Here is a 144,179-nt window from a genome sequence, read left to right on the forward strand (position 1 = left end):
CCTACCATAACCTCGTCAGGTGATTTCGGTAGCACGCTTCTGTGACTGTTTGCTCCTTACGAGAATAATCTGTAAGCTCCACACCATGGCAACCCCAGAAACACTCAGCACTTGCCTATCTAAGCCGTTTTCGGCTATGTTGAATTAAAGCGTTTCCACTGCTTGCTTTGGTTAAGAAATCGTCTTGGCTGCTTTAACACCGCACCTCGGTTGGACAGGCTTTTTGAATGCGTGTGAGTAGCTGTGAGAAGCAGCAGGCAACGACATTTGTCACTGTCAAAACATAATGCAAAATGTTAAAAACTGATCCATCACTGATTTTCACTTTTTCTACTATCACCTCGATTTTGATAAGATTGTTTTCGAGCACCACGTCCTCCGCTTCTCGTGCGACACCCAGTTCCCCATAGAGAGATGGTCTGCCACTTCGTTCTTCGTTCCGCATACTTCTTTCTAAACCTACATACATACTCCGTAAGCCACCGTACGGTGCGTGGCGGAGGGTACCCTGTACCATTACTAGTCATTTACTTTCCTGTTCCACTGGCAAATAGAGCGAGGGAAAAACGACTATCTACATGCCTCCGTATGAGCCGTAATTTCTCGTATCTTATCTTCGTGGTCCTTACGCGCAATGTATGTTGGTGACAGTAGGATCTCTAGGCAGTCAGCCTCAAATGCCGGTTCTCTAAATTTTCTCAACAGTGTGTCTCGAAAAGACCGTCGCCTTCCCTCCAGGGATTCCCATTTGAGTTCCCGAAACATCTCCGCAACACTTACGTGTTGTTCAAACCTACCGGTAACAAATCTACCAGCCCGCCTCTGATTTGCTTTGATGTCCTCCTTCAATCCGATCTGGTACGGATCCCAAACACTCGAGCAGAATCAAGGACAAGTCGCACTAGCGTCCTACATGCGGTCTCCTTTAAGGTGAACCACTCTTTACTAAAATTCTCCCAGTAAACCGAAGTCGACCATTCGTCTTCCCTATCATAGTTCTCACATCAGTTCCATCTCATATCACTTTGTAGTGTTACGCCCAGATATTTGAACGACTTGACTATGTCAAGCAGGACACTAATAAAACTGTATCCAAACATTACAGGTTTGTTCTTCCTACTGACCCTCACTAACTTACATTTTTCCACATTCAGGGCTAGCTGCTATACATCGCGCCAACTGGAAATTTTGTCTACGTCGTCTTTTATCTTTCTAGAGTCACTCAAGTTCGACGCCTTACCGTACACCGCGGCATCGTCAGCAAACAGCCACAGATTGCTATCTACCCCGCCCACCAAATCATTCATGTATACAGAAAACAAAAGAGGTCGTTTCACCCTTCCAGGGATACTCCTGACGATGTCCTTGTCTCCTATGAACACTCACGGTCGAGGACAACATACTGGTTCAAATGGCTCTGAGCACTATGGGACTCAACATCTTAGGTCATAAGTCCCCTAGAACTTAGAACTACTTAAACCTAACTAACTTAAGGACATCACACACACCCATGCCCGAGGCAGGATTCGAACCTGCGACCGCAGCAGTCCCGCGGTTCCGGACTGCAGCGCCAGAACCGCACGGCTACCGCGGCCGGCACAACATACTGGGTTCTATTATTTAAGAAGTCTTCGAGACACTCACAAATCTGTGAACTTATTCCATACGCTCGCACCTTCGTTAACAGCTTGCAATGGGGCACTGTGTCAAATGCTTTCCGGAAATCTAGAAATATGGAATCTGTTTGTTGCCCTTAGCCCATAGTTCGCAGTATATCATGTGAGAAAAACGCTAGCTGGGTCTCGCACGAGCGATGTCTTCTGAAACCATGCTGATTCGTGGACATAAGCTTCTCTGTCTCAGGAAAGTTTATTGAATTGAGAATATGTCCAAGGATTCTGCAGCAAACAGAAGATACTGATACTTGTCTGTAATTTTGCGAGTCTGTTCGTTTAACCCATCTTGTATACTGGAGTCACCTGCCGCCTTTTTCCAGTTGCTTGGCAGTTTATGCTGGGCGAGAGATTCGCAACAAATGCAAGCTAGGTGAGGAGCCAACTCCGTAGAGTACTCTTTGTAAAATCGAACTGGGATTCGATCTGGACCTGGTGATTTATTTACTTTCAAATCTTTCAGTTGTTTCCCTATACCAGGGATGCTTATTACTATGTCATCCATATGGAAGTTTGTGAGATGGTCAAATGACGGTATGTTTGTACTATTCTACTGTGTGAACGATTTCTTGAACGTGACATTTAAAACCTCAGCTTTCAGTTTGCTATCTTCAACTTCCAACCCAGACTGGTCAACAAGGAATTGAATGGAAGCCCTACGCCCGCTTAGCGATTTTACATAAGACCAAAATTTCCTCGTGTTCTCTGCCAGATCTTGTGTTTAAGTGTGACGGTTGTAGTTGTATACTTCGCGCATAGATCTTTTCAGAGACACACGAATCCCTACTAACCTTCTTTGCCGTCATTTATGCGTTCTCTTTTGAACCGCGAGTGTGACAGCCTCTGCTTCCTCAGTATCCTGTGAATTTCATTATTAAGCCATGTTGCGTCTTTTCCAGCCCTTATCCGCTTACTAGGCACCTAACTCTCCAGACCACGATTAAAATCTGCGTAAACTTTGTCCATAATTCCTCTACAACCATCTTACTGGAACTAAGTGATGCCAGTTTACTGTCTAAGTGAGATGCTAATAACTGCTTATCTGCTCTTCTGACGAACGGTGTGGCCGAGCGGTTCTAGGCGCTTCAGTCTGGAACCGCACGACCGCTACGATCGCAGGTTCGAATTCTGCCTCGGGCATGGATGTGTGTAATGTCCTTAGGTTAGTTAGGTTAAAGTAGTCCTAAGTTCTAGGGGACTGATGACCTCAGACGTTAAGTCCCATAGTGGTCAGAGTCATTTTTTTATCTGCTGTTCTAGCAGAATCTCCTAGCCTTCTTTACGGATTTATTAACTTTCGTAACCATTGCTGCTATAATGACATCATAATCGATCAAGGATTAAGATGTTTCCATTACGCGTGGGTTGCCCAGCTAGCTGCTCAAGACAGTTTCCAGAAAACGTACTCAAAAGCATTTCGCATGAGTGTCTGTCTGTACCCCCCGCAATGAAACCGTATATATCCCAGTATATTCTCGGTAGGTTAAAACCGCCTTCAACTAGTATTGAATGATGCGGGTTTTTAATCGCTATTTACCGCAGACTTTCTTTGAATGACTCTAGAACTGCCACAGCAGAATCGGGTGGCCGGTAAAAACATCCAACAGTTTCCGAGCCCTAGCTTTGACCAAAGTGCAAGCGTCTTCACCGCCTAACCACTGCCATATGATAGTGCATTCCTTCCACCAACTCAGCATAAACTGTAGCAGTGTTTTTCTCCTTCAACTGCGAGAAACAAATTACCGCACAATATTTTACTTTATCATTCGGTTGTGCCGTTTTGTTTTAGGTCCTCTAGCAGCGTGCTACTGTTCATAGCGCAGGGATTCCAGTGTCTACCATGGCTGCAGACATATACCTGCAAAGAAACAAAAATGTCGTTCAGGATGGCAATGCATTCTGGGGAAGGGTAAGGAAGTGTTTGCTCATGGGGCCGATTCCTCGAAGTCGATAAGGTCGTTATCCATATCACCGGTAACGCATTTATCAAGGTTCAGTAAGATTCCATACTTGACAAAGTGGCAGAAGACTTCTCAGAGAAGACGTTCGTGCTCTTCCGGTGAAGATGACACCACTACACGTCGTCAATACAGGCAAAACACGATTGACATTAACAATAAACCTTTGGAAACTCGGTACAGCATTGTCCACTCCATGCAACATATAGCGGAATTCAAACACTCCAAATGGTGTTGAAACAGCTGTTTATTGTATATTTTTAGGGATCAGTAGGATCTGGTTGTCGATCGTGGCGAGAATCAGGACGGAAAAAATACGAAAATACGTAGAAATCTCCAGTGTGTCACTGTTGGCAGCGGTCGGGGATTGTCCAATTTGCCCCCCCCCCCCGCCCCCCACCCACTGAATCCCTCTCCTGTGCCAACCTCATTATCCCAGAGTAGCTCTTGCACCCATCGTCCTCAATTATTTGTTTAACCTATTCCAATCCCTGCCTTCCTCTATAGTTCTTACCCTGAAAGTTATACTCTGGTGTCTTAACGCATGTCCTATCATCCTGTCCCTTCTTCTTGTCAGTGTTTTCCATGCATTCCTCTCTTCACAGTTTCTGCAGAGAACCTCTTTATACCGTATCTTATTAGTCTATCTAATTTTCAACATTCTTCTGTAGCACCACATCTCAATCTCTTCTATTCTGCTCCGTTCCGGTTTAGCCTCTATTCACGATTTACTACCATACACTGTTGTGCTACAAACGTAAATTCTCAGCAATTTCTTCTTCAAACTGAGCTCTATGTTTGATATTAATAGACTTATTTTGAAACGTGTTTAGTCTCTATAATCGCGACACAATCGCCAACCACATTGCAATGTCAATATCTTTTGTGACGGTAGTGCTGTGCCTGCCTGTACCACGGCATTGATTTCCACCTTGGCAATACGAAGCTTATAGGCAACAAGGGATTGCCGGCAATTCCCTTATGGTGCAATGTTCTGTGTCTTTGACAGATACGCTGGACGTGAAATGAGCAATTAAAATGTGTTTCAGCAATGGTACCTAAAAGGAAGGAAGATTAGAGTTTAACGTCATGTCGACGAAGCAGTCGTTACAGATCGCGTACATGCTTTGTTATGGGAAGTGTGAGGAAGGAAGTCGGCACTGTCTTTCTGAAAGGAATCTTTCTGGTATTTACTTGAAACGATTTAAGGAAACAACTGAGAACTTAAATCCGGATAGCATCTTTTCGAATGCAAATCCAGTGTCTTACCAATGTGGCACCTTGCTTAATGGTGGGAGCACTTCGCAAAAAAATTGTAGTCTGGGCAACCACAGCTATAATATACCATGTTGAGAAAAAAAATGGTTTGACTTTGAATCACAAAACTATTTTAAGTAAAATATCATTTATTGGAATTAATGCTGCAAAATACTCCAAATGAAATCGTTCTAGGATGTTTGGTGTCCATAATGGTTCCATCTCAGTCCAGTTGCTTTTCTAGTGTATATTAATGACCTACCATCACTTGCACTGTGAGATGCTAAATTTGTTTTATTTTAAATTACACAAATAACGCAATGAATAGCAAATACGTTTTCGGAAATGATACTGGTATAATTTCCATGGGTATAAGTAAATGCTTTTTAGCCATTGTCATCAAACTTCGGAAGGATTCAATATATATATTTCAATAGATTTCCACCAAGGATATGCATAAATATAAGTACGTGGAAATAGAACAGGTCAACTGCGTCACATTGTTTTTTCTACAGTTTTATAGTCGATTCAGGTGAGAGGAGGCTACAATAGTACACACTGAAACTTCAAAACAATTAATTACATACACTTGCCAGATGTAAGATAAATAAAAATTTAAGAAACTGACAGATCTTTTTATTTCACAAAGTCGCATGTTGTCATGATTCGGAGAAGCTCTTCAAATCAAGGCAATACTTTCCGAGCCCAAAAAGTTCTCCAGAAACCAATTCAAACTATTGATTATCGGCTACAGACTACTCTTACTCTGTATATTTATTTCTCGGTCATAAATGATACATTCTTTTTTCGACTAACAGCTCACTTAAATGGGAACATGAACAGTCTACACAAGTCACATAGTCTAGGCGCTTGCTTTGCCCCAGAAATGTGTCTTTTATTCAGCAACACATATTTTCAATAACTTTTCAACGGCTATAAGAATCATGTTTCTTCTGATATGTTCCATATCCGTCAACATCTGCTGACTATGGATAACATGAATGAACAAAAACATCTAATCTCATAAGCTTTTAATTCTCTTAGAAGGGGTATTGCTTAAACTACTTTCCTTACAGTATCACGGCTCCCGTGTTTCCTGAAGACAGTGCACAATAAAATTGTTAATTTCTATTGGTCTTGCACGTAAACAAGGCTTTTCTGTGTGCTCTTAACGTAATAACTCCCTGGTTCGTACCGCGGTACATGCCATTTCTTGCAGTTAGTTGCTAATTTGATTTGTCACTGAAGCTACATCTCTGATGAGTCTTAGTATCTTTGATTTAAAGTTTTTCCTTGTTAGGTTTGTTGCAGTTGTTGTCAAACGTGTTTATTTTTATTGCTCGTATGGAGCTATGTGATAGAATTGTGATATTATATTTATAGGAACTTTTAATAGAAAACAGACTGAAAGTTTGTTTGACTGCCGAGACGTAAGTTCGAAACATTGTGACACTGTAATTATAATGAAAAGCTTTACTGCCGGTTTTATGAGAACGAAATTATTATACACTCGTGTATTTCGAGAAGATTTATGAGAATATTTCCAAAAGTCAACGCTTTTAACTTGTAGCCCCTGTCTGTGCCAATGACAGCACTGTCTCCTATGAAAATGACGTGCATTTTTACGTCTGAATCATGTGTTGACGTTGCCGGATATTACTTGCACTTATTGATGGTTCACCTTATTTTTTGGTGCAGGTGACCCAAAATGTATGTTTAAACAAAGAAGTCACCCTGGCATTACTTCATGACGTCTTACGGTTTTAATAATCCCTCATAATGAATTATCTGTTCAATGATATTTCTTGGATGAGGAAGTTCTCTATGAGTGCATTTATTATGTTTTCAGTGTTTGGTGTACAAATGGCGTTTGAACGACTGGATGTTTTGCCTTTGGCCGTCTTCATTCTTTTTCCAGCAACTTTTTTAGCGACGTATGTATTTGCTCCTTGCTTCTGATGATACACATCGACTGATATTAGCAAATAAATATCGGCATGTTTTTCTCAATTCTTTACAGTTATATTATAGCCGTTCTTCTTGGACATGTAGAACCAGACTTTCCGTACATTAGTGATACAGGGACATATTCTCCAGAGAGCTGCATATTTGGCCAGCTGCTTAACGTTGGGACACTTCTATGTGAGTATGATAAGTTGTCACAGACTACTTCTCTAGATCATTGATAAATGTCAGTAACTGATTGCCTTGCTTTGTCTAAATTACACAACTCTGATTCTAATACTATCTGACTATCCACGTTAAAATCATCGCTTAAAAGTTTTTGTGCTTTTCAAAGTAACTGTCATAAAATAGTGTTATCAGGATAAAAAAATATCGTCTTATTTTGAAATTGCCAACTTCTGTTCCACTCGTCAGTTTCATCACACTGCCATCTGTTTGTCAGTAAGCCTCGTTTCCATCAGTACCATCTCTGAACATGTCCTGTGGATGGCATAAATCAGCTGCTGTGGCAACAAGTGAGCATGGTTGAAGGAACAGATTAGCCGAAGGATAATTCCATGTCAGTTCAAGGCAGTCAAGTAAGGTTTTCAAAATAACCATCACAGATTTCTTTAAAATTTGGTGTAAAGAGCGAGCCAGACAAGATAGACTACTAATTTGCGTTGGTCTATGACAATTGTGAAGAAAGTTACAGGTCTGAACTGTTTGGTAATTGTGCGAAATTTACACGCATCTGTCTCTACTATCTGGTTCTAATCCAGATACTGCAATGAAGCCATATCACTGAAAAGCTAATGAGCAGAGCTTTAGTTTGATATGCAACATGGAAGGTTTCTGAGATTTTCACATTCAAGGTCAATAATCTTAACCTTTGATGTTGATTATCTCAAACACCCCCCTTCAGTTTTTTTAAGTTTAGTATACTGCTCCAGTATGCGCTATAAATATGGTAAATATCAAGATGACACACCAAAGTTGTCTTGCCTAAAAATTAATTTCTTTGGCATCAGTACACTATCAAAATGGAGAAGGTAGCATATAAATATGAAATACAAATTATTAAAAATACAGTTCATAAATAATGTAGGACACATATGTTGTTTATATCATTGTAATAGTATTATGAACAATTTACCATGTAATTTGTATGAAAAGACAATAAAAAATGGTAACATCTTGCTTCACAAGTCTCCTATAATTAAATTGTTAATGTTCACCAGATCTGATGGGGGGGGGGGGGGGGGGGAGAGTATATCCTTCCAGTTTGTACCACTGGATCCAGCCTTCAAGACGGTCACATGTTTTGATAACACAAGTGTCTGGTATGGTAGAAATTAAAAATGATGGAGGTGGTCCATGTGGATGCAAGAGGCTGATCTGTACTTCACTTGTTTCCTCATAAGATTGTAAGAGGTATGCAACCCCCTGTGACTACCACACAGAACAGCAACAAATCCCTGTATGTCTGTTGACAGCATTTCTTTTCGGACAGTGATCACTCGCCCTTCGCTGGCCACTAACGTATTCAGTATTTATATATGGGTTCTATATGTTTCAAATATCTATACAATTCCTTAATATTGTTTCAGTGGAAAGTCATGTAAGATGATAGTATGTTTCAATTAAAACTTCCAGCCTGAGAGACTGTGGTTGATACTTAAAACAATTCCCTGATGTTTTGTCAGCAACACTGGGAGACAAAATTTCATGGAATACTTTCAGGTATCAGCCACAGACTCGTAGCCCAGAAGTTTTAACTAAAATAAATACTAATTGTGAAAGTCCACATTGTAAGACAGCAATTTTGTTGTTTGGCTTTGGATTAATTTCGTTACACAAATGATATAGTGAAGTAGTAAGTGAATGGTTTACAGTCTGATTACACATGTTAAGAAATCTAGCATTCACAAGAAATGACAAAATGTGACCTGCACAGCACACTGTACAAATGGTTCCTCAGATGAAAACCAGACACCAGTAAACAGAATACAGTGTGTAAATACCATCTAAAATACAAGAATAATAAAGCTGACAACCAGAAATCATAGATAAGACTTGTAAAATAATTTTAAAAAAAATTCTTTTATTTTTTAATTACGAAATGCCCTACAAGTTAGTGTGCAAATGTGTTCTGTTGCCAATGATACCCAGGAAATTTTGTACCTACACATAATAAGAAGCGTGTAATGTAAAAGCTGGTTGCTATTCATCTTTGGTTCCTACACAGTATTAAAGATATTTAATCTTGAACAGGTCACAGAGACTTGGACATCGCACTCAGTTTCCAAAATTGTGCCCATTGCCAATAACACGAACAGTAGAGTACTAGATGTATTCAGATGTGATTAATCTAATGTGGATTCAGAGAACATAGTTTTGGAGGAACAAATCCTCCACATCCAATAACAACATTTATATTCATTCAGAGAAAGTTACTTACCAGCCAATGCATGGTAACTGGGTTCAAATGGTTCAAATGGCTCTGAGCACTATGGGACTCAACTTCTGAGGTCATCAGTCCCCATGGTAACTGGGGGAAAACTGGATAAGATGAGGTGACTGTTATATATGTTCCTGTTATCCAGATTGTTCTTGGTACTGACACTGTGTAAATACAGTAATTTGCATGTTAACATGCATTCATTGTATATCCATAGGGTATTTTTTGTCTGTTGTACACAGTGTAATGATCTCCTTGGAGACAGACCACTGCCCTGCCAAACACTGGTTTTGATCAGAAATGGTCCTGACATCTCGCCCATGAACTTTACTTTGGAGGTTGTGTTGGTGAATGTTTGTTTGATGAGATTTAGAGCTTTGGGCTAGAGTCCCTGTTCTTCAAGGATAATGGAAAGGGATTTCTGATCAACTGAGTCATACACCTTCTGGAAGTCTACAAAGGAGCATAAAATCAGGTTTTTCCTGAGTGCTTTGTATTTTAATGTTGTTTTTAAATTGAAGATGTGCTCTGTATGATTTCGACCAGTGTGGAAGCTAGCTAAATATTCACCAGTTTTGTGGTTGAGTTGCTTGTGAACTCTTTAGAGGAGGCATCCTGACAGTGTTTTGTATGTAACTTGTGGAAACGAGGTTTGTTAATAGTTATTTAAATCTGTTGTGTTGCCTTTTTGCATAGCAGGTGAATTAGGATGCATTTCCAATCTTTGGGAAGTTTTTCTGTCTGTCTAATCTCTGTCATGATTTGTGCAGATCTTTGAGATTTTTCAATAGTTCTTCATTGTTACCATCTTCTCCGAGAGCTCTGTTATTTTTTTGTTTTAGGATATGCCCATGAATCTTTTCTTGTAAGAAAGAGAGGGATTCAGTGTGGGTGTAAGTGGAGATTTCGTCACAGAATCTTACAGGTGGTTTGGGGCAAAAGTCCTACAGAAATCTCATGTGATGTATTTGCAAAAATCATCTTTGATGGCATCCAGTTGTTCCATGATTTATTTTCTCTTAATTTGTTTAATGGTTTTTGTCACATTCATGATTTCATAGATGTGTTCTGTTTTTTTCTGGTGTTTTCTTACTCTTATACTTAAGAGAAGCTTGTTTGTGTTCTTCCACTGCTTTTTTTATGTTCTGAACTTCACCAGGGGTATCTGGAGTCCATCTTAAGTAGGATTAATTCTTTTGCCTTTTATGTGATTTTGGTGTGGTACTTTTGCCAGGTGTTTGCATGGTTTTTTTTTCATAATTTATTAATAAGGTCCGTTTATCCGATTCTGCTTGTATTGAATTTTTGTAGCTATGCTTTTCTGTAGCATATTTTCTTTGAGGCAAATTCCAATTTGATTCTCATTAAATAGTGGCCTGAGTCGATGTTCACTGCCCTGCAGACTTTGATCGTTGTCAATTTTGTTGTGTAGAAAGTAGGAAAAGTTTTCCTGTAGGAGGTAGGAAATGGTTACATGATTGATCTTACATCTTACATTCACCAATTCCTTGTATGGAGGATCTCAAATTCTTTGTTTTTGCAGAACTTTTCTCAAAGTGTTGACATGATATTTAAGCCTTTGTTGGCATAGTTTGACAAATCTTATACCATTTTTGTTCATGAATCTGTGAGCTGGATATTGGCCTACAGTTTCCTGGTATTCTGTTTCATTGCCGATTTGGGTATGTAAGTCACCCAGCAGAATCTTCACATCTTTTGTAGTGATTTTTGCTGTGACTTTCTTAAATTTGGCCCAGAAAATTTTCAATGTCATGTGGGTTTTTTCTGTAGTGTGTTGGTGGATGCAGGGACATTGATTAATATGTAATTTTGTTGGCACATTGTACGCACATGTTCTTGAGGCAATTCTTCGTGGGAGGGACTTCTTTGATTCAGTTGATTATAATTTTGTGTATCACAAAGGCAATGCCCAGAAGCAGAGTGCCATTAGTCATTTTTCTGTTTTATTCTTGAAGATCTAGTAGTTACCATAGTCTGTTGTGTCTTTATCGGTGAATAATGTTTCTTCGAGAGTTTGTATCTGGACTTTTTTGTCGATCTGGCTCTGAGACTAGGGTGTGTAATTTTCCACGTGGAGTTAGTGTGGTGATGTTGAAGGTACCTATGTATGTTTGAATTCTAGGTGACAGTTTGTTAGAGAATTCTGACTTTCTCTGTATCTCAATTACCCGGGTCCCCCTGAATCTGAGTGCACAGTTGCCGTCTGTCGATGTGAGGAAGTGATCTAGATGATATCATTAAAAAGAAAAATGCTTGGTGTGTAGTTGGTAGAAGACAGGATCTGCTGCCGGTCAGCAACCTCACATACATTTCCCAACTTCCTCCAAATCACTTTCAGACTAGCTTGAGGTCTCAAAGTTTGTTACTTGTATATTTATGAGAACACCCAAAATCATAAAGAAATTTTGACACAAAGTATGTTGTATAAAAACATTAAAAATTTTGATTACTGAATCATTAGTAACTCCAAAATGTAAATCTCTTTCAAGTAACTGGATGTTATTATATTCAGAAGTAATGTGTAAAAAAGACTTCTGCTTGTTCTCATTAGAAAGAGAGTGTTTAGAAAATGAGTGAGTTCCAGTGGGGCACGATTGTAGAGGTCAATAAGCTTGCACATTCAATCATAGAATTTTACTCAGGTCTGTTGTGATTGATGTTTCTGTGAAGTTGATATCATTAAAGCATTAGTAAGTTAAATGTTCCCATGGTAGGCCAAAGGCAGGAACTGCCAAGGACTCTGAACTTGGAAGTTTTCTCTACTAACGAAATATCTGGGAACCTCATCATCTGTTGCAAAGGAAAATGCAAAATATCTTTCCCAGTAGTAGTAGACAATGAGTCATAACTCAAAGCCTAAGTTGTGGTGAAAATGAATAAATATGGAAACGATTGCCAAAAGAGTTTTTTTCCCCTTCTATGACATAGTTTAAGAGCATAAAATCCATTTTAGTCTGAGCTACAACTTCAAGAGACAGCAAAGACCCTTGTGATGTAGCCTTGTGAATCCTAGGTTTTGGCAACTACTAGACAGCTGGCAATGTCTGAAAATCTGATAGGCGATCTTCACACAGTTTCCCTCTGTGCTTAAAAACTTGTGTATGCCACAGTGCTATTTCATACATATCCTTCAGAAACAAATTATATGCCAGTTTATTTCCCATGTTCAGATTCCTTTTTCTAATGCTTCATGTGAGCATTCCATGCACGAAAATTTACCTGTGTTACACTTTGGTCAGATTGTGCCTTAGTGACGTCATTTCTTTCAAGGCTGTTGCATGCCCCCTGGTTGCTTCTCTTTTCTCAATAATGTCTGCAGAGAGACTCATTCATCCTAAAATGTTGAGTCCCTAGATTTGGCATTTGACTTTCATCAATTCACAATTACTTTTTTTATGTAACAAATATGTGATGTTATTTGGTGATTTTTAGGAATAATTACACATGCATTGTCAGGTCACGGGCAAACGGTAAAATCCTCATGACATACTTTCAATGTGATGTGATTTCTAAGTTTCTTCATAGCGTGATTGATTGATGGCATGCTTTAGGGTTAGAATATTTTGATAACTGACTGAATTGCCTTCAGGTGCTTCTGCGTGGACTCAAACCAGAATGTAAGGTATTGTTGGTATTGTACCCCTGTTCATAACAGTTTGACTCCCAGTCCCCTGTGTCCTTTGATGCACATTTTTCCTTTAGTGGTGCCTTTATCCATACAGTGCATATCTTCTTGGCGTTTTCCGCCTCTGACAGATGCAGTGACTGGAAAGATCTTAATACACTGGGTGCTTGGTCATAACCCGTACTTAAATTGAAAGCTATATCCTTGTGTATAAGCTTTTCTGACTTTCATTTCAATATATACCATAACTGCATTGCACCAGAAACTTGTAACTTTCACCATGGTACTGGTTTTGGTGTATCTCATGTCATGATAACATTGCCAGCATTGTTCAACAACAACAGATGTGCTTGACTGTTTCAGTAGATTGTGTCCTTATCATACACTATTCTGATGGTCTGTCCTGCATATGAAATGTTACATTTGCACAAAATGCTGATGTACACTGTTTTCAGGGATCTAAATTGTCTTTAACACTGCAGAGCAAACATTTTACCTTTATTTGTGGTAGTGAACTGTGCTTTGCATGCCATGTTTTCAAAGGAATCTACCAATTTTTCCAGTGAAGTGGCCAGTATAATGCAGGAAAGTGCTCCATGGGTTTTCATTACAAATTTTCATGCTCTTCCACAAGTATTGTTGATTTTTTTTCTGCAATAATTTGAGGCACAGTCACTAGACACCTCTAAATACAAGCCACTGTATTTCTGTTGATACTTTGATAATACTATTGTGTATGGCGGGGTTGCAAAGAACCAATTCTGTGCAGCAGGTACTAAGTTTCTTGGACATATAATTAAGGAGTCTGTTGAAATACGGATGTCTGAAACATTATTAATGGGAGTGGGGGTTTCAGTCTAAGCAAGTCTTGGGTTCAGGCCATCAGTTTATTAAAATTTTGCTGCTCATCCCATCCATCAGAGTTGGAAAACACCAAAGAGTACAGTAAAACAGACATGTATTAAAGGATATAACATACCCCAATTGTCAAACGGCTATAACTAGGTACTGAGACCTTCAGTAATTCACAGTTTTGTTGGAGTTCAGGCAATGAGCACATGTAGGATCACTTGAATTAGAGGGCTATATTGCTCATTGGGTAAACACACCACCAAACTTGGGATGTTCAGTGCCATATATGGAAACAGCTGTATAGAGTACTCTAACTTGTATTAGTAGTTGTTATGCACTAGTACAATATGTGACAAAAGAATTCACACATTTGAAAGTGTTAGGAATGAGTGATACTGGTTAGAAAAAATTCACAGGTTTGTATTTTTGTAGATCGGAATACTCTGTTTGTTTGTTTTACAATTTCTAATTTCTGTGTGAACGTGTTGTAGCCAACATTTACTCCATATTTAAAGTACTTTTCACATCTTAAGCTTCAGGGTAATTATTACATGATCCACCTTCCAATGTGTATTTTGGTTCATACTATGTATGTACAGTGTACAGAAACTATGGAAAATTCAGAGAAGGTGGGGGTGTCAGCATTCTATAACCGTTACCAACTGTTTTGTTCATATTACTGCGTTTATATGTCAATGTTATGAAGCCGATACAGCTAAGGAGCTTGTGAAAATACTCAGTTAGATGATAAAAGACTGAAACTATGTACTTTTATTACTGATTGATGGGAAACTGAGTCTCATTTAGTTTTTGTTTGTTGAAAGCATTATTGTTCCACTGACTCATTTCTCCTTCTGTGCGCATGTATGTAGGTGTGCATCTGCATGGCAGGAGTATTACTTACAAAGCTCTCCTTATCTTTTGTTGGCTCTTTAGCTTTTCTTTCCTGCATTGTCATTTCAGTTGTCTGTACTTCGCTCGCAGAAATGACAATGATCCTGGTGCTAACAGATGTCAGAATAACAAAAATGGAATATGCCTTATACATCTACTCCATGTGACTCGTGATCTAGCTGTGCTACACATTAGTTGCAATCAGTTGCTGCTCTCCCATACATTAAATTAACTCCCGTGTGTTTTCGAGGTGTCTTCTTGAAAATTGTGCTTAATAGTACTTGACAGTTTTTGTAGAAAATTCTGCACGTAATCATGATTTTTTTAAAGAACATGTATTGTCACCATTTTCGGTTTTCGTAGAATCATTTTTGATCCTCAGGTTGTAAGTTTACTCCTTGAAAGTTTGTCATTGATGAGCCATGTACTAAAAATATTTCTCCAAGCTAGATCTTTTTTTTTAAGTTTGTGTGTTTTCGGGGACCTTCTAATAATATACTTCTTTCACATCATGTGTAGTATTGTCGAAGATTAAACCACATATGTCTTGTATTATACCTTTCAAGTAGATCAGAATATTTTAAAAAAAAGATGTTGTTGCCGTGTGCAAACTGTATTTTAGAAAGTCTTCAAATGATATTCCAAGTTGAAATAAACACTTTAGTTATTGTGTGATAAAACAAATGTAACTTGTTATTACTCTAGGCAACATTCCCTTACAGTTTAATTACATTCACAAATTTATTTCTGTTATACTATAATTTGATGTGTGTAAAATGCATCTGATACTTACCTGTTTGCTTGTTTCAGATTTACATTTCCAAAAGTCACATTAAAGCTGTGTTTGAAGGTCATGTCAATGTTGTATAGATTGTGCATGAACTACAGTTTGTAAGACAGTGTGTTAAGTTATTTGGTTGAGTGTTGTGCATGAATTTTGTGAGCTGACATGGAGTCCTTGTTTTGTTGTTTATGTACTATACTCTACAATAAAACATACTTCTTCAAGTGCAGTACTTTATGAAGTTTTGTCCGCAACACAGCTTTTAGAGTATTGCCTCTTATTTTATTTTATTATTTTTTCTTGAATTCTGAGTGGTACATAATTTGCATGTCATGTTATTTCAAATGGTCTGCATTGTAGACTGGTTGTGAAGTAAATAACGATTTGTGGAGACTTGTGTTGCAATTAAATATGGAATGGGTGGGATATTGTCCCTACTGTTGTTGGCTGAGAGAGCAGCTTAATTACCAGTGTTAAATGTTACTGCAATTCAGTGTCATCTAATGTATGTGCCCCCAAAGTAGACATCATATAGCCATTTTCATATAAATTATTCTGACAGTTTCTAAGAACTTCTTTTTACCACATGGGAGCCATGATCTGATGTTATTTTTTAGTTTGTCAGTAATGTAGAGGTCAGTCTTCACCAGTCTTGAGTTTTCTCCCTTAATTGCAAGTAACAGCCTTATATGCCTGACTGTCAGTGTGCACCCTCTAGTGATGAATTTACCATACAAATAATGTGAAATGTACCTACAGTTTTATATTTACAACACACATCAAAAAAAGTTTTGCATCACCTCGGTTCTAAGAGTTCTGGAGCCTGTACAGAAAACTGGAATAGAGATCAACATAAACATCATTTCCGCCCTTTTTATTGCTCATGAAAACCACACATTGCATGTTGTACCATCATACAGCTAGACCTTCAGAGGTGGTGGTCCAGATTGCTGTACACACTGGTATCTTTAATACCCAGTAGCATGTCCTCTTTCATTGATGCATGCCTGTATTCATTGTGGGCCTGTATTCATTGTGGCATACTATCCACAAGTCTATCAAGGCAATGGTGGCCCATATTGTCCCACTGCTCAATGGCATTTCGGCGTAGATCGCTCAGTGGTTGGTGGGTCACGTCGTCCATGAACAGCTCTTCTATCCCAGCCATGTTCGATAGGGTTCATGTCTGGAGAACATGCTGGTCACTCTAGTGTAGCGATGTCATTGTCCTGAAGGAAGTCATTTACAAAATGTGCACGATGGGGGTGCAGATTGTCATCCACGAAGACAAATACCTCGCCAATATGCTGCCGATATGGTTGAACTATCAGTTGGAGGATGGCATTCACGTATCGTACAGCCGTTACAGCGCCTTCCATGGCCACCAGCGGCATACATTGGCCGCGCATAATGCCACCCAAAAACAGCAGGGAACCTCCACCTTGCTGCACTTGCTGGACAGTGTGTCTAAGGCATTCAGCCTGACCGGGTTGCCTCCAAACATGTCTTCGATGATTGTCTGGTTGAAGGCATTTGCAACACTCATCCGTGAAGAGAACATGATGCCAAACCTGAGCGGTCCATTCAGCATGTTTTTGGGCCTATGTGTACCGCACTGCATGGTGTCGTGGTGGCAAAGATGGACCTCGCCATGGACGTCGGGAGTGAAGTTGCGCATCATGCCGCCTATTGTGCACAGTTTGAGTCATAACACGATGTCCTGTGGCTGCACGAAAAGCATTATTCAACATGGTGGCATTGCTGTCAGTGTTCCTCCGAGACATAATCCATAGGTAGCGGTCATCCACTGCAGTATTAGCCCTTAGGCGGCCTGAGCGAGGCATGTCATTGACAGTTCTTGTCTCTCTGTATCTCCTCCATGTCTGAAAAACATCGCTTTGGTTCATTCTGAGACTCCTAGACACTTGCCTTGTTGAGAGCCCTTCCTGGCACAAAGTAACAATGCGGACACGGTCGAACCGTGGTATTGACCATCAAGGCATAGTTGAACTACAGACAACATGAGCTGTGTACCTCCTTCCTGGTGGAATGACTGGAACTGATGGGCTGTCGGACCCCCTCCGTCTAATAGGTGCTGCTCATGCATGGTTGTTTACATCTTTGGGCATGTTTTGTGACATCTCTGAACAGTCAGAGGGACTGTGTCTGTGATACAGTATCCACAGTCAATGTCTGTCTTCAGGAGTTCTGGGAGCCAGCATGATGCAAAACTTTTTTTGATGTATGTATAAGTGGCCTTACTTCATATCGAAATTAAGGTATTATGTTAGGCAGTTATTTAATTTGTTGTTGTTGTTAAATATACAGATGTGAGTCAGTAATTCCTACCCACCATCTTTTACACATTTCAATAATAGAAATTCTTTTATGGAATAAAAACAACTTTAATGTGGACTAATGAAAATTCATTTCTCTTTCTGGCATTAAAATTATGTGCAGTTATCTGCAACAAACTTCATGACGGAATAAATATACTTTGAAGTCAGAATGTCCAACTCCTTAAACAGATGTCTACAAGATGGTTGTGGGTGGGCACCACATATAATTCTCACAGTACGTTTTTACACAATGAAGACTTTCTTCCTTAAAGATGAGTTACCCCAGAACATTATTCCATATGGCATTACTGAATGAAAATACACTACGTGATCAAAAGTATCCGAACACCCCCAAAACACGTTTTTCATATTAGGTGCATTGTGCTGCCACCTACTGCCAGGCACTTCATATCAGTGACCTCAGTAGTTGTTAGACATCATGAGAGGGCAGAGTGGGGTGCTCTGCGTAACTCACGAACTTCCAAATTGGTCGGGTGAATGGGTGTCACTTCTGTCATATGTCTGTATGTGAGATTTCCACACTCCTAAACATCCCAATGTCCACTGTTTCTGATGTGATATTGAATGGAAACATGAAGGGACACACACAGCACAAAAGTGTACAGCCCAACCTCGTCTGTTGACTGACAGAGACCGCCAGCAATTGAAGAGGGTATTCATGTGTAATAGGCAGATGTCTATCCAGACCAACACACAGGAATTCCAAACTGCATCAGGATCCACTGCAAGTACTATGACAGTTGGGCAGGAGGTGAGAAAACTTGGATTTCATGGTTGAGCGGCTGCTTATAAGCCACATATCATGCCAGTAAATGCCAACTGACATGTCACTTGGTGTAAGGAGTGTAAACATTGGACAATTGAACAGTGGAGAAACATTGTATGGAGTGATGAATCACGATACACAATGTGGCGATCCGATGGCAGGTGTGGGTATGGCTAATGCCCGGTGAATGTCATTTGCCAGCGTGTGTAGTGCCAACAGTAAAATTCGGGGGTGGTGGTGTTATATGGTGTGGATGTGTTTTTCATGGAGGGGGCTTGCACCCCTTGTTGTTTTGTGTGGCACAGGCCTACATTGATGTTTTAAGTACCTTTTTGCTTCCCACTGTTGAAGAGCAATTCAGGGATGGCGGTTGCATCTTTCAACATGATCGAGCACTTGTTCATAATGCATGGCCTGTGGCAGAGTGGCTGAACGACAATAACATCCATGTGATAAACTGGTCTGCACAGAGTTCTGACCTGAATCATATAGAACACCTTTGGGATGTTTTGGAATGCCAGCTTCGTGCCAGGCCTTACCGACCGACATTGATACCTCTCCTCAGTGCAGCACTCCGTGAAGAATGGAGTACCATTCCCGAAGAAACCTTGCAGCACCTGATTGAATGTATGCCTGTGAGAGTGGAAGCTGTCATCAAAGAAAAGGGTGGGCCAACACCATACTGAATTCCAGCATTACTGATGGAGGGCGCCACGAACTTGTAAGTCATTTTCAGTCAGGTGTTCAGATACTTTTGATCACATAGTGTATGTCAGATTACTGATTTCTCTCTCCCCAAGATTTACAATGATTCTAAGTACAAATATGGCTGGACTAAGTTGTTTCAGAAGTTCCAGAATGTGATATTTCCAGGCTAAATTCTCATCAGTATGGACACCTAAGAATTTGGAAGTTTCCACTATAATTATTACTTCATCACCATGTGGTGCAGTTATTATTTGTGTAGTACTTCTACATTGCTTGACAATTGCGAAGGAGCAACTGCCAGTTGCTACAGAACATTCGACCAATGATAGCTAAAGGGAATGCAGAGGGTGGGATGTCTTGATTCCAGCAAATCATGTGCATGAATGCTCTGTATACACTCAACAGTTCATGCAGTACACTGTTTCACAAAGGTTATTGTGGAACTGATTAGTGCGACATTCCATGTGGTATGGCAGCATGTCTGCAAGGCATCATTTGAGTGCTTGTGATAGTGGATGAGAAGTTGGACAGCTTGTAGCCCATCAGTGTCACTGCTGTGGCCACAGTAATGGGAGTGTCAAAGTGTCATCTTGTGATTTTAAAAAAGTCCACTCAAGGTGGAAATGCTATGCAAAAGCGTGCTGGTGCATACCACAAAAGGATTGATATGTAGCCCTTGTGGTAAAAAGAAACAGTCGTATCACTCCGAGGCAGATCACTGCAGATATTGCAGCTACTACCAACACGTGTCTGCCAAAACCATTTTACTCCAATTAAATCGGGCTGGTTTTTATACTCGGTAGCCTGTGAAATGCATCATTGAGAAAGAGTTAATTGGTGTAGGGAGCATGTTGTTTGGGGTCAGCAATAGTGGTCCAGAGTGACGTTCTCCAACAAATCCCACTTCACTGTGCAAAGTGTTTCTGGCCTCCAGTTAGTGTGAAGAGAGAGAGAGGCGAACATGTTACACACCCTAGAACATTCATGTATGTTATTGATATGGCTTAAGCATTATGATGTGGGCAGGCATTGTGCACAATGGCCAAACAGCGCTTCATATCATTACAGCACAGTGGTAATGCAAGGAGATCGTTCTGGATCACATCCATTTGTTTAGACGTGTGATAGGTCCCAAATTTCTGTTTATGGATGACAGTGCCTGCCGACACAAGTCTGCTGAGACACCAGACACACTGGAAAGTGAAGACATTGAATGCATGGAATGGCCTGTGTACTTCACAGACCTAAACCTATTGTTTCTCAATGTACACCCCCTCCCCAAACTGTGCAAGAACTGAAAACCGCCTTCTGTATGTATGGTTGGATTGATTACAATGCTAGTGTCATCTGCGAAAAGAACTAATTCTTCTCATTGTATGTTAGACAAAAGATGGTTTATGTACAATAGGAACAACACCAGACCTAAAATTAATCCTTAGTAAGTCTTTATTTCTCCCCAGTCAGAATAATTTCCCAGGACTATGTTGGTTGAATTACTAAGTACAACTTTCTGCATTTGTTTGCTAAGATAAGACATTACACATTGTTTGCCTATATCATCAGTCCCATAAAACTTTAGGTTATCTAGGAGAAATTGTGATTCACACAGCTAAATGCCTTAGTGTCAGCTGATATTTTCTGTGACCTTTTTATTATGTTATTTAATGCTTGTAAAATTTGGTGAGTGAACATGTACATGGCATTCTCAATAGAGCAACTCTTCTGAAATCCAAACTATGATTTCCTGAGGATATTATTGTTGCTCGGGTAAGATACTAGTTTAGAATACATATCTTTATCAAAAATTATGGAAAATGGTGTCAGCAGTGAAACAAGTGAGTAGTTACTGACATATCTCCTATCAACTTTCTTAACAGGGGATGTAACAGTGGCATATTACAGTCTTTCCGAAAAAATGTCGTGGGTTAGTCTTGCGTTACACATTTCAGATAAGACGGGGCTTATTAGAGAGGAACAAATTTTTAGTAATGCATTGGAAACACTATCAAAACTAGATGAGCTTTTATTTTTGAGAGAATATATAATTTTCTTAATTTCAGAAGGAGAAGTAGGTGATACATTCATGTGATCGAATTTTATGGGAGTTACTTTTTGAACATACTGCTATGAGTTTGCTCTTGAATTGTTTGTCCTTATATTTTATACTTTATATAAGGAATGATTATTAAATATATTTGCTACCTGTGGCTCATCATTTGTAACTCTTCTATTCAGTTCAGTAGTGATCTTATCTCATTCTGGAATGTTCTGAGATTGAGTGAATGATATGGATGGACATCACTTCAGATAAAAATGTGGACTTTAATATTCACTATTCAATTAAAGTATAATTTAATTAAGAATATTTGTGTGAATATTAATACAAAAAGAATAATGCTTCAGTTTTCAGTGTAGACATGCACATTATTTACCATTCATTACTGCATTTGCTGGCATTTATTGTGCACTGCACTTTGGACTGTCTGTCAGAATAAAGTAAAATCCAAAGACCTGTCATTCCATTGTTATGTTGATCTCAGATTGTATGTGAATACAGCTGTATACTCAAAAGTACAATTAAAACATGCACTTAACATGTTAGTATACAGGAAACCTTATATACGCTGCCTAGTGTGTTAAAACTTGTATTTTTTAATTATGCAGCATAGAATACAAGATATCAGAACTCAGAAAAAGACCTGTAGTTGGCCATATCTTTTCATTACTCCAGTCTAATACTGATATGTTTTTGTATTGACAACTAATTCCTGTTCTTGTCTGCAGTGGGCTTGGTGATATATGTTCGTTACCGGCAAGTTGCAGAATATTACAGTAGCTACTCATTGTCCCCTGCTGTACTCAGTCTGAACAAAATGGGGGTATGGTTTGGCCTGCTGTCATGTCTTGGCCTCAGCTTTGTAGCTAACTTCCAAGAAACTAATGTTATAACTGTTCACCTTACTGGAGCTTTCTTATGTTTTGGGTTTGGAACCGTGTACTTCTGGATTCATGTAAGTTCATTGTGAAATTCATTGCTGTGTGTAGTGATTCACGTCTATGGGTTTTAATTTTAGTTATTTCTATTGGATGGTGTACTTCTACGTAGACATTAGTGTATTGTGAAAGTCCTGCTTGTGTGTAGAGGTTGCACATGTTGGGTTTTAATTTTTTGTCTGCAATAAATTGTATTTCATTGACCATTGCCACATGCTAGAATACTGGGTGAATGCAAAAGATTTATGGGCTCTCATATTTCAAGAAAAAAGGGAACAATATTAATTGGCCTGTTAAGGTATGGTAAATCCTATGAAGTTAATTCAGCTTGCTATTTCAGATTTTAACACTATTGCAGTGACACTTCTGATCCTTTTGAATATAGTGAATAATCTAGATTATTATTTTTTATGTAAATACATGTATGTTACTTCAATTAATTCTTCGGTTAACGACTTAGGTTGTTGAAGTTATTTGCTGGTCACATGCGATTTTCTTCAGACATCTCAAGTTATCATTTCTGTAATGTAAGTTGTACCTTTGTGTCTCACCTTATCATTTAAATAGCTCTGTTTACTATTTAAAATTAACCTCTGTGGCAGAGAGTAGAAAGGAATTCCTCACCTCTCATATATGTATCTGCATATAAGAAGCTCTCTTTCCGCTTTGATCAGAGTTATTGAAATTCTATGGACATTGTATATTTTCATTATGATTTACATGTAAACAGTTAGATCTCAATATATCCTCATGCTGTGCTATTACCATATTAACCAGGAAAATGTGTAGTCTTTATGTTACTATCAGTTGTTGGCAGAATTGCATTTATGTTTGTTTCAGAACTTTGAAAACAGCTGAAATACCTCTTAATCATCTGACTGGACCTGCAATCCATCACCAAATTATTAGAATCAATGACTTTCAGGAAATGAAATTCTTTTTTTTTTTATGAAGATGTCATTTTGAAATTACTTTTCAAACCAAAAGCTCTTCAGTAAATTACCGGACCAGAACATTTAAAGTTCTCCGTAACATTTCACAAGCTTTAGTTTTATAAACTGAACTGTATATGCAATACAGTATAACTGTTTGTTGGATAGCAACAGTTGTTTGGCGTATAGTTGGTAGTATAATAGTGCACTTGCATGACAGTAGAAGAGTCAGCTGCATAATCAATAGTTTGAAACCTGTTCGCACATATTTGCTTTTGAAGGGTATGGTTGAGGGTTGTTATTCTTATTTCAGATATTGAGAGGCTCATGTAGTTATTTGTCACTTCGACATTTTACTTTTGTATGCTGAAATACTTGATCTGATACCAGTGCAACATAGTGTTTGATGTTTATAGTATGCCTTCTTACTTTTGTCAATGTCTGTAAGTGGTATCTCTCGATATTGTAACATTTTCTGTAGATTTCATCTCTCTTGCATCTTATTTAGAATCCACTGATGCAAAATAACTCTTAATTTCTGTATTTCATGAGGTATTTAGGATGCAGAAATTCATGTAATACTGACTTACTGTTTTATGTCAGCAGCCTAGTCCCCATGTGAACTCTTAATATTCATATCTACACTGCTTCATCAGATGTCTACAGAAATATATCGCTGCCCACTCCAAATACTTGAGATAATCAGGTAGTAGTGTATAGGATCTTTTGCTGCAGTTACTGCATCTGAATTTCAGGAAAGCCTTTCCAGTAACTTCCAAAGCTGAATCGGTTTCCTGGCAAACTGCGCTGACATACAAGTGGTGATCCTGTTCATCGGAAAGAAGTTCAGCCTAATATGCATCTAATCATGATGCAGTGGTCTTTGCATTTTTGGTGGAAATATTATCATCCCAATTCAGAATTAACTATATTCCAAACTGTTGCCACCGTGTGGGAAGCATACTGTTGTCGAAAATGTTTTAATAAACATCTACATTCATTTTGCCCTCACCAAAGCTAATGGCTTACACCCAAAGCAAGAACAACCACCTCTGCTAAATTTCACTGTCACAAAACACCCTAAGATAAATACAATTTGCCAAACATCTGCCATTTATCTACAAACCTATCTCGGTGCCATACCGTATACGATGTTTGATCACTAGAGACCTGAAAATGTAACATTTATTTTTAGCAAAATTAGAATCTATGTTTTGTTAATGATTAGATGTATAAATTTAAGGTTGCCATGCTATGTGCCTGTAGGCAACATTGATAGGAAAAAAAGGAAAAACCCTTTGATTGGAAATAATAAAAGATAAAAAAAATATTTTTTATTCATTTTCATGAGAGCTTTTTTAGGGGAGTGTTTTCTTTTGCAAAAATTTCATCTGTTTTTTTTTTCTGAATTGGTCTTCACTAATTTTTTCTTTTGGTTCTGTTTAAACTTTCAACTTTTTTTTTTCTGTTATGGAAAAGTAGAATTTTCTCATTGGTGAAAAGAAGGCTTCTTTGATTAAAGGTGTTTCTTCACACTACCATTTCTTTCCCACCCAATATGATGATTACAAAATCTGCAAAACACTGATTTTGAATTTTTAACATACAAGCACCGATTAGCATATCATAGACGCCTTTCATGGGCAACCATTCTTGACAACACTACAGACAGAATTGGCAAGCTACTTAGACTGGAAGGAACCAAAGGTAATTGTACTCACACCTTACAGGAATACTCGGCAGGATTGAAGTACCATACATTAACTGTTCCTTCACCCCCCCTCCCCCCTCATCTCCAGTGGCTATATTGCAGACACTATAAGAGTAAATGTGGCATTTGGCCATTGACCTCTGCCTGTACCATATGAAGCCATAGTTCAAAACACCTCTCACTTAAATCATATCACACTAAAGTGTCTGCATAATATTAACTTTAGCTAATGGAAAAACATGTATGTTTCTTTGATCTGAGATGATAGGTCCTGTGGCTGTGTCCTGCATTTCCATATGTGGCTATGGTCATTCAACTACTTACAGTTGACACGGAAGAGAGTGTAACTTACAAACACAAACACACTGATATTCAATTGTGTATAGGTGTGCTCAAACATGTTCTTAGGCATGTTTTCTTTCGTAACTGGGCTTCACCAGATGTGTAATGCCAGTAATGGAAAATCAGTTAATTTTTCAGTATTTATATGGAGAAAATAAAGCTATTTCAAACTATCTCTGGTAAAATATTTCACCTGGATACATTTCCCGACAAAATAGTAATTATAAAGTATATTTGCATCTTCACACTTTTAGACAGAATTGACATTTCTATTTCAGGCTGTTTCCACATTTCTAAGTGATGCATCACATCCATTCTTGTGGTCAATGTCTTCTGGGCACCGAGCGAGGTGGCGCAGTGGTTAGCACACTGGACTCGCATTCGGGAGGATGACGGTTCAATCCCGTCTCCGGCCATCCTGATTTAGGTTTTCCGTGATTTCCCTAAATCGTTTCAGGCAAATGCCGGGATGGTTCCTTTGAAAGGGCACGGCCGATTTCCTTCCCAATCCTTCCCTAACCCGAGCTTGCACTCCGTCTCTAATGACCTCGTTGTCGACGGGACGTTAAACACTAACCACCACCACCATCTTCTGGGCAACAAACTTGCTATTTGAGTCTTAGGTCTACCAGAGCACTGATTGAGCTTAGGGCTTCCCTGGTGTGTATCCAATTCATTATAATGTCACTGAAAGACGACCTCAGTAGATGTAAATCCTGTGAAATATCAGATGAAGTGCACAAATGTATGACCCCTAAGATAATTTCCCATTTGAACTCGCACAATTCTTTGTTTTCTCACTTGACAAAAAATAGGTTATTGATGTCAGTGCATTGTGCCAGCATTTATAAACCTGTTGATACATAAGTTATGTCTTGAGATCTTCTATTGCATACTTCATGGTTATATTTTATGAAGAACAAAATTTATTTGTATTTTATACTTCAATTCCTCGGTGTGTCCACATTTACTCAGTTACTATTTTAATTTTTATATTTTGATTTTTCTAATAATTATCCTTGTATCCCAAAAATATGTCATTAACTCATTTTAATTTTGTTGTAAGTCTCACAAGTGCTTTAACTGCATGGTCAATCTAGAGTACAGACAAGAGTTGTTAACTTGCAGTATCATCCCAATTATTTTTTAAAAGCTTCATTATTCTATTTTTTAGATGTGGCTAATTTATTATCTGCAATCTCTAAAGGATTCATGATATCCATCTTACTTCACAGTATGACTGTCTATTCCTTAATATTTAACTTTATATTATTTTGAATGCTTGTTTATTTCACTGTGGAAATGCATGAAATGTGAACTGTTCCTTTGTCAGTGTAAATGTAATGCTTTTGTGGAAGTCTTGTCTTGCTATTCCTGTCTGTCAGATTTTGCTAATCAGATTTAATTGACTTCTAGTTCAGAATTCCTAAATAATTTGGATATGCTCATATCTCAGCTGGTTATTGTATCTCGTTTGACCTTATATTTTGGGAGTAGTTGTCAAACTGTGTTTAGAACTAGATACCTTTCCTCCCACATATCAATGTCTCCCCTTACTGCTACAGATTGAGCTAGACCATCGGTATCCTCTTTGACATTTACTCAATACAGTTACAGTACATATCCCAGCCAATTTATCTTAATTGTGTGTCCTGTTACTTCCCGTAATCAGAACACTCAAATGATGACATGTACATGTATAGTCTGAAAAACACTAAAATTAGAATGGGAAATTGTACATTTCATTTGTACTATGTATTATTGTTTCTTTCCATTCCATTCATGCTTGGGGAGTACGGAAAATGTTTCTACATCATGTATATACTCTGTAAGCCAACATATGGTGGATGATAGAGGGTACCTTGTTCCACTAATAGTCATTAACTTCTTGTTCTGCTCGCAAGTGGTTGAAGGGAAAAGCAAGACACCCTGTACAACCCTTCAAATTTTGTCACAATGCAACAGCAATGCGATTTGCATTATGGTTTCCCAGACCTGTAGCATGGCCTGCTCAGTAATAGTATAATTGTTTGATAATGTCAAGCAAACATTGTATTGGCAATGTCACTTTGGCTTGATCACATCAGGATAATGTAAGGATTTTTCTGTTTTATTCAGGGGTATGCTTCATACATTTTTAAGCTTGCACTTTTCTATGAATATGAAATTAGTACAATTTATTGTTTAAAAGATGTATATTGTCTAGCCTTTTCCTGACAGATCTGAAGATGTTCCTTATGAAACAAAATCTGTAGTGTGATGACAATTTGTTTGTGGTCATTAACTGAAATCAGAGAAATTCTATTCTTCCTAGAGCACTGTCTTTATTTGTGACTATTTCCTAACTTGTAAGACTGAAAACATTCTTAAGCTTTTAGACAATGTCCTTCATAATTAACTCAGTGAAAACGCAGGCACGTGCGCACGCGCGCGCGCGCGCGCCCACACACACACACACACACACACACACACACACACACACACACACACACTGCATTGCTAGCAATGCAAGTCAAGTGGAGTAAGACGTTGAATTTAGTGGTGTGGTGGAGGGGTGAAAGATGAGGGAGAGGGAGGAGGAAGAAAGGGTGGCTGATGGCTCAAATAGAGATAGCAAAGTACAGGGAAGGAATGACACACCTGTGAGCCAACACTGGCACAGACAATGTGAGTTTTATGTGTTGCACAAAGGCATGGAGGAGTGGACTGAGAGGTAGAGATAGAACAGAGAAAGAGGAAAACTACAGAGAAGAGAGTGTGAGTAGAATGAGTATAGTGGAGTCATAGGGACAAGGATGAAGATAGGTGTGGAGCAGAGGCTAGTGGAGATTGAAACCAATAGGATTGTGGGATCACAGAATGTGTTGTAAAGAAACTTTCTGTTTGTGTGCTTCAGAGAAGCAAGTATGGGGCACTCTGAGGGAGGAAGGGGGGAATCTAGATACTTAAGCAGCCATTGAGGTTCTGAAGTTGAGTGTTTTGTGCTCAGGAACGTGTTCCACATTTAGTGATCAACTCTACTATTCTCAACAGTTTGGTGGTGGCCATACATTAGGGTGTACAACTTGTTGGTGGCCATTGTCACATAATAGATGGGTGCAGAAACAACAGCTGCTGGTATACGATATGAATGTTTTCTCAGGTGGTCCTGCTTGTGGTAGTACAGGATATGCTGTGAAGAAGCTGGAATAGGGTGTGCTGGCTGGGTGTGTAAGCTAGAAATTGCACCTAGGTGGGCAGGAGCATGTAGAGGACATGTGGCTGAAGTTTAGAAAAATAATAGACTGAGCACTGTGTATGTAGTACAGTGGGAGGGACCCTCCATAGTGGATGTAGTTTAGTAAAACTTTTCCCAGTATGTGTCATGTTGTTTTGTAAACAAATGTTTCAGCCATTGCTACTAGTGGCCCTCATAATGGTGGTGTATTATGCATGAAATTTGTAGGACGTGGCTATCGCAAACTTTAAATGGTTGCAGTAGATATTGATCAGAAATATTAGAATATGACAACACTATCAATGTCATCATGACTGGCAGATGAACTCTTTATAGTGCCAGTAGTTGCCACAATGTAACAGTCCATCACTTGACAAAGACAGGGAAGAACACTGTCAGAAACTTGCACATTGTAAATGATCTTCAGTTTGAAACCTCAGAATGCTTTATTGTTTGATGATACATATATGTTTCAAAAGTTATTAGCTATAGTATGTATAGTTTAGATAGTTTTTTCTATTCATTTAGCCCCGTAATTGCCTCAAAATCAAATGTCAGTTACACTTGCTACACAGTTAAAATGCGTAAAAGTCACATATGGTAATATCAGCTGACATAATGTGAGCCCTGTGGAGGGAGTAAACCACCAGGTGGTAAAACTCTGGTGTACCTGGTTGTAGGCTTGGTAAAATTCAGGATCCTCAGGGGTAACCATGTCAGAAATTGAAAAAAGATGCTCGTGTGACCATTGTACTCAAACAGGCTGGAAATTATCAACATATAAATTAAAATAAACCATGAGACACTATTGTTTCCAGCATAATGTACAAAAGGGAAACCAACAAAATTGCACATTTCAGTTAAGCTTCTGTGACTAAAATTAATTTATGTATTAGTAAAGGTAAAATAAGTGACACTGGCTCATAAACTGCATTTATCATTGTCAAGTGTAGCTGGGTGATGTGCAACTAGATTTTGTGTTCAGAAATGAATGAGATGGCAAGTTTGCTGTATTTTGTATTTGGGAGAAACTGTGTCTTAAGTCTGGACCAAACATTCTGATGTAAGTTTCCCCAAGTTATACTTAAATAACATCAGATGATTGACATGACACCTTTTAGTGACCCCATCAGTGGACATGACGATGGGGGCAGCTGAACTGGCCGGGGTAGCACCACTGAATAGTATGGAAACCTGCCATGGAGGGCGCACAAAGTGCTTTTGGACTTCCCAGTTTAATCACTTGCCTTTTGGAATCTCATCTGCACCTGGAATTTATCAACAGTATTAAAAACAGTTGATGCATGCTATTCCCTGTTGCATCAATTACCCTGTGACTATAGTTAACAGGCCCTACCGGAGAGGAGCACTCACAAAATCTTCAGTTAGTCTTCCAGTGCATCCTGGAGAATAGCCTTTGTTGCAAGCTGAAAAAGTGCAATTTTTTCTCCCCAAAAGTGCAATTTTTGTGACATGTGCTTAACAAAGATGGCCTTGTCATGACAGACAATCACATCAAATTTATTGTCAACCTGCCCCCACCCAAAACTTGAAGGGTAAGATTTTGTATTATGCTCAATTCATCCACTGGGCCATGCACATCAGCCATCCTTTTAACCAGCTTTGCCAGAAGGGTGTTAATTTTGTCTGGTATGCAGTTGTCAATGGACTTTTCAATCGCTCAAGCAGTGTTTATGCTCTGCTCCCAATCTGGCTTCTTTTACACTAGGTAAATCTTTAAACCTGGCCTCTGACGCATTCCAGTGTGCTATTGGTGCAGTCGTATCTATCAGAACGTAGATGGCACCAAACAGCCCATCATTGCCTATGGATTGAAGTTGCCTTGTGCTGCACAGTGTAGTTATTAACAAGTGGGAAAGGAAGCATAGTTATTATTTTTAGAGTAAAGTTTCATGTTTTCGGGTCTGGGGCTTGGTTTCTCCTCATCACCAACCACAAGCTGCTGGTTTCCCTATTTGGCCCTCATTGCAAGCTGCCTGATAGGACTGCCCACTGCTTGCAAAGGTGGGTCCTCTTTCTCAGTAACTGTTGCTATGACATTTGTTACTGCCCAGCATATGAGTTTGATTGGCAGGAGGCTCTTGTGTTGGAAGATGCCTTGCAACAATCCCTGTCAGAATTTTCATTGACAACACAACAGGTTGCAAGAACCACAATTGTTGACTCACTTTTCCATAAAATTGTTTCAGCAGTCCAGATGGGTTGGCTGAGATGCATCTCTTCAGGTGCATATCCAGCATGGTACGGTCCTTGTTCTTGCCACGGAGGAGCAATGCTGTCAAGTAGTCGTCCTCTTGGCGTTGTGCCCTCACGTACCCTAGTTGGTGCATGCATCATACTGGGGTATGACTCACATGAAGGCGTTGGCATGAGGTCATTTCAGTTGGTGTGCAACCAACCATGGGGATAGTTTGCCAGGTCCGCTTTTAGGCAGCATGTGATTTTTGGTGGTTGATGCATTGTCCATTTTCCCAAACGTAGCCAAGATAACCTCCGTATCATCGACTGCCACTTTTCATGCATTGTTGGGTATTGTTTCCATTGAGGGATGCCCTGGGGCTCTTGTATCCAATAATGGTAGACAATTTTTGTCGAAGGTGTTTGAAGACTTTTGCATTCATATCAATATTCAGCATCTGACAATCGCCCCATTTCACACAGCCTCTAACTCAAAGGCGGAGCACTTTGTGCATCCATTTAAGACCGAAATGAAGAAGTCTGTGTCTACCTCTTTCTTTGACAATGTGTTGTTGAGTTTCCTGGCTATGTATCAAATGACGCTTGTCCACAGGTGCAGTCTAGTGGACCATTTGCATGGATGGCAGCCGCAGCATCTCCTAGGTTTGATGCACTCTTAGTTGCGTGCCACAGGCAACCATGGCCCATCACATTTTCCTCCAGGGGCTGCCAGTTGGGCCCAGTCCTTCAGCAAGGAGCAGGGGTGGCTGCCGCGTGCTGGGATAGGTGATAAAGATTGGCAGTTGTTTCTGGTGGATGTCAGTAGGTAGCAGCTGACCATTATGCAGATCTTTTGCACATGCATTCTTATGGGGCATCACCATCTTGGTCTTCTGGTCTTCCAGATGACAAGGTTGGCCACAACATTGTTCGAAGTGTGCGCTCCCCCTCGCACCGGCTTGCTCCCCAGTTGCCAAGTCCTCTGCTGGTCTCCCGTTTCCTGCAGCCTTGGGCTGCAGCGAGGCTCACGCCTGTATCTGTCGATATGGAGCTGATTGACTTTGACCCATCCTCCTCCCCCTCCCCTTCTGCCCCTCCTCTTGCCCCTCCTTCCTCCCAACTGCCCAATCAGTAACCACTCGTGTTGGAACTGGCGGTGTTAGTGTCACCTTATTTGGTGGTCGATCTGCTGCCGAGTTCTCAGGTGGACACTCTGATTTTGCACCGAAGGTCGCAGCCCAAGCCTGGCCATTTTCGGTCATACGTGCCCTTTCTCAGAGGGGAGGAATTTAATGTGCCCACCCGTGGACATCATGATTGAGGCAGATGAGCTGGTGTGGGTAGTGCTGCTGAATAGTGTGGGACCCTGCCATGGAGGACCCATGCGGTGTGTAGTATGGGTAGACCTGTTGATTGATATGTTTGCCTGCGGTTGGCTGTAAGCTGAGCAGGCCAGTGCTTACAGTGAGTTCAGCTACTGCAAACCTCGCCTTACACAGTGTGCTGAGTGTTGTTGTCTAATGTTCAGTTGACAGCGACCTGCACCAGCCACATGCTGAGTTTTCCTCATTCACATCTCTACAAGGGTTTTGACTTTCTGCTTCCCGTAGATTGACTCTCATGGCAGGTATTCATATCCTCTCACAAACTGTTTTTCCCCAGTCATTACTGAATCACTGTCAGTCCTTGAAGGACCTGTACTGACAGTGTAGTGTGGCAGTATTGTCACACCAATGAAGATACGGAATCCTTCCTCAACCCTGAACCAACTGAACTAGTTATATAATCATATTATCTCACTGTAAACAGGATATTAAAATCTAATATTCCTTCTAATATCTGAAGTATTACGAGGGCAATTCAGATATAAATTATAATTGTACCAGTTTGACGCATAACCAGTTCAGAGTGAAATGATGGAGTGGGATGGGGGGGGGGGGGGGTTGAAGGTCAGTGTATTAGGGAGGGGGAACCAGCTTGGTTTGATGCTGCATCCTGTTCTGACCTCAGTATAGTCATGAGTTAACAAGAAGTTCCTTCATCTGCTGTGCAGTGCATTAGTTTTGAACTGATGAAAGGGTTAAACCCACACAAATTTTATCTCCATTTCAAACACAGTTTGTGAGGACATTTCACTCCAAGAACTGAGTGTTTACTTGGACCATACAATTTAAGAATGGCTGAGAAAGTGTAGAGTCACGTTCAATGCCCAAGGTCAAGTCTGAAAGACATCTGTGCTGTTTGAGAGCTTATTGGAGATGATTGCCTGTTCACTGTTGAATTAATCAGGAGTGTTCATACCGTTAACATTGAACAGCTTCGCTTTCAAAAAATTACATTCCAAAATCCAAAATGACAAGTAAAGAGTGGTAAAGAAAGGATGAAGCCTATCTAGTTAAGGCCAAAACCTGCCTCTCAGCTGGAAGAGTTATTGTGATTGTATTTTTTGACTACAGAAGAGTGTTACTCATTGACTTCTTCATAATCAATATGGGTAACGCAGTTGTTAACATCACCAAAAGCTATCTACCAAAACAAAACACAAGGAATGCACATTAGAGATGGAATCCTTCTCCATGACAATTTTAAACTCCACACTGCAAATTCAACATTGGAGAAATGGGAGGACATTCACTGGGAAACCCTTGACCACCCTCCCTACATTCCAGATGTGCCCCCCCCCCCCCTCCCAAATATTTTTTATTTGCATTCATGAAAGGATCACTTGGTAGGGAACAGTTCAAAAACAATGATGTCGAGGAACCTGTGAAATTGGTTCACACACCCTCAAACTTTTTATGAACAAGTAATGTTCAAGTTTCCAGATCACTGGTAAAAGTGTATAGAGCGTGTAGAAGGTTATGGAAAGAAAAACTGGAGGTTTTAATTGTGTAGATGATTAATCAATAAATTTATAAATACTGTTACCATTTATTTGAATCGCCCTTGTAATTTTCTTAACCAGATGCCGATGTACTCCCTGTGATAGCTTCCAGTACACCAGTGCTGATGAACGCACTGTCAGCATAGTTTTGTTACGTCTTAAAACTGCATGCCTCATGACTTCAATCATTCCTGTCATGTTTTTAATTCACTTGAACTGTTCACATTATATCATTGTGCTACTGTATCTTACATCTGAGTTGAAACTTGCACATCATGCTTACTGAGAGGTGACAAAGAAGGAGCACATTGGGCTGCGAGTTTTGAGAACTGTCTCATTTATGAGAATTTGAGGCATATAAATCTATTTTTTGCAGTGCATACAAAAATATTTTTTCGAAATGTGTGGCTTATATAATGTTGGAGTTACAGGCCATCAGGTACCAACAAAGGTTTACTAAATAACATCTGTTCCACTCTGATGTACCACCAAGATCTGTTAATTAATTAAATGCATAGTGTCCTTTCTTAATTACTTTTTTGTGGAAGGAAGATTAGGGTTTAATGTTCTGTTAACATCAAGGCCATTAGAGACGGAGTACGAGCTCGTGTTATTTCAAGGATAGAGCAGAAAATTGAAAGTGCCCTTTCAAAGGAACAATCCCATCATTTTTCTGGAACAATGTAGGGAAATAAAAAAAATAAAAAATATCAGAATGGACGGATGCAGATTTGAACTGTTGTCCTCCTGAATGCGAGTCAGTGTGCAATCCACTGTGTCACCTCTCACCTTTTTTTAAGCAACTGCTTATTTCATTTCCGTTATTTCTGTTCTCACAGTTTACACCAGATATCAGTTTGGCATATTTTACTGGATGCTACATGTGATACTGTAGGTATAAACTGAGGAGGTGCTGCAGTGGTCAGTACTATTTTCTCATTCAGAAGGAGTAGCATTTAAACCTGTGTGCAGGCATCCAGACTTACATTGTTGGTGGTTACCTTAACTCAATTAAAGCAAATGCCTGGATGTTTCCTTTGAAAAGATCACCACACATTTCTTTCTCTACACCTGTCCTATCCAAGCTTAAGTATCATTTCTAATGACATTGACTTCAACAAGACATTAAACTCTAACTTTCTTTCCTTCCTTGCTCGTGAAGACATGGACCAATTACGTAACTGCTATGCAACACAGTGTTACATTAAAAAGTAGGATGATTTTGTAGTTTGGTTCTATGCCTGAGTAGAATAATTATGTATGTGACTGGCAGTGTAATTTTGGGAGCATGTAGAACTGACAGCTTGCGGAGGGCACTGTAGCCAGTTTTTATAGTGGATGTTGTTTGTCATTCAGTAAACATTTGACTCCAACCAAATTCTATACTGTTTTTGTAATGAATGGCACAGTTATTTTGATTCAAATTTGAGGAAAGCCACTGTGGAATGAATGCTGTTTGTTTCGTGTTAAAAGAGCAAGTTTGAAATAAACATTTTGTAGTGTCATAAATATGTAGGCTAATGAAAACCAAGCATTACAATATAAATCTTTTGCTTTAATATGCAGTGTTTGTTAAAAAGAATCAAAGGCCTATAAACTGAAAATTAATTTCTTATAAATTCGTTAGTTCCTAAATACTTATGTAACAGTGAAGCATGATGAAAAATGCTGACAAACATTTTCATTATCAAAATACATGATCTATGTGACTAACAATGATAAAAAATTGCCTCTTGAGTGAAAAAGGGAAAGGGTGCTATTGACAGTAGAGAGCAGTCAGCATATTCTGTCTGTAGGCGATTATCAGTGTAAACAAAAGGAGCTGTGCTGTATCAAATAATTTATTAACACCTGAGGATTTTGGAACTTTGTTACTCATTAAGAGACACTACCTAGTTACATACAGTTGTCAGTAAATTATAGACAAACAGCATGTTTTTAAACTGCAGGGTGAAGAGGCTATGTGAGTGGGAACATGGTACCTGGGAACAGAGTTAACCATACATGAAACATCACCAGAGATAAGTAGAAGCAGCAGAATGTACGTACAGTGGGTTGAGAAGAGGACAAGGTCATGTTGGTAGATAGGAAAGACCAGTGTAACAAGATTAAAAAAAAAGGAGTGGTGCAAGTAGCAAAGGCTTATGTAGGTTTGCTCACACGATGTAGCAAACATGTATCATCTGAGATGACTTTTGTGTAAACTAGATTCCACAGAGAATATTGAGGACACTAAAATTACAAGAGTGCATTAATTAATAAGTCACAAAATGAATAGTGACATCAGTGCCACAATTAACACTGTGAAATGCAATTTTGCTGTTTCATGTACTTGCACTGCAAGTTTAAACTCTTGTCCCATCATTCGACAAGGCCTTGAATTCCTGTTCTTATTCCAGCCATTGCATCCAGTGAGTAACCTCTTAAGCTATGGCCTTATTGTCTTCAAAGTGCTACCTTTCTAGATGACTTTTAAAGGGCCCAGTTGAGGTTAAGTCCGGGCTGAATGGTGAATGTTACATGCATTCTCAATTAACTTCACTGTAACTCCTGTGTATGTCTTGCTGTGTGAGGATGGGTATTGTCATCCAGAAAAATTGCTCCTACTACCAGGAGTCCACTTTATTAACTGTTTAATACATAATACAGTGTATCAGCTATATAAGGCATATGGTCTATCGCAGTTCTCACTGGATAGGAGAGTCACCATTACCTTGCATGCTGATTCTATCTCTTAAAAATAATCTTGTACATATTTGCATGAGAACAACCCTTGAGGAAGTAAAACGATTCTCATTAATCACATTGCAATGTGGCATCAGTGGGCACCTCCATGAGACAACCTGGACACTCCTTGTTAGTGATTCTTCCATCCTTTGTTGTATGTGTGTATCCAGTTGAACAGAGTTTCCTTTGCGGTACAGTTTTTGCAATGTATGGGATGCATTTCAGGGTGACCCTCCTGACTGCACAGTCCCTTGACCCACAAACATACATCACACATTGCACTAGCATCTGTTCACTAACAGTTAAATGTGTAATACTGTGTACCAGCTATCTTCTGCCTGGGTTGTACTACCACCTTCTGGAAACATTCAGGCAGAAAATCTAGAATTTTATGCAGTATTCTAACATCTGTGGCTTATTTATTCGCTCACCCCATAAAAATATTGAAATATTAGATGGTGTAATGAGAGTACCGTAGAATTTAAATTTGTAGCTACCTTTGGCGGTTTCTCTTTCTCTACCATAAATATATCATCTGATTTCTGAATTATTGTCAGTTCTAAAAATACATTGGAAACACAGTTTGTGCTGATAGCTTCATAGGTGCTCTATAAATACCTGAAATTTCTGTCCCCAGGAAGTACTTAGTTCTATACCACAAATGTGCTTATTATAGAGGGAAAATACACTGAATATGTGGATTTTTGTGATATTGTGGCCGTTTGAATGGTGTGTCGCCTGGAAGTTCACTCCACTCTCCACGGGAATTAAGATCACCGAGTCAAGCAATACACAATATTCACATCACTGTACATTGTTGTGTAAAAGGCCATTTTTGGTTAGATAACTTTTTTTTTTTACTTTATCTGATTAAAGCTTTGTAAAGATACCTTTGTATTTTAGCCTGGGAATGCAGATTTTCATTTAGAGTAGTGTAAATACTGCATATTGCCTGCATCACCAAATCTTGTCACTATTCATGTAGGTGAAGAGAGATTCATTACAAATATCCTTTATGAATGAAATGGTATTTGACACAAAAAAGTTGGGTGCCTCACCCTGTATATGCCTCAACATGCAGTCCCATTCAAATGTCAAGTGTTCTCACTTTCTACCTCAAGAATGAGCATTGTTGGCATAAATCACCATGTGCCTGACTCACTGCCTTACTGACTGAGCTGGTCCAGTGGTATATCTTAGCACTTTTGTTGCATGGTAAATCACTTCAACATCAAGTGCCCAACTACTACTTTCTGACGGGCCACGTCTTTCCAGTGAAGTGTGAAAAACTTTGCTTTTAATGGGAAACAAAGGGCTCAGGCCATCACTTACTGTGGAGCCCATATCATGCACAACTACAATATTTATCACTATATAGTTTTGGCCTTCACTATACCCCCTGTAAGTGTAATTGCACAAATATAGACTTTTAATTCATATGTCTCACAGTACGGAATGCAGGCTACAGTCTCCAGTAAAGTAACTGGAATGTTGATAGCAAGTATACTAAACATGCTGTTCAGATTATTGAATCTCCCATATTCTACTTTGGTGGCGTGGTGGTTAGCACACTGGACTCATATTCAGGTAGCACAGAGTTCAAATCTGCATTGCACCACCCTGATTTAAATTTCCCTTGGTTTTGACTAAATCACTTAAGGTGAGGTAATGATTCCTTACAGGTGCACCATGGCATTTTCCTTGCCTAGCCTCATCAACTCTCTGCTTGTGCTCTTTGTCTAACAACCTCATTTTTAATGAGATGTTCAACACTAGTCTTCCTTCCTTCCTTCCTTCATTTTCCTCATGCCCTAAATCATTAGTAGATGTAGTCACATAATATCTCTGTGTGGTAAATACAATTTTTGAATGCTGTGATTTTTTTTTTTTTTTTTTTTCATTAGTGTAATACTCCGTTGTCTTTTAATGCAATCTAGAGAATAACTGCTACACTCTTCGACCGGCCATACAAATTTAAGTTTTCCCTACATACGTATGGTGGAAGCCAGAATAGTTCAATTTTTTTGTATCCGACAGTGATCGGATTCCCCGCCCAGCCCAAGTATTGATGTGGAGAATAGGTCAGACATACTCGAGCTACATACTCCAGTCACAGTTTGCTCCTGCAAGAGGTACCACTACAGCTGCAAGCATGTCAATGGAGCCATCTCTGCTAGTCAGTGAAGCCTTAAGTACACACTATTGATTATTAGAGTTTTAACCTGAACTGTATTATGTTTTTGGATTCAGATTGCTTCATAAGCTGTTTGTATATGCTTCAGATGACATGCTATGCTCTGGACTTGTTTTTGGTTAACCATTTACTTCATTATTACTGCCATCGTCAACCTCAGGAACCTCCTGTTTGTTCCAATGGTCTCTCACCAGTATGAGCAATAAGAAAGTGTGTTCTGTGTGCGCAGAGTAGAACAGAAAGCATTTGAAAAGGGTGTGGCTGACTTTCTTCCCCAATCCAAGTTTTTGCTTCATCTCTAATGAACACTTCATTGATGAGACATAGAAAAAAGAAAAATAGTAATAATGTATCCACAAAGGTGGCTGACGTAAACAGGTTATGAAGGCTGATAACTATCTTCACATACATTCGTGGTGAAACACTTATGAAATCATAACAATCTCTTTTATAATTAAAGAACTCAAATACTGTTATTGCAATTAAGACTGTCACGGTATCTTGGATTGTAAAAACTTTTTGTGCAGGGGCTTCAAGTAAGAAAATCACACTACCACAGTCAGTAACTAAGAAACGTACCCTTTGTTGAAGACCTGACAGGGCGAGCAACAGTCAGTGTTCAGTAGGCATGGTAAATGTCCAAGTCTAGCATAACATCACTAGTTAGCAAGAGGAAATATTATGGAATCTGATGGCCGGTCACAGTTGTAGTGCCCATGTCTTCTACCGGAAGGCCACATCAGAGAAAGTGAAACCAATTGAAGTTCATCAACAGTTGAAGGAGACATGTGGTGATGGAGTTATGGATGTGTCGAAAGTGCGTTTGTGGGTGCGACGGTTTAATGAAGGCAGAACATCATGTGACAACAAACCGAAACAACCTCGGGCTTGCACAAGCCGGTCTGACGACATGATCGAGAAAGTGGAGAGAATTGTTTTGGGGGATCGCCGAATGACTGTTGAACAGATCGCCTCCAGAGTTGGCATTTCTGTGGGTTCTGTGCACACAATCCTGCATGACGATCTGAAAATGCGAAAAGTGTCAGCCAGGTGGGTGCTACGAATGCTGACGGACGGCCACATGGCTCCCCGTGTGGCATGTTGCCAAGCAATGTTGACGCGCAATGACAGCATGAATGGGACTTTCTTTTCGTCGGTTGTGACAATGGATGAGACGTGGATGCCATTTTTCAATCCAGAAACAAAGCGCCAGTCAGCTCAATGGAAGCACACAGATTCACCGCCACCAAAAAAATTTCGGGTAACCGCCAGTGCTGAAAAAATGATGATGTCCATGTTCTGGGACAGCGAGGGCGTAATCCTTACCCATTGCATTCCAAAGGGCACTATGGTAACAAGTGCATCCTACAAAAATGTTTTGAAGAACAAATTCCTTCCTGCACTGCGACAAAAACGTCCGGGAAGGGCTACGCGTGTGCTGTTTCACCAAGACAACGCACCCGCACATCGAGCTAACGCTACGCAACAGTTTCTTCGTGATAACAACTTTGAAGTGATTCCTCATGCTCCCTACTCACCTGACCTGGCTTCTAGTGACTTGGCTTTTTCCAACAATGAAAGACACTCTCCATGGCCGCACATTCACCAGCCGTGCTGCTATTGCCTCAGCGATTTTCCAGTGGTCAAAAGAGACTCCTAAAGAAGCCTTCGCCACTGCCATGGAATCTTGGCATCAGCATTGTGAAAAATTTGTACGTCTGCAGGGCGATTACATCGAGAAGTAACGCCAGTTTCATCGATTTCGGGTGAGTAGTTAATTAGAAAAAAAATCGGAGGCCTTAGAAGTTGAATGCAACTCGTATAGCATGGCAGCCCTTGTGGTTCATCAGCAAGGAAGCCGGTTGTTTTTGTAACTTGGGTGTAATGTGTGTTGGTGCAGATTAGACATAAGCCTATGATACAGCAAATAATCTTCCATTGTTCTGCCTGCTTGAACTTTATCCTTAAATATTTCTTGCTTAAATATTTCTTGCTCTGGCGTAACATTCAGTGAAATTCTTGACAACTGTACGAGTATGAGTGTGATGGCAGCTGTTGCTATGCTGTCTGTGCAGTCTCACCATCTGTGATCTGCAGTCAAACTTTTGAAATGTCCAAGAGGTCATTTAAGCCCTTCTCTCTGTTCATTTAAGTCTTCCTCCCTAAGAAACGATAATGAGAAGTTGGAGGACTGAAGCAGTCACCAGGACACTCTGGTCATTGACAAAATAAGATGAGGAAGGGAAATGTGCTGTCCTCCGAAAATGAGTTTCAAAGGTTGTTGAATATATTTACAATACTTACAATCATAATGAGGAACTTTTTAAAGAACGTGTGTGTCCTGTCATTCATGATCATAGGTGTCTGCTGCAAGAGGGGGCACTTACTTACTCCTTCATGGAACCTGGACTGCAGACATTTTATTCATTACAGAATTCTCATGCATTTCTATAACTGATTACCTATAGTTTCAGTAAGCAGCAGATTTAACATTGCTGAGTGCAGGGGAAAATGCTGTGATTTAATGACATTTTTGGTTGTCAGGCTGTTCATAGGAAATTATAATATTTTTTTGTGATGGCAGTTTTGGCATTGTTACGCATTCTGGACACTTGTGGATCTTTACAAAACATTGGTGAAGTAGGGTATCTGATCTTTTCTCTGCCACTGTCTTGTACAGAACATAATGAGCTACATAAACGGGCAGTTCCAACACCTAGCACAGTACAGACATGGACGCAGTATACCTGCTCGACACCTATCACCAGTTTTCCAAGACATACGTCTTCATTTGCTTCACAACTTAATCTCAACAGTAAGCTAGCATTTGTCTTAAGAAAAGTTTTACAAGATTGAGCAATAGTAGTAGAGTTTGGACAACACAGTAATGCTATACTGTGGGTGTATTCGCCTGTATGTCATCTGAGGACCCAAATGCAGAAGAAATGTTGTATTGTATGTGAGAAGAGAGGAAAAAATTATGAAATTTCAGGATTGAAAAGGTGTTGGGACATTCTTACACTATACTGGGCACAACACAGAGTAACATGCAGCCATAGAGGTATGAGTTGCTAATGAAATATGCTTCCCTTTACTGTGTAACTGGAATATATCTTCAAAAAATATTGACTATATAACCTTCAAACATTTCAGATACAGTAACATTTCTGCTTGACACATTGTCAAATTCAATAGAACTAAAGGTATATAAAAAAGGCAGTTTTTGTATCTTCCCCCCACCCCCACCCCTCCACCCCCCTTTCCTTGGATAAATTTCTGCAGATATCCATGATTGCGAGGAGTCACATTATAGAAAATACTGTATGGTGAATGCCTTTAAATGTCACAACTACCCAGCTGGTGCTTTACTTCTGGTTATTTACATCTCTGTATGGTCAAAAAGTTACTCTGTGTTTGTTGGCCATGCAGAATGAAAGTTGATGCAAGGTGGCACAGGAACACTGGATTTGTATTTGGGAGGAGGCATTTCAGATCCATGTGTTACTATCCAGATTTAGGTTTTCCATGATTACTGTAAATTGCTTAAGGTAAATGCCAGGATTATGACAGATTGTCTTCCTCATTAGAATAATCATTTGTAAATGCACCTTAATTAAATTGATTTTGTGTCACATTGCCCAAGATTTCTGCTATGTACAATTCAAATGCATACATCTTTCATTCTGAACCAATTTGCATTTTCTCCCAGTGGTGCTAGGCTTTGAAAGCTAGTAAGAGAACCATTAGAAATTGAGATGTTGGGATAAATGTAAATACCTAGTCAAACACAGCAACCCTAGGTATTGCCATGTTATGAGTGCCCAATTGGCATAGAAATGCTTACAAAAGGCTAATATCCAGCCTCAGGACACAGCTTTTATCTCTAGAGCAATTCCTTTTTGGTGCACATTGATGCAAAACAAGGAGTTTCTTACAGGCTAGATTGGTGCCTGTTGGATCCAGTTGATAAGGTTCAAACTTTGAAACATTCGAGCAACTGAAGTGTAGTTTTGACATTCTTTCCTTGAAATTGTGCCTAAATATTAGTCAGTGGTAACCACCCCAGCTCTACAGTTAGCACAAGTACCATTTTTTTAAAAATATGTGATTTGTGTTAATTGTGTGAGTAATATATGAAATGTGTAAAGAGCGTAATAAGATGGTACAGATCTTTGAGCTTGTCTGACAAAAGTTAAATTCATTGTAATTTATTTGTGCAATTTCAAAACAATCTAATGATTGTGCTCTCTGATTTTGGTTTTTCATTGTTTTGCAGGCAGTGTGTTCTTACCATATGCAGCCATTAGCAAATAGTCTTCAGCTGGCCCATCTTAGACTAGCACTGGCTGTCATATGCACTGTATTTTTTATTTTACTTAGCATAACTGGAGTTCTGTCACACATTCAGTTCAGAGGTAAGTTAAAAAAAGTGCATGTTGCTTGGCTGTTTGAATACTTTTCTTTTGTGGAACATTTAGAATTTTTGGCTTGTTGTCACACAATGTTATTTTTATCCATTGACTTCCTGATTACAGTAGTTTTCGTATTTGTTTAATAGGTAATATTTAATTTTTCTTTCTTGTGGGTCACACTCACTGCTCCAATTCATAAATATTTTGTAATACATATGGAATCACTAACACTATTAAGAACATAATGCTCCTAAGTCTCTGTGCACTTTACCAACTCCACTAATCACTATTAGTGCCGTATGTTGACTCGAAATGATTCCTCCCTTCTGTTAAGTGAGCATACAAACAGTGCTTATCAGGAAGTTAGTGACACCACAACACATTTTCTAAATCGTACTCATCAAGGCCATATGGAATCTTCTCATCAACACTGGGTACTACAGTGTTCTTACTCCTTCTAGAATTTAATCTTCCTCACCCTCCCCACTCCCCCTTCCGAACCGCACCATTCAAGTCACCTTTACAACCCTTCATACTGTGAGTGTTCTCATACTGGACTTCAAAATACTGTGTCCAGGACCTAAAAATACTGTGTCCACACTATGTGGGTAACCACTTGAACAATCACCCTTAGTATGAATCTAACTTCAGTAGCATTCAGTATGTGCACCTCATGTGTTTGTATGCTTATAGGTTTTGTATGAAAGTTTCGACAAGCATCTGCAGTGAGCCATGTATCCACAATTAAGGTTATTCATGTATCATTAAATGAACTGAAGTAGACAGGATTCTGATTTGGCGCTGTTCAAAACAGAAATCAGTATAATGCTCAGGAATGCATAAGACCAAAGATTGAAAATTATGTGGTTGCATCAGACAGAAAATAAAATAAATTATGATCATTTGTAATCATAAAGATTTTGGCATTATAGCTTTTGTTTGAACATCTCCAATTTTCTTCTTCAGTAGTTATTACAAAGTAAAACACCATCTAAGAGCCCTCAGCTCCTCTACATTCCAGGAGTTTGGACAGGGAGATTAGTGGATCTTCCTTAACATTTTCTGCCCATAAATTTCATATCTATAAAATGCTAATATTACTAGAGCTTGCTTGACTGACACCAAAATGAGGATGCTTATGTTTTATCTTTTTTTGTATCACAAACATTCGCTAATTTTTTCTTACTTGTGAGGTAAACATGTTGATCACAGAGCACAAAATATGTTCATCCCATTTTCCTTGAGCCTTTGATGTGTGTTTACGTATCTGTGATGTAGCAATCAGTTTTCCTTTCAACTACGCCATGTGAACACACACACACACACACACACACACACACACACACACACACACTTGCACTTTGTCAACCAATCGCTTCGTTCAGCCAAGTTGTGCAATAAATATATTTTCCTCCCATCTGATCTACTGCATTCTTATGTAGCAACACAATTAAAAAGCTTTTGTTCTTTTCTATGCCTATAAATGTTCATTTGGTTTCCAATCAGAACTCTGAACATGCCAATCTGTGTGCAGCCTATCTTTTTGTCAGAAATAATTGCTGTACAAGCCATGCATTATGGATGCGTAAGCTACTGTGTTTGACATACAAGTATATTCTTCAATGGTAAACAACAACAAAATTATTAGATTATCCTTGTGAATCTCTACTGTGGCATTGGTACACAGAATGGTGAGGAGGATGAACCTTTTGCTTGAGAAAGAAAGATACCCCGAGACACTGTGCAGGGTATTGTGTTTACCAGGCACCTGCATCCTTACATGGATTTTTTTCCCATTATTCCACTGCAAAATTTGCAGTGCCTTGCATTTTAACAGTCTCAGTGTATTCAAAAGTGTACTATTGTGTTGCCAGTTTATTATGAAATTGTGAACAGTTGATCTGGATACATTTAACAGGACTGAAAACTTCTGTATTGATTTGTTGCATTAGTGGCTCCCAATTATTTAATTATGTTGGAGGCCCATAAGAACTGATGAATGACCCATTCAGTTTGTTAGCAATCACCTACCAAGTGACATAAGTCACTTAGATCACTTGTCTCAAGCATAGCATCAGTTTCAGCTCATTGCCCAAAGTGGATTTTTGAAAGCTTCCTGAGAGTTGTACTGACCACAATAATATTGTGAAAGGCTCTTTTTTGGGCAGACCAGTGCAATTTTTCTGTGCACTATTACATGTTTATTCATTACCGTATAATACAGTGTTTGATTTTCATTCTTAAAAACAATTACTAAACCTGCTATATGCAGACATTTTCTGCCATTAACTACAACTATTATAGAATTTGCTTTATATTATTCCGATATGTTAGACATTTGTGTAGCACCTCCCTTGAAAATCCTATATTGTTGGTGATGGTGTTTTCATAATTTAGATTTGAATTTCAAAGGTTTTTTCCTATACTGTTAATCTAGAAGTAATTTGTTCATTTTTAACAGATGTTTCATCAGTCACAACTTGAAAATCCTAGTCCAATGTGTGTTACTTCATGGCAGACTTCTCAGAATAGATTTCTCAGAAACACCCTTTATGTTCCCTATAACGCACTCTGTTTTCTGAAACTTGAAGTTCTCCTGGCATATGAAATTTTCAAATAACTTTGGGGAATGCAGCCAAATAGTGGTCTCAGCAACTGGTTGCTGGGAAAGTTACCTGATTGCATTGCCATTAAGTTACTTCAACACACTTCCTTATCAATATAGTTGTGTTCAATTTAAATGCTGAGCATTTAAAGCTCTGTATCATTCGTAAACAAGTAATATTTGCCAGAAGTGCTCAGAATGTAGTGTGTGGTAGAAGAGTTAGACTGTTTCCTACACACTGTATTCTTAACTAGCTTCGAGAGTATTAAAATTTACACAGAGGCCTGAAGACTGGTTAAAATGTGTGTCTCTTAAAATGCATGGCAGTCACTTGCTCTTGGATCCACAAAGGAAAAGAAATATGAGCGCGACCTGTCTTCAGGCACATTTTCATGCATTTTACTTCTACAGTGACTTGAGGTGACTGTAGATGGTTATTTCTTCTGAATGTTTTGTATAGGTGGACCACTTCGTGTTAGAGATTTATGGCTCAGATATGCCTCTTTTTCAATGTGCTACAGTTCTCTGAATAACGAAATTTTTCTGCTGGAATTTAGTACCGGTTTGGCAACAGGTACTCCTTAAGAAGGTTCTGTATGTGATGAAGTTCTTTTTACATTCAACAAATAATGGTTTTGGCAAAGAGCATGGTGCAGTCTTTAGCCACTTGATAAACTTGTTTAGGTGTTCATTTGTGGTTTAATTTCTCTCTTCAGTTTTATTTTCCCACATAATATAAATACTTCTGTAACACACTGGAATTATCAGCTGTCAGATGATCGGTTCCTTACTTTCTGCCGCAAAAATTGGTCTTTTATGAAATACTACAGCCAGCCAAGACACAAGCAGCAACAGAGAAGTAACCAATTTTGTGACATTTTACGAGTTCCTAACCAGGAGCAAGTTATATTGTTTCATCTGTATTCTTTGGTAGTTTAGTTTTTGGATTTGTGTGTGTTAATTTAACATTTAAGAGGCACAGTTCTTGCATTTTTGTTTGTGTTGGAAAGTAAACTGATTCTGTGACTTTTACGAGTTCCTAACCAGTGTGCTAACCTGTGTGCTTTCGAAACTTAGGTTTTAAATCTCTGCATGTTAATCTAATGTACTAGACACAGTTCTTGCATTTTTATCAGTTGTTACCATAGAGCTTTGTAGCATGTGTCGATACTCGTTTCTTTGTCTGTGCAGTGTAGTTTACCACAGTCTTCAGCGTGGAAAGGGACTGTGATTGCTTTGTGCAAATGTGAGCTGAATTGGTGACACTTTTCTCTCAGCTCCAGACTGTGTTGGCTTTAGTTACACAGCTTGAGGCTACAGTGGGTGGCTATCACTGTTGTGGACTGGCCTTGGGGACCCAATGGATGTCCAGCATGACCTACGAGTCGACCAATAGGTCTGCACTAGTAGCCAGTCCAGTTGGTTGGTGGTGACTTCAATTTACCCTTGATATGTTGGTGACAATACACGTTTAGATCCGGAGGTACACATAAAACATCATCTGAAACTGTGCTAAATGCATTCTCTGAAAATTATGTGGAGCAATTAGTTCATGAGCCCAATCAGATAGTGAATGGTCTTGACAACACAGTTGATCTTGTAGCAACAAATAATCCTGAGCTAATAACGAGCATCAAAACAGACACAGGGTTGTCAAAGCAAGACTGAATATTGTAACTCCCAAATACTCTAAAACTAAGAGAGATTTGTACCAAATAAAATAACAAATTATGGAAATGACCCCCATGGTACACAAAACAGGTCAGGACATTGCTGCAAAAACAATGAAAATGCATGTCAAATTTAAACTAATCCTAAATCCCCGAGATCAGTGGTCTTTTACAGAAGCTCAAAATTTAGCACAAACTTCAAAGCAAAATGCTTATGATAATTTCCACTACAGAACTATGTCTCGAAACCTGGCAGAAAGAGTGGTTGTATGTAAAGTATGCTAGCGGTAAGACACAATCAGTGTATTCTCTGTGTGATAGCAATGAAAATACTATCAATGACAGTGCTGATAAAGCAGAGTTGCTAAACACAGCCTTCCAAAATTCTTTGACCAAAGACGACGAGGTAAATATTCAGAATTCTAACTGAGAACTGTTGCCAATATGAGCAACTTAGAAGTAGATATCGTCAGAGTAATGAAGCAACTTAAATCACTTAATAAAAGCAAGTCTTCGAGACCAGATTAATAAAAGAAAGTCTTCCGGTCCAGATTGTATACTAGTTAGGTTTCTTTCAGAATATGTTGATACAATAGCTCCATACTTAACAATAATATACAATCACTCACTCAATGAAAGGTCCATACCCAAAGACTGCCCAGGTGAAATCAGTATTCAAAAAAGGTGGTAGGAGTCATCCACTAAATTACAGGCCCATATCATTAATGTCAATATGCAGCAGGATTTTGGAACACTTATTGCATTGCAACATTATGAATTACCTTGATCAAAACACACAGTCAACATGGATTTGCAAAACATAGTTCTTGTGAAACACAACTGGTTCTTTACGTACATGAAGTGTTGAGTGCCATTGACAAGGTATTCAAATTGATTCCGTATGTCTATATTTCCAGAAGGCTTTCGACAGTGTACCTCATATGCAGCTTGTAATCAAATTGCATGCTTATGGAATATCATCTCAGTGGTGCAACTGGACTTCTGATCCCTGTCAGAGAGGTCATGGTTCGTAGTAATTGACAGGAAGACATCGAATGAAACAGAAGCGATTTCTAGCATTCCCCAAGATAGTGTTTTTGTTTTGCTGTTCCTTATCTGGATAAATGATTAAAGAGACAATCTGAGCAGCAGTCTAAGGTTGTTTGTAGGTGATTGTGTCATTCACCACCTAGTAAAAGCCACCAGAAGATCAAAACAAGTTGCAAAATGATTTAGAAAAGATATCTGTTTGGTGCGAATATTGGCAATTGACCCTAAATTTTGAAAAGTGTGAGGTCAGCCACATGAATGCTAAAAGGAATCTGTTTAACGTCAGTTACATGATGAATCAGTCAAATACAAAGGCCATAAATTCAGCTGGATACCTAGGAATTACAGTTGCCAACAACTTAAATTGGAAAGAACACAGAGAGAATGTTGTGGGGAAGGCGAACCGAAGACTGCATTTTTTTTTGGCAGAACTCTTAGAAGATTCAGCAGATCTAATGAAGAGACTGCCTACACTATGCTTGTCCGTCCTCTTTTGCAGTAGTGCTGTGTGGTGTGCGACCCTTATTAGATAGGGTTAACAGAGTACATTAAGAAAGTTCAAAGAAGAGCGGCACCTTTTGTGTTATGAGGAAATAGAGGAGATAGTGTCATGGACAGGATACAGGATTTGGGGTTGACGTTATTAAAACAAAGACATTTCTCTTTGTGGTGGGGTCTTCTCACAAAATTTCATTCACCAGCTTTCTCCTCTGAATGCAAAAACATTTTGTTGACACAAACCTACCTAGGGAGAAATAATCATCATAATAAGATAGGGGAAATCGGAGCTCGCACGGAAAAAATATAGGTGTTTGTTTTTTCCATGTGCTGTTTGAGAGTGGAATAATGGAGAATTGTTGTGAAGGTGATTCATAGAACCCTCTGCCAGCCATTAAGTGTGATTTGCGTAGTATACATGTAGAAATAAATGTTGGTTTAGATTGCAATAATAGAAATTCTTCTACAGAATAAGGAGTTGTCAAGGTGAAACATTTTCATTTTCCATTCAAATTTTACTTTGCTGGCTGTCAGACATTTTATATCACTGGGTTAGTGATCAGAAATTTTGGTTGCAGTGTTGTTTACCCCTTTTTGTGCTAAAGACACCCTCAATGTGCAGTAATGAATGTCATTTTTCCTTGTGGTATTGTAATTAAGTACCTCATTGTTCCTCTTGAACTGTTGTGGATTATTTACAACAAACTTCGTGAGAGAATAAACACACTGTGAAGCAGTAATCAGAATGCCCAACTCCTTAAACAGATGTCTACAAGATGATTGTGGGTGAGCAGCACCACTTATTGTTCTAACAGCACATTTTTGCGCAATGAATACTTTCTTTCTTAAAGGTGAATTACTCCAGAATGTTATTCCTTGTGACATTATTGAATGGAAATATGCGCAATTTCACAGTCAAATGTCTTTGAAAGGTCACAGAAAATACCAAATGGCACCATTTTGTTATTTAATGTTTGTAAAATTTGGCAAGTGAATGTGTAAATGGTGTTCTCAGTAGAGCAGCTCTTCTGAAAGGCAACCTTAAACAGTTCAGTAGTTATTGACATCTCTACTATCACCTTTCTTATGATGGGGTTTACATTGCATATTTCAATCTGTCTAGATAGATGCATTGAGTTAGTGGTACATTATGTATTTTAGATAAAATTGAGCTTATTATAAGGGAACAAGTCTTCAGTACTGTACTGGAAACACCATCAAATACATATGAGCTTTTATTGTTGAGAGGATGTATAACTTTCTTAATTTCAGATGGAGAAGTTGGTACTTTTGGAACAAGTTCATGGTGAAATAACCCATTCATGTCAGAAAAAAATTACATTGTTTTGTAGTTTGTTCTCACATGTTAGATTTCCAATTTTTTTTAAATTATGTTTATTGATGCTGCAGAAGTCACACCATGTTTTGTACCATTAGTAGTCACTGCAGACAGTCAGTCCACGTGGAGATAAATGTAGATTTATAGGTAAAAATCAGTGAAGTAATTGTGAATACATAATTTACTGTGTTTAAATTTGCTTTTTACTAATTTACAATGTTTACATTTTTCTTTGCCTGTCTCTTCATCAACACTGTTATCATGGTGGCAACTGGATATAAGTACAACATTTTTGCCTTTCCTAGGAATAAATGGTGCTAAAGTACAAGCTTTTGGAAGGCAAATTTAATCCTCTTGGCTTTGCGAATCCAAGTGCAATTCCATTCCACAAACGTCTATAAATAGAACAGTTAACTGGCTTGTACCTAGCAAAACAAAGTAACTAAGGGAAAGTAACACCACAACAATAAGAAACATCTTGAGAATAAAGTATAACATGGCTATAATAGAATGAGATTTTCACTCTGCAGCGGAGTGTGCGCTGATATGAAACTTCCTGGCAGATTAAAACTGTGTGCCCGACCGAGACTCGAACTCGGGACCTTTGCCTTTCTTTCAGGAGTGCTAGTTCTGCAAGGTTCGCAGGAGAGCTTCTGTAAAGTTTGGAAGGTAGGAGACGAGATACTGGCAGAAGTAAAGCTGTGAGTACCGGGCGTGAGTCGTGCTTCGGTAGCTCAGTTGGTAGAGCGCTTGCCCGCGAAAGGCAAAGGTCCCGAGTTCGAGTCTCGGTCGGGCACACAGTTTTAATCTGCCAGGAAGTTTCATATCAGCGCACACTCCGCTGCAGAGTGAAAATCTCATTCTGGAAACATCCCCCAGGCTGTGGCTAAGCCATGTCTCCGCTATATCCTTTCTTTCAGGAGTGCTAGTTCTGCAAGGTTCGCAGGAGAGCTTCTGTAAAGTTTGGAAGGTAGGAGACGAGATACTGGCAGAAGTAAAGCTGTGAGTACCGGGCGTGAGTCGTGCTTCGGTAGCTCAGTTGGTAGAGCGCTTGCCCGCGAAAGGCAAAGGTCCCGAGTTCGAGTCTCGGTCGGGCACACAGTTTTAATCTGCCAGGAAGTTTCATGGCTATAATAGCTTCCCTTTTACTGTGTCTCCTCAAGGCAACAGTGCAAATTGTATCAAACACCGCTGCTCACATGGGGCTGTCAGCCCATAGTTGTTGACTGTTCCACCACTGCTCCTTTAGTCAAAATGAAACAAAGGAGTAACATACTACTGCTGATAAGTGAAAGGTACTCGGGTCATGTGATTTCTGGGTCTGAAGAGATGAAAAGGAAAGGAATTTTTATACATCGGTGTGGACTGTCAGTCCGCGTGCAACTGTTGCAGGGTTAATGTCACATGGATATTAAGTGCGTGATACAGCAAGAGTTTTTCATAGAATCCACATGCCAGAGAACATGAACATGTTTTTACAGAACTTTATGTCAACATGTTGCTCTGCAATGTCTCCCAGTGCAAAATCACCTATCACACAAAACAGTCATTATGAAAACAAGTACATCTGTACAGCTGATATCTCCCCATAGATTATGGTTGTTCATGTGCTTTGAAGGCTATTGATTAAAAACAGAATGTTGTAGAGTCACCTTGCAGGGTAAACTCTCACAGTCACTATCTCCCAGCAGGAAAGGAATTCTAGTTATGTGTGCGTCCACAGTCATATATGTATGATCTTACACCTTATGTGTATGATCTAAGTGTGAGAGAACAATAGTGGAAAGAACAAGATAAAAAAGCCTATTTAAAAGATGTGAGGAACGAGAAAAGAAGGAGAAGCAAAGCAGAGATTTAGTGGTAGTTAGTAGGTTATCAGTAGGCGTTCTAGATGTAGTGGATGTCACTGATATGATAAGGACTTCTGGTGATGTCGAGTTACACGCTTAGATGACTTTTATTCAAGTCACCCTCCCCCTTCCCGGGAGAACCGCCAGCAATTGGTCGAGGCCATCCAGGGGAACCGCCTCCTCCACTCCTCCTCCAATTTCTGCCTCCCCTGCCCCTCCCCCTGCCCCTGCCCCTGCCCCTCCTCCTCCTCCTCCTCCTCCTCCTCCTCCTCCTCCTCCTCTCTCCTAGACGAATGAATTTGAAACATACCCTCCCCTTCTTCACCTTTTATAACTGAGGCACTTCATTGGGTGGTTTCACTCTGGAGGAGGGCGGCGTGGGTAGAGAATCAGGCTGTGTCTATTTGTTAATAACAAATTACATTAAGCCATGTAATTCAAGTTCTATATGTTAATAACAATTTAATATTACATCATTCAAAGTACCAGCAGAGACCTCACAATGGCAAATATATAAGCCCACTCATTCTTCCCCAATTATCCATATTTGTCAGTGTGTTACGTATATTTCCAGATCTTTTTTTTTTATATTTTTCTAAAATTTTATGTATTTTATCCACTTATGCGAGTTCCATCTCATTGTCACGTCAACATCACATTGCGTCATATTGACATCAAGTAATGTCACATCAGCATCACATTGTGTCGTGCCAGTGTCGTAATGCTCTCAGCCAATCATAACTCAGCATGTGCCCAAGTTACTTGCCAATGATAAAGATGCAGTATGTGTAGAAATACCACATTGATATAGATAAACCCGAGCTAAGTCACCGACATTATTAAATTGTGTGATGTCATAGCAAAATTCGGATGCTTCCAACCAAAGATATTATGTGTATAACAATCAGCACAGCACTACAAAAGACACATGTAGAGAGCATGACTTTGTTTCTGTTTCAATTCTTGCTAGTTACCGGATATTTTGCAGAATGTTAGTCTATCTGTGCAGCTAGGAAAATTGCATGTGTCCATCACCTCAGTGAGGTTAGCCTGGGGGGAACACCTAGCAGAAATTTCATAACTTGATGTATGAGCTCTTGCAAAGCTTTAGTGAGACAATCCCTTGTGTTCCTGCAACAGATATGGCGAATACACTATTCGTTTGTGAATATTTTTATGAGCTTCAAACAGGAGCAACATATCTTCAATTATCTATGTGGCTACTGTCTAGAGTGTACTTCCATCGACTTTTTATGGATATGAACTGCAATTGCTGTGTTCAGATCTGAGCTGAGTTTGTGATCATTCGTGCACAGCTCCAAAAGTGTTGGCTTTGATCATACAGCTTGAAGCTGTTGCCAGTGGACATCACTGTGTGCGGGAGAGGGGGGGGAGGGGGTGTTAGGATCTGCGGTATGCCAAGTACTTCCCATGTGTCCCCTGATCTCTCCACTACTATGGCTGCGCTGGGTACCAATTTGCACTGTGGTTGACCCTTCACCCGTAGTCAAGTGGGAGGTCGTTCCGAGGTGTGGCAGGCAGCAAAAGACTTAGATGACTTTTATTCAAGGTCACCACATGATTTCCAGAAGCAGCCTTTTGGCTCACAAGGCCTGAGCATTCACAGAGGGTGGAATTACTGTTAGTTGGAAACTCTAATATTAGGCAGCTAATGAGGCCCATTAGGGATATGACCACTTAAGAGGAGAAGGAATCCAGTGTGCACTCTGTGTACATATTGGGAAGGTCATTCCAGATGCGGAAAGGCTGCTTCTAAATACCATGATCAAAGGGTGCAGCCAACTGCAGGTGGTGGCTAATGTAGATACTAAACATGTGCATTGCTTGGGACCTGAAGAGATTTTCTCTGGTTTTGGGCAGCTGGATGAAGTGGTAAAGAAGGCTAGTCTTGCTTGCAAGATGAAGGTGGAACTCACCATCTGTAGCATAGTCGACAGAACTGACTGTGGTCCTTTGGTACAGAGAAAAGTGGAGATTCTGAATCAGAGGTCCAGTTCTGCAGTCATGTAGGCTGCAGATTCCTCAACTTGCACCATAGAGTGCTGAGTTTCTGGGTTCCATTTAATAGGTCAGGTGTCCACTAGACTCAGGAACTGTTTATACAGGTAGCAAGGGCTGTGTTAAGGGGGCTATGAAGTTTATTAGGGTAGAGGGGTATTGGAAAACAATAGAAAAGGGGTCAGTCTGAGAAGGTGCTGGGCAAACACAGTAAGGTATACCTAGCAACAATCAGTACCTTAATAGTAAATTGTCCTAGCTGTGTCGGAAAACAAACCAGAGCTCCAAGCACTAATAGGTAGTACTGAAGCTCAGACCATTAAAGATATGGAAAGCTGGCTACAACCAGACAAAAGTTGGCTCTACATTTTTGCAAAGGACTTAACTGTGGTCAGAAGAAGCCTTTTGGCCCACAAGGTCTAAGCATTCATGGAGGGTGGAATTACTGTTAGTTGGAAACTCCAATATTAGTCAGTGTCAGAATTAGTGTACCTTGTAGTGAAACTGAAGCAGATAGTTCCTGTGAGTTAGTATGGGTAAAGGTTATACTTGGCAACTGGAATAAATTAATAACTTGTTCCTTTCACCAACTCCCTCAGTTGCTGAACAGTTCAAAAAAAACTTGAGTCTCATTCCAGGTAGGTACTCTACTCATACAATTACAGTTGGTGCTGACTTCAGTCTCCCCACAATACTTTATCAAAAATACATGTTTAAAATCAGTGGTAGGCATAAAATGTCATTGGAAATCATACTGCATATGTTGTCAGAAAATTATTTTGAGCAATTAGTTCAGGAGCCCCCTCACAGTGTAAACAGTTGCGAAAACATACTTGACCTCTTAGCAACAAATAATCCTGAGAAAATTGAGAGCATCATGACAGATAAAGGGTTAGTGACCACAAGATTGTTGTAGCGAGACTGAATATTATAACATTCATACCCACCAAAAATAAACACAAAATACATCCATTTTTAAAAAAGCAGATAAAAATTTGCTTGATGCTTTTTGAATATACAGTCTCCACTCCTTCTAGTCCAACAATGTAAGCATAGACCAGATGTGGTTTAAAGTCAAAGAAATAGTACTGACAGAAGTCTAGAGATATGTGCCAAATAACTTAATAAGTGATCGTACTGATCCACCATGTTACACAGAATAGGTCAAAACACTGTTGCAGAAGCTACGATAAAAAGTATGCCGAATTTAAAAGAGCACATAACCCCCAAGATTGGCAAAGTTTTATAGAAGCTTGAAACTTAGCGCAAAATTCAATGTGAGATGCTTTTAATAGTTTTCACGATGATATCCTATCTTGAAATCTGACAGAAAACCCAAAGATATTCTGATTGTATGTAAAGTACAGAAGCAGCAAGACACAATCAATACCTTCACTGCGTAATATCAGTGGTGATGTTACTCATAACAGTGCCATTAAAGCAGAATTAATTAACACAGTTTTCCCAGTTCCTTCACCAGAGAAGATAAAGTAAATATTTCAGAATTGTAGCCGGCCCCGGTGGCCGAGTGGTTCTAGGCGCTACAGTCCGGAACTGCATGACTGCTACGGTTGCAGGTTCGAATCTTGCCTTAGGCATGGATGTGTGTGATATCTGTAGGTTAGTTAGGTTTAAGTAGTTCTAAGTTCTAGGGGACTGATGACTTCAGATGTTAAGTCCCATAGTGCTCAGAGCCATTTGAACCATCAGAATTGTAATCAACAACTACTGACAACATAAGTAACTTAGAAGTAGATATCTTCATTATAGCAAAGCAGCTTAAATCACTCGATAAAGGCAAGGCCTCTGTACCAGACTGTGTATCCACCAGGTCCCGTTTGGAGTATATTGATGCCATAGCTCCATACTTAACATTCATATATAGTTGGCTTACTGTCTGTCACTGTCTGCTACTGTAGTGGCACCCTGGCTGCAACAATGTTCGCTGTTGTGAGTGACGTAAGACAGATGTGTGTGGTGAATAACTTTGTATGTAATAGGTTTAATTTTGATGTGACAATGCATCATTCATCTAGCCCATTATTTACCTGCCAGTTCATGAGAAAGAGTACCTTTACTGTTATTTTGAGAAATATGTGATAACCTGTCTGTTGAGGTACTGTGTATTTCTGGTTTTTTTTTCCTTTTGTATTGTACCTGATAATGTATATTACAATTGTTTTGTAGATAGTCACGCTTTATAAACGTTCTCCAGATGTGAAAATGATAACACTGATTACCGAAACCGGTTATCAAGAATAAAGGTTATTATTAGCGATCTTGGCAAAGAAGTTTATATTCTCTAATATATTAATTTAGATTGCCCTAGTGGCTCCAACAAATGGGTAAACTAACACATTGAATTACCTTGAAGAAAATAATTTATTGACAAACAACCAACACCTATTCAGAAAATACATTCTTGTGAGACCAAAGTAGCTTTTTATGCTCATTAAATAATGAGTGCTATTGACAAGGTATTGATTCCATATTTTGAGATTTCAAAAGACTTCCAACATCATTCCTCACAAGCAAATTCTAATCAGATTGCGTGCCTGTGGAGTATCATCTCAGCTGTGTGACTGTTCTCATGATTTCCTGTCAGAAAGGCCACAGTTCATACTGACAGAAAATTATGGAGTAAAACAGAAGTAATATCTGTCATTCCTCAATGAAGTGGCATATGCACTCTGCTGTTCCTGATCCACACAAACAATTTAGGAGACCATCTGAGCAGCCCTCTAATATTGTTTGCAGGTGATGCTGTCATTTACTTACTTGTAAAGTCATCATGTGATTGCAGAATTATTTTGACTCAATAAATGTATGGTGCAAAAAGTGCCAGTTGACTCTAAATAATGAAAAGTATGAAGTCATCCACATGAGTACTAAAATGAAAATATTAAATTTTGGTTACACAATAAATCACACAAATCTAAAGACTGTAAATTCAACTAAATACTTAGAGATTACTGATAGGAATAAATTAAATTGGAAGAATCACATGGATAATGTTGTGGGGAAAACAAACCAGAGACTGCGTTTCAGTGACAGAAGACTTAAAAAATGAGACAGGTTTAGTAAAGAGATTGTTTACCCTATGCTTGTCTGCCCTCTTCTGGTGTATTGCTGTTTGTTGTGGGTTTCGCATCAGGTAGGGGTGATGGAAGGTAACGAAAAAGTTCAAAGGAGGGCAGCTTGTTCTGTATTATCATGAAATATGGAGTGTGTCCCGTGGATATGATATGCAAATTGAAGTGGGAATCATTAAAACAAAGGCATTTTTTGTTGTGGCTGGATCTTCTCATGAAATTTCAATCACCATCTTCCTCCTCAGAGTGTGAAAATATTTGATTGCTGCCTAATTACATAGGGAAAGGAGATTGTCATAATAAAATAAAAGAAATCAGAGCTCGCATAGAAAGCTTTAAGTGTTTGTTTTTCGTACACACTGTTCAAGAGTGGGAGGTTAGAAAAACAGTTTGAAGGTGATTCAGTGAACCTTCTTCCAGGCACTTAATTCAGAATTGCAGAGTAATCATGTAGATGCAGGTGTTAAAATTAGCTTTTATCATATTGGTGGAAATAATCTTGACATACCAAAGTTCTGATGCTTCCAACCAAACATATTTTGCGTATAAGAATTGGCACAGTGCTACAAAATAAGCAGCCTAGAGAGATGAACAGTATCTGGCACCACTGAGGGTCATTTGAGGCAGGTATATCTAAGCAACAGAAGGACATTGTGATGGGTGCAGGGTAGTCCTCCTCTCTAACGCCGATGTGTGGGGTATAGCTGCGAACACAGCACTAGTAGTAGCTAAGAAGGTTCCATTATTTCAGGTGTAATCTTCTCCGACCTGGTTGCTGGAGCAAAAGACACTGCTGATGTGTCAAGTGAGGGGCCTTACAACCATGGTAATAATGGCAAAATAGGTACCATCACATCGGTGGAAATAAGTGGGCATGCTGATAATTTTTATTTTGGCTGGAGCCACAGTCATGTTAAATTTTTTGAATAATGCTACCCCCACTTGACTGTAATCATTTTTGTTTTGTTGTTACAAAACACAGATTTCTGCCTTAAACCATTTTCAAGTACAAAAACTTGTTTATCTATCAAAATACATCAGACTAGTATGAAATACAAGTCTGTCTCAGAAAAGAGCATATCTGGTCATATGGACCAGATCTGTCATAAGTAAAAGTGAGAGCATCTCCAAAATTCTGAAATATATTGCAGACTTTCATTTCTGGACCCTACAGCACAGCTGTTATATGAAACTGCTAACCAGTAAACAAGTATGTGCCACACTGTTGTTCAGACAGAATAGTGTGGCGTATACCTGGTTAGCAGTTTCATATAACAGCTGTGCTGTGGGGTCAAGAAATGAAAGTCTGCAATATATTTTGGCATTTCAGAGAGATTATCACTTTTACTAATGACAGATATGGCCTATATGACCAGATATGCTTTTTCATCAATGATTTGTATTTCATATCAGTCTGATGTCTTTTGATATATAAATAAGTTTTTGTACTAGAAAATGGCCTAAGGCTGAAATGTGGATCTTATAACAGTAAAATAAAAATTGCTACATTCAAATTGCAGTAGCAGCATAAAAAAGAAGAAGAAGAAGAAGAAGAAGAAGAAGAAGTGGGCCTGAACTGCAAATAAACAGATGTAAATGTCATGTGACTAGGGCCTCCTGTCTGGTAGACCGTTCGCCAGGTGCAAGTCTTTCGATTTGACGCCACTTTGGTGACTTGTGCACTGATGGGGATGAAATGAAATAAACCGATAAATCGAAGGCACACCCCTTCTTCCTTTCTATTTCTCTGGACCAGTCATAGTCCAGCTTTCAGAACTAGTGCTTATGTGCAGTTGATGTCTTGTTCTGCTCACCATAGGGAATGGATCATCAGCAAACAAAAGCAACAGCAGGGATCAGCCCAGCCAGACCAGAGCTCTCAGGCAGAATAAACAACCATGTAACATGAGATATTTTATTGAGAGAGAGAGAGAGAGAGAGAGAGAATGTCCCCATCACCCAAAATGTGACCATGTGACCAAGCATGGCCACAGTACAGCAAAAATAAATTATATCTATGTACAAAGTCATCAACTCATAGAGGTCATGACAGCTTTCTCGCTATACAATAAAATGTGAACTTTTAGAGAGAGCTGTTGACAGGTTGATTCTCCAAAGACACATCACTAATGGTATTCAGTTTAAAAAACACAATAACTGCTGGAAAACACATTGCACATACCTGCTAACAGTAGAATCACTGCCATTTCTTCTCGATTCCCATAAATGCCTTAAGTAAGCACTGTGTCCACCACTGCAAAGACTTCAGGTAGCTCAGAGCAATACATTTCTCATTGCAATGTCATTCATCATGGGGGATGGGGTGGGGAGATGATCCCTGACCTTTGTGTCGATCTAGCTAATGCTCTAGAATTCTTTTCAGTGGCTCATAACATGTGCAACTGCTTTTGCCAGATAACTCGCACCACCTCTTTAAGACGGATGCCAGATAGAGGGGCCCAGACACTTTAGAGGCACTTGCAGTCTCTGTGAACACACTATGAAGACCACCTTAAAATGTTCTAAATTTATTTTTATAGCATGGCTCATGTATGTTGTTGAACACATCTGTGAGCTGATGGATTTTCCTGTACAGTCTTATTAACAAAAATATATCGATATCCTGTGTTAAACAAAAATGCATTATTTAGTAGCGAAAACACGCCTATGTATACTCAATACAATAAACTCATCAGCTGTGAAGTGTTGGACATTAAGATTTTACCACGAATCCTTCTTCCTGGTTCTCATATATCATTAGAGCTCCGACAACACCCCATCTATGACATTGTAACTGATGACAAAACACAAACCAGCTGATATTGGAATCAAGTTCAAAGCTGGATGCAGCTGAGAGGAGAAGGCTGTAGAAGTGATATTACTATTTTTTATGTTTTTTATGCTCTTAGATGGTGGGAAATGCAACAGTCCATTTCTAAAATTCCTGTAATCCTTGCATGTTATGATTTCTTCTTGTAGCACTCTACTAGGTAATTTATTTAGGGAACATTCATTTAAGATAGGTTGCATGATAATTATATTCCACATCTAATCGTCCAACCTGGTGTGGGTCTCAGAATGATGAGCAAATCCTCTATATTTTCATAACATACCACAAAAATCCTAAATTTGTTATGGATGCAATAAATATGTACAGGTTTGATGGGTAATCACAGGTTTTTATTTACAATACCCTACTGACTTTAGTGCTGTGAGGTGGAACCATAACACATCTGGGAAGGCTACGTTTCTGCCAGCCATAGATGTGAATGCATAATAAAACATCTTTCCTCATTGTGGTTCTGTAGGAGGTAACTGACTCCAGTAATATGGAAATAGAGTTGATTTCAGTCATCCAGCACAGTAACTATGAATTCCAACATTAGCTCATCTATGAAACAGCTGACAATATTGCTGTTTTGTGTAATTGATTTCCATGTTAAAAAACCAAAGGCACACAGCACACGGTTTTATAAACCATGATAGGTCCTGACAGTTTTTTTTTTAAGTAGAGTATCGACGTATGGTATTGCATCCTGCAATTACCAAATAATCCAATAAACTACAATCTTCCACAACATGTACACATCCAGCTAAAATAAATAATTTTAGAAGTCATAACAGTAAAAAGATGTCATGTCATGTGATCAACATATAAGCTAGTATTAAATCTCAGTAGACTAAATTGCAGAACAACCTTAGGACTACATATACAAAAATTTTGATAGGTAGTGGTCTAAGTCCACTCAACACGAGTTGCCTCTATTATGTATGAGGAAGGCTTAATTTGTTCTATATCTCTGCCAGAAAGACTTTCAGGCCTTATAGAGATATACAGTTGTTCTTTGCATTCTCTAATTTTCTGTTACTAGAATTTTCTATGTTCTTTGTACTAGCAAAACACCTCTGGGAAGGTATTGTATCCCATGCTGATTTGCTTATGATGAATAGATGTCATCCACCTATAGACAGTCCACAGTAAAGCTGTCAGAATCACTGTTTCATAGCTCATGTTATCGCTTTACATTTAAATAATTAAAACTATAGTCATATGGTGCATAGTTTTGTAGCCAGTTCTCAGTCCTGATTACCTGGATTGTAAAAAGTGCCATCAAAAAGTTTCCATTTGAGGGTGTTGCTGCAGCATATATACAACATAGTGCAACTCCAATGTGGCTATATAACCACCAACATGTGGCAGTGTATTAGTGAGTTGTCCATGTCTTTCTTGTTTGTGTGTGGTAAATGGAGAAACATGAACTATGGTGACGCTATTACCAAATGCATCCAGAAAGGACCGACGAGCTGTTACTCTTTTCGCAACTGCTGCGGGACAAACACTGGTAGACATCAATTGGACAGTAAAGAACATGTAAGGGGCAGCATGACTGTCGAAAACCACCGTTGTGGAATGGTGCACCAAGGAGTGCTGCTGCCTCATAGTAACACACGTCCCTATATTGCAAATGTCATAATGCAGAAGGTACCCAAACTCCACTGGAAGACAGTCAAGCACCCGCCCTATAGTCCTGATCTCTCCCCATACAATTATTACCCCTTCGGTTCCTTAAAAAAGGCCTTTAAGAGTCAACGATTCCTGTAAGACGAGGATGTGGCAGGCAGTTATGGACTTCTTCATGCAACAGGACACACTGTTCTACCAAATGGATATTTTCAACCAGGTACAGTGGTGGGATGATTGTCTCAGTGCTCACACTAATTTTGCCTGATTGGCATACTGATTCTGGACTGTACAGCCTTTGAACGGAAACTTTTTAATCACCCCTTATATGTACATCCATACAAGTCAGCAGTATTTATTCCAGATGATGTTGGCTTTTCCCCTGTCAGTTGGTCATAGTAAAGGTAAATGTTAGGACAAAAACTGGAATGTGTCTTAGCATAGCAATAGGATCACAATGACCACCAACACCAAATGCTATTTTTACTGATGTTAATTGTTCATACTAGTAGCAAACCCTTTGCATTAAGGTCATGGTGAAACCAAGTTCAGTCATGGGATCTTCTAGTCATACTTTCTAAATGTGATTGGATATGCAATTCAATTACACCAGTTTGTGTGTGTTGCAACATGGGTATCCCAGGACCATGGGGTTTAATTTCAGGTCCAGCAGTGACAAGCAACATGCATTGTGCTATTCTGAACACTAAAAACACATATTTAGTTGTGTATATTTGTAAGTATCAGCCCTGACGTCTGTAAAAAATACGAAATATCACTCCTAAGCTGGACAACCAAATGTTAGAATACAATAATGGTATCCTAGCATTGAGGTCATCATAATGTATGGATGACTTTGATGTCATTTTAAGTAGAATTAAGACATGTATTTTGATAATATAAGATGCACTGTCTAGAGTTTGGTCCACAGTCCAGCACTTAAGAACCCTCAGTAGTAGTAGTAGTAGTAGTAGTAGTAGTAGTAGTAGTATATGTCTTATAGTACATTATTTTATATGAGCACAATCCAACAGCATGAGTTGTGTAATTGTTGTCCTCATTAAATAATTAAAATTGTAAACAGATAGATAATATTTTGCATTAGAGCCACACGGGTCAAACCCAGTATAGTCGATCATTTGTATTAGTAGCAAAAAAAAAGAAAGAATGAAAATCTGGGTCAATGCTCAAGATGACGACACTTTCAGTCGTACCCCGTAAATGTGGATGTAGTTACATTCTTTTATGTGTGTGCTGTGACACGAATACTCCATGGCCAGGGGAGGGTGGATGTGTATTTTTTCTAAATGCATAGTGTTACCCAAAATGCATTCTAATGGGGGAAATTGAAGTCCTCTGGACTAATTTACAGCAAAAGGATAATTGCTTATTTAAATAATAATAATGTGCGATTGTAAAATGTTAAACAGGGAATGAGCGACAGGAAGTCACAGGCTGTCCAATAGCACTATCACACAATCCTGACAATTCAGCTATGAAAGAGACTTAATGAACCACACCATTCCAAAATGATATGGACACACTCTGCAATGACCAGGTCTTCGACCATCTGCCTGTAACATATGTTCACTCCCTTCCAAAACACTCAGTTTTATATGTGTTGAAAGCAGTAAATTTCCCACAAATAGTACTGCCAAAGAGAACAATCAAAAAATGGTTTAATGCAAGATAAATGATTTTAAAAATTAGACAAATTCCTAGCTGTAGTATGTGTCATGTAGACAGAATGTATGCTATCGATGTTAGGCAGAGAGCTCCATTCATCCTCCACCAACAAAATTATTCTTGTTTCATCTGTACTGACATCAATATATGATGCATTTATCCCCTTTTTTTTCAGTTTTAGAATCGTACCACTTTACATTGCTTCCAAATATTTTACTATTCCATATACTGTGCATATGACGTGCAGCTCACATGTAGTGGAAGAGAATACCACAGCATTCATAATAACATAACATAATTGTTTCCTCGCATGTGTGACACACACCACAGCTTTTTTTTTCTTTTATGGGGGGGGGGGGGGGGGCGTTGTCGCATTCTCTCCCCCACTAGAGGCACAAACAGTTGTGCTGCTGGACCTACCGGAGATGGATCTATTTCTGTACGCTACTCTGAATCATATGTGGGTGGATCCATACCAGACATTATCCCAGAATTCTTGCTCAGACAGAGCCACTCCAAACATTATCCCAGACTCTCTGCAGATAGAGCTACCCTGAACAATATTCTCAGACTTAGTGCATGGTGGATCTTCGACAAATAATAGACCTAATGTGCTGTGGATACAACATGAAGAATATCCCATACCTAATGCAAGTGGAGTAACATCTCAGACGCCGCCCCCCCCCCCCCCCCCCGCCTCAATCCCTTTGGGATGCTGCTGCTCCCACCCATAACACTGCCTCCAGCATTGGCAGTTTTATGCTTGGAAAATATATTTATTACCTGTGTGCCATGCATTTTGATAATTTTGGACTTACCTACATGCTTGAACACCCAGTTCAGTCGACCTTGATGGTGGCTTCACTTAACATTCTAATTATATCCAACATTGTTGTACTTGATAATGGCTTAAGATCAAAGTCATAAAAGTAATATAAAATAAGGAAATATGTACAGTCAAGTGGTGAAAATATCATTCAATCTTTATTACCTGATTGTAGCCCTAAAATATGATGAGATTACAATAGACATTACTCTTCAAAGTCTTAAGACGTATCCTCTCATCCTATCCCCTCTTGTTGCCAGTATTTTCCACACATTCCTCTTCTCACTGATTCTGTGTAGCACCTGTCATTTCTTATCTGATATCACTCCACCTAATTTCAAATGGTGTCCTACAAAAAGAAACGAAAGCTGAGGGGGAGGAGACTCTGAGAGTAAATGTGGAGTAGTAGGCCAGAAAAAGAACATTATATTCTCATATTTAACTATTGCAGATGTCTTCTTTACCTTTTCCCTCTCAGATTCAATTTTGTAAATTGGGGATCCTATACTCTTCTAGTATTAAGTATGCTGTGGAAAGTTTATGCATAATTTCTTCAAATTATATTCATTAGGTTTCACATGTATCTGAAGGTCTCTGGGATTTGTGTTTATTACTATGTTGAGTCTTGTACATTATTTTTTCTTTCAAAACCAAATTGAATTTGAAACATTTTCTGTGAAATGTATGATGAGATGACCTTGCTACATTTTCTACAGTTATAGCAGTATACTAATGTGTATTTGTAATTCAATAGAAAGATAAATGTTGAATAGTAATAAGTAGGTACTAATATGCCAATAAGAAATTTTTTGCATATCAATAGATATTGTTTAAATTATATTTATTATGTACTAGAATTATCACATTTTCATTGCTATTCCCTAACTGGAGTGCAGTTACATTTACTCTTATTCACAAAAATTGTCACTTTTACCTTTCAGTTGTGGGTCACAAGTCATAATACCATTAACCCATAGGAGGTCATGTCATCTATCTTGTATCAGAACAAAAACTCATTAACTTCACATGCAAGAGAAAATGCTGAAGCACTGCACTGTTAGGTATCAAATTAAGTTCTGTAACCCACTGTGTGTGAGAAGAGTACAGTTCTAAAAATTGCTACAGGTACAGTTCTATAAATTACTTCATACGTAGTGGAGGAAACAGAAAGTCATGATACACTGCTGAAATCCAAGAAAATTTTATTGCCTGCAAAATAAGTACTGCAGTAAATACCACAGATAGAATGAATTCTGGAAGTGTATTCATAAATATGACTGTTGTTTGCCAATATTCAACTTGGTAAACTGCAGTGAAATGACCAATTTTTAAAAATATATTAAACTCCCAATTTTCAGTGAATTATCATGCATTAGCTAGAAATCAAAGACTTATTTCAACAGCTTAGGCTTATTTTCAAGCAGCCATTGGAAGAAGAGTCAAAGAGTACATGTGCTGAGGAGATCTTACATAATTGTATGACGATGTAGATCAATGTTCTAAGACCTCCTCAAGACCCTTAACCATTTGGTGCACATTAATTTGCAATTTCCATGTAGTTAAATGCACTTACTTGTTATTAGTCATATCTGACACCAAAATTGGTCATGTTGATTAACAGATAGGTACGATAATCTTCATATTTTGAACTTCATTGTGGAAGAACCATTGCTCCATATTAAACTGCTGGATTATAGTTCTTAAGTGGCAGGCAACTGCTTTTCCTTTCACCGTAAGATTTTTTTGTGTAGTTTAGATGATTCAGATGCAGTTGTATTCTCAATGTGAGAACATCTATCAAATCAAAATTTCATCAAAAATGGCAAAAGTCACATGTCATAGGATAATGCACTGTTCACTGTTCTTATTTAATTCCTAGTTCTTTGAACTAAGCAGAATTTTTTTGTCCTTCTTCATATTCTATTGGGAACCACTGTACCACCTGATATGTGGCTTTTTGCTCTTTGATGCAAATGCAGTATTAGAACCAATGTTTCACTACCTTGCTTTCACTATTGAGGAAGGCACATAACCCCTCAGCATTTCTTATAGTTATTCCGTTATTTTTCTCTGATAATTTGAGATAGAATAAGTAAGAAGTAAATATGATATTTCAGATAATTTTCAGTGCACTAGTTTTACAGTTTTATTAAACTTGTAGGGATAGAAAAGAGGGTTTTAAAAGTGGATTGTGAAGATTGAAAGATTTTAGTAGCTAGGATTCAGAAGTAGCTGGTTACTGTATGTTCAATCTTTGTAAAAGTTATCTCTTTCTTAATTTTTAAAGGAAGCAATCCACGTAAGTGGTATCCTAATGATGGCGGCTGGCAGCTACATGTGATAAGTACGGCATCTGAATGGGTTGTTGCAGTGGCCTTCTGTATATATATCTTGTCATTCGCAAGAGAATTCCGTAACATTAGCCTAGAATCAAGGGTAAGTTTAATTCCTATAGTATTCTTGCTTAAAACTTAGAGAAATGTGTAACTTTATGTCCAAAACAAGAATTTTGAATGTCCTACAATTTGATTGTCCCATTCCATGTTATTTTACAGCAGTATAAGTTGTTTGTAAATGTGATTTATAAAATAATGCAGCGAACATCATGAACAAACACACAGTTCTAATCATGGCCCTTCAAGAAATTAGGAGCTGTCATCAAGTCCCTATGGAATCACAAGGATACTGTTTATAAAGGAATACCAGGAAAGCAGGTCATGAAAACTTGCCAATAATTTCGTAATGGATTTCTAATAAATCTCAAAATTATTGACTGAATAATAGAAACACTAAGGGACAGGGAAGAAACACAAAAATTCTGGGATCACCTAGACAAAACCTTAATCAGCATTCCTCTATCAGATATTTAAATTCTACCTGGTAATTTCTATTCACGAACTGGGACAAGATGAAAAATTCCAAGATATCATTGGAAAATGGCGAGTTCATAAAGAACCAACGAAAACATTCAATGAGTGATTGAAATTTGCAGGAACCACAAACTTATCTCAGAATCAACATACTTTAATGGGGAACCTCAGTAATTAAAAACTTGCAAACATCCCAACTTCAGAAAAGGAAAACTGCAACTAGACCATGTCTGCACAGATAAATTTCTTCATTGTGAACTCTTTAGTGTGAAAGTCCTATGGCCAATAGATACATAGTCTAACCACTACACTGTAAAGATCAAAATAAAATTAACCAGCACAGTAAAGATGAAACCTCCAAATATAAATAAGAGAAATTTCAACCAAATCAAATTAATAAAAAAAAGAAAGATTACTACAGGAAATCTGAGGAAGAGTCTATCAACACCAAAACATGACAAGAATTAACCGTCAGATTAAAATTAATAGTAGAAGAATTATCTCCAATAAATCTCAATAATAAACATGATTGGTGGAATGAAGATTTCAACCAATTCAAAACTTCAATAAACCATCAAGCCTAAGAGACCAGAACTCATCTATAACATCATCACAAAAACAAAATGTAAGTATCATAAAAAGACCCTAGAAATAATGGAAGAAACTGTCAAGAAAAAGCAGCCGCGAGATTATTATAAAACTTTTGGCAGATGTCTTAAAAAATATGAACCTGCGACATTACATGTGAACTGATAAATCATAAAAATAAAAGAACATATAACCAAGAAAATGCAGAGATCCTCCCAGAGACATTCAACAAATTATTAAATTGTGAAGACCCACTGGAAACAATAAAAGTAAATATGGACACATCCATTTTAACAACCTCTGATCCTAATCATCGACAAGGTAGAACTTGCAATCAGTGAACTAAAAAGTTACGTGACATGCAGCAAGGATCTAATCTGAGCAGAAATAAAGAAAAGGGTGGGAAATACCTGTAATCATAAATTTCTGCCAACTTCTAGTGGAAATGTGAATCACAGAAAAAATTCCACAGTAGTGATCCACAGGAATAATACCTGCATTATTTGAAAAAGGAGATGAAACCAACTCAGATAATTACAGAGGGGCAACCCTTCTAAATTGCAAATACAAAATGTTTTCTTCTATAACATAAACAAGATCAAAAACACTATGTAACTGCCCCCAGGGGCTCAGCATTCATTTGCTGGGTACGGGCTTGGCGACCCTGGGGTTCCTGAGCTGGGGACTGGTAAGCGCCACCAGTCCCCTGTCACCGTAAGCTCTGAGCATACTTCAGCGACCACCGTGCGGCGCGGCGGTGGAACGTTGTGTGTCTCAGGGAATGGGGATCTTGGCTTGACCGCCCGGATCGCGAGGTTGGAATAAACCTCTCTAAAAAACCCCTCAATCTTCCGGTGTGCTCCGTGCCTATGAGATGCATGGCTGTTGGGGTGGAACAGTCACAAGCGGGCAACCTCTGGGGCACCTGCCGCACCCCAGTTGTATCAGGCTTACTCAGGCACGCGGGGCTCTGTCTGAGCGGACCTTTAGTTCCCTAGCTGCTCGTGGGACCGCAATGGACCCTTCGACCTCTACATTTCCCCCTACCAGTGGCTTGGGTGGGCCACTGGTAGGAAAACACACCCCATCGAAGAAGCGACTTCGTGCTGCGAGTCCTCCAGTGCCTGGTATTGATCGAGATTTATCAGACTGTCGTAACAGAGCACATGCTGATAATCAGAATGTGTTTTTGATTATTAAACGGAAGGAGGGTAGCTTTGAGAGGGTTTCTCCCTTTTACATCCACAAGGGTCTTGAGGGGATTGCAGGAACACTTAAATCTGTGAAGTGACTTCGCAATGGGACTCTGTTAGTTGAGACTTCTAGTTCCCGTCAAGTCGCTTCTCTTAGGAAAGCAACCTGTCTTGGAGAGTACGCTATCGAGGCCGAGCTCCACTCCACTCTGAACTATAGTAAGGGTGTTGTGACATGTAGGGACTTGGTGGATATCCCCACAGATGAGTTAAAATCTGAATGGGCTGATGACGATATTGTTGACGTGCAGCATATTATGAAACGAGTCGATGGGAACCTAGTCAAATCCGACTCGTTTATTCTCACGTTCAGTTGCCCGAGACTCCCAGAGCATGTTAAAGCGGGGTTCTTACATTTGCCAGTAAGGCCATATTTCCCCAACCCAATGCGCTGTTTTAAATGTCAGCGCTTTGGGCATACTACGTTGGGGTGCAATGGGATAGCCACTTGTGGTAAATGTGGTCAGCCTGCCCATGAAGGAGCCGATTGTTCATCGCCTGTGAAGTGCGTGAATTGCTCTGGGAGTCACCCTGTCTGGAGCCGGGTCTGCCCCATCTATCTCGAAGAACGGAAGATACAGGAGATTAAAACATCTAAGCGCATCCCCTATGGTGAGGCCAAGAAGCTCTTTAAGGCCATGCAACCTCCTGTGTTTACAACATCTTTCGCTTCCACTCTGACGAAACCGGTACCAATGGCCACTGTTGCTACGCAAACAGAGGTTGCTAGTGTTAGCACTAATACCTGCGTTTGCCAGTGCACTTGTGCTGCTGCGGTTGTTTTGCAACCTGCGGCTCTCCCTGCAACGTCGGACAAGGCTGTGGTTGCTGACATTGGGGTACTTCCTGCCTCTCCCCCTATGGCGCCTTCTGCCCCGGCGAGTAAAGCTCCTCCTGTAGACAAGGCTCTGCATTCTAAGCCCTCCAAGACAAAGACGCCGAAGGTGAAGGTTTTGCCACCTGAGGAGACTAGTCGGGGTCGGTCCGATGACGAGGCCATCGTACTGTCTGACATCTCCCGTGGGTCGTCATCGGAGCTGATGGACATTGATGTCGACCGGGGGCGATCTTCTCGCCCCAGGAATAAATCTCCGGCGGGTACGGGCTCTCCTCCGAAGCACAGAGGAAGGGTGAAAGTTCAGCCACCCTAATCACTGGCTCCCATATTACAGTGGAACCTGAATGGGTTCAGGATGCATGTGGCCGAATTACAACTCCTTGTACGAGAGTGCCCTTTGTGCTTATGTCTCCAAGAGACACATTTTCGGGCCACTGATGCTCCTTCTTTACGGGGCTATACCGTATATGGGAAAGATGATCTGACGGGGCAAAGGGCAAAGGGTGGTGTTGCGGTTTTTGTCCGAGACATGCACCCCTCATCTGAGCTCCCTCTCGTTACAGACTTGCAAGCAGTTGCAGTTGACCTTCTTGTGGGTCAGAGGCTCACAGTCTGTTCAGTCTACTTACCACCTCAGGATGTGATAGACTGAGGCTCTCACAGACCTTATTAGCCAACTCCCCCGCCCATTTCTTCTGCTGGGGGACTTCAATGCTCATAATGTCTTATGGGGCTCTCCGACTACTTGCCCCAGGGGTCGCATTCTGGAAAGCCTCATGATGTCTGAAGAACTGTGCATCCTCAACTCTGGTGCTCCCACTCATTTCTGTACTGCTTCCGGGTCGTCATCGGCTATTGACCTTTCCTTTTGCTCTCCAGCGCTCGCGGATTCTGCTCTGCGGGAGGTTGTTGCTGACCTCCATTCTAGTGACCACTTCCCCCTTTGGATTCGCCTCCTGGATGAGGCTGTGGCATTATCAGTGCCGCCTCGGTGGCACCTCTGCAGAGCTGACTGGACACTTTTCAGCCAACTGGCTGTTTTGGAACACCGTGCCAGCGTCCACGAATGGGTAGACCATGTTACAGCCGTGATCTCCCATGCTGCTGAATTGTCCATTCCACGGTCATCCGGTAATCCCAAGAGGCGTCCTGTCCCCTGGTGGACCACTGAGTGTCGCTCCGCCATCCGAGCCCGCCGTGCAGCTCTGCGCTGCTTCAAGTGCCGTCCCTCAGCTGACAATCATGCGGCCTTTCGGGTGGCAAGGGCCAAAGCGCGGCGAGTGATTAAAGACAGCAAACGACGGTCATGGCAATTGTTCTTGAACTCCATCTCCCGCTCCACTAATTCTACGAAAGTATGGGAAGCCATCAGGAGGCTTTCCGGGAAACGCAGCCAACTACCTGTCACGGCATTGCTGCATCAGGGATGTCTCCTCACAGCGCCGAGAGACATTGCCCCGACACTGGCCATGCATTTTGCGGAATCTACCGCCACTATTAATTGTGATCCAGATTTCTGCCGCTACCGAACTGCCATCGAGAGGGGTCACTTGGGCTTCCGGTCTCCAAATTCTGAACCCTACAACTGCCCCTTCACAATGTGGGAACTGGATTCGGCGCTGTCTGTGGCTCATGATACTGCGCCTGGTCATGATCAAATCCGGTACAGCATGCTGCAGCACTTGTTGCTGCCATCCAAGGAAGTTGTCCTGCATTGTTTTAATATGATATGGTTATCCGGCACATACCCTGACTCGTGGAGGGAGGCGATTTTGATTCCTCTCCTCAAACCGGGGAAGGACCACGCATCCCAGCAGTTATCGAAGTATTGCTTTGACGAGCTGTGTTGGGAAGACGTTGGAACGCATGGTCAACCATCGCCTGGTTTGGCTGCTCGAGACCAGGCAGCTCCTTAGCCCCTCTCAGTGTGGCTTTCGGAGATGTCGTTCGACTGTAGACAACTTGACCTGCTGGAGGCGGCCATCCAGCAGGCCTTCCTACGTAACCAGCATTGTCTTGGTGTCTTCTTTGACATTCATAAGGCGTATGACACTACGTGGCGCCGCCATATCCTCAATCAACTCCATGAGTGGGGCTTTCGTGGCCGTCTCCCCATCTTCATTCAGTCCTTTCTTTCCCACCGCCTCTTTCGTTATAGGGTTGGTAATGTGCTATCTGATTTGTATGTGCAGGAGAATGGTGTTCCTCAGGGAAGCGTTTTAAGTGTCACCCTCTTTGCCGTCGCCATTAACAGTATCACGTCCACTATCCGGAGTCCTGTCCAATGCTCCTTGTTTGTGGACGATTTTGCTGTTTTCTGTTCTTCCTCCAGTCTTGTCACTGCTAGTCGGCAGTTGCAGCTTATGATACAGCGATTAGAGGCATGGACTGCGCAGACGGGTTTTACCTTTTCTGCAGACAAATGTGTGTGTGTTCATTTTAATCGTTCTCGACGTCTTTTTACCTCCCCTGAATTGCGTCTGAGGAACACCATTCTTCCTTTTAGCGACACTGTGCGGTTCCTGGGCCTCACTTTTGATTCCAAGTTGTCGTGGTTGCCTCACCTTAAAGACTTCAAGGTGCGGGCCCTGAAGGCACTGAATATTTTGAAGTGTCTGAGCCATCGGTCCTGGGGAGCAGATCGGGCGCGTCTGCTGCAGTTCTATAGGGCTTTCGTCCGATCGCGTCTTGACTTTAGTTGCACCATGTATGGCTCAGCAAGGCCTTCGTATCTGAAGATTCTTGATGCAGTACACCATGAGGTTATCAGGCTGGCCACTGGTGCCTTCCGTACCAGTCTCATCCCCAGCCTGTGTGCTGAGGCAGGGGAACCGCCGCTCGCCATCCGGCGGAAACTCCTCATGGTGCGACGGGTGTGTCAATTCCTTGCCTGTCCTACCTCCCCTGCGTACCCTACCGTTGCCCGACCGCCTATGGAACGTCTCTTTTCCAGTCGTCCCAGGGCAACGAGACCATTTGGGATTCGTGCCAAGCATTTGCTTGAGTCCCTTGGTGTGGAGCGTGTGGCCCCCCAACGACAAGGTTTTACTCGCCTGCCTCCCTGGTTGCTCCGGAGGCCCAGCGTCCTTTTAGACTTGTCGGAGTACCAGAGGAGCTGCACTCCTGCGTTTGTTTTTACCTCCTTATTTTCTGATATTTTAAACCAGCATCCCGACCATGTACCAGTATTTACGGATGGCTCTAAACTGGGGGACTCTGTTGGTTGTGCTGTTGTTTTCCCTGATCGAGTCGTCAAGTTACGGCTTCCTGCGGCGTTTACCATCTTTGATGCCGAATTGTTTGCGATCTTGCGGGCATTGGAGCAGATGAGGTGTGTTCCCAGTCTTAAGTTCCTCATCTGTTCTGACTCCCTGAGTGCCCTTCAGACCATGCAACACTTGTACCCAGCGGATACGGTCATCCAGAACATTCATGATGCCCTCCTCCACCTGCAACGGCAAGGGAAGGAGGTTTCCTTCTACTGGGTGCCGGGGCACGTCGGTATTAGGGGAAACGAACTGGCGGATGTGGCTGCCAAAGATGCATGTTCCCTCCCTCACGTTGTTGAATGTGCCGTCCCCCTCCATGCTGTTACCTCCCTCCTGCGTTTTCGCGTTATGCGTCAGTGGGAAGAGGAGTGGCTGGCAGTCAGTGAAAATAAGCTGCGTCTGGTCAAGGCTACCATGCAGCCATGGCGTACGTCCTACCAGTCATGCAGGCGGGATGAGGTTCTCACTCGCCTCCGCATCGGGCACAGTCCCTTAACGCATGGTTTTTTACTCCGGCAGGAGGACCCCCCAATCTGCAGTTCTTGTGGCGTCCAGATTACTGTCCGCCACATTATACTTGAATGTCTTTTGTTCTCTGACCAGAGGGCGGTGGTTTCTTTGCCACCGGATTTGCCCTGTATTTTACAAGATGACGCAACGACTGTAGTTAAGGTCTTACGGTTTTGTGTCCTGTCCAATTTGTTGCCTCGGATTTTAGGGAGAGGGTTATAATGTGCTGCTGGGTGACTGGCTCACCCAGGTTTTAGGTAAGAGGTCAGCCAGTCACGATTACCTCCTTGTTTCCCTTCGGTTTCTGTTATCTTTTCCTTGTGTTTCCTTTCCATTTTAGTGTGTTCCTTCTCCTCTTGTTTTGCCTCTGTATGTGAGGATTTGGAACTGCGTCAGGTCTGTGTCTTTTAGCCGTTCTCCTTGTTCGCTGTTTGTCTTAGTCCCTTCACTGCATGTGTTCCTGTTTTTATGCGTTTGGGCGCTGATGACCACGCTGTTTAGCGCACGTAAACTTAAAACACACACACAACACACACTATGTAACTAAAACTTTGGAAAGACCAAGGAGGACTTTACCCATACAGGAGCTGCCCAGATCAAATTCTCAGCCAGAACTAATAATAGAATATTACACGTACAGGATTAAACAGCTGTTCAATTCATTCATAGACACCAAAAAAGCATATGATAAATATCAATAGATCTACACTTTTCAAAATCCTCGGGTCATGTGGTATTCATCAACCAACATTAATCAACACAAATTCCAAGATAAAGTTCAGGGAAGAAATTTCAAAAGCATTCACAGTAAAACCAGTCATAGGCAAGATGAGGGATTAGCATCACTGATTTTCAATGGAGCCCTGGATTACATAAGAAGACTTGGCAAAAGGAAAACCCACCTAAAATCAAAATTGTAGCAAAACTCTCCAACAGGGAAAAACTGCCTGGGGGTTGTGGATTATTTAGCTCTCTTAGCTCCTGAAATGGACAAAGTTTGTGCCCAGATAACCAATCTCCAAAAAAGAAATCGTGTTAAAAATAGGATTTCAATTACTGCTATCCTCTGAGAAAGCCCCCCCCGTCTGTAAGTAAAGTTTTCATATACAATCAAAAAATTATCATAGTTCTGTAGTTTAAATATCTTGGAGAAATCCTTGAACATGGTGTAATTGAGAAAGAAACTTGGATAAATAGAACCAACAACATGAAAAAGTCTCAATTTCTAACCTTGTTGATGTATACAATATTATGAAAAGGATAGTTGCTACTCACCATATAGCGGAGCGGCTGATTTGTAGATAGGCACAAGAAGAAGACTGTCAGCATGTGAGCTTCCAGTCAACAAAGCCTTCATGGTCACATGAGAGTGAGTTGCATTTCCGTGTGTGCTCTCATGTGTGTGTGTCGTCTATTTTCGCCGAAGGCCTTGTTGACTGTAAGCATACTTTCTGACAGCCTTTTCGTTGCGCCTATCTGTGACTCAGCATCTCTGCTATATGTTGAGTAGCAACTATCCTTCTTATAATATTGTCACATTCCATCCTGGATATTCTCTTGTCGATGCATAATGAGAAATACTTGTCAATAGACACTAATGTCCAACTTTAACCCTCATGGAAGCCACTTACGCTTGCAGAACTGTATTCCAAATTAAAAATGAATAAAGAATCATCAGAACTTGCATAAATAAAAAATATCAGGACAAAGGAGTCTGAAGAATCCTCCCCAAAGAAACTGTCTATCAAGAAAGTCACTCAATCGCCAGTATAATGAAGAAGAAAAGAAATTCAGCAAGATCTTGAAGCAGCTGGACTCCAGATAACACATTTAGAAAATAAAGATCAAATTAATATTCAGTAGAAATGACATGTAAAAGGGCTACAGAGATTTTAGATTAATTGAAAAAATTATGATTGGAAAGAGTGAAATGGTATAGGGTGGATAGCATGAACCAAACAGAACAACCTACAAAGAAAAATTGAACGTAGAATGACTCAGTTGATCGATTTGGCCAACAAATTTTATAATAATACAGCTGATTAGCTCAGTTGCAACTTATGCAACACTAGACATAATATAATTTACCTGCAATCTTAACCACCTATTGAACAAAACATTCTTAGCTTTCGAGCCATGTCAACTGCTTCAAATGCTACAAGCTTTCCACCAGGCACACTCTGGCCATTGTCCTTTGGAATGACTGCTGATGGGCTATTTAAAAGCTCGTGGCATTTTAACAACTCAACATGACTGGAAACCCGAGAAAGTTTTATTCAGTGTTGGGACTGCTAGATTCTGCATTCTTACAATAATCACTTTGGTACACTATGCTTTACATATTCAGAATTTGAATTTCTTTAATGTCAGTCTTTCAGGATGTTGCAATTTTCATAATCATTTATTTATACCACGGAGAACTCGTAGAAACCTGAACAGTGGCGGTCTCACATAATGGGGTGAGCCAATCATTTGTTCATTTTCTCTGCCTGTTGGTGTGGTTAAATCATTGACTGCTATTATGCAGAATTTCTTTGTTGATGAGTAAACTCAAATGTTTGCTGTGTCCATTGTGGTATTAATCTTGCTTGTATGCAGTAGTGCTAGCTGCTGAGATACAGGTTAAGTCCTGCAGAATGAGTCAGTATTATGGTGTATATCCGAATGTACTCTTAACATCATACAAATAAATAATCATTTTGGATAATAGTGACAGATCAGCTGTTTTGTAGTGAGTTACAGTAAGAACCTGCTGCAGGCAATTAAAATGATAGCATGTTAAGTAGTACTAAGGGAAATGATTCTCTTCACAAAGATTTAAAATAACTTACTTTGGTTCAGAAAGGTGTCCACTGTTCAGCAATACACACTTTCAATAATATGCCAGCATCCTAAAAAGCTTGACTAATAATAAAGTTCAGTTTGAGAAGAGTCTAAAGGATTTTATTTGGGGCCAACCCCTCCTACTGATTGATGAATTTCTTAGCAGAACTGATTGATGTGTGTATGTTGTTATTAATATCACATAATGTGAATATTGTGTACAGTCTGACTTCTGTGTAAATTAATTTTGTGCAGTAATGTGATCATTGTAAATAAGTGCTGTAATTTTATTTTATTATTTATTTGTTTGTTTGTTTATTTTTTAATGATGTGTGGCTACAATAGCCTAAGAATTACTCGCATTCGGGAGGACGACGGTTCAATCCCGCGTCCGGCCATCCTGATTTAGGTTTTCCGTGATTTCCCTAAAATCGCTCCAGGCAAATGCCGGGATGGTTCATTTCAAAGGGCACGGCCGGCTTCCTTCCCCGTCCATCCCTAATCCGATGAGACCGATGACCTCGCTGTCTGGTCTCCTTCCCCGAAACAACCAACCAACCTAAGAATTACAGTATGTACCTAAGTGTATTGAACATTTAACATTTGGTGACAAGTTTTACATACTTTTAAATGTAAATATGCTTAAGCTTTCTCTTCCCCCCCCCCCCCCATTCTACATCCATAAGGGTAATTTCTTTTGGGATCAGTGGAAGATATATCAGCATATCTGTTTTTATTTTGTAAATATTTATTGTGTATTCTTGTTTTCTGACATGTTCCACATCCCAGAGGATCTCATCGCTATGGATCAATTGGAATGAAAAGTACATCTAATGTAATCTCTAATCTGTGATGAATAATGTGGAAAGGAAATAGACAAATTTTTCAGCTTGCACTGGCATTACGTAATTGATTCATATTGTGCAGATCTGGATTGAGGTCAATTGTTTGTGACAGATGAAAATTTGTATTGGACCAGGACTCAAAACCCATGTTTCCCACTTATGCTGACCAGTCACATTAACAACTTTGGCTATCCAAGCATGCCTCCAGGCTTGACCCAAACTTCCACATGTCAAGAAGTCCACAACCCGTATACTCATACATTTCATGATTCCTGCAGAGGGAAAGACAAATACAGTACAGTCCCGTTAATCCGAACTAACTGGGACCAGACCTTGTTCGGATTACCGATTTGTTCAGATTAGCCAGAATTACAGTGATGAGTTTCTAGAATGAAGTATAGCAAACAGATAAGTAGGTACACCATGTTAACAACTGGGAACAAGTGTGGGAACAATGGCTCACTCTCACTCTCTGCCCTTGTTGTTGTGCGTTGTTGAGACCTTTGTAGTGTCTGAGGTCAGTGCACTGCCAATTGGCTCACAAAGCACTTAGTTATGTTAGTTATCGATCACTGGCATGCGTAACAGTTGTGTTGTATTTGTTCAGGTGCAGTGGTGCACATATTTTCGTCATGAGTAAACGGAAACATACAACGTTAACTCTCAGAGAAAAACTGAATGCTTTGAAGCAGATAGAGAATGGTGAGAATGTATCTAAACTGGCAACAGAACTGGGTGTTGGTAAAGCAACCATTTGTGATGGAAGAAGAACTGAGTGAAGCATGAACAGTCCTGTGCAACATCTTCGGGAAAAACACTCAAAATTCGCAGACTTCGAAACAGTCCCAGTACGATAACGTGGATGAAGCTCTTTTCCTTTGGTTTATGCAGGAAAGAGAAAGGGGAGCTCCTTTGAGTGGAGCACTGGTTCAGGAGAAGGCTCCTTACCTGAACAAGTTAATGAATGGTGATGAGTCTTTTAGTGCGAGTATGGGTTGGTTGGGCAGATTCAAAACACTTTATGGAATCCATCAGCTAACAATTACTGGAGAGGAGCTTTCTTCTGAAGGTGATGCAGTGAAGGAATATTTGGGTGAGTTTGAAGATAATGATAAGAGAGAGAAAGTATCCTCCCCAACAAATTTATAATGCTGACAAGACTGGCCTTAATTTTAGAGCATTGCCAACAAAAAGCCTGGCATCAAAAGCAAAAGACCATGCTCCTGGTTTTAAAATGTGCAAAGATTGTGTGACTTTATTAGTGTGCAGCAATGCTGCTGGTAATCACAAGCTACCTTTAATGCTGATCAGCAAATCTGCTAGGCCCAGAGGTTTTAAAAACTGCAACATGAAGTCCCTGCCCGTATATTATCGCAAACAGAAAAAAATCATAGATGGATGGTAAGCTGTTCAAAGAATGGTTTCACGGCCAGTTTGTTCCCTCTGACAGTTTTCTAAGGAAAATCATTTGTCTCCCATGCAATCCTTTTGACTGATAACACGCCATCTCACCTCAGCACTGAGGAATTAGTGATGGAGAAATTGTGGCAAAGTTTTTGCCGCCAAATGTTACACCACTTCTACAGCCGATGGACCTGGCATACTGCAAACATTAAAACTGATTTACAGAAAACAGTTTTTAAGAATGCTGATCCAAGATGGTAGCATTCCTTTAGTGGACAAAATAAAAAAGACCATTGTGAGGGATGTTGTTTATATTGGGCCGCTGAGGCATGGCAGAATATTTCAGAAAATACTCTGCGAAAATCATGGAGAAAACTGTGGACATCTCTTGAATTTCAGGACAACCTAGTTGAAAATGAAGAGGAAAATCTACTAAAAATGATACAGACAATACCTGGATGTGAAGAAGCTAGTGAAGGACGGCAGCAGATGGGGCGTGTGTGGAGCCCTTACTGACGCTGATTAAGTTGCTGCTGTGACTCAAGACCAGGAAGAAATGGACTGCTGTGACGGAAGTGACAATGAGCCTGAAAGCAACAAAGGAGAGCTGGTGCCACACAATGATGCAGCAGAAGCCCTTGAACTTGCGCTATGTTATTTGGAGCAAAAGCCCACTGTTACACCTGCTGATTTGATGTTTATGAGATGATGACACAACTATTCGTCATATAACAGACTGTCTTGATTATGCCGAAAAAAGTAGGGATAAAATGCCCACTGTATTTTAGTAAGTTTGACAGCTTTTCTTTCATTGTTAGGCATTGTTTAAACATAATGCTATCTTGCCAATTTTTTAATACTGTACTGTGTAAATTAAAATAGTGTGTATGTACAGCAGTTTACCGCACAGTTTTCCATACATAGACTAACATTTTTCATGTTCGGATTAGCAGGACTCTGCTGTACTGTATTGTAATTTTAGTCCATCGAGGCATGGGTACATCATTGATGGTTACATAATCTTTGTTTATAAATTGTATGTGCAGGAATCATGAAATGTGCGAACATAAAAGTTGTGAACTCCGGGACGTAAGGAAGTTTGAGTCAGTCCTGGAGGTGTGCTAGAATAGCTGAAATTGTTAAGGTGACTGCTCATGATAAGCAGGAAATCTGAGTTTGAGTCCCAGTCCAACATAAATTTTCATCTGTCACAAACAGCTGATGTCAATCTGGATTCACAAAATGTGAATCAATTTCATAATACTTACCACAGCTGTAATCGTCAGAACAGTGACTGTTCCTTCAAATGTGCATGCATTTCTGAAGGATATTGTGATGTGAAGGTACAGACACCATATAAAGACAGACATTGTAACTAGCAATTATGTTTCCACACACATGGCATTGCTTACAGAAGTCCATGTTACAGTGGGTTGAAGAATCTGAGAAGTCAAAAAAAAAAGTTCCACACAGTAGATGCGTTCAGTCTACTCGAAAAGGTTTCATTAATGTTCAGTAGTTTTAAATGGCATGTACATAATTCATTGATGCCAAAGAAATGAATTCCTCAATGAGAGTACAATGACCTTTTTGCTTCCAAATGGATACATTTTCCAATCTGCTTTTGTTCGTAACCAGACAGCATGTCTCTACTGGGTTTGATACCTGGTACTGCTCAGTATTTTATTTATTTATTTGTTTATTTATTTATTTTTTCCTTGGGTGGAAGGTCTGCATTAGGGTGCAGTCCATCCTGTGAGGCTAGTTGGAGAGGTACTTGAATGAACAGTAGTGGCTGCAAGGTTCAGAAAGCTGACAACAGCTCTGTGGACATTATACTAACCATGTGCTCCCCCATATTGCATCCAGTGATGCTGTAAGGCAAAGGGTGGTACAACAGACAGTCAGGATTTCATGGTCCTCAAGACTAGTTAATTTTAGGTAGATAAGTACATTTTATATGATAACAAAAGAAGAGATAAGAGACGCCTGAAGACAAGGAGGGTTGATATTATTATCTTGTTACATCCTTCGAAAAGAGTCAGAGGTTGGTTAGTAACATACTGGAGCAAGCACACAGTGTGAGAACAACCTTCCATTGGTACTATACTTTCCTTCTTGATTGAATGCAGCAGTGCTGCTGAGACTATATTATCATACTGTATTTTTTCATTTCAAGATGATAGTCAATATTTCCAACATATTTGAGTATTCTCATAATAGAGCACTTACCTTCAGTGACTGAACTATCAGTCACATGTTACAACTAACAAAAAGAGAAATTGAATTGAGAAGTACAACCAAACACAATGGCAGAGTGATTAAGACACTGCCTGTAAATTTGACGGCACAAAATCTAGCTTGTGGAAATCACAGCTAGAGTTAGTCAGGTGCAGCACTGATATGCATAAAATTCAATGTGCCAAATTTTACTGTTTACCTTGGGAACATGCAGACAAGGAAATATTAGTTCAAAAATTACAGGAAACTGATCATGTCAGTATTCCAGTTCTCAGTATTTCATTTCTGTTCGAAGAAGGCACAAAATCTTTTGTACAAATATAATATGCTGCTGTTATCTATAGATATAGTGCATGTTAACTGGAAAGATGTAAGTTCATAAATGGACACGGCAGATGAATAAGAAACATGAATACTTATGTTTAAAGTGTCTCTTGTTCAAATCAGTGTAATTATTATTATTCCATTGTACATTACTTTGAGGTATGTTAAATCAGTTAATTTTTAATGTTCTGTGCCTTTCTATTAGCCCAGTATTGTTTCATTCTTTCTGATCTTGTTTCCCTTTCTTCTTCATAGATTTGAATTGTGTGTTTGGTTTTCATTTTGGCTTGAAACCTCTCTCTCTCTCTCTCTCTCTCTCTCTCTCTCTGTCTCTCTCTATGATCTGGAGTTCTCTTAAGTCGTCCTCCATTTCCTTAAACCAGTCTGGCTGCTTAGCTGAGTGGTTACATGTTTGCCTACCATGCAGTGGGACCAGGTTTGATTCCCGGCTGGGTTGGAGATTTTCTCTGCTTGTGGACTGGGTGTTGAGTTGTCCTCCTCATCACCGACATGCAAGTCAGCCAATGTGGTGTCGCCTGAAATAAGACTAGCAACCCGGCGGCTGAATTTCTCTTAATGGGGCCTCCTGGTCAACAATGCCACATGATCATTTCATTTCCTTACACTGATTTGGTTGGTTTTTTTAATTGCAGAAGTGGTCAACAACCTTTTTTTGTAATCTGTTTGGGTTCATTCTGAGGCTGTCTGTAAAAATTAGTTCTTCTTTTCCTTATTATGTCTGAGAGTTTTTCAGTAGCTTTGTAAAGGGTTTCATTTCTTATGTGAATTAGATTGTTGTTGTGGACTCTGGGACCAAGGATTTTTCTTAATATCTTCCTTTCTTTGATCTCCAGCCTTTCAACCAGGCCATGGTTGGTGATGAACAATGTTTTGGTTGCCTACGGGGCTTCTGGTTTGATAACTGCATGGTAATGTCTTACTTTTGCATTCCACGAGAGAAACGTTTTGTTATGTGTGTTTTTGGTGAGTTGGAAAGCCAGTTCAACTTTACTTCCTCTAGATTCCATTGCCTTTTTCTTGAGGGCATTCCAACTTATCCATTCTCCAACATATTTGTATTCTTTGACTATCTTTTTTTTTTTTTCCACTTTAAAACATTTTGGTTGGTTTTTTATGTTTGTAATTATCTTAGACTTTCCAAAGAAGATTTTGAGATTTATTTATTTATATTCAGCTTGTTTTTGTAGTTCAATGGTCTGTTCTTTGGCCTCTTTCCAGGTCTCGGCTAATAGGGCCATATCATCTGCAAATACTATACAATTTAATTTGATGCCTTTGTTTTTTATTTGTAGTCAAATTCTATTATGAATCTTCATGTTCCACACTCCGACTACTTTTTCTTTGGCGCAATTAAGTAGCAATGGGAAGAGTTCCTCTCCTTGCCGTATTCCAGTTTTTATCTCGAAAGGGTCAGAGAATTGTCCCATGAATTTGACTTTGGAGTATCTGTTCATAATGGTTTGTCTGATTAGATTTGTGATTTTGTTGTCTATGTTTAATTCTTTTAGTATGGTGATGTTTTCTGAAAGTCCATGAAAGTGATAATGAATGATTTTACTCTTGGTTTTTGATAGACCATGAGGTTTTTGAGGTTTAGGGTTTGGTATTTTCTAAGTTGATGGTCTAATAGGTGTTCTGCCCAGTTTAGTAGGACTTGTATGTTACATCTGGGAGTGAAATACCTCTGTAGTTGTTGGGGTTTGTTTTGAATGCTTCCTCATGGAGTGAGTGGATAAGAGCCATCTCCCATTCATCTGGTATTTTTCATTTATCGAGATTTCTTCAAAGATGTTTTGGAGAGAGTCTGTAGCATTTTTGTTGATATCTTTCCAAAGTTCAGCTGTGATTTGGTTTTCTCTCGAGGCTTTATAGTTTTTGAAAATTGAAATGACTATCTTAAAGTCCATTTTTTCTATGGGTTCTTCACATTTGAGAGGTTTCTGAAGTAGTCTGCCAATATTTTGCAATTACCTCATTTTGTTCAAAAGTCTTATAAAATTTCCTTGTGTTGATTCAAAGTTGGTAATGGAGTCTGAAATATTTTTGTCTGTTATGAAGCTAGTTCCAAGATGCAGGGTGTTTTTCATATTTTTTTGCCTACTTTTCCTTTGTGTACTTTGAAGGGTCCAGAATCAAAATGGTTTTCGTCCATGAATCTAGTTTCTTGTAAGGCTGCTATGAGAATTTTGTGGTTCTTGAGAATGTCTGTTAGATGTCTTAATTTTCCAGTTTTTAGAAGAAAATTTACATTGAAAGTAGCTATGTAACTTGATTTTCTGTATTTCATCTTGCGTGAAGTTCCAGGATGCTCCAACTCGTCTCTGTGGAATGCTGCAGACTGACCCAGAATCCAATTTTCTGCTTGTTCACTTTGGTGCAGTTGGTTGTCCACGTGGAATTTGTTTCACAACACACTCACGACTGATAATACTGTGTGTGGGGTGGCTCTTATTGTTAGAACCAGTGGTTTATAACCACGGTTGTTAGCCCTGGAGGTTTTTCTCAGCTGCTCCTAACGTGGGGAACAGATGCTGACAAAAGGCTGCCCAGTCTGGTGACACCCACCTTTGGAATTTTGTGTTGGTCCATGGGCGGTAGTTTATTTACCACGTACCCTGCATATCTGCAGAGTCTTCCCTATCTGCCACCTGGGGTCACACCCAATAGGGTAAGAGAAATCCCCATTATTATTATTAATTATTGTTATTATTATTATTGTATAATTTTTTCTTACCATAAGAGATGCATTCTTTTGGTTCAACAATTTGTTGTTCAAGAAGCCCTACAGTGTATTACGTGAAACACATTTTGATGATATGCAGCTAATTTCCCACAGAACACTCAACAGACTTTTGGCTATAAATCAGTGAGAGTCACTTCTGCTGGATAATGACCTCCCTGGAGTCAAAAACTTAAAATTCACTACTTCTGTTTGACATAATATGTGAGAGTCGGTCACACAGTTTCATGATCTTACACTGTAACAGACAGACAGTCAGTTGCAACGAGTTGGTCTGCAAGTGCACTATACGTTCTATAATAGCCAGTGACAGAAAATGAGCAAGATCAAATACCTACACCATATCACCTTCAGATGAGTTGCATATCATGCACCATGCCTAATCATCAACAGGCTAGTTCTGACTGCATCATTGCTCTAGTGAAATAAGGGAATTTTATGATATCAGAGACCAGGGCACACAGTGTGGCATTCCTGAACACAATGCGTGACAATGAATTAAACATTATTGATGCACTGGGAATCCAGTAGGCATGTGGTAACTGGATTTTGATGTGTAACAACACCTGTCCAGCATAATGAACCTGTCAATATGTCATGGAAAAATCCTTTTCCAAAGACAGAGCAGTTTAAACGTATTACTGCATTTTACAAGTAAGTGGATATGTTTTTATTTGTGGATTCCTCTGTTTCTTCTTGATAGAACAATTCCATATTGAGGGTTTTTTGTTCTACTGATTTTTATTTGTATGAACTAGTTTTCGGCTTATTAGGCCATCGTCAGATAACTACTGGCTGTTATTTACAACACAAGCTCCTTGTAAACAATAGCCAGTAGTTATTTGAAGATGGCTTCATAAACCGAAAACTAGTTCACACAAATAAAAATCAGTAGAACAAAAAACCGTGTAAGTGGTATTCAACCCTCAATAAGTGGATATGGTTCAGCCCTAGCTTTGAGAGGCTTGACTACTTAGCAAATGTACAGCCATCAAGGAGATGCTCCATGGTGATCATAGACTCTACCATTTAACATTTGCCGAGGACAGTGTCAGTTGAGACTGATGTAATGTAATATTTTGTGATGAATCAGTGTTTGTCCTCACAATTGATGGTGCAATATGATTATACAGGCAGATAGGTGCATGGGGGGAGGGGAGGGGGGGCTGAGGGGACGTAATCTAAAGACGTCGCAGTAATAGAGATATAGGGATAAAACATGAGGTGCTCAACGGGCTAAGATCACCTTCATCGTAAAAGGAAAATGAGGTTAAAAAGAAAGAAGATGAACAGCTTGAACAACCGCACTCGCCAATCAGCACGCGCATGTGATAATCCCCAGATCATCAGATTTACAAGTATGAAGAACAAAGTAAAGGTGCGAAACCTTCAAAAAATTTTCTATTTTGCACCTTTACTTTGTTCTTCATACTTGTAAATCTGATGATCTGGGAATTATCACATGCGCGCGCTGATTGGCGAGCACGGTTGGTCAAGCTGTTCATCTTCTTTCTTTTTATCCTCATTTTCCTTTTACGATGAAGGTGATTTTAGCCCGATGAACACCTCACATTTTATCCCTATATCTTTATTACCGCGACGTCTTTAGATTACATCCCCTCTGACCCCCCCTCCCCCCCCTCCAGCTAATTACTGCCTTTAGGTATAGTTTTTAAGAGTTCCTCCTGTTGTCATAGGTAGCTTCATATATAGGTTTCTTTACTAGCATAAGCAACCGTGTATGGTTATTTTTAGGTTTCATCTCCTATTTAGCTCGTCTCTTGCTCTATCCATTTCATTTTTTGATATATGTTGATCCACGGTTGGGAATATATGGGCTATCTAGCCCTGACCCATGGATAAACTTTCTCGGATTCATATGCGCATTTGCATACATAGCGGTTCAGGCTTCTAAGTGAGCAACAGTTTGTAGCTGCAGTTTATGGCGGGTCATGGCCTATCGAACATAGGCCGGTGTGAGGCGGAGCTTACACTATTAAGTTAAGTAGTGGTTTTGACTTTCTACATATGTACTCTTTGTGTTTTCCTTTCTTTTTCATTTATAAATGTAGAGCTATGGTGTTCTTTTAATCATTGACAAAGGTCTTCTTAGGCACTTGTGGGTTTTATTGTTGTTCTGAACAAGGTGTAGTTATCTACGCCGAAACCTGGGTTAACACTTAACACTAGGTGCTTTTTTCGCAATCGAGGTGTGTTTTTAGTTTTTTAATATACTTCACAGGACAGATGGTTGACTTGCTGCTGACCTGCATATCCATATTATGAGTGATATTATAGTTCCACTAATGTGACAACTACATCCTGAGCAAATAATCTGTTGCCAGCAGGACCAGTCTTCTGTACATGTCACAAGGATGACAGAGTGGTTTGCGGAAAAGACTGAAATTTCTGTTCTCAATTGGCCTCCTCCTTCACCAGACCTAAACCCTATTGAAAACATATGGGCAGAGATGAAATGACCCATGCAAGAAACTGGCCTGACCCTATGCCAAAACCTGTGATGACCTTTAGAATGTCACACTAGCTGCCTGGGAGGAGGTGCCATAAAATGAGAGATTCATCACCCACCTCATAGAGTCCCTTCCTCACAGAGTGTGAACAGTAATTGAAGTTGAAGGCCTTTGGAGGTGATGTTAAGTGGTAAACAAGCCACACGCTGTCCATTTTGGAGGTCATAAATACCTTAATAAGAACCATGGACCATTTATTAGATTAACTTCATGGTTGTTAAAAATTAAATAAATTAACCAAATAACCACAAAAAGTTGCATAAGAGCAAAACCTTGTCACCAGGCCATTGTCTACTTGACCGGCGACTATGCCACTGAACTACTAATGCATTACGCTGCAGCTACCAGCATTTAAATACTTCTCACAGCTCATCTCCACATCATGGAATGAAGCAAGTAATGCTGTGAATGATGCAATTCAGTTTTCTTGCATGTTTTTAGATGGTGTGTCCTGATGCTAAGTGTGAAAAAGGTGTCAATCCTTCTACTACATCCATATTTACTTCTACTACACCTATATTTACAAGTTTTCTGTATGTTTATTAGCAAATCTATATACCCCACAATGTGATTGGCTCATGTGAAACATGGTGGGTACTTAAAATTTCTCTGGTGGCAGTTTTTTGTGATGTCAAGTGTTCATTTGTGATAAGTGGGGTCAAATCCTCTATTGATGATCCTGATTTATGGTTTCCCTAAATCATTTCAGGTAAATGCCAAAATGGTTCCCCCAACAAAATCACAACTGATTTCCTCCACAATTCTTGGCCAACGAAACACTCCAATTAATCTTAAGGATGCCTTCTTTTCATGAGAAAAACAAGCACAGGCTAGACAGGAGTTGCTGATGACAGAAGCAGAAAAGAAGAAATTCATGAAATGTTCCCCCACCACTGCCCCCTCTTCCCCCACCCCAATACCACCAGTTTCTTCTGGGGTAGAACGGTGACGTTGTTACATGTTTCATGTTTGACCTGGGAAAATCTTGAAAACCAGTAGGGTTATGTAAATGGCTATGCTGATATGCTACACACAATATGTGAATCCCTGATTGTTAGTAAAAAGAATGTTTGTAGGCCATAATGAACAGTGTAAACTGAAATAACTTGTTATTATATCTGTATTTTTCTTTTACTCACTAAAAAGGTGAGTAATAAAAAATATAACATCTTCAGTTTTCTGTGAGGATAATAAGAAACTTTTTCTCTTTTTTTTCCAGGTATATTTGAATGTGGAAAGTGGAGGCTTTAGCGTAGTAGACAGTGAGTGTTCACCAGTTCTTCCACATGCTGCTGTTCCTGAAGGTGTTGTTATTGTGCGACAAGGTGGAAACAGTATTATCACTTGATTAGAGATACATGCAAGATGCAATTCTTCGGGTTCACATGCCAGTACTGTTTGGTGTGATGAATCTGGAAGTCAGCATTCTGTTGTGATTATTGCTTCTAGCCAAACAAATTGTGATTCTGTCCAACGAGAGAATGAAGTGTTAGAATTTAATCACCAAAATATACATTTCTCTGAAGATGATGTGTGTGAACATGTGAGCAGTGAATCTCAAGAAAACTTTCAGGTCTCTGAAAACAGCAATGAGTGTGCACAGCACTCAGTTGTGATATTCTCTTCATCATCTCCAAGATCTCGTTGCAGTGATATTCCCGAAAACAATCCAGTTCTTTCCTCCGAGACTGAAGATGATGGAGAGTTAGTTCCTAGCAAGTTGCTGTCACTTTCTCTCTCCCTATTGGTGGCTGCATTCTTCCAAGCCATTCGCTGCCTTCAGGAACTAATAGAAGACACATTTAGAACACTACACTGTGATTTAGATGTAGAGTAAGTTCATAAAGCCTTACACCTGAAATTATTTTTTAAAATTTCAGATTTAACAGTTTTAATCAATAAAAACAAAATTCAGGAAAGAGAGAACACCTGCAAATATTAAGTATGGTATTTTTACAACGAATAGTCTCTATAATCAATTACACGCTTATTGTAGGCCTATGTAGGCTTTGTTTTGTACTACTGTTTGTGAATTTTACATGACATTATAAACTTTTATATAAGACTCTTAAGAAAAATATATAACACATTGGAGAAATGCCCTTTTGCAAGTCCAAGACATTAAAAACCTTATAACGGTGCTTACATTTGCTTAAAGAGGTGATTGAGACTGAAGAGATTTCTTTTCTTTTTTTAATCTAGGTGAAAGTAATGTAAAATTTTGATATGGAAGAGCCTGGTACACTGTTATTAACTTGTGCAGCCTCCCTATCCTAATTTAAGTCCAGTTTTTTCATTATTTCATACAACTTACTGAGTTGTATCAGAGTAATTATTTCTTTTAGGCAATCTGCCTAAAGATTAAATGAAAATTTAGAATTGATGACAATCTGAGATGTAACTTTGATTTGAAGAAACTTTTTCCAGTATTATCTTTTCATTGATTTTCGTTTGTTTGTCTTAGAAATTTCTCATAGAAAATCCTGTATTTTTTCCCAGTATTATATTCTAAATGATTAAATGTTATGTTATTTTAGAGAAATCCCATTAGAGCTATTCATTGAAATCTGAATACACTACTTAAAATGGCTCTGTATGCATAAGACGAGATTGTAACACATGAAACAAAAGATAAATTGTAATATTGTGTTCAAATAAACAATTGAACTTAATTTATAAGAAAATATTGTGTCATTGGTTATGCGCCAGATAATAACTGGTGTATGGAAATTAGTTTGTGTATATGAAATATTTATTACCTTCAGAGTATGTGCTAACATTGGTTGAAGTGCACCTGAATCCATCATATTTATCTTGTTAGAAAGTTGCAGAGGAATGTCGTAGTGATGCATGTGCTACATTAGACAGGGTGTTTCGATAATACTTTTACAAACTTTACGGACAGGTTCCTTACACCGAAACAACAAAAATGCCTAGTAAACGTAGTCTCTAAAATGCATTCCATAGGAACTTTCAGTTCACTTTCATTACTGTGAAACAAATCTTTTCTATTGAACAAGTGCTCTTAAGGTATGCATTGTAGAGCCCATGTTTACTAGATCTTTTTTCTGTGTCTGTGTGAGGAACTTGTCCCAAAAGCTTGTAAAAGTATTTTTGAAATGCACTGCATATGGGGTGATCAAAAGTTCAAGCATTCAGATCACCTCAAGATTCCTTGGAATATTTGGATGCAAAAGTGTTTCTATCAGACATTAGCCAAGAGCTCATTGTAATAGAAGATTTTCGTAGAGGGGATGATTTGGCAATATTTAATGTAACAACATATGGCTTTTTTAAGTAGTTCTTTGTATGTTGAGAGTTTGTGGTGGATTACCTTTAATTGTCAGTGCTATGAAGTAATTTTGATGATGTTAGCAGTGATCCTATTCCATGTTATTACTAAAAGCTTTGTCACATTTTTCTCCCCTATCCACTTGAATGTTTTTATCTATTTGACTTTATTTTTTCGTTTATTGGAACTCTGAAGATGCTGTAAGATTTTACTTGATTTCGTAGTAGGTGATAGAGAAACTACAGCATCTTTCAAAAAACTTTGAATAGAATGTATTGTACACATAAGAATAGTACAATCATTAATTACAAACACTGAAGTGCCTAACAATATATTGTCCATAGTCTTATGACATTTGTGTCCATTTTAGCATTTGCGAGATTTATTTTTTCAGTGGCTGTGGCATGCCCTTTACTTCTTTGAAACACAGCAGTATTCATTTTTGGAAGTGCAGCTGGGACTCAAGTTGTCAGCTCTTCTGGATTTGGATGTTGGAATACCAAAAGCTTGCTCTGTCAAAGACTCTCAAAGAAGGGACAGAGGGGGTTGAGGGTGGGAGGGGGAGGGGGTTGGGGTTGAAGAGACTTAGATTAAGTTAACATTTGAACCTTAAAGTAGGTTAAAGTGGACACTAACATCAACCCAAAGGATGGTTTTGAACACCATAGTGCTTTAGTAGGCATGGTTGTGTTGGAAATGGTATTCTCTTTGATTCCTCAAACCTTCAAACTTACTTACCCAGCCAGTTTTATGAAGGCCTACAGTTTAAATGTGGACCTCTAACCAAGGTGCGGTTTGACACTTCTCATGTACACAAATCAGTGCTGGAGGTGAAAGAAGCAGTAAGTGACACATAAAATCCTAGAGCTAACTGAAGATTGAACAAGAAGCATCAGATTTTTTGTCTAACACCTATTTAGCCACTGAGCTACAATGGAATTAGACATCGATTCATTTCTGTGAAAGCCCTTGTTAAATAGTGTGACATGTCTTCCAAAATGTTATGGTGCATCATCTTGTTGAAACAAGAGGCTCTGTCAAACAAAAATTGGATAGTCTTCCAGAATTTCAAAAAAATTATTGATGAGAAGTACATAATACCAATCTGTACGCAAAAAAAATCTGACAGACACAAAGAACCAAAAAGCCAGTTTCTCATGATAGCAACCCCCGATCTGATTTTTAAGTATGCTTTACCTGTGGGTTAGGTCTAACATTGGACCAGTTGTTGCTAATGTGCATATTGAAAACACACTCTTAAGAAAATCATTCATCAGCTTGGGCTATGAAACTTTCTTTGTCTTCCTAGTCAGACTGAAATAAACCACAGATTTGTACCTGGTGAAGTCAGTTTTGAGTTAGATATCATTGAATAGTGATTCAGGAAACTATTCAAGCACATTGATCTTTATATAGTCTCTATTTTGTCAATGAATAGTGGTTGAAATGCAATCATTCATAGCAAAATCACTAAGTTGCTTGTTTTCATTGGCAGTTTTTAAAGTAATGTCTTTTAGTGTGCTCTTCACTGTCTAGAGTACACTGAATCCACAATTGATGTCCAGTTAAGAACAATGGAAGAAAAGAATCTATCTCCAGGAGATCAAGTTCCAAATTATGAAGATTGCTGTTACCTGGAAGGTATCCATCATCATACCTCCATTATGCTCACAATGTACCACGTTGGTGGGGATAAACGAGTTCTTGCAAAGCCCTGTCATTTGATTGTTTATAGCTTATGGATGAATTGCGAGGAAGCTTTTGTACTAAAGGTTATTCCTATACATGCTTTAATATTATTGCCAAATCCTCCACTGGAAAATAAAAAAAATTATGCATATTTTGCCTCTACATTTAGCTTCTCATATGTTCCATGAAATCACTTGATGTGCTCAGAATACATGAATTTTCAGTTACCCTTTGTATGCTAGATAATGTGTATACAAATTTAGCATTGAAGACAGGTTTTTATTTGAACTAATCTCTCAGTATGTTATTGATATTGGTGATTGTGCGGACTGGGGCATGTTTTTGATCTACCTCACTTTTATTCATGTAAATAGCCAAATTGTCCTGATACTACTTATAATATATTTGAGATTCAATGTGGAGTGAGTCATAGTTTCTGGTTAAAAGAGAGTAGTCATTTCCCACATAACTTGACTGTTACAGAACATCAACTGACCAGCATTTAGAAGCATTATAATTTTGCTTTATACTAAATTTAAGTGCACTGTTCTAGCAGAAGCATTATGTCTCAGATAATAAGACTAGCACATGATATCAGTGGTATGACTGAAAGTTTCCTCTGAAGTCTTTTTAAATGAAATTCCTTGTAAAAATTCTTGTTTGTTTTGAGTCAAAGAAAATTTAAGTATGTATTCTCAGCACCATAAACTAATTAGTTAAAATTGTAACAATACTTCAATTCTTACAAGAGTGGATTGTAAGTCTGATAAAAATGTAGTAAATAACTTATTACTGAAACAAAGATTTATTTCTCAACATAATCTAAATTCTGCTTGATGACTTTTATGCAGCAACCCTTTTTTTTTTCCTCTTTTTCCCATAAGAAAAAAGTTTTATTGAATTCTCATTAAGACTTGTTTACAGTACAGGTGTACTACCCGATGACAATATAATTTAACTTGGTCTCGCATGATTGTTACGGGTATCACACAGTGACATTACAATAAACAAATACAGTAGTGACTAATTAAAATGCATTGCACTGTGAAAGATCACAAGACAGTTGTGCATATACTGTCATGGGTTTCAGCATGTCCTCATGAAATATCACAATAAAAACTCACAATAAGCCAACTGAATGATCCTCACTCCCAGGTACGATAACATTGTGGTCAACTTAATACTTTTCGTCTATCATTATTTTCTGCAATGTAAGACATTTTCAGTGTGTAAGAAGCAGAAAAATTTCACATCAGATTAAGGTCTGTGGACTAGCTTGTGCGGAAAGCCACTGCTAAACTTGGTTTGTGCACTTTCCTTTACATTGACCGATATATATTTAGGCGCTTTGTTCAGATGCAAGAGTACTAACATTACTCACTAATATACTTGTAGTATGTTCATCAACTCATAATGCAAACACTGATATGATGATCAATAATAGCCACTCATTGTTCTTTTCCGTGTGATCAATGATAATAAAGGGGGAGTATCTCCTGACTTTTTCCACCAACAAAACGTTTTATATTTTTATCGGTGTACTTTTACCTTCACCAAACTACAATTTTTACTTCATTTTTCTCCGTAGTGTGCAATGGTAAGACTTATGTTCCTTTTACAGTAAAAGTTCTGTGCATTGTGCTCAAGCTTCAAAAAAAAGCCTACACACACACAATTTTGAAATTTCCTCCTTTGAGCGTTTTTGTCTGGAATGAACAACCATGCACTGCATACTCAACATCTTAATATGTGCAACATAATTCAGGATATTATGTATCTGACCTTATGAAGTGTCTAACATTTTAACAATCACAGTATCATAATGATAGTTTTCTATATCAGTAACATGAATTTTGTCAATCATTTCTTCATCAGGAGGTACACTACACCCATAAGTTTGGTAGCGATCATGCTGTGTACTACAACAGAGCAATATGGGCATGATCTGTGAAAGTTATTGGGTACAATACAGAATAGTATGCTCTGTACAGCATTGTACAGATAATTATTGTACATATACATACATACTAGTATTGCTGTCATGTTCAGTTGTAGTTCCGTTTGTATGAAGGCAGAACACATCGCAAACAAAGGTAGTACATGCAATGAAAGGAATTGAAAAACCCAAAGCTCCAGTTTCCTTATGATTCATGAGTAAAAATCATCATTTTGCACCAAGAAGGCAATAGTGTCCAACAAGTATCAAAGAAATTGAAGATTTCCATCAGCAGAGCTGTCAAGGCAGTACGCTGGCATCAACATCAAAGCTCATAGGCTGATTGTTCTTGCTCAGGAGCACCCAGAAAAATATCAAAATGTCAGGAAAAGTATTTGGCTGTGAGCAGTAAATGTACACTACTGGCCATTAAAATTGCTACACCACGAAGATGACGTCCTACAGATGCGAAATTTAACCTACAGGAAGAAGATGCTGTGATATGCAAATGATTAGCTTTTCAGAGTATTTACACAAGGTTGGCGCCAGTGGCAACACCTACAACGTGCTGACATGAGGAAAGTTTCCAACCGATTTCTCATACACAAACAGCAGTTGACAGGCATTGCCTGGTGAAATGTTGTTGTGATGCCTCGTGTAAGGAAGAGAAATGCGTACCATCACGTTTCCGACTTTGATAAAGGTCAGATTGTAGCCTATCACGATTGCAGTTTATCGTATCATGACATTGCAGCTCGCGTTGATTGAGATCCAATGACTATTGGCAGAATATGGAATCGGTGGGTTCAGGAGGGTAATAAGGAACGCTGTGCTGGATCCCAATGGCCTCGTATCACTAGCAGTCGAACTGACAGGCATCTTATCCGCATGGCTGTAACGGATCGTGCGGCCACGTCTTGATCCCTGAGTCAACAGATGGGAATGTTTGCAAGACATCAACCATTTGCACGAACAGTACAATGACGTTTGCAGCAGCATGGACTATCAGTTCGGAGACCATGGCTGCGGTTACCCTTGACACTGCATCACAGACAGGAGCGCCTGTGATGGTGTACTCAACGATGAACCTGGGTGCACGAATGGCAAAACGTCATTTTTTCGGATGAATCCAGGTTCTGTTTACAGCATCATGATGGTTGCGTCTGTGTTTGGCGACATTGCGGTGAACGCACATTGGAAGCGTGTATTTGTTATCTCCATACTGGTGTATCGCCCTGCGTGATGGTATGGGGTGCCTTTGGTAACACGTCTCGGTCATCTCTTGTTTGCATTGACGACTCTTTGAACAGTAGACTTTACATTTCAGATGTGTTACGACCCGTGGCACTACCCTTCATTCGATCCCTGCAAAACCGTACATTTCAGCAGGATAATTCACAACCGCATGTTGCAGGTCCTGTACGGGCCTTTCTGGATACAGAAAATGTTCGACTGCTGCCCTGGCCAGCACATTCTCCAGATCTCTCGCCAATTGAAAATGTCTGGTCAATGGTGGCCGAGCAACTGGCTCGTCACAATACACCAAGTCACTAGTCTTGATGAACTGTGGTATCATGTTGAAGCTGCATGGGCAGCTGTACCTGTACACTCCATCCAAGCTCTGTTTGAACGAATGCCCAGGAGTATCAAGGCCGTTATTACAGCCAAAGGTGGTTGTTCTGGGTACTGATTTCTCAGGATCTATGCATCCAAATTGTGTGAAAATGTAATAACATGTCAGTTCTAGTATAATATATTTGTCCAATGAATACCTGTTTATCATCTGCATTTCTTCTTGGTGTAGCGATTTTAATGGCCAGTAGTATAATAGATTAAGAACAGTCTGTGAATTGGCTGGTGAACTATACATAGCTAGGGATACATCAGGGAGCAAGTCAACAGTGAGATGGCGCCTGGCAGAAAATAACCTCCAGGCTTATGTAGCAGCAAGGAACCCATTGTTGTGCCCTGTTAACAATAAGAAGAGGCGCCAGTGGGCTATGACACCACCAGCAGGGGATTGGGAAAGAGTTTCATTCACTGGTGAATGCAAGTTCAAACTATTTGAAAGTAAACAGCAACAGTTTTTGTACTGTTTACCCTACAAATGCCTGAATCCTCAGTGTGTAATTCCAAATCTGAAGCATGGTGGGGGTTCTGTGGTGATATGGGGATCTTTTGGAAGGAATGAAGTCAGAGATTTGGTGAAAGTAGACGCAAAAATGAACTAAAAGGATTGTCATGCCATCTACGATGACATGCCAAGCCATCGGATTTGCATATAACTGGGAAAGCGCTTGTCTTACAGCAAGACAACCCAAAACATACATCCTGCTTGTGTTAGAACTATGTGAGGTCTCTAGAGGTTCAAAAATTTTTGAAAAACATAGAATGGATTCCACAGTATCCGGATGGTAATCCAATCAAGATAGTACGGGTTGGGTTGGATAGGAGACAAAAAAATGGGGACTCATGAGTGGACATGCGTGTGAGAGGTCCTACAGCAAGAATGAAGGCTAAAATTGACCCATCACGTGCTGACAGTATGCAAGGAAGAGATTAAAGCAAAGGGTGACTATTCTGAGGAATCTAAAATTTAATAGTTGCAGTTACCTATGTATTGTCTGAGCTTAATAAACAGTTAGATGACATTATAAAATGCAATTGTATAAAGTATTTCCTTTCCATTGCCCATAATCACTTAGTATTTCCAAACTTATAGAAGATAGTGTAGCACAGTCACATATCCAAGGTATTACAGATCAACAGTACTTTATTTGTTACAACTTAAAATACACTTCTGGAAATGGAAAAAAGAACACATTGACACCGGTGTGTCAGACCCACCATACTTGCTCCGGACACTGCGAGAGGGCTGTACAAGCAATGATCACACGCACGGCACAGCGGACACACCAGGGACCGCGGTGTTGGCCGTCGAATGGCGCTAGCTGCGCAGCATTTGTGCACCGCCGCCGTCAGTGTCAGCCAGTTTGCCGTGGCATACGGAGCTCCACCGCAGTCTTTAACACTGGTAGCATGCCGCGACAGCGTGGACGTGAACCATATGTGCAGTTGACGGACTTTGAGTGAGGGCGTATAGTGGGCATGAGGGAGGCCGGGTGGACGTACCGCCGAATTGCTCAACACGTGGGGCGTGAGGTCTCCACAGTACATCGATGTTGTCGCCAGTGGTCGGCGGAAGGTGCACGTGCCCGTCGACCTGCGACCGGACCGCAGCGATGCACGGATGCACGCCAAGACCGTAGGATCCTACGCAGTGCTGTAGGGGACCGCACCGCCACTTCCCAGCAAATTAGGGACACTGTTGCTCCTGGGGTATCGGCGAGGACCATTCGCAACCGTCTCCATGAAGCTGGGCTACGGTCCCGCACACCGTTAGGCCGTCTTCCGCTCACGCCCCAACATCGTGCAGCCCGCCTCCAGTGGTGTCGCGACAGGCGTGAATGGAGGGACGAATGGAGACGTGTCGTCTTCAGCGATGAGAGTCGCTTCTGCCTTGGTGCCAATGATGGTCGTATGCGTGTTTGGCGCCGTGCAGGTGAGCGCCACAATCAGGACTGCATACGACCGAGGCACACAGGGCCAACACCCGGCATCATGGTGTGGGGAGCGATCTCCTACACTGGCCGTACACCACTGGTGATCGTCGAGGGGACAATGAATAGTGCACGGTACAACCAAACCGTCATCGAACCCATCGTTCTACCATTCCTAGACCGGCAAGGGAACTTGCTGTTCCAACAGGACAATGCATGTCCGCATGTATCCCGTGCCACCCAACGTGCTCTAGAAGGTATAAGTCAACTACCCTGGCCAGCAAGATCTCCGGATCTGTCCCCCATTGAGCATGTTTGGGACTGGATGAAGCGTCGTCTCACGCGGTCTGCACGTCCAGCACGAACGCTGGTCCAACTGAGGTGCCAGGTGGAAATGGCATGGCAAGCCGTTCCACAGGACTACATCCAGCATCTCTACGATCGTCTCCATGGGAGAATAGCAGCCTGCATTGCTGTGAAAGGTGGATATACACTGTACTAGTGCCGACATTGTGCATGCTCTGTTGCCTGTGTCTATGTGCCTGTGGTTCTGTCAGTGTGATCATGTGATGTATCTGACCCCAGGAATGTGTCAATAAAGTTTCCCCTTCCTGGGACAATGAATTCACGGTGTTCTTATTTCAATTTCCAGGAGTGTAGCTGCCAACATACAACAGCTCTTTTTGTTTTCATCTGTTTGAAAGTGCGAAATAATACATAAAAGCATCATATGTGACAACAGTTATGCCACTTAACAACACTTCCGATTTTCACAGAAATTTGTCAGGCTAATCTGTCCACCCTCATATATAGAAAAAGAGCACACATGTAAAATAAGGTAAAAGCAACAGCTCACTTATGGTGGACTGATGCATGGAACACAGACACACATAAAAGGAAATGGCATTTGCATTAGCTGTCATGTTCTTGCTCTTTTTCTAGAAATAGTATACCCATACAGACACCCAAACATGCACTTCTGTGGCCACAGCATGACTGGGATTGCACATTTGGGCGTCTGTGCAGCTGTTTGTGTGAATGTATGTACTCTTCTACAAAAAGAGCAAGAGCGTGGAATTGTGTACAGTTACACATGCACAAATTTGTTATTGTTAAATTAAAACAGTGGTTGTTTATGGTGATTGTTTAATGTGTGCTACAAGATGGGGTTCAGAGTACATAAATTTCCTCTAAGGGGTAACGAAACTGTATCAATAGGCTTTGTTTTCTGTAGGGTCAGTTTCTTTGTCATATTTTGGTGAATATAGAGGGTACATGGAATATGTCATTAAATGTACTTGATACGATCTTCATGAATATTTGAATCAGGTTTTATGGTGAATCTTCTTCTGAATGGGGACAAATTAGTATTGATGTTGTACTGGGTTCAATATTGATCCAGTAGATCTTCTTACTATAAGTAAATAACCTCCCATTTTATATTGATAATGTACAAATAGTTATCTCTGCTGATTATGCAAGCATAATAATCAAACCCAGCAGAGGTGCAGCAGCAGAAGGAAAAATAAATATTCAGAAAAATTGTTGACAGTATTCTAGCAAATTGTCCACCAACTTAAAAAACAAAAAGTTAATTCAGTTCTGTTCAAGGTAGAATATAGCATGATTAATAACAACAGAGCATGGAGGAGAGTGCATATGTACAACTGAATGTTCAAAATTATGGGTTGTAGATACTGATCAGAAGTGTAACTGGAAATCAGTTGTGATAGATTTTCTCAAATGGTCCAGTTCAGAAACATTTGCTCATATTGTAATAGCTGCTTTTGATAATGAAATCATAAGAAAGTTGGCTTACTTCATCCATTTCTTTTAATGTCATAGAAAATAATTTTCTGAGGCAATTTCAAACTTAGGCGAGGAATTCATTGTACAGAAACATGCAGTAAAGGTGATGTCTAGCATCCATCCTCAATCCTCATGTAGGCAACTGTTACAAAATGTGATCTACTAGCATCAGTCTTACACGATACATTTACTCTCCTATGAAGTTTGTTGTGAAGAATAATTTACAGTTTGAAAATAATAATAGCATTCATAAAAACGACAGCAATAAGATTAAAATTAGCCTCCACTACCCACAACTTGATCTTACTCTTACACCAAAAACAGCAAAATATGCTGCCATAAAAATATTGGACCAACTACCTTGTGAATGAAAGGTACTGGCAGACAATGAAAACAGGTTAAAAAATGAAATGATTTCTGCTTCATAATTTCTACTACACAGATGAGTTTCTGAATAGATAATGTGTTTGGGTTACATTTGTTAAATGTTAATATAGATTAAGATAAAGTAAAAATCCAGGTCTGGAAATAGCCAACATGTTGCAATGTATCCATATTATAAAAGTGGTTGTTCACTTATTGTCTGGGGGAGAACCACTGTGGGGGGTAACACCCACCTATCTCTCAAAGGGGTGGATGTGATAAAGAAGCATTGCTCACGATGCACAAAGAACCAAACTATATTCTTCCAGTATTTAAGAATGACAGAAATTAGGGACTTGCAACCAACTTGACACACAATTTCACACACTTGCAAGACTTTTCCTCACTGACATCTCCCACAAAATAATGAAAGGAAAGAAGTTTATTGCTTACCACATTTTCACTGTTTATGCAGTTAAACTGCTGCATGAGGCATGATCTCTTAATGTACTACTTCTTTACTACTAACTCTGTTTGCAATGCATTTTGCAGGCAGTATTCCCATATACCACTGAATGTACTTGCAGGAATATATAATTATGACACACAGGACAGGAGATATGACATCATCAACACCGAGATGCATGAAAAGCTGCCGCATCAAGCATGATGTTATAATTTACTACTTCTATGTGCAACAGATTTTGCAAATAGTATCTGCATATACCACTGAATGTACCTGCAAAATTATATCATTGTACAACACACAGTGCAGAAGATATGGCATCATAAACATTAAGCTACATGAAAATGAAACTGCATGGAGAAATTCACTAGATACACAGGTGAAAATATATATGACATGTGTATGTGGGCAAATTTGTGGGTAAAAGTTCCTCCTAAACCTCACGATTGATTTCAACCAAACTTGGAACACATATTATGTACTATCTGGAAATAAATATGGTGGAACTAAGAGCCAGAAACCTCTTATGGGGATGAGGAAGATAACACAGATAGAGAAGAGGAGAGGAGGAGATGGAGGGAGAGAGAGAGAGAGAGAGAGAGAGAGAGAGAGAGAAGAGGAGGAGGAGATGGACTAACAGATTGGGATAAATACATACCTAGGCAATGCCAGTTACTCAGCTAGTAATATGTATATAAATGTATATCTTTTGTAAACTAAGAGTTATCACAAATATGATCCATGGAATGTGACACAAACAAACCGGATAAGAGGCTAGCTACACTAACTTACCATCTAATTGTAATTTCTGATTAAATCCACCTGCATTGTAGGTGGACATATTTGCTCTCATCTCTGTTCTCCATGTTCATAATTTTAGTAGCATCTCTGTATAGAATAAAGGTGTGAAGTCTTCCAGGCTTTGCTTCAGCACAGGGTGGTTTCTATGAAATTGTGGTAATCTTAGTTCTTACATAAAAGCGGTATAGTATTGTCGGAATTACAAAAATGTGAACAAAACAGCTGTCATCCAAAAGCATTATTACTTTACCTATTTCTAACGATTTGTGTTGGAACTCTCTTCATAAGCTCTTCATTTATGAATCCCATTCCAACTTCTCACTGTTTGACATGTATAAATACCAAGTTCCTTGAAATGTTTCATCAGAAACATTTGTCAGATCCAATTTCATTGCTACTGCCAGAGATCATTGACCACTGACCACTTTATTGCTTGCCCAAAACATACTTCAGCATGCTGTTAGTTGTTTCCAACACAAAAATTTTCCTGTTGAAATGGATGAGGTAGGGGGTGATGTGAACCATTAATAACCAGCAATTAAGTTAACAAAATATCGGTTGATTTTTGTGCCTCCTGTAAAATTTTAGACATTATGATGACTTTTGGCAGTATGCAGGTAACTAGAAAGCCATAGCTATAATGGAATGCAGTGAAACCTGTTCTATGCAGTAATGAATACCTGAACTGCACACTAATTGTTAGTAGCTTCCAGCAAAAATTGTGATTCTGTTTGGAGCCCATTGATTAACCACTTAGGTTTGCTGGGCAACCACTGGTAAAGAAAGAGTTAACTTGTCACAGACATCAGTACAGCTTATATTCCACCAAGAGCCTAGAATTTTATCTCGTTAAACTTATTGCTTGACACTTAATACCAAATTAGGAGAAGAGAAATAATCCACACATTTCCTGACAGTATGATGTACAAAATTCCAATACCTTACTAACCAATGACTGAGAACACACACATTGGAGTCGCCACTTCAGACTTGAGAGTCTTTTTAAGAATCTTTTTAAGAAGACTATATTTGTTTAAAATTGAGTAAACTGTGTTGTCCTCAGGCACCGTACCTGCAAAAACATTGATTTTGTCCAAAAAGTTGCAGATTGCTTGAACATCTTTAATGTTTAAAAGGACAAATATTGACAATTTCTAAGAAAACACAAGGAGAGTATAAAGGGTTTCCTATTTGTAAGACTGTTCGACAACTACATCATCTCTCACAAAATAGTTACAAGTCATATCTGAGAGGCACTTTTTAGATTACAGTCAGGATTCAGGCCAGCAGTTTTAAAGGAAATTACAATGGTGAAAGACTCCTTCAAATTGTGTACGTCAAATTATGTAAGAAATCTTTGAAAAGAAGCATTATCTTGTTTCATCAGAATATTAGAATAGTAACAAAAAGGTAGATGAGTTATTAGTTTGTTTGGAAGGTTTACATAGTCATGAGAAGACAGATGTACTTTGCCTGTCTGAACACCATGTAACCATGGGGATAGAGACAGAAATTAGGTGTAAGTGGTTATATATTAGCATCTTTCTTTTGCTGAGTAAATGTGGAAAGCAGAGACTTAACATATATACAGGGTGTTCCAGGGAGAATGGTCAATATTCAGGGATATGACAAGAATGATCATTTGAAGCAAAAATTCTAGTGAACATAGGTTCTAAAACACATACCTTAAGAGCTTTAAGCACTTCTTCTTCTCTGATACAGTGAAACAACTCTCATCTGCAGCAAGTTCTATGCTCTCTATATTTTACGAGAAGGTATTGTGGACAAAATCAAGGGAAAAAAAGTCCTCTCCATATTTTATGAGAAGGTATTGTGGACAAAATCAAGGGAAAAAAAAGTCCTCTAAATGTGGACTCTAAAATGCATATCTTAAGACATATGAGTACTTGTGTGTCATCTCTACTGTGAAACACATGTCTCCCACGGAACAAGTACTCATAACACAAAACTGTAAAAAGTAAATTTTGCAGGGATCACGACACTGAAACTTGTACTTGTGAGCTGATGCTAAACTATGTGTTGTTTATAATTGTAACTGTATAAAGGCTTCCTCTGGGAAACTTAGAACTGTTTATTAGGCATCTTAATTCTTTATTATGCTACTTTCTTGTTCTTGTGCCTTTGTCCTGCATCTGTATAGGGTCAGCATTGTTATTAACAGATTTGACATGGTTACTTTTAAGGAGTGGCCAGATGCCCTTCCTGTCACCCCACCCCCCTCCCTGGGATGGAATATGTGCACTCCAACTATCTGCATATAGTGTTATTCATATGAAAGTGAGAAAAAGTTTCTCTAAATGCCTATGAATTGTGTAACAGTGGCAGGACTTGGGTACCAGTGTGGTATTCAACCAGCAGGATGTAGGAAGCTGCCTAAAAGCGGATGTAGGAAGCTGCCTAAAAGCCACATCAAGGCTTACGCGCACACCAATCCTCATCATTAAACTATTAGGCGAATTCAATTTGGGGCTGATGCACCTCCCTATCCCAGAAGTGGCACTTTAACAAGCATGGCTACCCAGTCACATATTTGTTATGCTATCTTTCATAAACAAAGCAATGCAGGAAACTGTAACCCTCTTCAGCATACAATTGCAGATGATTCAGGGAAGCAATCATTTGCTTGCCTTTCATCATGTCATCCAACTGCTTAGACACTCACCCACATGGAATCTTCCAGTACCTTGAGGACCCATGAAGAATGTCGTAAACACTTCCATACAAAATGCCAAGCTCCCAGGCAATGTCCTTGAGGTACACAAGCCGATCCTATTTCACCATTGCATCCACATGGTAAATGTTGTCATCAGTCAGCAGCCACCACCTCGCACTTCACAAAGCAAAACACATTTTTCCATAAATGGGCTGCATTTTCCTGTGGATTCTGATGGACGTTCATTCCTTGCTCTATAGAAAATGAATCACATTTCACTGCTCATATGCTGTGGATGTGTGAAGTACAACTGCCATCTTCAACTACTCACAGCAGCACCAGGTCATGGAGCTACAGCAGAAAAGGCTGAGCCTGCTGAAAAAAGGTCCACCACTGGAAATGGATATGTTGACTTCACATTTATAGCCGTAATTTGGCAGAAAAAAAATAGTGGCAAAGACTTTCTAATTCACTTTTCTGTGAGGGCAAGCTGAAAAATAATGCCTCTGAATTTTTTATGTGAAAACTCTTAAAGCTTTTTACATAAAACAAACCTTACTAACATTCCACATCTTTATTGTTCATGTCTATATATTCATATGGTGATGACTGTAGGCATTAATTCCAAATGTACCATACCTCGAACATCTCAGAACACTGTGAGAATGATTTCACCTGCTGATGGCATGGTCTTGAACTTCTTTGGTGTCAGTGATTCTTTGCAGCAGAACTCCATTGATAATCTCTTGTTTTGGGGGTCAAAATGGTGAACCCAGAATTCATCACCTGTCACATTGTCGTTAAGGAACTCGTCACCCTCATGCTCAAGCTGCAAAAGAAATAGTTTTGACAGATGTCCAGTCTCCTCTGTTTCAAGTCAGGAGTGAGCATTCGAGGTGCCCACTCCACACACAGGTTTCTGTACCACAGTTTTGCAGTGATGGCCTGTACATGCTCTTGTGATATAGCTGCATCTGTGTTATCCCTCAATTTTCTCTCATGAGTTTGTCAACCCAATTCTGATGAGTTTCTTCAGTTGCTGTATGCAGTCGTTCACATGCTAAGGTAGGCACCACTGCTTCTTTCATTATGAACATGAACGACCGAATGTCAACAACACTAATTTTGGTACATCATCAATGTACGCAGCTTTCATTCTTTTATGGAGTTTGATTGGATGCATGTTTTCTGTGGTTAGAAACTTGATTACAGCACAGTGTTTCTCACACACTGACCTAGTTGCATTGCACGCCCCCACGTTACACACTGCAATTCAAAGCCCTCGAGTGGCAGCGAGTTGCATCTTGCATTAGCAAAGCATAACAGTCAACTCAGTAATATGTGTGACATGTAATATGTCAACCAATACTGAGAAAAGAATAAAAAATTCAAAAGTATTACTTTTCAGCGTGCCCTTATACAAATTGCTGTACAGTAGTGAGACACCTCTATGCCAACTAGTTAGCATAATTAATTACTCTTTCGCAGAAGATTTTAAAAATAACCTGATAAGGATGGACTGGGATGATTATTAATAAGGAAAAATGCCAATGTCAAATATAACATTCTCCATGAGAAGTTTGCGACATTACTTGAAAACAGTTTTCCCAGTAAACTAATTAGGACATTAATAAGACATGCAAAAACATGGATCACTGGTGGTATAAGAGTATCATGTAAATGGTCAAGGGTAATTTATGCAATAAGAGGAACAAACAAAGATCCTTCTTTAATTACTTAGCACATAATACTCCATATTATTAACAAAAGCTATTAAAAATCTATAATTATTTGATTTATGTCTGAAATTAATGATTCTGATAACAGCATTAAATATCTAGGGAAGAGAAAGCATTTAGTTGTTGGTACTCTCATCCACTTCCCCATGTGTAATTAAGGAAGTAATAAAGTATCTCAAAAATAAAAGCTCATATAGAATTGATACCATTTTCAATACAATTCTAAACAGTTGTCATGTTATAAGTAGAATCCTCTCTGAAATATGCAATGCATTACTAAGTCCAGGCTTTCTACAGAGAGTGTGAAATATGCTAATGTTAAATCCCTTCACAAGAAAGGTGATAAGAGTGATATCAATAATTATTAACCTATTCCACTGCTGGCATAATTGCCTAAAATTTTTGAGGAAGTTATGTGCTCTAAAATAGTGATCTGTCTAAATAACAGAAATACAATGAAGGTCCAAAGAAACTGGTACACCTGCCTAATATCATCTCGGGCCCCTGGGAGCACATAAAAGTGCACAACATGACATGGCATTGACTCAACTAATGTCTGAAGTATTGCTGGAGGAATTAACACCATGAATCCTACAGGGCTGTCCATAAATCCGTAAGAGTAAGAGGGTGTGGAGATCTCTTCTGAACAGCATGTTGGAAGGCATCCCAGACATGCTCAGTAATGTTCATGTCTGGGGAGTCAGGTGGCCAGTGCAAGTGTTTTAACTCAGAATTTCTTGATGCAATAATTTACCAACAGCCGTATGTATTGTAGAAATTTATTTTATGAACTTCTTATGTGCTACCAGTTTTGGCATTAATTTAATTTAATGCTGAAACTGGTAGCACATAAGAAGGTCATAAAATAAATTTCTACAATACATATGGCTGTTGGTAAATTATTGCATCAAGAAATGAATGGATGCAGGTGATCAGACAGGATGCTTACATACGTGTCACCTGCCAGAGTCATATCTAGACATATCAGGGGTCCCATATCACTCCCACTGCACATGCCCCACACCATTACAGTGCCTCCACCAGCTTGAACAGTCCCCTGCTGACATGCAGAGTCCATGGATTCATGAGGTTTTCTCCATACCCATACACATCCATTTGCTTGATACAATTTGAAATGAGACTCGTACGACCAGGCAACATGTTTACAATTATCAACAGTCCGATGTCAATGTTGATGGGCCCAGGCAAGGCATAAAGCTTTGCACCATGCAGTCATCAAGGGTACACGAGTGGGCCTTTGGCTTCAAAAGCCCATATCAATGATGTTTCAATGAATGGTTCATACACTGACACTTTTTGATGGCCCAGCATTGAAATCTGCAGCAATTTGCAGAAGTGTTGCACTTCTGTCACATTGAATGATTCTCTTCAGTCATCATTTGTCCCACTCTTGCAGGCTCTTTTTTCAGCTGCTGCGATGTCAGAGATTTGATGTTTTACTGGAGTCCTTATATCCACGGCACACTCGTGAAATGGTCGTATGGGAAAATCCCCACTTCATCACTAAAGTCTATTCACCGAGAGCTGGGACGGAACATAAACAGTGTCACGTGAGCGACTACGCTCATTTCCAGAGAAAGCATTCGGTGTTCACGTGATACGTAGGGGTGTGGAAAATCCTTGGCGCACGCTTTGCAGCTGGTGGCGTTCGGCTGGCTGCCGAGCTGTCACAGCGGACCGTGAGAAACCTGGGCAACAATGTACGAAATAAATTTAACAATAATGTTAAACTGAGTTCATTCTGTCGAAGCAGATTTATTTTCATTCAGGTTGCTAACAAAACGCTCCATTAAAACACAATTAATTGTTAATTTTAATAACAATACCAGTAATAATAATGAGAAAGGACGAAACAAGGTTCACCCTGTCGAACTTGAACTGTTTTCATTAAGATTTATAACAAACCGCTCCTCTCTCTCCTCTATAATGCAGTCTAATTTCCACATTTGAGTTTCCATTTTTTCTACGACATGGAGGACGCACTTGTTCCAATCCTCTGCAGTCACTGTTCTTACTGCTTCTTCTAGCAGTACTTTAACTTCCGGCATTTTGTATGTTTTCCTTTTCGCTGCAACATAGCCTTTGATTCTGGCCCACACTAACTCGATTCACAGTGGTACGGAGGAATTATGAGAACTGTTTTCCCTGCATTATTCGCCATTTCATATATTGCATATTCGTTGTGCGCTGTTCTGTGATTTTTAACTATATCCAAAAGTTCTTTCTTCAACATACCGTCTTCGAAATCGATGTTTTTAGATTTTAGCCATTCTGATATTTCGTGCTTATTGGAATTCGCATTGGGAACTTTTTCTTTTGTCCGAGAATGGTACGGCGCGTTATCAAGAACAATAACTGCATTTTCCTGAAGCCGAGGAAGAACATCTTGAAACCACTTCTCGAAGGTTTCGGCGCACATCTCCTCACGATAATCTCCACTTTTCTTGGATTCGAAAGTCCACAAACATCCTTCAACGAACCCTGCTTTGCTGCCAATGTGTGCGATAATCAGACGTTTCCCTTTACCTGATGGGCCCTTGCTTCCGGTGGATAACCCGGACACAAACGTTCGTTTTGAGGAATTTATAGTGTCATCTACCCAGACGTAACTTTGGGTATGTCCTGCGTTCACCCACGTCTCGTCCAAATAGTAAATGGGTCTGCCTTCATCTCTCAACCGTTTAACGGTTCGAAGATAACGCTGCCTCCATAAAAAGATGTCATCCCTGTCTATTAGCATGCTATCGCGTGCACGCCGGACATATATGAAATTCATTTCTCTCAATAATTTATAAAATGTAGTTCTCCGAAAATTGGCCAGATCTGCATCTTCGTTCACGACTGTAACCACTTTGTCAATTGATGGCAATTCGTTACGAAAAAAAAATTCGTGTACTTTCTTTCGAATCGCATTTCTATCGAAGTCATCAACATTTTCAGAAAGTTTGTCATAATTTTCCTTTCTTGGTAGACTTCAAAGAGTGTGTGGCCTTGTACTCACTTATCACACGATACACTGAAGAACGTCCAACACCTGTAGCTGCAGCTGTTTTCGAAACAATATCACTCATCGACTGCTCTGGATGTAAAAGTTCCGTTTTATACACATTAAGCACCATGTGCTTCTCAGAAGAACTTAATGATTTCTTTTTTGCTCGCTTCTTTGGTGGACTCAAAACTGACACGTCGACCTCGCTCGCTGAATCCGTGGATGACATAATAAGGACAGCCATATGTGATACTAATGAAATAAGTGAGTACATAGAATAAGAAACCATGTGATGCTATTGGATGCGCACATAAACAGTGAATGCTCAGCGTGACTACAAACACATATACTTACTCTAATAATCAACAACTAGTCTTTCAAGCGTCTTTACAGAAGAACATAAGATATCCTGAAATCGCCGCTGTACAACACCCACTAACGAGCTCACACCTGCAACCGAGGCGGCCACACCAACTGAGCACCGCACCTGCGAACCACACAATGCATCGCTCATAAAGGACAAACGGTTCCACCCATCGCATTCGAACAAACGACAAAATTAAATTCATACCTTTCTGAAACTTTTCTCGCTTACACCCCCACAAAAGAATTTAAAGGGAAAAAGTTTGTCGCTTACTATATTTCGGATGATGATTTGGTAAAAGTTCTATATCAGACGTGAGATTTTAATTCATTGCTTCACTATTACTGACTCTATTGGGCAGAAAATTTGCAGACGTCATCAACATATAGCACTGAAGGCAATTACAAAATTATTTTGCTGTACGACACACAGTTTAGGAAATATGGCGTGATAAACATAGAGTAACCCGAAAAAACAACTTTTCCTGAAAGCTTAAATATGTCTCTTTTTGAGTGACAATAACTTTTAATGTAATGTAAATAAAGGTGTCGGAAGGTAGTTCTTGGATCAATTTATCATGTTCAGGTGTCAAATTATAAAAAACACGACTTTCATTTTTTAATTTCTGACTCCCCTGCCTTGTACACCCCTCGACGGCAGCGCTGTGGTCACGTGCCTTGCCGTGTTTACAGTACGTCTAGTACGTCTCTCGTTTCGCTGAATGGAGTTTACCTCAGACATGCTGTGTCCCATCACTCATGTACCAGCTATAACACCACATTCAAACTCACTTAAATCTTGATAACCTGCCATAGTAGCAGCAGTAACTGATCTAACAACTGCACCAGATACTTGTTGTATTATGTAGGTGTTGCCAACCGCAGTGCCATATTCTGCTTATTCACATATCTCTGTATTTGAATATGCATGATTATACCAGTTTCTTTGGCGCTTCAGTGTATGCAGAAAATCACAATTTGGACTTAAGAAGGTGTGCTCAACTAATAATATTATCTCTACATTTACTTACCATATTTTACAAGGATTAAATAACAAAATAGCACCAGTCAGTATTTTCGCAAAAAACAGTTGTTTTATGGACGTAAAGTATGGCAAAAGATGGCTTACAAATACTCAACAAAGAAAACAGAAAGTTGTACTTCATAATTCATCAACTGTAAACAGGTTTTCTTCTGCCCTTAAAGTCTTTTGCGGCAGCATGTCTGAATAAAATCTTCTTAGTTTTCAAGCTGTGTCAATTCAAATAAAATTCTTGAGCTTTTGATGGCTATCCCCACCATTGTCATCAAAAGCAGAAACCAATGATTGCAGGGCTGGCATGGTTTCTGCTTATATAGGCACATTTGCAGCCTCTGGCACCAGTCAGAGAAGGCCAAAATTATGCGTATGTGGAAGATGAGTTGGGCAGCTCATAGCACCTCCTGCCAACTGCAAGACCAAGTGACATTAGGTGGCACAAGGAGCCATGTTTGAAACTGTCACTCCTGTCTCTCTACAAGCATCAAGCATCCACATTTTTGTGATTTATGAAGAGGCGGCAATCATTAAGAGAGCTCTGCAAAATTCAGTATTGTGTCCTCTGTTGTTCCGAATATATGTTAATAGTCTTCCATGATTTTAATGAACTTTCCATCAAATGAAATTAGTTTTTTTTTTTTTTTTTTTTTTTTTTGCGGATGAAAAGTGTTGTAATCAACCCAAACAGACATGCTCCAACAGAGAAAATTGCAAATAATTAATTGGTTCTCTGTAAATGATCTCTCTTTTTACTTTCAGAAAACAGTGGGAGTTAGCAGACAAGGCAAAATCTTCAGAATTTTAGGGTGTACATTCTGATGAGAATTTAGAATGGAAAAAGTGAATTTTAAACCTTGTTTCACATCTTGGTTCAACCACACTTGCAGTTTGCATTATTGCAACCCTTGGCAAGAGCCAAATCAATAAATTCACATACTTTACTTATTTTCTTTCAATGATGTCATATGGAATTATTTTCTGAGGTAACTCATGTTTAAAAAAGAAAGTCTTCACGGCACAAAAGTGTGCTGTATTTTCTCTTGTGAAATTTGTTGTAAATAATGAATTGGAGTTCAGAAGAAATAGTGACACCCATAATCACAACACTGGAACAAAATATTTCCTTAATTACTCTTCATTAAAAGTGACTTTAGCCTGGAATGGGTTGCATAATGCTGCTACCAAAATCTTTGATCACTTATCCAAAGATGTTAAATGCCTGACAGATAGCAAAGCTGAATTTAAAAATAAGCTGAAATAGTTCCTTCTAGTCAACTCCTCCTGCCTCATAAAAGAACTTTTATTTGGAAATTCACAGCTTATTTAGTGCAAACCACTGCCAAATGCATGACAGAGGGTAAATGGGGTTTGATCCTATTCCATTTTCATACGGAGCAGAAGAATAACACTTGTTTAAATCCCCCTGTATACTATATTTAGTTCAATCTTGTCTTCATGGTTCCTATGCAGCAATATGTAGGGAGTTGAGTATATTTCTAGATTATGCATGCAGTATTGTTTCTTGAAACAGTCTCATGGATCAAACAAACGTATAATTATCTGGGCTGTCTGTCTTTGTATATGTTCAATATCCCTTGTTGGCCCTATCTCACACTCGAGGAGGAATCTGTTTTGTTTGTAATCTCCTTTGTAGACTGACTTTACTTTCACAGTATCCTACCACTGAATTGAAGTTTACCAATAGCTTTACCTACATCTGAGCCTAAATGACCATTCCATTTAATATCCCCACAAATTGTTACATCTAGGCATTATATATGATTTGACTGATTCAGATAGTGGCTCATTGAGGTTGTAGTCTAGGACAAGGCATTTTTTTGTCTCGTGAAGTGCACAATTTTAAATTTTGGAAAATGCAAAGCAAGATGCCAACCTTTGCACCACTTTGAAATCTTATCAAGATCTTACTGAGTATTTTTACACCCTGTTTATATATTGCTTCATTATAAATAACTACATCATCTGTGAAAAGTCTAAGCTTACTATTAACTTTTACACTCTGTCATCAACATACAGCATGAACAAGGATTCACACTTCCCTGGAGCATCCCTGAAGTTGTTCACATTCTTGAACTAAATATTATTTTATGTTATGTGAACTCATCTGTGAACTGCCAGCATTCATACACATTTACATAACATTTAAATGTGGAATGTGTATCTAATGGTACAGACTTGCCTGCACCTAAATAACAGAAAATCTATGGGCTTAGTATTCCAAATACAATAAGAGGAGCTGCTTGGTTAATTAGTTCATAAACCATTTGGGTGATGATCAATATTTATTAATTCAGTGGAGAGGTTTTGTGATGCAAAAATTGCAGTCATTAAGTTTTAATTATTGCCTAAAAAGTTACTTAATTATGCATGTAAATGTCTGCACTCCCAATGCACATTGAAATCTTTACATCACAGTACTGCAGCATGAAACTAGAAGGGCCAAAACAAGTTGGTGGAGTCCAGCGATAAATTGGAGTATTGTGCAGTAATTTGTTTTTGGCAGGAATGGAAAAGTTGCAGTTGTGTCAGGGCACTCTAGATGACTTCTTTAGCTGTCTGGATTGACCTGACACAACCACAGTATTTCTACTCCTTCTGAAAATGAATTACTACAAGGTTGTGCACTTTATCACTGAACATGATGTTGTTATGGATATTGTTGTTGTGGGCCAAGAATTCTCCCAGCTTTTCAGGTCAATGAGATCAGTCAACAAACATGTTCTTGACGTAACAGTAAAAGCAACTAGGTGCTATGCAGGAGCCATGTCCAGGGCAATGTCTTCAAAATGCTCTATAAACAGGTTGACTATAACTGGAGTTAATGCGATCCCCATCATGATGCCATCTGTCTGATTAAAATATTCCCCATCATACAAAAAACATGGTGATATCAGAGTGCTTAAATAAATACACAACATTGTCATCACATAACTGGGAGAGCAGATCTTTGGAATCCTGGACTGCAACATGTGTGAAAAACCAGATAACATCAAGAGCAAGTCAGGGCTGGGCATCTGTGTCGCTGTGTTGGCTAGTGGGACAAAGTGGATTTTGTAGTGGTATCCACACAAGTGGTATCCATGTTGCACATACTGTTCCATTTTACCTCAAAGCTTAGAATGATGTCTGGACAAGGAAATCAAGGTTTTATGGTCAGTCAACATGTTGAATTTGCTACCATACAAATACACATGAAATTACTTAACCCCATCAATGATCACTAAAGCCTCCTTCTCAACTTGGCAATAGCTGAGCTGTTCATTGTTTAACATTTTGGAGGTGCAGGAAATTGGGTACTCTGAACCATCCAAAAACTTGTGAGGCAAAACTGCCATAATGCCATGCAGGGATGTGTCCATTTCCAGTGTCAACAGTAGGCATGGTGTACTTGGCATCAGACATGAAGCCACCTTGAGGCTGCCCATAACGTGTGAAAAGCCTATTGACAGGTGGCTGAGCACACGAATTTAATACCCTTCTCATGCAGGTTATTTAGAGAGTGCACTGTCTGTGCCACTTGGGGAGTAAACTGGGTATAGTACATGATGTTACCCAGAAATGACTGCATCTGTTTAATATTAGTATCAGCTGTCATTCTTTTGAGCACACCGACATTGTCACATGTGTGTGACTAAGATTGTGCCCCAAGTATTTTATGCTGGGGACAAAGAAACTGCACTTTTCCAACTGACAGTGTAAACCACTTTTCTAGAGCCATTTACAAACAGATTTAAGATTCTTGTGCAGTTCCATATTCATCAATCTCATAGCAATAATGTCATAAAATAATTTACACAGTGTGGGACACCTTATATTAGTCACTGTAAATTCACTCACAACTCCAAACTGTAAGTGATCATACTTATATAAACTGGACAACATACACTACTGGCCATTAAAATTGCTACACCATGAAGATGGCATTCTACAGAGATGAAATTTAACCGACAGGAAGAAGATGCTGTGATTTGCAAATGATTAACTTTTAAGAGCATTAACACAAGGTGGCGCGAGTGGTGACACCTACAACGTGCTGACATGAGGAAAGTTTCCAACCAATTTCTCATACACAAACAGCAGTTGACTGGCATTGCCTCATGAAACATTGTTGTGATGCCTCGTGTAAGGAGGACAAAATCGTGCCATCACGTTTCTGACTTTGATAAAGGTCGGATTGTAGCCTATTGCGATTGAGGTTTATCGTATCGCGATGTTGCTGCTCGCGTTGGTTGAGATCCAATGACTGTTAGCAGAATATGGAATCGGTGGGTTCAGGAGAGTAATACGGAATGCCATGCTGGATCCCAATGGCCTCGTATCACTAGCAGTCAAACTGACAGGCATCTTATCTGCATGGCTGTAACGGATCGTGCAGCCACGTCTCGATCCCTGAGTCAACAGATGGGGATGTTTGCAAGACATCAACCATTTGCACGGACAGTTCAATGACATTTGCCGCAGCATGGACTATCAGCTTGGAGACCATGGCTGCGGTTACCCTTGACGCTGCAACACAGACAGGAGTGCCTGCGATGGTGTACTCAACGATGAACCTGGGTGCACGAATGGCAAAACATCATTTTTTCGGATGAATCTAGGTTCTGTTTACAGCATCATGATGGTCACATCCGTGTTTGGTGACATCGCAGTGAACACACATTGGAAGCATGTATTCTTCATTGCCATACTGGCGTATCACCCAGCGTGATGGTATGGGGTGCCATTGGTTACACATCTCGATCACCTCTTGTTCACATGATGGCACTTTGAACAGTGGACATTACATTTTAGATGTGTTACAACCCATGGCTCTATCCTTCATTTGATCCCTGCGAAACCCTACATTTCAGCAGTAAAATGCACAACTGAATGTTGCAGGTCCTGTAAGGGCCTTTCTGGATACAGAAAATGTTCGAGTGCTGCCCTGGCCAGCACATTCTTCAGATCTCTCACCAATTGAAAACATCTGATCAATGGTGGCCGAGCAGCTGGCTCATCACAATACGCCAGTCACTAGTCTTGATGAAATGTGGTATCGTGTTGAAGCTGCATGGGCAGCTGTACCTGTACACACCATCCAAGCTCTGTTTGAACTAATGCCCAAGAGTATCAAGGCCATTATTACAGCCAGAGGTGGTTGTTCTGGGTACTGATTTCTCAGGATCTATGCACCCAAATTGTGTGAAAATGTAATCACGTATCATTCCTAGTATAATATATTTGTCCAATGAATACCCGTTTGTCATCTGCATTTCTTCTTGGTGTAGCAATTTCAATGGCCAGTAGTGTATTTAAAACTAGCAACTGATGTGTGGCATCTTCAAGCAGCAATTGGAGAGATTTTTGAATAATAGTGCCCCCTAGCCAGTTTCGTCAACAACTCCTCTGGGCAAAGCAGTGGATAAAGATGAATGTTACAATCAGAATTAACTGAAGACTTACAATCACCACAATTACATAATGATCCATTCAGTTTTTTATTGACCACCATAGGTTCATTAACTGACTGGTGGAAACTGGGAAAATAACATGTTGGTCCTGAGGCTATGCTAGTCCTGCCTGAACAGCCACACACACCACAAATTGATGCAGGTGAACTCAGAAAAATTCAGACGCTGCAGACAGCACAAAGAAATGTGAGCCATAAAATTACATGCACATCCAAGTGCTGGTTCAAAAATCTCCTTATACAACCCATAACTGGTAAAGGCAGATTAGCCAAAAATGATAGTGGCACTAGGAGAGCATACAACTAAGTTGGTTAATATGCATTCAAAATTTTTCTGCTTAGCTACCAGTGCCAGTTCTCCAAGGAGAGGAGTGGTCCTGCAGTGGTAAGAGAGGACCTTTCACTCGGCCCTGTGGCAGCAAAGGTGAGCCAAGTTGGTAATACATGTCCTCATTGATTAGAGACATGGCAATGCCTGTGTCTAGCAGAAATTCTGTGGACTGGTTGAACAGTATCAAGTCCAATGTGAGCTTTTGTGGTGCCTGCTGCTCCATTGCTAGGACTGTGTGGACCACACTGTTGTCCTCACACTGCAGCTGAGCACATGGCTGATGGGCCACTTACAGAGACATGATGCTGAGGTCACTGCACTTACCACAGAATGATGCACAATGCAGGCATCTGCTTCTTGTACACCCACTGCCATAGTCAGGACAAGACTGGAGTTTCTTTGATGTTTGGGATGTACATCACAACGCCAAGGAGAGAGAGTGTTTCTGAGCCATCCAATAAACATTTAAAAGGTCATTTGAAGCCGAGGAGAGAGAATAATGATTTATGGACATAAGTCCCTCCCGAGATGCTGGCAGTCATGACACCCTTGGACTTGGATGAGACTTAGAGGCAGAATTAGAGGATAATGAGTAAGAATCATGTTGACCGTGGCTTGCATTGGTGACTAACAACTTGGGAAACTAGAATTTCATTTGTAAAGACATAATGAGCTGCTGAAGCAACCTTGGAAAATTTATCAGTTTTAAGTACTTTATTTATTTATTTATTTATTTATTGTTCCGTGGGACCACATTAAGGAGAACCCTCCATGGTCATGGAATGAGTCAATACATGAAATTGTAACACGATTGTAGAAACAGATAAAATGAAATATAAGAAACATATTCAGGTGACACGTCATTAGTTTAAATAAAGAAAATCAAGAATGTAACACTGGAATTTGCTTAATTTTTTAGCTCTTCCAGGAGCTCCTCGACAGAATAGAAGGAGTGAGCCATGAGGAAACTCTTCAGTTTAGACTTAAAAGTGTTTGGGCTACTGCTAAGATTTTTGAGTTCTTGTGGTAGCTTATTGAAAATGGATGCAGCAGAATACTGCACTCCTTTCTGCACAAGAGTCAAGGAAGTGCATTCCACATGCAGATTTGATTTCTGCCTAGTATTAACTGAGTGAAAGCTGCTAACTCTTGGGAATAAGCTAATATTGCTAACAGCAAACGACATTAAAGAAAATATATACTGTGAGGGCAATGTCAGAATTCCCAGACTATTGAATAGGGGTCGACAAGAGGTTCTAGAACTTACACTACACATAGCTCGAACAGCCCGTTTTTGAGCCAAAAATACCCTTTTTGAATCAGAAGAATTACCCCAAAAAATAATACCAAATGACATAAGCGTATCAAAATATGCGAAGTAGACTACTTTTCATGTTGAAATGTCACTTATTTCAGATACTGTTCTAATGGTAAATAAAGCGGCATTTAGTTTCTGAACAAGATCCTGAACATGGGCTTTCCACAACAGCTTACTATCTATCCGTACGCCTAGGAACTTGAACTGTTCCGTCTCGCTTATAACATGCCCATTCCGTCTGATTAAAATATCAGTTCTCGTTGAATTGTGAGTTATAAACTGTAAAAACTAAGTCTTACTGTGATTTAGCATCAAATTATTTTCCACAAGCCACGAACTTATTTCATGAACTACATTATTTGATAATGTTTCAATATTACACACAAGATCCTTCACTACCAAGCTGGTGTCATCAGCAAACAGAAATATTTTTGAATCACCTGTAATACTAGAAGGCATATCATTTATATAAATAAGAAACAGCAGTGGCCCCAGCACCGATCCTTGGGGAACGCCCCATTTAACAGTGCCCCATTGGGACTGAACAAAATTACCACTCTCAATATTGCGGAGAATTACCTTCTGCTTTCTGTTCTTAAAGTAAGAGGCGAACCAATTGTAAGCTACTCCCCTTACTCCATAATGTTCCAAATTCTGCAGTAATATTTTGTGGTCAACACAGTCAAAAGCCTTCGTTACATCAAAGAAAACACCTAACATTCGCAACCTTTTATTTAATCCGTCCAAACCTCACAGAGAAAAGAGACTATAGCATTTTCAGTTGTTAAGCCATTTCTAAAACCAAACTGTACATTTGACAGCAAATTATGTGAATTTAAATGCTGCAGTAACCTTGTATATACAACCTTCTCGATAACTTTAGCAAACACCGATGGCATAGAAATAGGTCTATAATTATCAACATTATCCCTGTCTCCCTTTTTATAAAGTGGCTTCACTACCGAGTACTTTAATCGGTCAGGAAACCGACCACTCCTAAAGGAAAAGTTACAGATATGGCTAAGTACTGGGCTAACATACATGGAACAATACTTCAGTATTCTGCTAGATACCCCGTCATATCCATGAGAGTTCTTGGTCTTTAGTGATTTAATTATTAACTCAATCTCCCTCTTGTCAGTATCATGGAGGAGCATTTCAGGTAACAGTCTCGGAACACTTTTTTCTACGAGCGCTATATGATTCCCTGTTGGGACTAGGTTTCTATTTAGTTCACCTGCTATATTCAGAAAGTGATTATTAAATACTGTACATATATGCAACTTATCAGTAACATGGACATTCCCACTGTGCACTGATTCTATATCCTGGACCTGTCTCTGCAGACCAGCCACATCCTTTACGACTGACCATATGGTTTTAATTTTATCCTGAGACTTAGCTATTCTATCTGCATACCACATACTTTTTGCCTTCTTAATAACTTTTTTAAGCACCTTACAATACTGTTTGTAATGGGCTACTGCATTTAGATTGTGACTGTTTCTAACGTTTTGATATAATTGCCACTTTGTTCTACAAGATATTCTTATACCTTTAGTCAGCCACCCAGGCTGCCTGTTTGTGCTAGTACCCTGTTTTGAATCATAATTAGGACCAGATTTGGCCAAAGTGACCTCCCTGTCAGGTGCAAGGTGCACAATTACATCTTGAATCAATGGTTCCACATACAAAACTGTACAGTTCTGGCATGTGAAATAGCACTTGCATGCAAGACCCTGCAAGCCCGCAGCCCATGCTGCATATGCCTGCCCATGTTGGTTGTGACACAGATTAAACTGGAGCCTAGCCACAACAAGGTGCATCTGCTGACCATATTATTCAGTTAATAGAGCAGTCAGTTTCTGCTGAGCCTGTGGTAAGTGCAGTGACCTGACCATCGCGTCTCTGTAAGCAGCAGCTGCAGCGTGAGGACAACAATGTGGTCCACACAGTCATAGCCATGGAGCAGGCACTTCCCTGCCACCACAAAAGCTCACATTGGACTTGATACTGAGAGTGGTTGCAATTTATGCGTCCCCTCATTAAAATTACTACTAGAAGATGAAAGCAAAGCACTTTGCTGTCTACCAGGAACACCATAAGCAAAACAGTATAGTTCAAAATGGCAGAGGTAGATTTCCGAGCTTTCCAAAGACTCATTGAAGGTGGCAAATGGTAGTGATGGCATAGCCATGGCCACTGACTGACACTGAGATTGTTCTACATCTAGATCTACATCAGTAATCCGCAACTCACCTTAAGGCATGTGGCGGAGGGTACCCTATACCACTACTAGTCATTTCCTTTCCTGTTCCACTTGCAAATAGATTGAGGGAAAAACAACTGTATATATGTCTCCAGATGAGCCCTAATTTCTTGTATCTTATATTTGTGGTCCTTACATACAATGTATGTTGGAAGGAACAGAATTTTTCTGCAGTCTGTTTCAAATGCCAGTTCTCTAAATTTTCTCAATGGTGTTCCTCAAAAAGAATATCACCTTCCGTGCAGGGATTACCATTTGAGTTCCCAAAGCATCTCTGTAACATCTGCATGTTGTTCGAACCTACCAGAAAAAAATCTAGCAGCCTGCCTCTGAATTACTTTGTCTTCCTTTTATCTGACCTGGTACAGATCCCAAACCCTTGAGCAGTACTCAAGAATAGGTTGTACTAGTTTTCTATATGCAGTCTCCATAGAATATATGAACCACACTTTTCTAGAGTTGTCCCAATAAACTGAAGTCAACCATTCACCTTTCCTACCACAATACTCACATGCTTGCTCCATTTCATATCACTTTGTAATGTTACATAAAGATATTTAAACAATGTGACTGTGTCAAGCAGGACACTACTAATGCTGTATCTGCACATTATGGGTTTGTTTTTCCCATTCATCTGCACTGACTTACATTTTTCTAAATATAGAGCTAGCTGACATTTATCACACCAACTAGAAATTTCGTCTGAGTCATCTTGTATCCTCCTACAGTCACTCAACTATGATATCTTACCATACACCACAGCATCAACAACAAACAACTGTGAATTGATACCTGCCCTGTCTGTCAAATCATTTATGTATACAGAAAATAATGGCAGTCCTGTCACAGGTCCCTGACGATACCCTTGCCTCTGACGAACACTCGCCATCAGGACAACATACTGGGTTCTATAACTTAAGAAGTTTTCAAGCCACCCACATATCTGTGAACATATTCCATATGCTCATACCTTCTTTAACAACTTGCAGTGGGGCACCATGTCAAACGATTTCCAGAAATCTAGAAATATGACAACTGCCTGTTGCCTTTCATCCACACTTTGCAGTATATCATCTGAGAAAAGGGCATGTTGAGTCTCACATGATCAATGCTTTCTAAAACCATGGTGATTTGTGGACATGAGCTGCCAGAGAACAATTGTCTGTTCATGCTGTTGCTGGCACAGTTTCTGGCATGCTGCTGTTGCAGTACCAGCTATCACTGGTGCCATTATTCTTGAGCTGCAAACAGTTGTTGTTCTAGCTGTTGCTATTGTAATGACAGCTGGTGCTTCCAAAGTGCTAGAAACATGAGATCCATAACAAAGGCACTGGGTGCTAACATGTAGCTGCAGACATGATAGGATAAGAACTCATTGCCACTTTTATGTCTGCTCTTGATGCAGATGTGTAAATGCAACACAAAGCCATGTTTATTATGAGCTGAACACTGAATAAATGCTGACAACAAAAGCCAAGTTGTCAAAGTCCACAACTAGACTGGAATTCAGAAAACTATGAGACATGATACACAATTACTCAGCCAAAGTACTATTTACAACTGAGTCATGGCTGGTTGTTTAGCCCTTTACTGTGAGTGACTCCACCCATGTGACATGTCTTTCATGCCTCTGGTCATGATCTTCACTCATGAGCTGTAATGCCTCTGAACCATTAACATCTGCCCATGGGCATATTAAAGTAACCACTAAACTTCTTGGGATGTTGATAGAGTAAACAGTTTGTCCTATGCCTTTAATGTCCTGAGTAAAGTCTGTCATATCAAAACACTAAAATGTACTTACTTTGCATTTTTATTCTCTGTACTCATATATTGTATTTCATTTTGGGGCACCTCATGCAGAGAGATAATACTCAAGACAATGAGACACGTGTCTCCCTTCCTCAACACTGCACATCACTTCCTGAAGCTCAGTAACCAGCCTGTATCCTGTAATTGTGTTCACAGAGCAGTGTCTATAATTCCTGTAACTTTACATATTTTTAAAGAAAATAAAGACATTCACCATTCTCAAACCCATCATTCTAATGATGTATTTGTAATTAGTCAATGGCTATGTAAAGGACACAGCAGTCTAAGGCATAGGGGACATCTTCCATATGATACCTGGTAGCTTAAAGTCAAATAGAGAAGACTTCAGAGCAAAAGTAAAAACATGGCTTCACATGTCTGCTATGCTGTAGAAGAATTTATGAATGCCAGTGTAAATTAGCTCATTCTATAGAAATAAGTGTTATTTTTCTTATTATGAGTTTAAAAAAAAAAACAGATTAAATGTTTCCTTAAATATCATTAGTTTTTAGCTGATCTATTGTCATTCTACAGATGTAACTGGTGTTTTTCTGATAATGATTTAGTTATAACACAGGATGTCAATAAACCTGGAAACTATTGTAAATAAAACATCATGGTTTAGTGTACAGCATTTAATAGCTCTCATAGCTCTTTTCTGTTATGCCATAATTTTAGTGTGTGCCCCACTCATCACCCATGACAGTGAGATTTGAGTTCTGCCCATGTACAAGTCAGCATTGCAGCATCAACAGTTCAGATTGCTTCATTGATTTTTGCGCAAAGTGTAGCAATGTAATTGAATGGTGTTGTGTACACATGATTCTTGACATTATCTAACAAAAAAAGACTAATGGCTTGACACAGAAAGAGCATGTTATGCAATGAGACCATCATGACCCATCCACCACTCAGGAAAAGTGTCATGCAGCACATCCCACATGTTCAAACTACAGTGTGTGGGTGCACCATGATGCTGGAAGATGATGGACAGCTCCAAGTCTTTGATCTGTGGTAGCAGGAACCATTTGAGCATGTCTGTGTAAACATTTCCCAGTTTAGTTTTTTCTATGAATAAAAATGCATTTATAGCCCTATCATCCATTAGGGCACACCAAAAATTATGCTTTGGGTTATCATGGATATGTTCGCACATACAGTGTGGGTTTTCAAAGCCCTAAATGCTGTGTCGATTCACATGTCCAGAAATATGGAACATTGCTTCATTAGAACACAAGCTCTTTTAAGGGTAATCATTGTCAGCATCTATGAGGTCCAATGTGGAATACCAGAATGCATACTACAGAGGATGATCCTTTGGCTACAGCACTTGAACTATTTGCACTTTGTACACAAAAAGACATAACCACTTACGTAACACTTTATGGACAGTTGATCTTGTTTCCTGCAATTCCCATGATGTGTGATGACTTCTGGCCTGCTGCACTGAAATGCAGCTTGCACTCTTTCAAACTATGCTTGAGGCACAGGGTGAAATCCACTTCAAAGAAGGTATTTTCTCTGCCTGTCCCTATAAAGTTTTTGAACCACTTCATTGTTCTTGTTTTTGTTGGTAGTGCCCTTCCATACTGACATCAATAATTCTTCTCTACCATTCTCACAGATTCAGATTTTGCATACCAAATGACATGTTGCACCTTCTCAATGTCTGTCATCAATCTCAGGCACTCCAAGTCGAATCTGCAAGAAAGGACAAAGGAAAAAACTTTGAGGGCTTATTTCTAGTAGTTTATAAGCAATGATTTTTTGAAATGATAGTGGGATTTTATGGACACCCAGTTTGATGCAGCTCTCCATGCTACTCTACCCTGTGAAGCTTCTTCATCTCCAAGTACCTACATCCTTCTGAATCTGCTTAGTATATGCATCTCTTGGTCTCCCTCTACAATTTTTACCCTCCACCTTGGCCTCCAGTACTAAAATGGTGATCCCTTGATGCCTCAGAACATTTCCTACCAACCGATCCCTTCTTCTAGTCAAGTAGTGCCACAAATTCCTCTTCTCTCCAATTCATAGACACCCTATGTTTATACAAATTGTAACTGTGAATTGTACCACACACATCTGTAACAACACACAATAAGATTCCTGAAATAAAAAAATAAAAAAAAACCCTGCTAGACATTTGCTGATTACTAATTGGCTTTGATTTAGTAAGAGTGAACATATTAAGTCTTTATATTGATTATGTAACTACATTTTCATTACAGTTAATTATTATTTTATGACTGCCACATGACACTGCATCATCTCTACACTAGATGTTATGCATGCTTCATGTAAGTCTCCAAAAAATATATAATAATAATAATAATAATAATAATAATAATAATAATTCTGCTCACCAAGTGGCAGCAAGAGAACAGACACATAAAAGAAGGTTACACACATGCAAGCTTTCAGAGCCAGTGGCTCCTTCTTCTGGCAGAATGGCTGAGGGGGAAGGAAGGGGGATGAAGAAAAAGGACTGGAAAGGTTTAGGAAAAGGGATCGATTTCAGAAAAGTCCTCCAGAATGTGGGTCAGGGGAGACTTACTGGATGGGCTGAGAAGGAAAGACCGATTGTCTTTCAGTCTGTCAGTCTTTCCTGCTCATCCTGTTTGGTAAGTCTTTGGTGACCTGCAGTTCTGGGTGACTTTTCTGAAATCCACCTTTTTTCCTAAACCTCTCCAATCCTTTTTCCTTCACCCTTCTTCCTTCTCCTTCAACCCTTCTGCTGGAAAAAGGAACCACTGACTCTGAAAAGTTGCAGAAGTTTAACCTTCTTTTATGTGTGCATTGTTATGACACTTTGTTGTCATGTATTAGCAATTTGCAGGTGGTACTGAGAGCTCTAAATTCATTTTTTTATTTTAGTGTTACAGCTGTCAACATCACTCTTTTTCTGTAAATTATGATGGAAAATCTAGGGTGGATAACATAAATGAAGCAGGATAGAGTGCTATTCTCCACACAGAGCAGGCACTGAGTGGCTGAGTGGCACATTTCAGGTACATTTAAAAGTAGACTAAGCTATCTGAAAAAGTGCTTTTCAGGTTAAGAAAAATACGCACACATTCTTACACACACACAAATCACATACACACTTGGTCTCTATCATCCGTAAGGGCTGAGGCCTGCTGAGTACCAGTCTGTCCTATTTCATTGTTGTTAAATTGTGAAGGATTATTTATGATGAATTTCATCAGCAAGTATACATACTGAGATGCAGCAAATAAAATGCCTACCTCCTTGAAGAGTAGTCTGCAAGATGATTGGGGGTGAACATCACATATTACTCTTATTGCTCTTTTCTATCCAAGCAATATTTCGTTTCTAAGTGATGAGTTACCCCAAAAGAATTATACAATAAAACATTTAATTATGGGAAATATGGGAACTGTGTTAATATGTTGAGTTATTTGTGTTTAACACTAGTAGTTATACAAAAAGACAGACATTATTTAATTGGATAGACAAAAAATCTATTCACCAAGTGGAGGCAGAACACACACATAAGAAATGGTTGTAACTGGCAAGCTTTCAGAGCCAGTGACTTTTTCTTCAGGCAGAAGGGTTGATGGGAAAGGAAGAGGGGTGAAGGAAAAGAACTGGAGAGGTCTAGGAAAAGCGGTAGATTTTGGGAAAGTCACCCAAAACTACAGGTCATGGGAGGCTTACCATGTGGAATGAGAGGGAAAGACTGAAAAACAGACATCTGCACTTAGCTTGTTTAAGCAGTTCAGTAATATATTTCTTCCGTTTCAAGTTTTCATGAGGATGTACACCCTAAAATTTGGAACATTCTACCATATTTACTGACTCTTGCTCTTGATACGTTAACTGTTGTTCTGTTGTACAGAACTGAATATACTGCTCTTTTCCAAAATTAAAGGGGGGTCCATTTCCAGAAAACTATTTGATAATTCTTTGAAAAATGTTGTTAATGATTTCTTTTGTTGCTTTCCCCTCTGGCAGGGTTAATTAGAATATTTTTGCTATCTGCCAAAAGTGCTAACTCTGCTTGATCTTTAAGTAAATTACCTTAGAAATAAATTGTTTCAAGGATCATACTCCATATGTCCCAGTGTCAGTATGAGGAGAGCAATTTCCAAGTTCTTGTAAAGCTGAAAGCTCTGTGTGAGTAGTGTAGTTAATGGTGGGGAGTTCCAAGCTGGATGTGTCTAGAAAATGATCAATTCATCTTGGAATATTGGTATCTCATACTGGTTGCTTTCATCTTGAGTGTCAAACCATCACAAGGCAGTATCAAAACATGTAAATACATGAGAAGCAGCCAGTTTTATTGACCGCTAGTTGATGAGATGCTGGCACCATCAGCTTTATCAGTCATGAGGTTTATAATTTTGCTATCCTGCATGATCTTGTGCCCTGGATCTGCATGATTGATTCATGACAATTGAGTTCTTTTAGCATACTGAGCATTTTGGACATATTATTCTGTACATCATTTTTAATTAGACTGAAAAATTTATGCCATAACAAAAAATTTTATTCCTGGCTTTTTTTTTTCAAATTACATTCCTTACACTGTATCATACTGCTCCAATCATGTAGGATGTATTTTCCAAATCAATGTTTCAACAGTTTCTTAATAGACTTTTTTCTCCTTCCTCTTCTCTTTCTAACAATAACTTACATAATTCTTTTCTATAATACCATTTGAAAGTCTCAATTATGACGTGATCCATGGGCTGTAATAAGTTTCCATTAGGTGGAAGAAATATTGCTTTTATGAACTTGTCCTCTTTGTTTGAGATATCACATGATGGATGAGTTTGTGTGTTGCCAGGCAGTTGTGTTGTGAGGCAGATCTTGAATGTTTCGTGTCTCACAGCAGTGGGTGAATGTTTGAATGATGTCACTGAGTGTATGCCAATGTGGCAGGCAAGTTCCCATGCTGACAGTCCTTCATATAGTTAAGTGATAAAGCAGTGCAATAAGCATGAAATGACCCTTTGAGGCACACTGTCAGACTTATAAGTGTACACAAGCCACTGTCCAGGATTGCAAGTGATATGTAGGTGAGTGGAACAGGTGGTTACTAGGGCTGACTGAAAATCACACATTTGAAGACATTTTCTGTATTTATTGCAGTTTAGAACAACTACAGATGTCACCTTCACCAGAGGAAATGCTAAACATAAAATAGTGAGATTCACCATTGTCTCTCTACAGGCAGGTGTGGGAAGCAGTCAAGTGGCCTCTCTCCTATATCTTGTGACCAGTTATTCATAGAATAGTGGCCAATTTATCATCATAGTATGGGCTGCTCTTGGACTGTGATCATCAGTTCAGCACTCATAGCAGCATGATGGGTAATGAATGTAAAATACAGATGAGATACAGTAACAACAAAAATGATTAATTTGTAGGGGTTCACATTGTGACTGACAACTGGAGTTGTACACTGCATTGTCCTGTTCACGACTGGATACAGGACCACATATTGCATTTTTTCTGAGCCACCAACAGCTTTAGTGATGAATAATGAAGGCAGGTTTTTCTTCTGGTTTTGTAGCTTTGGAAATTACTAATATTTTCTGACTTTGTCCATTATTTATGATGAATTTGTGCATGTGGGGGGAGGGGGGAGGGAGGGGAGAAGAAAGGGGGGGGGGACTTACAGGAATTTCTTCTTGTTTAAACTATTACAAGTATGTCATACAACAATCATTTTGATTTGATTTGATTTGATTTGATTTATTTCGTGTTCCATAGGTCCAACTGTGTTGGGTTCACAAGGATGTGGAACAAGTCAGGTTTTTACAAATACAATCTGATAATCTTATAGCATATACAGAAATTTGAGTACATAATTATATAAAAATTTATACAGTAAATTCTTTGGGCAGCAATACAGAAAAAGAAAACATATATTTTCTTAGAATCATTAAAGCACTACAGAAAACAGATACAGAGCACACACAGATACAGAGCTCAGGTTAAATAACGTTCTTAGTGGCATTATGTCAACTTGTATTATATAATATTAAAATTTTACAATTTATTTAGTTAAAAATTCATCTGGACTGTAAAAAGCTTTCTCTAGCAGAAATATTTTTAGTGCTTTCTTAAACTTACTCTTGTTATGAATCTCTGTCTTTGTTTCAGGAGGAAGAGCATTGAAGAGTTTTGCTCCAGTGTAGTGGACACCCTTTTGCGTCAAGCTCAAATTTCTGTGCTCGCTGTGTACGTCATTCTACCTCCTTGTGTTATGCTCATGAAAATTACTGTTTGGTTGAAATATTTCTGTATTTTTACAGACAAAACACATGAGAAAAAATATATTGGCATGTACTTGTGTATATTTTAAGTTTTCGAAACCTATTTCTACACGAGTCTCTTGGTCACAATCCACATATAATTCTTAAAGCTCGCTTCTGTGCAATGAACACTTTCCTTGCTAATGGCTGGTTGCCCCAAAAAATAATTCAATATTCAATGAGAGTGAAAATAGCCATAGTATGCCACTTTTGCAGTGTTAGGTTCAACACATGTAGTGACAACCCATAAAGCATAGGTAACAGAGCTAAGCCTCTTACAGAGATCAATAATATGTGAAGACCAGTTCATTTTCTTGTCAATGTGCACTCCAAGAAATTTTGTTGTTTCCATTCTTTCTATTGATTGATTACCACATGTCACACTTATCTCGCTCTCTTTTTCTGTTTTTGTACAGAATTGAATAAAGCTGGTCTTACTGGAATTTAATGAGAGACCATTCACCTTGAACCAATTAAACACATCTGAGAGTATGTGATTAATGAGTTCCTCAAGATTATTGTCTGTTCTACTGCTCATAAAAATTGTGGTATCATCAGCAAATAATGTAAATTTACACGGCAGGCCTGTACATGATGGTAGGTCATTTATAAAAATCAGGAATAATAGTGGCCTAAGAATTGAGCCCTGAGGCACTCCACATGTAATGGAACGCCATTCAGAATCTGAGGAAGTGTCACATACTCCACTGGAGCTATTCAAGACTACTTGTTGTTTTCTGTCTTGGAGGTATGACTGTAGCCAATTGCCAGCAACACCACTTATTCCTACTAATTTTGCTCTTTGCAAGAGAATCTGGTTATCAACACAGTCAAATGCTTTGGATAAATCACAGAAGACACCAAGCACTAGCATTTTTTCATTAAGGGGTTCTAGGACTTCATTTGCAAGTGCATAGACTGCGTCTTCTGTTGAACGGCCCTTTTGAAAGCCAACTTGGCTCTTGCTGAGAACTCCATTCTTCATGAGATGATTAGTAATTCTTACATGTATTAGCTTTTCTAGAGATTTGGAGAAAGCTGTCAGCAAAGAGATAGGTCAATAGTTAGTTAGTTCAGTTTATCGCACTTTTTTTTACAGGGGCTTCACAATGGCACGCTTAAGTGTACTGGGAACAACACCTTTCTGAAGGGAAGCATTCAAAATATGACAGAGAATGTCCCTTATCCACACACAAGAATATTTCAATAAATTACTAGATATATTATCAACCCCAGAAGAGCTCTTACTTTTTAGAGACATGATGATTTTTGAATTTCTTCTACAGTGACAGGATTAAGGTGCATTTCTGAAATTGTGTTTGAGTATACTGCTTGACAAAGAGTTACAGCGTCATCAACATTGGGCTTGCAACCAATCTGTTGAGTTACTGATAGGAAGTGTTTATTAAAAATCTCAGCCACTGTTTTGGGGTTATCTACTAGGGTACCTTCATATCTGATTTTATTTACATCTTCTTTGCTTGTCGTATCTCTTCCTGCTCCTTTTTTTTACAATGTTCCAAATTGTTTTTTATTTTATTATTAGAATTATCTATTTTCTTCTCATAATAAAGGGCTTTTGATTTCTGTATTAGTTTCTTCAAAATTTTACAGTATAATCTATATTGATTCCATTTTTCTACATCTTTACAGAATCTTATTGCAGTATAAGTTTCCCTTTTGCTTTTACATGACTGTTTTATACCTTTTGTAATCCAAGGCTTACTTACAGAATTGGAAGCACTGTTTCTGACCCATTTCTTGGGAAATATTTCTTCAAAAGAGCACAGAATTCATTTATAAAACAGTTAAATTTAGTAACAACATCATCATCGCTATATACTAAAGACCAACCCATTTGCTGCAACCTGTGGTTGAAAGTTTTTTTTTTTGCCTCTTCATTCATTACTCTTATGAATTTCCATTGAGGAAATTCTTTTTTGAACAGATTAACATCATAAAGAGTGAGAATTTGTCCATCGTGATCTGAAAGCCCACTGACAGTATAATTCAGATGTCTACTTACATCTAAAAAAATGTTGTCTATCATAGTTTGGCACTTGGATGTAATTCTTGTTGGGAAGTTTATTACTGATGTCAGATTATGTAAGGTCATCACAATCTCAAAGTCAATTTTATGCTTATTTTCTGTCATAAAGTTTATATTGAAATCACCTAAAACTACAATATCCTTTGCTTTTGAAAGTAACCCTGACAGAAGGAGTTCCATTGAATGCAGAAAAGTTTTTATGTCACCTGAGGGATCCCTGTAGAGAGCCAACACTATTATTGTGTAGAATTTAGTTATTATTTCTGTGGTACATGCCTCAAATTGATGTTCCACACAATATTTCTTAATATCTATAGCTTTGTGTGCTACACTATCCTTAACATTAATTGCTACTCCTCCTCTGTCTTTACTTTCCCTACAGTAGTATGTTACTAAACTATAACTTACTATAGATGGCAAGGCACATGTATCAGTAACACGGTGCTCAGTTAAGCACAAAATCTGAGCATTGCGGAATATTGACCAGTATTACGTTAGTGTGAGTGAGATTCCTCAGAAATTTTGTACCTTATTCATTTACCCATATTCATGTGATTCACTTACCTTTGATGTCATTCCATGTATTGTTTAGAACTGTCCTTTTCACTAATGTTAATAAGAAGTTGATCTGTTTTGTTTAAGAGGCCCCTCATATTTTGATGAAAGAAAGAGATGCCTTCCTCTTGCTTTTTCATTCTATTAGTGCTGTTACCTGACAGAATCGACTGGAGTCTGTCTTGAGATAGGAGTGAGGAGACACTTGACACTACCTACTGTTGTCCCTTCTTTTTCTTCAGGCCCACACATAAAAAATCGTTGAGATGAGAAGGAGGCTCAGCATTCCTTCTGCCCAACAGCCTTATATTTGTTGTTGTCGATGGTGATGCTGTTTCTGACACTTCAAATGTTGGTTCTGCCACTACTGATGTCTTCTCGTTTTTCTTGTTTTCGTCTAAAATAATATTTGGATGATGAGGAACTGTAGTTCTTTTGTCATTGAAATTGATGTCCACTGTTCTTTCTGTTAAAACTTCGTCTTTTTTTACATGTTTTGCTGGTGCTGATGATGGTTCTAATGCTTTTAGCTTTTTTTTTTTAAGTGTTTTTGTTATGAAGTCAGGTGATGGTGATGCAATTATCGTTTTGGTTTTGAATTTATTTTGGTGGTTTTTTATTACCTTGGTTATCAGGTTTGCCAGATATTCTTTCCCCAAGCCATTCAGGTGAAGTCCGTGTTGCATGTGGAATCTACGTCCAGTACTGCTTATATCAACACCTTTCACGTTCTTAAAATGTCTGCAGATTTTTGCAAACTGATTGTTGGCACTTTTTATTTCCCTGTTAACACATGACCATCCTACAAGATCATAGCGATGTGGAATATTGACCAGTATTACGTTAGTGTGAGTGAGGTTCCTCAGCTACTTTGTACCTTATTCATTTACCCATATTCATGTGATTCACTTAAGTTTGACGTTATTCCATGTATTGTTTAGAACTAAATGTATTGTCTTTTTTTTCTAAATTAAGAGAGTGTCTGTTTACACAGAACCAATTGATAATTCTTTGAACAATATTCTTGACATCAGATTCTGTTTCTGACTCTACAGATGATTAACTGTAATACTTGATTTAAGTGAAAAAAAGTACAAGATCTGTTGATGCAAATTAAGTGAAAGGTTATATGACAGATGAAATCTGTTTATTTCTCCCCAATCAATAAAATTTGCTCTCCATCCTGCATTGTTTGAATTAGTATTATCATTTTTTTTATTTTTGTGTTAAGTATGAGACAGATAAATAGTTTGTTAAAAAATTATTTCCATAAAATTCTAACTGTTATAGTAGGTAACATGATTAACACAGTCAAATGAATTGAGATCATCACAAAACATACCAAATGTTGGTGTATTGTTTTCTTAAGGCTAATAATATTTTATGATGATATGCATACATTTTCCACAGATATCTACAGCTTGGTCTCAGTGGTGACATCTGTACATGTGAATGCTAAAATGTGTCTAGAATGCACTGGAGAAATAAATTGCAAACCCATCAGTCACTAGCAAGGGCTCTGCAACACCAACACATAGCTCCTTTACTGGTAAAATTGCCTATGGATCTCTCTAAGCACATCATGTCTAGCACATCACATTACCGCTCAGCATGTCTCACAGCTACAATAAACCATGTCCCCTATTAACAGTTTAGAGGGTTTTTCCAGATTTCTTCATTATGTGTGCATTTAATTTCAGAACTTTGGTGATTATTTTTTGGACTGTTGCATGTCTAATACTTGCTGATCTATCCTTATTCTGTAACACAAGAGTAGTATGAAGATATAATTTACCAAATTAAGTTTTCTCACAAAGACATGTGTACTGAAGAAGTATGTAGCAAACTAACATAACTGACTGTTAACATACTAATGACCATCCCCATGGTATACTGCTCAGTATTGCTGCCACTGACGTGGAAGTCCCAGGCAATTTGTAGGCTATAAAAGGAGAGTGATACTTTGACTGAACAAGAACACAACTTGAGAGTTTAGAAAAATGTGTTATAAACATTAACTTGTAATGGAGTTACTGAGTCCAAAAAACTGAATATGAAGCCTTCACAAAGCGAATTATGAGATTACACCAATCAAACTGCTCACACACAGAATGAAATTCATCTAACATTAACTTGGGGTGGAAAATACATGATAGGATGAGTGAAGACAATCATTCACTCTGCAGAAGAAGTATTAATCAGCATGTTGGGTGAATGTTAAAAAGGGTTTGAACAGGGAAGGACAGCAGGAAGTATATGGGGTGTCACAAAAAGGTACGCCAAACTTTCAGGAAACATTCCTCACACACAAAGAAAGAAAATATGTTATGTGGACATGTGTCCGGAAACACTTACTTTCCATGTTAGAGCTCATTTTACTACTTCTCTTCAAATCACATTAATCATGGAATGGAAACACACAGCAACAGAACGTACCAGCATGACTTCAAACACTTTGTTACAGGAAATGTTCAAAATGTCCTCCGTTAGCAAGGATACATGCATCCACCCTCCATCGCATGGAATCCCTGATGCGCTGATGCAGCCCTGGAGAATGGCGTATTGTATCATAGCCATCCACAATACGAGCACGAAGAGTCTCTACATTTGATACCGGGGTTGCGTAGACAAGAGCTTTCAAATGCCCCCATAAATGAAAGTCAAGAGGGTTGAGATCAGGACAGCGTGGAGGCCATGGAACTGGTCTGCCTCTACCAATCCATTGGTCACCGAATCTATTGTTGAGAAGCATATGAACACTTCGACTGAAATGTGCAGGAGCTCCATCGTGCATGAACCACATGTTGTGTCGTACTTGTAAAGGCACATGTTCTAGCAGCACAGGTAGAGTATCCCATATGAAATCATGATAACGTGCTCCATTGAGCATAGGTGGAAGAATCTGGGGCCCAATCAAGACATCACCAACAATGTCTGCCCAAACGTTCACAGAAAATCTGTGTTGATGACGTGATTGCACAATTGTGTGTGGATTCTCGTCACACAGGTTGATTGTGAAAATTTACAATTTGATCACGTTGGAATGAAGCCTCATCCATAAAGAGAAGATTTGCACTGAAATGGGGATTGACACATTGTTGGACGAACCATTCGCAGAAGTGTACCCGTGGAGGCCAATCAGCTCCTGATAGTGCCTGCACACACTGTACATGGTACAGAAACGACTAGTTCTCCAATAGCACTCTCCATACAGTGACGTGGTCAACGTTACCTTGTACAGCAGCAACTTCTCTGATGCTGACATTAGGGTTATCGTCAACTGCACGAAGAATTGCCTTGTCCATTGCAGGTGTCCTTATTCTAGGTCTTCCCCAGTCACGAGTCATAGGCTGGAATGTTCCGTGCTCCCTAAGACACCGATCAAATGCTTTGAACGTCTTCCTGTTGGTACACCTTTGTTCTGGAAATCTGTCTCGATACAAACGTACCACACCACGGCTATTGCCCTGTGCTAATCCATACATCAAATGGGCATCTGGCAACTCCGCATTTGTAAACATTGCACTGACTGCAAAACCACGTTCGTGATGAACACTAACTTGTTGATGCTACGTACTGATGTGCTTGATGCTAGAACTGTAGAGCAATGAGTCACATGTCAACACAAGCACCGAAGTCAACATTACCTTCCTTCAATTGGGCCAACTGGTGGTGAATCGAAGAAGTACAGTACATACTGACGAAACTAAAATGAGCTCTAACATGTAAATTAAGTGTTTCCAGACACATATCCACATAACATCTTTTCTTCATTTGTGTGTGAGGAATGTTTCCTGAAAGTTTGGCCATACCTTTTTGTAACACCCTGCATAGGGACATAGGAGCAGAGGATGCTCACCCATGTGTAGACTCTACAAGTATCAACTACTGCTGCACTGCATCCTTCATTTCAAACAATTTTTAGATCCTTGTTGATCTGTTACCATAGTACACACTGTTGAGCTTAATTCAACCATTCAAATTAATGTCTGTGGGCTCTGTGAACCACGATCTTTTGTACATCTTTCTTTTATATATGAGGGTCTTTGGTTTGCTCATGTCTTGTCATTTTGTGTGTGCCATGTCTCATGTCTGTTCATTGTACGCTCCAATATAAAAACTAAATGGTGCACTGCAAAGGAATTATCCAAATGGAATGGAAATTGGTACATGTACAAAGAAACAAATGGTTACCATTTGAGAAAAAAATGGATGATTCATTGAATAAAAAAAGCTTCGCAAATTGAATAAGTCAATAATGTGTTGGTCCACCTCTGGCCCTTATGCCAGCAGTATTAATTGACAGAGTTGTTGGATGCCATACCAAATTCTGTCCAATTGACACATAAGATTGTCAAAATCCTGACCTGGTTGGAGTGCCCTGCCCATTATGCTCCAAATGTTCTCAATTGGAGAGAGATCTGGCAACTTTTCCAGCCAAGAGTGGATTTGGCAAGCACAATGACAAGCAGTAGAAATGAATGGCATCAAAACAGGGCATACAATATCACTGACATACCACTATTCTCTAAGGCTGCTGCAGCTAATAACCAAAGGGCTCCTGATATGAAGTGAAATGGCACTCCTGGCTGTTGGGCCAAATGGTGGCTGACAGTCATGTTGGTATCTCATTGCAGTCCAGGGTGTCTCCACAGATGTTTGCTCATAATTGGCAATTCAAAGCAGGACTCATCACTGAAGGCAATTCTCATCCAGTCAATAAGATTTGTGTCTGGAGACCCTCCAGACAGCAGTGGGATACCAACATAACTGTCACCTGCTATATAGCCGGACAACCAGGAGTGATAGTATGGAGTGCCATTACTTTTCATAAACAAGACCCCTTTGGTTGTCAGCCATAGCATCCTTAAAGCACAGTGGGACATTGACAATATTCTACACCTCATTCATTGCCCTTCATGGAAAGCAATTCTGGGCTTACATTTCAGCAAGAGAATGCCTGCTCACACACGGTAGGGTTTCTGCTGCTTAACTTCTTGCTTGCCAAACCCTAACTTGACCAGCAAGGTCATGGGATCTTTCCTGAATTTAAAACATATGGAGCATTATGGGCAAGGCCCTGCAACCATCTCAGAATTTTGATGATCTAACATGCCAATTGGACAGAATTTGGCATGATATTCTCCAGTAGGACATCCAACACTCTGTCAATCAATGCCAAACTGAATAACTGTTTACAGAAGTGCCAGAGGTGGACCATCACATTATTGATGTGCTCAGTTTGTGAAGCTCTTTCTCTTGAATAAATCGTCCAATTTTTTCTGAAATTGTGATCATTCATTTGTGAGTACATGTACATCACATCTACTGATTTCTGTCCCATTCAAATGATTCCTTCATAATCTGTCTTTTTTTCCTTTGAATGTGTATCATCTGCACTGAGTGCAGTAAAGTTTCTTTTAACATGCATTAGTCTAATAAAGCATTAAGTAATATGTCTACCAGTGCTCTTAATACAAGTAGATAATTGGCAGAATCCACATGTGGTGGACTTCTCGAGAGGTTATGAGGCCCAAGTACCTAGGTATCCAGATAACTGTGTGTAGAATCAGAATCAGATAGTGACATGGAGTTGTCACGGCTGTTGGAAATTGGTCCCTACCCCTATCCTGACCCACAATGTCCTTGTTGCACAGAGGACTCATTCTCCTGCATGCTTGCATGATGGAATGTTCACTGTACTGGTCACTATCTGTTGATGACTTTAGCTTTGATCTTGAACTATGTATGGACATCAGTGTTGGCTGGGTATCTTCTGTTTCATGACATTGAACTCATATGTTACTGTGTGTTTCTACTGTGTCAGTGTAATAAGCCAAATAAATTGTGCTCATAGCTGCAGACTTCTACAGTGGCGACGAGTCTTTTTGAACTGTTTATGCGTCAAAATATTGCACAACATGGATGTGGAATCTAGGAAGCAGTGCCTCCACCAGCAGCAGGAAAAGTGACTTCTCAACTGGCAATTATTGGAACAACAGCAACAGCAACTGGCCTTACTACAGCAACAAATAACAGTGTTGTCTATTATGAATAAGATGACTGCAGCAGTTTCACCATTTCCTTTGTTTCTGGATGGCATTGATGATTGGGGAATGTACTTACAATACCTCCACTGTTATTTCACTGCCTGTAAGGTAACCCATTCACAGTGGCAATGGTTATTTTTTCTTTCGTGGTCTTCACATACTGTGTTGGGTTTGTTCCATAAGTTCTCCCCGCACGATACATCCTGATAGCTTGACTTATACTGAAGTTGGTAATCTGCTGTCTGAACATTATGGATGTCATTCCTATGTGGCGTTTGCTTACTTGAAATTTTACCATAATTCCAAACAACCATCAGAAACCTACAAAGACTGGGTCTTAGTGATCATTGTGCATTTGTGTAGCTGGCCACTGTGGCCGAGTGGTTCTAGGCGCTTCAGTCTGGAGCCGCACTGCTGCTACGGTCGCAGGTTCAAATCCTATCTCAGGCATGGATGTGTGTGATGTCCTTAGATTAGTTAGGTCAAAGTAGATCTAAGTCTAGGGGACCGATGACCTCAGCTGTTAAGTCCCATAGTGCTTACAGCCATTTGAACCATTTTTGCATTTGTGTGCTCTGAAGAATCATGCTACCAACTGTATGCTGACTACTTGATTCAGGACTTACTTCTCCATCATTTACCGAGCAAGGAAGTCCACTCACACGCTTTATGGCATGTAGATCCATCCTTTGATGAAGTCCTTAAAATCAGTCAGGCTTTCAAATTTACGCAGGAAACCGAAAGTCAGTAGGAGGCTCAGTCCATAGCATCTGCTGTTATTACCAGGGTGACAGTAAACTCCTCCCATAAGTGCAACAGGAAACTGCACTCTCATTTTGGCTGTTCTGGCAGACATGTTATGCCATTCCAGTGCAATGGCCTTGAGGCATGCTAATAGGACAGCGATATTTAAAATGTCTCCAAATGATTTCTGTCTTGTAACTCAATTTCAGAATCTTTTCTGCATTCTCTGTTTTGACAGAACTCCAATCCACATCATCTACCTTCTTATCTTCAATGTTTCCACTGACACCCTCCCTCTGTCCACATTGATTGGCTACTTGCTTTTCTTGCAGCATTAGGGGACAAATTACTAATGTGTGTCAGTTGTGCAACATCCAGAACAATGGGTATGATGCGGAGTCTGGTTCTCCCATCTTACCCCTCACAGGATCTTGTCATAGCTCTCCTGCTGATGCAATGCACTCCATTGAAATGTTGACTCATCCTGCTATGGGTTAACATGGCAAACTGGTAATCATGTTAGGAGTGAATGATTTGGAAGTCCTTTTTTAGGTGGACACACTGGCACATCCTCTTCTCTTATGACTAGTACTACCTCCGCTACAGCCTCCTCATTGGAGAGTAATAATGTATGGTGGTCATGAAATACAGATGTAAAATGTTTCTGCTGCAGAAGTCTCCTAAAAAAATTTTTGAGGAAACTTTACTTTTTGGATTTTACTTCTGATAATGCAGAAAATATCTTTCAGTTAGATGCATTAAAACAGTTTGGGTTTTCTGTTTCGGAGAACATGTGTTTGGTTTCCACAGCAATTTCATTCCACAGCATTCATAACTTAACTGCCTCATGTTCAGACTTGTTAACCCCTGAGTTAGGATGGGCTGCAGATGTAGCTGTAAAAACTCATTTAAAACTGGGGTCTGTGTCTCACTTTTCTCAGGCTAGTGCAATTACACACATCCTTTGGGTAGTGGTTAAGTCAGAATGGGACAGATTGGAGGCCTTTGAGGTGATTACCCCTGTCTCATTGAGCTGATGGATTTCACCTCTTGTAATTGGGAAAGAACCAAGTGGCTTTCTCTGCCTATGTGGTGACTTTATGGCCACTAATGTGAAGGTCTTCATCAATAATTTTTCCATTCCCTGACCAGAAAACCTGTTTTCCAAGTTACAAAGTGCTGTCTGTTGTACTAGGGTTTGTTTGTGGCAGGTATATTAACAACTGCTGCTGCATCCGGAATCTCAGGATCTGTTGGTGCTCAGCACACCCTTTGGCCTTTAGCAGTATAACAGACTGGCCTTTTGCATTTCTAGCACACCAGCAGTTTTCTGGCATTACTTGGAGCAACTCCTACAGGACATTCCTTCATGTTGCAATTATTTAGATGACAACATAGTGACAGTAGCTTCAAATGTAACCTCCTCAAATTTAAATTTTTCCGACAGTCCACTGAGCTCCTCAGCTTTATCATTAGCAAACAGGGCACCCGTTATACCAAACAGCATGTCTGTTCTGTAGAAAACATGCACAGGCTCCAGAATCTCAAGGAACTGCAATCCTTTATGGTAAAATTTAGCAGTTACAGCTGTTTCATTCCCCATGTCCTATCCACTCAATGCATTGTGAAAAAAGGGATTACATTCTGGTGGTCCCCAGAATGTGATGCAGTTTTTTCTGCTCTTAAACAAGACCTCCTGTCAGCACCATGTATCAACCCATTTTCACCACAGAACCCTCTTCTTCTTGCCACAATGAGGTCAGAGCAGTCTTGCCCCACAAGGAGTCAGATTACTCTGAACATCCTATTGCATTCATGTCCAAGACGCTCAATGCTGCCCAACACAACTACTTCAGGCCAACATTTATGCAGTTAAGAAATTTCACATCTATCTCTGTGGCATCAAATTCCAGCTGCTGACTGATCTCAAGCCATTACTCACATTGTTTGGATTGTGTCATAATCTCCTGAACAGGACAGTGCAAAGGCTGCAAGACTGGGCACTGTTCTTAGTGGCCTGTTCTTATGAAATCCTCTATAATGCCACCAGCCACCACACGGATGCCATTGCTTTTCCTGGCTTCCAGTGGGCACCAATCCAGAATTTGACACCCAGGAAGTCACTATCTTTCAGCTGGGTTTGGATTATACATTGGTCCTGCATAACTTTCTCCTGGATGCTACATTGATCATGGTTCAGAGAAGAGCAGACCCTACTCTCAGCACTGTGATTGTGTGTGTCAAGTGTGGGTGGCCACCACGTCTCTCAGCAAAGGAACATGTTTGACACAAAACTTTCTTCTCCTTGCAAAACCAGCTCCCCCTCCATGATGATGTTCTACTGCTGCAGATGGAACACAAACATCCTTGGGCTGTTATTCACCCAGCTCTGCATCCCAGGGTTCTTACACTTTCACACGCAACTCACCGAGGCATATCCCACATGAAACAGTTGGTACACTGTCATAACTACTGGCTGACTATCAACAAGGACATTAAGACACCGGTGCGGTCTTGCATCCTGTGTGCCCAACAGCAATCTATGCCCCACAAGCATTCTCATCCTGTCCCTGTTGGGCACTTAGGAGCACCTCCAATGGACTTTGTTGTTCTTTTCTTGTGTCTGATGTTTGTTGTGGTAGACTCATGGTCCAAATTTCCATGTATCCACCCCATGACTACATGGCAATGGCAAAACTGATCAAGTCCCTATCGCAAATCTTTGCCATTGAGGGCCTTCCATGGGTCATGATCTCAGAAAATGGTGCCCAGTTCATCTCCACCCAGTTTTCCCAATTCTGTGAAATATGCAGCATACACCTTCTTTTAGCACCATTTCACACCGACTCCAACGGGGAAGCAGAATGGATGGTGTGGACTTTGGAAGTCCACACAACCCACACCATCAGACTACACCCTCACCTTGTTCTTGGCCACTTATAGTGTGGGTGGCCACCATGTCATGGTCAACTAAAAATGTTCTTTTCCTTGCAAAACCAGCTCTCCCTCCATTGAGGGGAAGAGCCTGACTGAATTTCTCCACGAGTGGCAGACTTACACCCTTCTCTCTCTGCTCTTACACCTGGACCCTTGTCTGTCCTGATCCCCAGTATGCCCCTACAACAGACCGGCACCATAGAGTGGGCCTGATCATTTGGATGTCATCTGACATAGGTACTGGCCATCATCCAGTGTGCACATGGCCACTGGACTTGTGAGATCACTGTGGAGGGTTGCCTCTGGAGACGCCACCACAACCAGCTGCACCCAAGGATGCTACCAGCATGCACTCTGATATATACAACCTGCACCCCTGGCCTCATCTGCTGCAAGTGCTTCCTCTCCTCTGGCACTGATGCCATGATCTGGTGGTCATGGATCAGGCTCTGATGCCCCTGCCTTGCTCTATTCCAGTGCCTGCAGCCATGGACCTGCCTCTCACGAGTGACGTGGATTGTGTGGCAATGGCTGCTGTACAGTGAGAAGTCATCTAGGTGGAGATGCAGGATATTCCAGCTTCAGCCATGGCAGTTACATCTCTGGAACCAACTTCAGCAATGGTGCATCCATGCCTGCAGTGGATCTGGGACAAGTTAGGCTGCTTCTGCCCCTGTTTTCCTTCTCTGAGCAGAGGGCTGTAGTAACAAACACCAACAGCAACATGGAGCTGTCACAGCTGTTGGGGATACATCCCAACTGCCCGCCCACACCACTGGTGGTGCCGCATCTACAAGCTGTCTGTGCAAGAAGTGCTCTGAGAAGAGGCCAGACCCCTGGAGTGCACATCACATTAACTGGCAGGACGCGATGACCTCTGATTGGCTATAACAGTACACCTGCCATGCAGAAGACTCATTCTCTTGTCTGCTCACTGGAATGTTCAGAGTACTGGCCACTATTTGTTGACAACTTTAGCTTTGATATTGGACTACATATGGACTTTAACACTGGTCAGAACTCATATGTTATTGTCTTTACTGTGTTTTTCTGCTGTGTCAGTGTTTCAGCTAAATAAATTGTGATCATAACTGCAGACTACTAAACTGTCAGTTAAAATGGTTAAGGGACCGGGAATAATGTGTCACTGTTGAAGTCCAGGAAATACCAGTTAAAATGGTTAAGAGACTGGGAATAATGTGTCATTGTTGAAGTTCAGGAAATACTTTGTTCAAAAGAAGAACTGTTTCATTCAACAAATATGGCAACAAATTATTTGAACTGAAAGGACATGAGAACTACAGAGCTTGGGAATTTGTAATTAAGAACTTGCTTATTCATGAAGGACTGGCATAATGTGTCTCAGAAGTAGGTGAAACACAAGGTTTCAAGGTCAAAGGGAAAATAATTCTTACTATTGACCTATCTTTATACATGCTCATAAAAGAAGAAGAAGAAGAAGAAGAAGAAACAGTTGACTCATGACACAAACTTAAATCGTTGTTTGATGACTTTGGTTTTGCAAGAACAATAAACTTATTGACAACATTAATATCATCTATAAAAACGTGATTCTGTAACAAGCTAGGTAAATCAAGTACTAGACAATAGTCAAAAACAATGCAATTCGTAATGAATTAATTGGGTCATTATTGTCAGCAGGATTACCAGAAAAATAGTTTCTAATGATTATGGTCATTTTACATACAGGAATTCCTTTTACAACAAACGCAATTAAAAGCAAGATTCTTGATATGGAAGAAGAGGTTACCACTGGCAGTGCTTTTAGGGTGAAAAGTTGGCAAAGTAAACAAAAGTATTTTCACCAAAATGGGACTTCCATGTCATCATTGAGAAATAACATTGGACCTATATTGTCAAATTGTGTCGGACATCAATAGCAAAGCAAGAAATAAGTTATTTTCTAAAAGAACAAAAAGCCAGGACATCTTAAAGTAAGTGCTGTAACAGCGAGAAGGAAGTAGCAGTTTAGAGACATAATGACATACCTACAAAACTGGCCATTTTGACATATCTGCTTCACCACTGTCTTAATGCTAAGGCTGGGAATTGTTGGATGACTGTAAACACACTCTAAGAACCATGAGATATCACAATTATCAGCAATGTGAATGTGGTGGTAGCAGTGATAATGTTTGCGCTGCTGCAAATGTTTCTTTTGCCTTCATCTCAAAACACACATTTTGTAGATATGTTGTTATGAGTCTAAACCCCCGAATATGATACCAAACAAAAGGGAACCTCAAATGTCTCCAGTGGAGTGTTTTAAGTGGTTCTCTTAATAGTAGTCACGTCTGGCTGCTAGAAGGGGTGCACAGGTTTGATGCCTGGCACTGTCAAGGATTTTTCCTTGGTTGGAGGACTGAAGGGCATGTAATCAGCCTCATGAGCCAGTTGAGGAGCAACTTAAATCATAAATGGCAGCTCCAAGGTCAAGAAATCTGATGATGGCTGGGACAGCATAGTGCTGATTCCACAGCCCTCCATACCCCATCCACTGACATCATTAGCAGAGAATGACATGGTGGTCATATTATATAACAATTACAATAATAATAATTTGCATTTTTAATAAAACAGTAATTGGCAATAATAATAATAATGACCGGCGAACACACACACATGCAAGTGCTTCGGTGCCGAGAAATGTTGGAAATGTGTGAAAATGATCCTCATTTTTTAAACTCAGTTATCACTGGTGATGAGTCATGGATTTTTGAGTATGATCCTGAGACAAAAAGGCAGAGTTCAGAGTGGCACACACCATCATCACCCTGTCCCAAGAAGGCACGCATGAGCAAGTCCAGGATCAAAACCATGTTCATTGTCTTCTTTGATGTCAGAGGCATTGTTCACCATGAATTCGTACCTAGCGGGACTACAGTGAACTCCGCTTTCTACTTGGAAGTGCTCAAAAGACTGAAAGGAGGGTCTCACGCTACCAAAGTGACATCAAGGATATGTAGACCAAGACTCCATTGGTTCCCCAGCCTCCCTACAGTCCTGACCTGGCTCCCGCTGACTTTTTTTTGTTTCCTCAGTTAAAAGGAGTCATGAAAGGAAAACATTGGGACATGATTGAAAGCATCCAGGCGCATGTTACATCAGCTCTAAAGGACATTCCAGAAAAGGCATTCCAGGATACCTTCCAGGCATGGGAACACTGCCTCCAGAAGTGTATCGACACAAAAGAGTGCTATTTTGAAATTTTTTGATTATTTGTACAAATATATTAAATAAATTATTTTTTATGAATTTGGTCGCATTACTTATGGAACGCACCTTGTATAATGAGAAAAGTAATAAGCCCAATACTGATCATTGTGGGATGCCCGATACTACATGCCTCCACTGTGACATCTTTATTCCAATTGTTACACACTATTGGTGAGATGTAAGGTATGAGTGAAATCATTGGAACGCACCTTGTATAATGAGAAAAGTAATAAGCCCAATACTGATCATTGTGGGATGCCTGATACTACATGCCTCCACTGTGACATCTTTATTCCAATTGTTACACACTATTGGTGAGAGGTAAGGTATTGGAACGCACCTAGTATAATGAGAAAAGTAATAAGCCCAATACTGATCATTGTGGGATGCCTGATACTACATGCCTCCACTGTGACATCTTTATTCCAATTGTTACACACTATTGGTGAGATGTAAGGTATGAGTGAAATCATTGTATAGCAGTTGAAAACAAGTTTTTACTTTTGAGTTTAGTGAGTTGAATTTCGAAATTGACAATGTCAAAAGCTTTGCTAAAATCCAGCACATAATAGTAACCTCTTGTTTGTCCATAGCATTATTCAGTTCACCAGTCACTTTTATTAGAGCAGTCACCATGCTGAGATTTTTCCATAAACCAGGCCAGTATTCATCTAGTACAGGTGCGGGCAAACATTGCACGTGGCTCATGAGCGCACAGCGCTGCACGTGTGCTGCTTGTGTGCAATCGTCGAATGGGGCAGTGGCGACAGCTGGTAGGTTGCGGCAGTGTAGTACCAGGCTAAGCTGCGGACGTCAATGCGTAGCGACCACTACGTAGTGAACGTTGTATTTCAAAATGCAGAGTGAAACAAGGAAATGGAGAAGCGGAGATTTGCTATCTTTTAAAAAGTAATGAGAGAATAATTTTTTCTTTGTGCAAAAACGTGAAAATTCGAAATGTTTAATATGTGGCAGTATTCTCGCTGGTCAGCGGAAGTTTAGTATTGAAGGCCATTATAACAAATTTCACAAGGACGAGTACAATTTATTGTCAGATTCTGAGTGGATGGGGAAATTGACTGAGCTTAAGAAGAGCGATCTGACGATACTAGATGAATCTGTCGTAGTTGCTGTGGTCACGAGAGATCTGCGACCTCCTTTCGTCATGTCTCTCATCTAACTGATTTAACATTTTATGGAGCACTGTTTTCAGTTTTTCAGGACGACAACAATAATAGCCCAGCAGTACGTGCAAGTTATAAGATTACGCTTAATATAGTGAGAGCTGGAAAACCATTTGCTGAATTAGTAAGTGTCGGTTAAGAGGAAACATCAGTGATGAAAATTTAAGTAACTGTTTGCGTTTGTCTGTATGTAGAAATTTTGTTCCACTCCACCTGTGATAATTAAATAAAACGTATCGTAGGTAATAGGTACTCTTTCAAAACACAACATCTTTCAAGCACTCCTACTAACCTTATTTTGTTCCACTCCACCTGTGATAATTAAATAAAACGTATTGTAGGTAATAGGTATTCTTTCAAACCACGATATCTTTCAAGCACTCCTACTAATCTTATTCCTTCATTCAATAAAGCAAGCTAGGAAACAAAACGCATTGCAGGGGAAGGAGTGGACAGAAGGTATGGTGGGGAGGGGAGGTAAGGGGGTGGCCAGCTTGCCCCTGCGTGCACGCAGAACACCTGTTAACTGCACGCGTGCAAGTGCACCGCACACGAGCAGGATTCCTGCCCGCCCCTGATCTAGTAGGTTATTTGTTGTTACGTAATTTGTAAGCTGATCATGAACAATGTATTCTAAAGCCTTAGGTAATGGTGGTAGCATGCAAATGGGGCAGCAGTCAAAGGGTTCTTTGGCAGATTCCTTCTTGGGTAGAGGTTCTATCAGTCTCTTCTTCCAGGCTGTCGGATAGATGGTGGAGTTCAGACTTTCCTTAAAAATGTCCTTTATTATGGGCAGTAGCAGATCGACAAGGAAACTGATCATTACCACTGTAATATTATCGTGCCCTGTAGCTGCTGAACAAATTCACATAACTGACTTCCTGGTCATGTTAAGGCTTACTGGCTGCAGAAAGAATTTTTCTTT

At 39.6% G+C, this 144,179-nt stretch overlaps 2 protein-coding genes and 2 non-coding genes across 4 annotated transcripts; 3 read left to right on the forward strand and 1 right to left on the reverse strand.

Moving 5' to 3' along the window:
• Positions 1–6,167: 6,167 nt before the first annotated feature.
• Positions 6,168–88,557, forward strand: LOC126183547 (DNA damage-regulated autophagy modulator protein 2). Its single transcript, XM_049925620.1, has 7 exons — positions 6,168–6,318; positions 6,738–6,822; positions 6,909–7,030; positions 22,088–22,314; positions 42,780–42,918; positions 66,300–66,448; positions 87,489–88,557. Exons 2-7 carry the CDS (start codon positions 6,752–6,754, stop codon positions 87,615–87,617), a joined length of 837 nt encoding a protein of 278 aa, XP_049781577.1. The 5' UTR covers positions 6,168–6,318; positions 6,738–6,751; the 3' UTR covers positions 87,618–88,557.
• Trnas-cga (transfer RNA serine (anticodon CGA)) lies at positions 50,800–50,874 on the forward strand. Its single transcript has one exon. It is a non-coding gene; the product is annotated as a tRNA-Ser (tRNA).
• Positions 51,101–51,175, forward strand: Trnas-cga (transfer RNA serine (anticodon CGA)). The gene has a single exon. It is a non-coding gene; the product is annotated as a tRNA-Ser (tRNA).
• An 18,160-nt stretch (positions 88,558–106,717) lies between the features above and the next one.
• On the reverse strand, positions 106,718–107,738 carry LOC126184103 (uncharacterized). Its single transcript, XM_049926466.1, has 2 exons — positions 107,635–107,738; positions 106,718–107,591 (listed from the first exon to the last, which is right to left on the reverse strand). The coding sequence occupies exons 1-2, from the start codon at positions 107,736–107,738 to the stop codon at positions 106,718–106,720; spliced, it is 978 nt and encodes a 325-aa protein (XP_049782423.1).
• Between the last annotated feature and the right edge of the window lie 36,441 nt (positions 107,739–144,179).

This window comes from Schistocerca cancellata, chromosome 4 (genome assembly GCF_023864275.1).
Source record: "Schistocerca cancellata isolate TAMUIC-IGC-003103 chromosome 4, iqSchCanc2.1, whole genome shotgun sequence".
NCBI classification, from domain to species: Eukaryota; Metazoa; Arthropoda; class Insecta; order Orthoptera; family Acrididae; genus Schistocerca; species Schistocerca cancellata.

What these genes read in the sequence shown, in the direction of transcription:
- LOC126183547 (XM_049925620.1), top strand. Translation starts at nt 6,752, where the DNA reads ATGGCGTTTGAACGACTGGATGTTTTGCCTTTGGCCGTCTTCATTCTT. An exon ending in TAACGTTGGGACACTTCTAT is followed by an intron (nt 7,031 to 22,087) that starts GTGAGTATGATA and finishes TCTTGTCTGCAG; the next exon opens with TGGGCTTGGTGATATATGTT. An exon ending in GTCACACATTCAGTTCAGAG is followed by an intron (nt 42,919 to 66,299) that starts GTAAGTTAAAAA and finishes TAATTTTTAAAG; the next exon opens with GAAGCAATCCACGTAAGTGG.
- LOC126184103 (XM_049926466.1), bottom strand. Translation starts at nt 107,738, where the DNA reads ATGGTGCTTAATGTGTATAAAACGGAACTTTTACATCCAGAGCAGTCG. An exon ending in GGTGTTGGACGTTCTTCAGT is followed by an intron (nt 107,592 to 107,634) that starts GTATCGTGTGAT and finishes CACTCTTTGAAG; the next exon opens with TCTACCAAGAAAGGAAAATT.